This window comes from Brienomyrus brachyistius, chromosome 8, assembly GCF_023856365.1.
Source record: "Brienomyrus brachyistius isolate T26 chromosome 8, BBRACH_0.4, whole genome shotgun sequence".
Taxonomy (NCBI): domain Eukaryota; kingdom Metazoa; phylum Chordata; class Actinopteri; order Osteoglossiformes; family Mormyridae; genus Brienomyrus; species Brienomyrus brachyistius.
This window is the reverse complement of record NC_064540.1, coordinates 6,284,318-6,428,496: the sequence shown is the minus strand read 5'-3', so window position 1 is coordinate 6,428,496 and position 144,179 is coordinate 6,284,318. Positions and strand designations below refer to the sequence as shown.

Below are 144,179 nucleotides of genomic sequence, written 5' to 3'. Positions count from 1 at the left end.
AATGGAAATATGTTGGTTGCATAAGCATTCGGCTGGTGTTCTGTACTACATCTAACTTCATATAGGTGACAGAAGAAAATGTACTAAAATTTACCATACTAATAGCCCCTGCCTGTATGCCAATAAAGATATTTTCTGGATACAAAACCCCAGTCAATTTGGGGATCATTTATGAACCAGCAAGTCAGAAGGAGAACAGTATAAAGGTGACGATTAATCAGCATTCAAAGTAAGTTAAAGGTAAAGTTATAATAATAATAATGCATGAAAGACGAAAGTATACGAAACTTTTTGGACATCCCAATGAGCAACGCAGGTTCAATGGTCAAGAATCGAGATCTGCAATCACACCATCCAGACACAACAAAGAAGGCCGTAGCTCAACATTCAGCATCTGGGAAAGTAACCTTGCGGGTGACACCAGTGCGTGTCTGGCAGCTACTTCAGGAGTCCTGCAGAACTCACTGGGGCTGAGGTAGACCTGTCAGAGATACAAAGAGACCTGAAGAAAACCGTCCGGCTTGGGAGAATCGCGACAAAGGAGTCATCGCTCAAAAATGACCGTGGCTTGTCTGGAGTTTGCTGGGCAACACATTAGGTGGAGAAAAATTTTTCGAGGAGGTGCTTTTCAGCATAAAAGACGCAAACGCCAACGGCGCATCAGGAATATCATTAGAATGGAAAGAAAACGAATGAAGCAAAGGTATCGCGAAATACTGCTAGGAATAATATTTATTAATATTAATTAATGAATGATAAGACCAAAACAACAGCTGAGTGATTCAAGAATTAATAGAAAAAAGTTGCTACTCTGTCCTCAACCCTTGTGTATGATCTGTAACAAGTTTTCGAAAGGCCTGAAACATTCACAATGTGTATTTCCAAAGATAAGCACAGAAAGGATTTCACTGGTGCAAACATCCAACTAAACGTGATCATGTGTTAATGAAGATGGGTCACAAAGCGGAAGGCCTTTTATTTTGTGTGGTTGCACATATCATTGGTGATATTTCTGCAGACATAGCTGCTGTACTATTTTTCCCGATACACAGATCATCTTCGACTCAGAACCATGATCAGTTCTAACTAGCTGTTCTGTCAGATTTTCCTACGTTGTCAGAATTTCCTACCACAGCATATACAGTACATACATTGCTTTTTACTGCACTAACAAACAGTCCTGCCAGGGGTGTAGCTTCATTCCTGCTGGTTTGGCTCAGTTAGCAAAATGTCGCCCAATAGTTCACTCTTCATGTGCGATGTGCAATTGACTAGTCTTCTAGAACATACGGTGATCGCAAGAATTTATGGGCGTGTAGCCATGAAAAACAGTTTCATGCGCATGAAAAAGATGTCCATGCGCATGCGCAGTAGCCTTTGGTAGGACATTTCCATTGACTGTAAGCTGGTCTTTGATTTTATATGCAACAATTATCATATGCAGGGAGCACTAACTGGTAGGCAAATACGCACACACCATATAAAGTGATATGCACAGCAATTTTTTGTATTAGCAGCGCAAATACGTCTTTATTTAATGTGCATTTTCGCTGTTATTACAAGAAACCACTGTGCATTTAGCCTTTATGCCAGGAAAGAAGTACAAATTAACCACATAAAGGATAAAATGCAGTGGTAACATCTTAAAGACACATGAAAATACGCATTTGCTCTGCCTCGACAAAAAATTACCGTACGTATTGCTTATATGGCGAATGCGTACTAGTTCTGCATGCGCTCCCCTGCTCATATGTATAGCATACTGTATAATATACTTAATATCTTTAAGTCATATTGTTTGGTGTTGGAAGCTTGGATATTAACTTTTTCATCACCATTTTCATAGTTCGTTGGGGCGAAAACAGTCATACACTCTGGGTAACACTTGCGCTGCCAAACGCGGCGCACTCGAGGCCGTATATTTGCGGTCTCGGAGCAATCGTAAAGTCAATCAGTCGTAAGTCGCATAAAGTCATAAGTCAACTATGATCCGTATGTATATTTGCTACACTTAAAAAACAAATAATAGAATATCCAGTGATGGCTTAACCTTATTTGTCCAAAACGTCATGTTGTCATATTTTAGTTTTGTTGACAGTATAATTTGACAGTCTATACATTGATTTTCTCATTGAACGGGATTCACCGTGTCCTGAAACCTGTACAGCAAGGCATAGCCTATCTTACACATAACGCCAGCTTGTCAGCCTTCTGTGTGCTGAAGGAAGATAGTGCTTTCATACTGAACTTTCATACTGCACCACACAGTGCAATCCCCAGCCTCTTCTCAGCAGCTGATCTCCCAGATGTTCCCACATCAGCCTGTGGTTCCATCACAGTGAAAGATGGCACACTTACGGGTTAAAGTCACTGTGTCAGCCTTATTAGAATATCAACGCTACAGGCAGAGCGTAGAACACGCGCAAACAGCTCTCCCAATAAAGGTCAGATCGTGACCGATTTATTTAGATATTTAGCTCACTCGTGTCATCCATGCCTACGGTTTAATAACAATTCAATTAAAACACACATCCATAACCAGCTGAAAATACAAGCCGTTTTCACCTGACATAATACACAAACTCTTGCGTAAGTCAAATTTTACGTAATTAAAATTTATCTCCTCATACCATTTGACACCTTACAGCAAAACAAACATAAGGCAAAATATACACTAGTATATTTAATATAAAAAACATTCTAGTAACATGCACTGAAGAACATTTAAAAATAAAAAGATAAACTCACATATATGCATAAGTCACCTTTTTTCGTGATGGTGCTTCCGTAAACTCTATGTGTCTTGGATATTTTTTGCATGAGTGTGGATTTACTTAAATCGGTTTCACGTAAGTCGACAGCCTGTATTAAAAAAATGTAAATATAGGTCTTAAATCCTGACGCTGCCTTTATTGGTAGTGTGTTATTGATATGTCTGAAGTGGAATTTCACAGACAAGGAGGACTGATGGCTTCTATTGACACATTATTTGCAAATTTGCTGCCTACTATATTCTGGGAAATATCAACTCATTTTTGGCTGTTGTTTATCATAATATTTTGACAAGATATAAAATACCATGTTTTTCTGTTTGCCTTTAGAAATTTTATATCTTTAGAATACGAGAGCAACCTCAGAGCATAGATGACATTTGGTAAAATATATTTAAAAATCATTTAGCTTTTCATTCAAACACTGAGAGTTATCTATTCAAAATATATGTTAGATCATAAAGCATGTCAAAACGACTTAAGGATATTATATTGTTTATTATCACCTGAAACGAAATATTCATTTTTAAATTTTATATAATCCAAAGTTCCGAGTTTTATCTGGTTCTGACATTTGTGAAATAAGTTAGAATGTAAGCTGAAGTGGTCAAAAAGATGGATTTTTGTCGCGAAAGGCAGGAGACCCAGGAGAAAGAAAAACCGCGGTTAGGGCCTTTACTCTTCGCGAGTAAAAAAAAAAAAAAAAAAAGACGATCATTAGCTTAACCCTGAAAGTTCATTCCTGTGGGGGGGAGGGAAGTGTTGATACTTTTGCCAGTCTTAGGACCTGTATGGACCCTCAGGTAAAACAAGACAGTTTGCAAGAAGAGAAATCAAGTTCCTGTAGATAAAAGCATTAGCCAAGTGACATAATAGCACGAATGGATACCTTATTAAAAAGGTTATACCATGACATTCTGGTGCACTCATCCACAACATTTACCATATCTGCAGTGAAAGCTAGTTCTTGCCAATTACCTAAGGCTAGAAATAACTGAAAGGTATCTCGCATCTTCGGGACAGAGACTTAAAATAAGCAATGTCATCAAAGTATACGTACATGACGCATTTCTCTGAGAACAGCTAATAATAAGCAATGACACGGTGATGCGATAGGTGGCGCTGTTGCTTCTCAACTCTAAGGCTGTAGGTTTGAACATCACTTATGTGTGAGTTTGTGCCATTTCCCTGGGTTGCGTGGCTTTCCTCTTGGCGCCCCAGGTTCCTCCATCAGTCCAAAGACATGCAATTAAGTTAACAGATCTCTAAATCACCCGTAGTCTGAGAACATGTGTGTTCCCTGCAACGGCCTGCTGTCTGGTCCCCCCTCCCCACCCCCACCCCTATTAACCTGTAGTAGATAAATGGTTGGAAGATGAATGTACATAATAATCTTTATTCTGCACTGGGTGAAACATTGCAGTGAACCATTCATATATCTTCCATCCATCCGTCCTCTGTGACCACTTTTTCAACGTCAGAGCTGCAGCTCTGTTTACATATCAAAAGCAATTTAATTCTTTGTAAATAAATGATAATAATAATGCTGATGATATGACAACATTTTCTGCATTATAAGAAACATTAATAATGGTGACAGTTCTGAATGATGTTTATGACGCTCGCTAAAAAAATAGGTCATTTACAACAGATGCGTGTGCCTGTCGTTATCGTAATGATGCTGTTCTGCACAAAAGCCGTGCTTTCTGGTGACTGCTTGTCATGCATTCGGGTTCATTTGTTCATTTTGTTCCGAAAGATGGTCGTGATAGAGCGACGCTAGTACCGAGGGAGCGACTCCCGCTGTGAGAGAGATTTACACCACTCCTCTCCCCCGAAATATCAGCCCTTTCTCTTTTCAGCTGAATGTATTATTATTTAAAGGAAGAAACGAAAAACTTTGTGCGAAAATCGTGAGAGCAGCTATATGGGACGCCCATGGTTATTTAGCCTTCGTATGGACTGAAAATTAAAGATCATCAGCCCCTTGCCAGCTTAGCCTTAACAGAGCGGAGGCAGAGGACATATTGATATGAAAAAATAATTTGCTCCGATTCACCCTTTTACAACATTTTACGCAGCTGTCAGCTCGGTGGGCCGTCTCTGTGGCGCACCAAAAAGCTCTATTAAAATGGATAATGGAGACCCCTCCGTACCGCCTGAATGTTAATGCCCGTGGCACATCATTACAGCCTGGATAACTGTTTCATTTTAAAACGTTATCCTCTTACATTGCACCTTATATTGCGGTTTCCCAAACAAAGAGCAGATTTGCTGGTCTGCAACGTCAGTGAAGTCTTAATACCCACAGTAGTTCCGGCAGTGTTGAGATAACTCTGCTCCGTCCCCAGGGTCTGTCGTAGCCTGTTTTAATGTCCTCTTTGATAAAACACATTTTACAACGTCGTTTCTGTATAAAATACATTTTTAGCATTTCTTTATAAAATTCCTCTGTGTATTTACATGTACGTACTTTATTATTGCCCAGAATGTGCCAAATATTACATAATAGGCCCATGTGTTTACGTAAAAGACAATATTGACACAACTACGTCATTAGCTGACTGAAGCAGATTTCACCAGGTCACTTTGGTAAGGGTGTTACTGTCAAAAGGAGTTTTGTGCTGGTGTGTGAGGAAGTCTGGTATCCAAGTGTATGATTAGATAAAGAATGCATTTTTTTATTTCCCCCCAAATGAGACATCAAAAAGATTCAAAGTGGCTCACGTGATCACCGTGCGCAGTTTAAAGCATGTGACAGGATAAACAGAAAAGGGCGAGTATTACAATATCATACATATTAAATTTATTTAAATGTTCCTTTATTAGAAGGATGAATGAGTCGGTTCTGTTTTGTTTACACATGTTGTTACTTCTACTGCCTCTGGAAGGATATGAATCATCCACAAGGACAAAAATTTTATCCAGCAGATCCAGAAGAAATTATTATGAATGAGATCGTTACCTAACATACTACGACTATTGCATCCTATTTTAAATCCTACGAAAATATACTCATTCCTTCTGAGAATGTCTTTCTCGTGTGCAAGGAACTGATTTATGTCTTTACATTTGAATATCTTTGTAAAAATAAATCACAGAAAATTGGGCTATTTTCTTTTGTGGGTTGTGGTGATTTGTGATGATAATTTATGTGATCTGCCGAAAATGAGCCTACCGCGTCCGCGTTTGAGTAATAACTGAACCGTGCAGCAACTGAAGTGACATTGCAAAATTAAATATTTTCATTTATTACTTTGCCATGAATTCTCCTTTGAAATAAATTTCTTCATGGCCGTATGCTTTCTTGAATAAGAGCACCAGTTAATTTCCACATATTATTGTCTTTTAAAAGACAGCACCGTTTCCCCTTGTTTTATAACTCGTTTTTTATGGGAATATTATTTTTAATATATCAAAGGAGAGATTTACTTGAAAGGATAAGAGGACAGCTTCTTCTACAAGGTGCAGGGAGAGATTAAGGGGAGACAGACTCAGAGATGTGTGCAACCTTGCAGAGAAATGAGCGTCGACGCCGCAGTACGGCGGCTAAACAGCGCCACACAATGGTCTGTACTGGGATTGCACTGATAGCGATCACGATTTGCACGCCCCCTATCACCCCCCATCCCCAGACCTACAGACTTTCCAAATAGTGATGTTGGAAAACGCAGTGAAGGTCATGTGCTGTCAGAAACTCGCTTTGTCTCGTGAATGTGCGCGTTTGCGAATGCTTGTCATCGTCTCCGAAGAACATTTGTGTGAGAGTGTGTGTGTGTGTCTATGTATATTTAGAAAGCAGACAATAACCGTGTACGCATGTGAATTTGTCATTATAAAGGAGATACATGTGCATGTGTGTGTATGTATCTTTGCATATATTCAGGATGAGCGTGCACGAATGCACTTGGGTCTGCGCATGTGTATGATTATAAAGGTGTGCGTTTCTGTGATACAGAATTATATGCACGTGTCTGTGAATGAGATTATCCTAAATGCGAACTGCATGAATGACACACACGATCCGTGTCTGCGTTTGCATCTGCCACGAGCTAGTCACATGTGTGTATTTGCTTCTGTTGGAATCTCTTGTAAGAAATGATATATATGAACACCTTGGATGCGCGTGTACGCGCGCGTGCGTTTATACGCATGTCAGAACCCAGGGGTTAGGGGTGGTGACCCATGGAGCCAGCCAGCATGTTTGTTCGTGTCAATCTGCGTGTGCGTGATGGGGTGTATGCAGCTTCTTTCGCGGACCCAGCGCCAGTGCGTAAGTGATGTGGCTTGCTGGTGCCGAGGTACCTGAATCGTTAAAGCTGCAGACGTGAGAGAAACGCGCGCTCCCGCTGGATGGCGCGCCGCCAAAGGTCCTGTATCTCATTAACACCGCAATCACTCACTCCCGCACCAACAGGACAGGGTCTGTTCGGACTTCATCACACGTCACCGTGTATAATTACTGTATGTATGGCTGCCCGCGTATCTGGCACTTATTTGAGCATTAGAGAACGGGCGGGGCGATTCATTAAATATGCTCATTATTTTAATGCAACGTACCTCTGAATATGTTCCTGAGTGGACAGAGACGCGTGCCCGCTTAGAAATACACGTCTGGTTAAACAGCAATGAAACGTGGGTTAAGGGCTGGGTCAAATAAAAATATTTATATCTAGCAACAAAATACAGAAATTATTATGCATCGTTATTCGTTAAGTATCAGAATGAGGCAGACAGGTAAATAATTAATCTAGGAATTTATAAATCGACGTATCTAACTGTAAGTTTGCCATTTTTCTTTTTAGTGTTTCCCAATCCTTCTCAGTTAAGGACAAAGAAAAGATGGTGAGATCCTGATAAAAACGCTCTAAATGAAATAACGGCAGTTTTCTAAATGTTCGCGCCCTTTACCACAATCAGATCAAGCCCAAACGGATATCTTTTCTGATGACGGAACATTTTTCCTTTCGCTCCTTTTTAGCTCCTTCATCTGGAATAATGCTGTGTTTTTTTCTGGACCGTACTTTATTTTCCGAGTCCTTAACAAACCCTCAATGGAAACCAATAGAGAGGGAAAAAATTAGCTGAGATGTAATTAACTGTGTGTAGTGCTCTGTCCATGCACCGGGGTTCATTATCTCCTTCAGCAGCGAGCTTCTTTCTTCCGCCGTAGATAAGGACTCCTCGCAGTCATGGCTGCCATCCAAAAGCGCTTCAGAAATCGACGAGCGAAGGCTGAACCTGGTTCAGGAGCAGGTGCCGTGTGGCAAATCCACGCACATGCACGGGAAAGGCTTTGCCAAAGCCTGGTTTCGTTTTAACTTATGATCAAAGCATTATAAGTGTTGACAACATGCGTCACATGTAGGCCTAGGTAATGTGTGATTCTGTAGTCTAGGCCTATATGATTTGTTTTTTTGCTTTTTTTTTTTTATAAAGAAATGTGACGTACTGCGTGTATACGTGTCCGCACTACGTGTGCGTCAGTGTAATTGTAGTTTTTTTTTTTTTTTTACATTTAAATGAATGTGCAGACTATCCCCTGGTTTTAATCCACAACTATGTCACAGTTGCCAAAACTAAGACTCAGTTTTGACAGCGATGTGTCTATTTCGAGCGTGGGAACTGGGCTGCATGTGTCCTTTGCCGGTTCTGTGTGCTGTAGAGGTGAAGCACTGAAGCTTGAGACCAGATGGTTCCAGTATCTGAAGAAGCCCTGCTTATGAACCTGGACCAAGGTGCTCATCCTGAGTAGCATTAATAAACATAGCATGCCAAAAAACGAAATAGAAGCATAATCTAGACAGAAAACTGTGAGAGCTTTCTGGATAAAAATCATCCACAAAGAAACTATATAATCAAAAGTATTATAATTATCAACTGCTATTATTAATGATAGTAATAATTATTATTATACATTCTGTTCAGCGAGTCTCCTGCTTTGCCATGTGCTTTGCCATGTGCTTTATAAGATAGGCTGCCAGCTTAACCATGAAGCAGATTAGGAAGATAGAATAATAATAATAACAACAATAATAATGCTAGTCATTATCATAATCATGTGGCTCTTTCATTTCATTATAACCTTTGCCTCAGTATGAGACTTATAGGTCTCCAGATGATGTCCCTAAAACATGCTAAGCTGCTCGACAATAATAATTAGACAAAGAACATGCTGAGAATTAAAAAGGAGTTATCACTGCTTTATTTTTTTGAAAACTCAGCAATATGCATCAATATACCAAGCAACATGATGCTAAAGTGCATTGCTTAGTGTTTTGTGTTCACTGGACATGTAGCATCTACAGTCTGTTGCAGGCCTATCTTCTCGGGTCCCTAAAATGTTTTATGTTGCTGACTTGTAGTACAGCCACTGTCTAGCAAACAGGAACTCATTTCAAGGTGTGCAAGTGCTTTCATGTTGAAGGTCCTCACAGTAACATAACAAATTGCTTCCGTATTTATTACTCTTTATAACCTCACAGTCCGGTGTCTAGTGGATATTAATGTAGTGGGCATTGTGTTCTGAAGGTTTTCACACCAAGCAAGGTAGTCAGTAAAACATTTTTTTTCTGGAGAAAATTAAAAGAGAAACCCACTACAGTGGATACCACTTATATAGTGATCACATCTGTCTGGGTGAAATTGATCAATATAAGCAGATGATCAGTATAACCAATTCTTTGTCCCATCTTTTTTATGTCTCAGGCAGATGACCATCTAAATGACATGTATATATATATATATTACATGAACATAAGATAATAAAACGGACAGCATTGCTATTTATATAGATTAAATGACTAAATTGTGTATAATTCAAATATTCCATAATACAGTAGTGCTGTAGGGCCTAAATAAATATTCAGTTGAATTCAATTTTATTTGCACAGCGCATTTTCACGACATTACATTGTCTCAAACCGCTTATAGTTTCACCATAGCATCTCCTTGGCTAAGTTTTGGCAATTTATCATAAGCTTCGATGAGTCTATACTTGTCATTGAGAGAAAATGACTTTTCTTTTCTTGTCATGTTTTCTGTTCATGCAGCATTAGCCTCAGGTAGCTAGCCAGAAGCAGACGGGTTACCGCAAGGCTAAGCAGGGCGATCAGAGTCAAGTAAAAAATAAATAAGAATTACCGCAGTTGTATTTTTTTCCTTACATTGTCATGTTTAAATAGACCCAAAATGAACACTGTAAGAGGATTACTGGATGTGTTATAAGCAAATTATTTAAACAGTATTTATACTAGAATGATTCTGTCCCATGTTTTTGATCCATATAAATAGTTGATCACTATAACTGTGATCACTAAAAGCGGTTTCCACTGTATTTTGCTGTTAAGTTAAACAAAAAAGTATTCCCTGGCCCCTTCAAAATCCTTTTAAATAATGTGTAAAAATACCTAAATGAGCCTAATGAATGACAACTTCTTGCCGTAGAGTGAATAATGCGCTGACTCATCTGACAATACCAGGAGTAATATGTAGGATTACAATTGTGGGAGTTTAGGTCAACAGAGGAAATAAACAGCGCAATAGGAAAAAAAAAAAAAAAAAAAAGGAGAAATGGCAATTGGAAAAGCCAATATCAAAGGACTACGTTGTTCTCTTTGATGTGACTATATTCATAATGAAATGCTTAGTGAAGACTCAAAAGAAGTGTGTTTTACCGAAAATGCACATTACTCCAGACAATATTTGCATCGAGTATACGGAATTACACATTCGTGTTTGTCTTTTATTAGCGTCAATATCTAGAACGAATAAACGGTTTATCGCAGACACCTGACATGTGTATTTGAAATGCGTGTGCTTTACATAAAACGGACACCTTCTCACATGTCTGCATATGTGACGGCAAAAAATATAAAAAATTTGAAAGAGAAGAAAGGTGAGTAGGAATTACTTGCACTCATGTCATTTTAACGGGCGAGCCCAAAAATCAATGTGTATCACTTAAATGGGCAAGCTAAAATACTTTTGTTTCCTGACAACATGTCATTAGATGTGTTGTTTCTATCGCTTATTTTGTCATCTCGGCTTTTTTGTGGGTGGATGTTGTACGATAGGTTTGCACATCATCCTTCCGCCACGCCCGGGGATATCGACCACACTGGAGAGGCCACCGGGGGAGACTACATCGATCTCCGGCCTGGTAAGTCTTTGCAAGCCTGCCTCTCGTGTTATTTCAGCACCCTGGACTGCCATTGTACTGAGCGTTTTACCACTTTTGCTAGATTGATCCTATGCACTTTACGTTCGTCGTGAATAAAGTAATGATTCAAAAATAACAATTTACGATAAAATAATAATGAACGTGAAATATGAGTTATTCAAAAAGGCTGCTGCTGCTCATTCATGCTAATAAGATGAAATTTCGTAATGCCTTCACGACCATTCATGCAAATGAATATAGGCTATAGGCCAATTTTATGTGACTTCATAATTGCACACACACACGTAGGTCTGTAGGCCTTTGTGAAATTTTTTTTTCTAAAAATGTAGGCTATTGATCCATAAATAGTGTTTCGTCTTAATTTTCATTCACAAGATGCATGCAGGGGGCGGCATAGTGGTGCAGTGCTTAGCACTGTTGCCTCACACCTCTGGGACCCGGGTTCGAGTCTCCGCCTCGGTCAAATGTGTGCGGAGTTTGCATGTTCTCCCCATGTCGTCGTGGGGTTTCCTCCGGGTTTCCCCCCACATGCTGAGGCTAATTGGACTTGCTAAAATTGTCCGTAGGAAAGCACATGTGTGTGCCCTGCCCCTATCCTGGTGTGCGGCTGGCCCCCCATCCTGGGTTGTTCCTTGCCTCGTGCCCATGCTTCCGGGATAGGCTCCCCCCCGCGACCCAGTAGGATAAGCGGTTTGGAAAATGGATGGATGAATGGATAACTATTGAAGGAAATGAAGAATTGAAGCATTTATAATAAAATTAGGCTTATACAGTGCACTATTTTATTTACACAAATTTTTTTAGTTGCTGCTTATATTTACCTGAACGCCCATATCAAAGCAAATGCAATAGGCATAGGGATGTGGAAACGAACTTGTTTACTCGCTTCCCAATGAATTACACGATATGACCAGCAGGAGTCAGCATTGATCTTTCAGTCGAAGAGCTTTGCCCGTAATCCTTAATAAGGATCTTTCACACAATAACAATTATTTCCAGCTAACTCCATTCACTTGCCATTAAATTATTTTTCTATTAATTCCAGTCGTTTCGTTTATTTATGAATGGCTTCTGTCCAGAGTTCTTGTAAAAAAAATCTTCGACCAGCAAAAAAATTTCGTATTAAAAGATTCACTAGTCTGTCTTCTCTTTTTATCATCGCCATCTCGCTGAAGTACCCCTTTGAAATCAAATTTAGTCTTTAGACTAAATTTAATTATATCTGAATTTACCAGGTATATTCCAGATAATGATGCTAGTTATGGCCGAAATTGTACAATTGGTATGTGCTCTGAATCTAGGCCACATGCCATATACGAGGTAGCAACATTCCAGCCTGGAATATAAAACCCAAAGTCTTATTTATCTCTCTTCTAACAAGAAATATCAATTTTTTTTCTCTTTAATTGTTGACGCGCCGCATAGAAATACATCCGTCCCCCATTGCAATTCAAAGCAGCAACCTACTGTGAATAATTAGCAACAGGTTGCATTCTGGACATTCATATTTCCACCTCCTGGGTAACTGAGACCTTTTAAAATCGGATGTGTCCCGCAAGTAGCTACGGAAAGGCTGAGAGTGAGGCGGCAATCACATTGCTTTGACTGTATGTGTCCTGCGGTGCCAGGACAAGTGCACAACAGCAGCAATTACCGAGCGCCCCAGCGGCCGGCCATGCTCCAGGAGCTCAGCGCCACGTTTATTGTGCCTCCTAATTCTCCAAGCTGTACCAGTGCAAGCCCCCACCCCCCGGGACCTGCAGCGGTCTTTCGTGATGACTCACCACCAGCGCTCGGTGAAAAGACACGTGATAGTTTTGTGTGGTTCGGTAATCCGTAACGTCAGAAGTCACCGTTTGATTGGCTCCGATGAGCTCTGCCCTGCTAGCTAAAGTAACACCTAGGCTAGCTTCGTGGTACAAATAAGGCTTTATTAGCTGGTGCACTTACACTTGAATGTAGCTACTCGAAGCACCTTGTTTGGAAATATGATGTTTCCCTCTGCTTTTATTTTACAATAACCGGAATCAAGTAAATGACCACACTTTAATCCTTCATACTTATAAGTGAGATAGGCTAACATACAGCATATTTAATATATGGGCCAAAATTAATGAAATGTATAATTTCAACTTTTTCTTTTGGTGACCCGAAGCTTCTTGTGTGTGTATTGCTTACAGTGGACATCCACGTGTGCATATTAGTGTAAGAGCATCAAAGCCAGCTTTATGCTGTACCATTATTACGGCTCTGGACATGCTATGTATACTGGTACAGTGGTCAGTTACGATGCTTTATTACCGTGCATACTTAGAACAGAGTGCATGCAAGATATCGGTGTTAACAATGAATCTTTTTATAATGAATAAATTTCATTCCTAACAAACGAACACACGAAAGGACATCAACATTCTAACAAATAGGACATATTCTTTGCATGTCTATTCACACGTGTAGTTGGCAAGTTGAATAGACAGTCAGGGAATAAAACATGAAACGAGGTGCGTTGACGTTAAGGCCTAAAACAATATAATACACCTTCATAAGGTAGGCTATGTTACACGCGCAGTAACTGATATTTACCAAGCGAAAATCAGTACGCGCCATATTTTTAGTCGTGGCCCCATCATCAATGCAAACATGTTCTTATGCGTTGGTGTGTAAAGAAATACTTCGGCAGATTGCCGTTTCGTATCCGTGAGGGAACAGACGGGTGCGCATGATTTCATGGATGGCAGCTAAGGAAAATATTTAAACAGTTTAAAAGCGTTTAAATACGCACATCTCGCCACGTTGCACCGGCAGTAACTGTTTTTTTATTATTATTGTAATTAACGCTTTTATGTTTATGTTAACAACAACACGTGTTACACATAGAAAACGTTTATATCAAAATCTCTTAGGCTGATATTTACATTCATATACATATACAAATATACATTTTAAAAGACATTTTTCCAGCTATATATACGGCTACTAAAGATACCGGATAATCTATATTGCTAGCGTTTACGATTCCCGACAAATACTCCTACGACATCCGATGTATATTTTTCAATCAGTGAGTGCTGGGTGTGCAACTATATTTGACATTTACGCATCCGTACTACACTAAAAGCGTGTATGAGGCTTTGCAAATGGCACCCGGGGTTGTGAATTGCAGTCATACATCTTAAGATCTTCCCTGGATGGAATTTCCAGTGTCCTCTAACACTGTTAGTAACAGCTGAAGATCTACAGCTGCAAATCGTTACAGATGACATATGAGGAACCTGATTAGATTCATGACCAGATGCAGATGCCATCTTTGAACCATGATTGAATATCGGTGAAGCAATTAGTTCTCTGCTCTCGGCTGAAAAAAAGCAAAATGCGTCGATCAATAACGTCATACATAATCTCTGAAAAATAACCGTGCAGATGATGTTGAAATCAGGTAGGCCTGTATATGATTTACCTGCAGCAGTTACCGCAAGGGGAATATAAATAACCAACCAAACATTTATTGAAACTGCAAAATCACACTCAAAAGCTTGATAATGTAGGCCAATTCTGTTTATTTATTGTTTTTGTGTTTATTGTTTGTATTCGTGAAGAAATTGCTGCTCACTGAATATACAAATTGTTCGGTGTTTACATCACAACTGTTTTTATTCGCATGTCTTTATTATCAACACAAGCTTTGCAGAATCCGTTCACAATTTGGGAAGCTAATACAGTAGCTAATTTAATATACAATTTCATTGTTTTGTCTCATATTGCTGAAGTCAATAGTTAATGGTCTTGTTAGTATCTGTTACTGATGAATTGCCATGTCTTTGCTAGGAATTTCTGACTTGTAAAAGCTTAGAAATCAGAATTAGGATTTCTTTCTTCTTTCGAGTAGAACTTTCTCTGTATTCAAGCTTTCCTCCAGTGATGCCCTGTGCCTTTCTGGTTTAGTTCCAGAACCCAAAACATTTTTTTAAAAGTGGCCCATCACTGTTCCAAGGAAACCCATTGCTCCTTCATGAAAGGGACAGCTGATTGGATTAGGTGTCATAACGACCACACTGAGTGCAGTATATCCCTTGGGCCATGGATGAAATGTGACATTAAGGACCACCCCCCCCCCCCCAAGGGTAACTAAGGGTAAACATCAACCTAGGTGAGCATTTGCCCGTCCTTTTCTGTTTGATGGACAATGAATTCGGGAGAGTGGCACTGTTACACTGATAAAGTTTCCTGTCAGAGGAATATCAACAAAAGTATATAATCAAATGATTCACATAGAGTATTAAAAAACAGCAGTTATGGTGTCCCTGTGAAAATTTGGAGCAGTGTGTCCACATTTTGTATCATCGTTTCCAGCATCCAAACTGGGGGAAGAAAAAAAATTGGACTGAGAAGCGTTGGAGTTTAGTTTTAAAAAAAAAAGCATAACAGCAACTGAAGTGTGACCATCGGACAGGAAGTGACAGTGTCACTGAGTCCTGATTGGATAGAAGGGAGATTTTCCCAGTGACACGGTAAAGCTGTCAAAACAGTCTGCCTGCAGTAAATAAAAGCAACGGTAAGTAACAGACTCCCACCAGCCAATCACAGGCAAACAAACAATTTTAATGTCTGGTTTGGTGGTGTGCTTCTTACATTTAAATGCTAACATTTTATGTCATTCTTAATGTCACTTAAGGTCACTCAGAAGGCTGTTTACCTTGTTGAATCATTACCTATTTGTGTAATGATAAGTTTTTGTTGATTTCAGCTGAGTATTACAGGAAGACAAATAATTATTCTGATGCATCACACTCGTACGTATTATGGGAATTGTATGGTTTCGTGTAACACTGTGCTTTTATGTTCTGTGAAACATTTAAATAATTTTAATACAATGAGCAAATGATTACAATATACAATGGAGAAGCACCAGATACTGTGTGATCTCTGCTGATGAGACACATCCTATTCGTATTTGTTTTCAATGACCGAGTGCTGAAGTCCTTCTCAATCTAATTATAGAGGTTTACTCTTTGTCTTCCTTTGGACCAAAAGTGGCTGAAATTTATCACAAGCTGTCTTTCCCAATTATTACAATATGAATCCTTATAACGGCCTTATATGAGAACTAATGTCTCCACCAAGCCATAACATGTTTACCTTCCTGTATTGTGTAAGACTGCTGCTAAAAGATGTTGTAAATTTGTAAGGCACATACGATGTATATTTTCTCTCCTAGTGACAGCAGAGAAGAAAAAGTGTGCAACAGTTCACCTGAAATTAGAGAGCTTTAAGATTAGTCTCTCGCTCAAGGAAGTTGTGAACAGCCTCTTTCTTCTGATTGGCTGACAGACCCGCTGGGCAAGGGGATTGGAGCACGGAGTGGGGTGTTTTTTGTTACTATCCTCAGGATATTCCAGGAAAGTAATATGAACAATGTACAAAACTACACTTTGGCTCTCTAGTTTTAACAGGTACATTTAACTGATGGTCCCTTCTCACCCTTAGACGTCAAGCAAACTCTATGCTTATCGTGATTGGTTACAGCTGTGGAGATGGGCGTGTCTCCTGTAACTGCCACTCCCCAAAACATGCACGCTGTCCCCCTGTCTCTCAGTAATCGAGGGAACCTGACGTAGACAGCTTCTGCAAATCCTGAAGAATCAAGGATACGTCAGCTGCGCTTCTTCAGAATCGACTTGATTCATGGGATGCACTGAAAGCGTTCTGAGGCATCTTACATAAAAACACGAGCCATTTAATGATTAAGTACTAAATTAGGAGAACCTAAGCATGAAGTGCAGCACTTAATTAGAGCAAATGTAAAAGCAATACGTAACCATCAGAGTTTGCATACAAAGCATAGGCAAGTGATAAAAGTTATCGTGTGGTTAAGAATCACAGGGTTGGGTAGGACTGAGACTATAGGAATGGAATTGTTCTATGTAAATTATCCATCCATCCTTCCTTTATAACTGCTTGTCCTATACAGGGATACAGTTGTCTGGAGCTTATCAATCCAACTAGGGCTGCACAGCAGGAAATAAGCCAGGACGGGCTCAAATCCATCACGGCACACACACACACACACATATTCACCCCTACACATGATCTGGTAACTCCAGTTCATCTCAGCATGTTTTTGGACCATGGAGGGAAACCGAAGTACCCGGAGGAAACCCCACAATGACCCGGGGACAACATGCAAACTCCACACATAGGGCCACGGTGGCGACTCGAACCCTGGTCCCAGAGGTGTGAGGCAACAGTGCTCACCACTGCTCCACCCCCTTATGTAAATTAATGTTTACTAATTTTATGACTGGAACTGGAACGCACCATTTCAGAACATTAATAATAATAATAATAATAATAATAATAATTGATACTTTATTGATGCTTTTGGGGAAATTGTCTTTACACCTCCCTTGTATGATATATTTATTATATTTATTTGAATTATGTATTTGTTGATTGTGGATGTTTGCAGTTATTGCTGTCATTCTGCGTAGTTTGACATCTTTTTTTGGGCTTAACTCACTGTATGGGTTTCATAATCGATAAACTCATCTCTGTGATCACTTGACTTGCCCTCTGTTAGAACACAACATACTGAATCTACCAGTTGCCCAGGTAACTCACTGTGACACCCTCACTAAGCAGTGCTTAGATTCCTCTTGTTACTCTCCATTTTCTCAACCTGTTACCCCCTTCGGTTGCTGTCTGATGGCGGGAGAATTGTCAGATTGCCCACATTCAGTTGTCATCAGCTATCGCCATTTTTTTCTTCCTTCATCTGAAATGTGTTCCCATCCAAGCTTCTGTCAGCGCTGCTTACTTTCTGGGATTGATTGTTAGAGCATGAGATGGAGAAGATGCAGATCTATGAGAGGCAGAAGGCAAATTTTCCCAAGAAAATGAAAGATTGGCCAGTGTTTTACTTTGGGTGTATACTCCACCAGTCAAAAGTCTTTGCCCCCACTGAGATATTCTACATTTACTGTTATTCACTTAACATGTATTAAAAATACACTCAATATTCTTTGCTGACAAATGCATTTACAGTATGTTCACCATTTTAATATTTAATTTTCCCCATGGGGAAATTGCTTTTACACCTCCTACAGCTTGCTCTTTGTAGAATAAGCCATCTGTGAAGGGCAGTCACCTGTAGCAGCCCCCAGACAGCTGGGGGTTAAGGGCCTTTCTGAGGGATCTGCAGACATATGGAAGCTGGGTTTGAACCAGCAACCTTCTGATTACAGGCACACAGGCTTAGCCCACTGAGCTACATACTGCCCTTATTTGCCAAAAAAAATCTTGATTCATCAGTAACCTCCTCTAACAGTTATAACAGCAGAGACAATTTGAGGCATTCCTTCTAAAAAGGACATTAAATACTGCTCTGTTTCATGGGATGATACCGTTAACCATTCATTCAAAGGTAAAGGACAGCCTCGAATTTCACAATTCCATCACCACATAACCTGTTACTAGGATGCCAGACATGCACTGTTACATACACTTTCCATGTTATAAAGGAAACTTGTTTTCAGTTTCCAGCTTTCCAAAAATGTTTAGCAAGAATAAAACATCTTCAGCATATGAAATAAAGGGAAAAGTGGTAAAAACTTGTAGTGTGCAAAAACTTTTGATTGGTCGTGCGTGTGTGCATGTGTGTGTGGACACATTCTACATCTCTGCTTATTGCTGCTGCTGTTTTTGTTATTGAAAAGTCTGTAGTTGACCAGTGAAACCATCAGATAGAGGCTTGTGCTGTCTAGGTGAATTATGCAAAAAACAAAAAGATAATGTGAGAAACTATAACTTTCCAAAGTGTACACTGCGTGTTGTCCCGTGTATCCTACTCTGACCCTGTATTAGATAAGACAAGTGATTACTGAAAATGGGCTTGTCCTGTCCAGCGAGATTCAGCCCCGCCCCCTATGGCGAGTTTGAATGGTTAAAAATACTCCAGCCCCGGTTCTACCCCCAGCCCAGTTTCCACCCCCCACCAGCCGGTGTCTCTGGGCTCAGACTGATCGCTGTATTGTTGTTTGCTACACGCGTTTTAAGTAACTGCATTTTACCAATAAATCATTATCATTTAAATTAAGGCTTCACCACACTCCGTCTGATCAACCTGCCCTAATTTCTGTGTATTTTGCTCACAGAAAAGGCGAGGAACACTTAGCGGACACGATTTGATGGAGAAATAATTATTTTCGTGAAACCCCAAACAACATTGTGAATTATCCTTGCATAATTCATTACTGCTCGAGTTATTAGACCGCTAATTGATATGTATATTCAAAAATAAAGAAGAGCACACTGTTCTTGCTCTTAAAGCAAAAAAGAGAAAGGAAGTCACTATTAAACAAAGGAATCGTGCCATCAAAACTTAGTTGTGTTATTCAGTTAAAGCTTCACTTAATTCTTTGTGTTTTGCTCCCACAAATGTGGGCGGAAATAGGAGAACTTTTATTAAATAATGCGGTAAAGTGCATTAAGGCCAAGCTTGTCTCATTTGTATTACGTAGCATTATTACTTTGTTTTCTGGGGGTTTGTAACCTAACTGCGTCGAGTTTGTTCTAACAATGGATATTGGAAAGTATTGGATCTTCACAGTTGCGCTACTAATATTCATTGGAAAATGAGTGAATACGTTGTTATTTGATTACACCTACGGCAGCAGGATTTAATACAGAGTCCGAGGAGAGGCGAGCTTCGCCTCCTTATGTCCGAATAGCATCTTACCAGTTAATCTTTTTTTCTTAATGTCCCAAAATTTCGTAAGACATTCAAAGTGAACAGTTTGAAAAAAAAAATCAGTTTTGCGCTGAAAAACACATTTTTTCATCAATTTTAGTGTTAATTTTCATTAGTATCTCTGACTAGACATCAATCATTTCTCTAGTGCATATATGCACATTCAGTTCATGACTTGATTTCTGTCCCCCGTTTTTGTATTTTGTGTTATTTTGAGTTATTTCATTTACTATACTATTGCCAAAACTTCATTTATACCTACTTGGGAGACACTTCTAGAGGCACGGCGTGTTTGAGCAACAATCCGTTGATAAGTTGATACTTTAATACATTTTGGACTATTGGGGACATTACAAACGAATAAGCTAGAATAAATTACTTGTAGTGATGAGCCATTTAAACGATTTTTTTACCTTTTATGTACATGCTATGCTAAAAAAAAGACAAACTGAGTGATGTGTAGGCCACAATATCCATATCAAATAAAAATAACTTTTTGATCCCATTTTTACTTTATTTTGTTGGCCTATTGATTTAAAGTGGTAACACAACATGCAGGCAAGTGAAGGAAAGTACTGCACCTTTAGGATTGTGATCGTAAATACGTACGATAACTAAAACGAAATTAACTGATTTACAGAATGACTGATTTACTTTCTGTTGTAGAATATTTCAAATTATGAGCTAAACGTGATTCTATCTTGTTTCATCGAGCTGTGATGATTTTATTCAGGACATATCAGGAATGCTTTGAATGGAGTTGAATGCGGTTCATTTAAACGCAGGCTATTTTTAATCACTGCCCTTAGTGACTTGAAATTCAGACATGGCTCACTGTTTTAATGAACATGTGAACATGATTATGATCATGAACGGAAATACTGCCAAATATCTTTTTTATTATCGTATTTATGAGATTTTTACGTTCTGTTCCATTAAGCTATTATGCTATTGTTTCCAAGTGATGCCAGTCTGATGGTGAAAACTATTGTTATCAATTAATTTCGCAGAGACGAACGAGGTATTGAAGGAGGGACCAAGTAAACTAGATTTTCTCTTTCTGTTCCTCATGCCATCCCCGTCTCATGTAGCCTATGGTAATTGGGTGAGACGGTTTATTGGATGAAGCTACTGAAGACGCTAATCTTTCTCTCTTCTGCATCTGTTTGCGAAAGAAAAAAAAACGCCAAACTGGAGGGGGGGTCTGTTTCATTCAGACTTCAGGAGAACCGAAAATGCATAGGCAGTTGCCTTTAAACACGCGTAAAGGCTCCCCTAACGGAAGTGACTCCTAACTGCACGACTTTCCATATGCGGCTTTATTTCAAAGCGAGTGACGCTCCTCATTTGCGCTATTCGCGCACCTGGGGGGTGGCTGATGAGGCCAGAAATTTCATAGCGTCTTTCTCATGAAGTCAGGTGTTACTTAGTAAACCTTCTGCAATACATGGGAAGATGCAACTTTAGTATGTTTTGAGGAGACACCTTATGAACTTCCCTGTGTTTATCGGCAGTATTTTGCTTCCCCCCCCCCCAAGTTGGCGAATCAAACTGGGACATAGGGAAATGCGATGGAAAGGTTCGGGTGTCGAGGAGTGTGAGTATCGGAGTAAGTGGGTGTGAGCGCTTAGCACATGCCTTGAAGCGCTGGGGAACTGCGAGCCTCGTATTAACCAGCGGACGTTTTGTTGCTGCGGTTCGGCTCTCTTACGCCGAATCCTTTCTCACACTTACCGGATGGCTTAGACTCCATCAAGGTAAGTTACGCCACATTTTCTATATATTCGATCATTTTAAATTATACGCTATTAATTGAGGTCTGTCCTTTTTAGAGACTAACAAACGTAGTGGTGTTTGTTTTTTTTAATAATTCCATTAGATGTACAAATGTTTTGTTTCCTAGGAAGTATCTAATTATAGTGAATATTACCCTAGGCGCTCATAATCATACGACTTACATGATCACTTGAAACATTATAGGATAGTAGTGTAACTTAAAAAGAATTACAAAGCCCACTTTCAATGGTTTTTGTTTGAAGTTAAACGTGTCGCAGGTATTTCGGAACGCTATATTAAACCTTTTGGAGTAGCCGATTCAACAGGTATTACTGGTCAAGAAACCAGTGTTGTGCTGCATTGTTGTTCTACAATGTTTTTGTCGTGCAGAAGATAACGGATTTATCTACAGTTACACCGTGTCATTTTGTTTTTGGATTATGTGCTCACTTTTCAGAATTACTGTAAGCGGTTAATTGTGCTTGATTACACGCCTGTCCGATATAAAACAAACAGTGTTTCTGAACGAGTCTACATTTCGGTGCAATGCAAGGCAATCCAGCAGCGCGACTCGTACTGTAGGCTAAAGTACTCTTAATTGTCACTTCCCATGGAACGTGTAAGCCGTTGTTAAAGCTTGTTTATATAGCCTATCTTTAATCAGAATATGAAAAGGTGACATAGGTGTGTGTTTACTCCCCCCCCCATACAGAAGGAAAATCACTAGCTCTATAAAAAAATAATACATTTGCCTCAAGTGCATGGAAGGTGTATGTATGTGTGTGTGTGTGTGTGTGTGTGTCTGTGTGTGTATAATATATATTGGATGTATGACCTTTACAGATCAATGTAACTATTTTTATGGGTTTTTCATATAGTGTTATTACTTATAGAATCCTAATTTATTGACCATTTCAGATGTTTCAGATCATCTTGTAAATGTAAGGGACCCATGATTATTGTATTTCCGATGCAGTGTTTGTATAGAAAAGGTGTCCTTGGTGTTGAATGGATTTCTAAAGATGTACCTCATTGATATCGTGTGATCAGAACCATTCACATTACAGCTGAACGCTTCTCACAGCGCCGTCATATTCCCTCGCAGCACAGTATATATTCTGAAATGAAGTATTTATTCAGCAGCAGCTGCTACACATAATCCAACTTCAGGGCAAGATGTGAGCTGATATATTGCACATATGTACAAGCCAATTTGGCATTATCTCTGTTTTGAGATACGCACTTGAGATGAATCACCATACCTCAAAAAAAGGCTAAAAGGGAACTTCTGTTATATTCATCTTAAGATTTAGTATCTATAGACTGCATACTGTGTGTATATGTATATGTGTGTGTGTGTGTGTGTGTGTGTGTGCAGATAGATGCAGTTGTGCAAATTATGCAACATCTGTATATTACCACTAATGTCCAAAGGACCTGCAAAAGGAATTCCTAGTGATCTACTGCCAATCAAAATTATTAATCTTTCGGAGCATATCACCTACATAATGACATTTACATTTAAAGCGAGGGTTTATTTGATGGTATTTAAGTCGTCATTTTCCAATAAATACTTGGTGCCATGAGAAGTTTGAGTATTATGGAATAGATGACATCTCACTGGGAACTGTATGCGACTGCCAACTGCCAGCTGCATTTTGCACAACTGGAAACAACAGGCATGTGTTAATGCTATTATGCATACAACATAAATCAGTATCTAATACAAATTGTCATGACCAAACAAAAGAGAAATCATATCAAATTCGAGAGCACACTGGCGCCCCATTCAGAGTCTACCCCAGTCTGACCTATGATGCTTTAAATAGGCCCTACAACCGCCCGCCCCCCCAATCCTGCCAAGAAAAATTATTAGAAGATGGATGATTGGAAGTTCAGGTGGAATCCGCTTGATCCCCTTCTGGCCGCTACTCCCGCCGCGCAGCAGCGTAGCGTGCGAACTCCCAGCATCCTAGTTCTTTGTACTTGCGTATACCCTTAAAATGATGTTCAATAATGACTTACGAACATTTCAAGTTACGAACGGCCATTCGAAACGTAACTCATTCGTAAGTAGAGGAGTGTCTGTATTGTCATACAGATGATATGGCACTTAAACTGCAATCACGCGGTTGGTGGCCCCTCGGGGCTGGGGTCCTTCTGAGTATGCTTTTGAAGAGTTCAGCAAAAAAGGAAAAAAAAAACTCTTAGACATCCTTAAGAATTTAATCGGCACGCGATTCTTGTAGAACATTCCCATTCTGATGCATTCAGGGAAAGTTACATAAGTCATCACTCTCTTATGCCATCAGAGTGCTAGTGAAGGAATGTTTTCAAGTGGATTAAATCGAGGAGCATAAATGCTGTCATGTAACTGTGACAGTTCTAGTCGGGAAGGTTAGATCTGTTTTATGGACATTAAGAACGGCTTTGTGCAAAATTAATTAAATAGGATTACTTCTGTATTATGTATGATTCCAGGTTGTGTCTGGAGGGAGGCAATTTAATAAAATGGTTGCAAGGTACTCTTATTAATACAAATGACTTAATACTTAATTATGTACGCTAGAAGAAAACTTACAGAGGACTTAGAGGACATTCTGTTTTTGCTCAGATTTCCATTAAGTCCCGTTGTTTCTTAAAAAGGACAATTTGAGCTTTAGGACAACATGTTTGGAGGTTCTGACCTTGCCAGGTTCCTGTTCCTGCCAAATCAAAATTGTATTCAATATTAATTTTTAAGTGGATCTTCACTGGATCGAGAAGGATATGAGATGATGATTCATCACTTAATATATTTAGCATTGAAAGTCTAGTCTCTGACCTCCAAAACGGCTAAATGTGTTTAGGTCAATCTCAAGTTCAAATGTCTAATTTACGAATGAACCGTACATACAGTATATGCTCTGCATGTGCCTAATGTCTGTGTCGCTCATGGAGAGCAAGATGAGGTAGGCGAAAAGAGAATTTCCCCACGAGGATTAATAAAGTATCACTAAATTCCAGCACTCCCTGTTTTACAAAGTACAATAATGTATATTTTTGTGTAGGTTTTCCAGAAGAGCGTCTTCACGAAACTTTGGATCCCCAGAACTGTTCCTGCCACCTGCCAATCACAGGACACCATGTGAGGATTCCACAGCGCGCGTCTTGATGGAGCCAATACCGGGACATCTATTAACTGACAATTATGTAAAGGACGCTGCTGAGAACCAGACTGGGGCTGGAGCACAGATTCATTCCGGCTTAACGGGATCGCTCAACCTTCACGTGAACAATGTACTGTTGGGCATTTTCCTCGGCACAGTGTCCCTGTTGACAGTAGTCATGAATGTCCTTGTGCTTTACGCCGTGAAGAAGGAACGGACGTTGCACACCGTGGGGAACCTGTACATCGTGAGCCTCTCCGTGGCCGACCTCATCGTTGGCGCCACCGTCATGCCACTCAACCTGATCTACCTGTTGGAGGACGAGTGGAGGCTCGGCCACATAGTCTGCCAGTTCTGGCTGGTCATGGATTACGTCGCCAGCACCGCCTCCATCTTCAGCCTGTTCATTCTGTGTTTGGACCGGTACCGCTCCGTCCTCCGGCCTCTCCAGTACCTGCAGTACCGTACCAGAGGTAGAGCCATTCTGATGATCGCTGGAGCATGGCTTCTATCCATGACTTGGATTATCCCCATTCTGGGTTGGCGGTTCTTCTCTGACTCTAACCCGAAACCAGAGACAGAGAATAAATGCGATACGGACTTCCGCTTCGTCACCTGGTTCAAGGTCTTGACAGCCATTTTGAATTTTTATGTTCCGTCTTTGCTGATGCTCTGGTTTTACATGAGGATCTATATGGTGGTAAGGCAGCATTACCGACAGAGGCAATGCATTCAGAAACTAAAGAATTCAATAAAGAGACACGGGATTACACAAAAGCGTAAACTCTCAAGAAAGAGCCTCAAGTTTAACCCCGCCAAAACTGAACGAAGTACTCCACCGGATTATTCCAATGTTGACGATCTGCTAGATCAGTATAGCTTAGGTCAGCCATGCTATTCAAAGGACATGGATGGTGATGCTCAGACAGACGTGGCTTGGTCAGAGAAAAAGATCAATAAATGTTGCTATCAGACGTCACTATTTACTGTTCCAAAACACTTAAAAAAATCGGTAAAAGATACAGAAAAACATGTCCCTTCTTCTTCTTGTCTTGCAGAGGAGCAAGTACCTGAAACGCCACTGAGGCTGTCCTCTCTGCCTCTTGGCATTTTACAGTCGGACGATGACAAGGTTCCAAAAATGTTTGTGTCTGTCAATGACTGCAACCTGTCGTCTCCAAACTCTGTGTCTGGGGTTTGCGAGATAACCCACATGTCTGATGTGCAGAGGTATGCTGCTGTCGTTTGCCACGGTGATTTCCACCACCCTGTGGCCTCTCCCTGGCCTCCGGGGACTGACCTGAAGTTGGACTCGACAAATGTGCAAACCCTGAAGCAGTCGTGGCAGAAGTTCTGCACCCAGTCGAAACAGTGCATTCAGAACCTGCGAGCCTACAAAGAACGCAAAGCAGCCAAGCAGCTCGGCTTCATCATTGCCGCCTTCCTAGTGTGCTGGATCCCCTACTTCGTCACCTTCATGGTGATGGCCTTCTGCAAGACGTGTATCCACCATGACCTCCACATGTTCACTATCTGGCTCGGCTACTTCAACTCCACCCTGAACCCCTTCATCTACCCGCTCTGCAATGAGAATTTCAAGCGGGTTTTTAAGAGTTTACTTCACATGCAGTAGCGGAGACCTTAAAAATGTGCATTCGTAATTGATATGTTCATTACACGTTTCTGGTGACTTTCTTCCTCATAAAACGTAATTGCTTTGTGTTTTCAAGTGTTCAATTGTACTCTACACTGATAATAAATATGTATTACTGCGTGCAACCATGAGATATTTGATATTATCAATTCATCCCTTCCTCTGAAACTACAGACTAATTAGACCAAATTGTATCATATTTACAGAAGAGTTGGTGAGTCCTGATGTTGCCTCACACATAGAGCATTGATATAGCTTTGAACCTAGTATATATTGACTTTTTGTTTCCTCCCATACTCAGAAGAGAAGTAAATTACTGTTGTTAAGTATCTGTAAGAATCATGCCATAGAGGTACACCGCAGTCTTGACCTAGACCTAGACCTTAACCTCATTGAAAGTCTTTGAGATGTGCTGAGAAAGTTTACAGGGTGGCTCAACTTACCTATTATCAATATAAAATCTTGATGAGAAATGAATGCAAATCTGAATGAAAAAAAATGTCTGGTTCAACCTGCCTGGTCCTCTACTGCTTCAAATCACAACGTCCCTAAGCTGATGAGCACTTACTCAAAAGTGATGGATCGATGAATGGACATTTTATACTGTGCCTGGCCAAAAAAAAGTCACCGTTTGAATTTAAATAAGCAAGTACTTAAGAGCCAATTATTGGATCATTATTACAGCTCAGCAACGTTACACAGCAATAAAGTGATGTCAGCTGAGTACCTGAATGTACTAAATGGCCAGGTTATCCCTTCAATGGATTTTTTCGTTCCTAATGGCACACACATTTTCCAGGACGATAATGGCAAGTTTAATCAGGTTCGAATTGTCAAAGAGTGGTTCACGGAGCATGAGGAACCATTTTCACTCATGAATTGGCCACCGCAGAGTCTTGACCTAGACCTTAACCTCAATGAAAGTCTTGGAGATGTGCTGAGTGACGCTGTATGGGGTGGTTCAACTTACCTTTTATTAATAAAAGACCTTGATGAGAAATGAATGCAAATCTAGATGAAAAAAAATATTGAAGATGTTGCATAAGCACATGAAAACAATGCATCGACGAATGTGCACCATAATCAAATAATTTCCAACGAAATATTAAAGTGTGCAACTTTTTTTGGCCAGCCAGTGTATATTTTTATATTCAGTTGGATCAGAATATCTGACCAAACATTTTTAATCATCTTGTTTTGATCCCAAATTGTTTTTCTCCCAAAACAGTATCTGTAGTCAGTTGGATCATTTCCAGAGTTGTTTGTTCTGCTCAATTTCCACTTGTTAACTAACTTGACCATTTGGAGTGTTACTTGATTGGCAACTACTTCTGTATTCACTTATAAAAAATGAAAAGGAATGGTTTATATAGCTTTTAAATGCACAGAAAATGCATAAATACAGCCTTGTTTCCAAGAAAGTTGGGACACTGCGTAAAATGTAAATGAAAACAGAATGCAATGATTTACAAATGATACAAACATGTATTTAATTGAAAACAGAACAAAGACATCAAATACAATATTGAAACTGAGAATTTTTTTCATTTTATGACACTTGCTAAATTTGATTTTGATGCCAGCAATACATTTTTTAAAGTTGGGACAGGGGAATGTTGCCCACTGTGATAGATGGCCTTTTATTTTAACAATGTTCTGTAAACGTTTGGGAACTGAGACCAGTTGCTGGCGTTTTGAAAGTGAAATGTTGTCTCATTCCTTCAACTGCTTTTTTGTTTACGTAAATGTTTCCAGTAGGTGACAGATCTGGACTGCAAACAGGCCAGTCTATCACTCAGACTCTTCTATTACAGAGCCATGCTCTTGTAATATTCGCAGAATGTGGATTGGCATGGTCTGGCTGAAATATACAAAGCCTTCTGTTAAAAGATGTTGTCTGGTTTTTGAGCTGTCTGCTGATAACAAGCTGAATGGTCCCTCTCCCCTTTAACCAGGAGGACGCAGTGTCCATAATTTCCAAAAAGAATTTGAAATTTTGATTCGTCAGACCACAGGACCCTTTTCCAATTTGCCTCAGTCCATCTTAAACGAGCTTGGGCCCGGAGATGTCAGCAACGTTTCTGAATCACGTTTAAATATGGCTTCTTCATTGCATGGTAGAGTTTCATCCCGCATTTGTGGATGCAGTGAGTTCACAGACGGTGGTTTTCAGAAGTGCTCCTGAACCCACACAGTGATTTCCACTATAGAATCCTGTCTGTTTTTAATGTTGTGCTGCCTGAGGACTTCAGTCCAATATTTTTCATCAGCCTTGTCCCTTCCATACAGAGATTTCTCCAGATTCTCTGAATCTTTTAATGATATTTTGTACTGTAGATGATGACAATGTCTTGGCAATATCACGTTGAGGGACATTATTCTTAAATTGTTGCACTGCTGACCCGCACAGTCTTTCACATAGTGGTGAACCTCTCCCAATTTTCACTGCACAGAGACTCTGCCTCTGGGATGCTCTTTTTATAACCAGTCATCTTACTGACCTGTTGCCAGTTAACCTATGTTGTTTTTGTTCTATGTTCAATTAAATAAATCCATCCATCCATTTTCCAAACCGCGTATCCAACTGCGTCGCGTGGGGGGAGCCTATCCCGGAAGCAATAGGCACGAGGCAGGGAACAACCCAGGATGGGGGGCCAGCCCATCTCAGGGCACATTCACACACCAGTCACTCACGCATGCACACCTACGGGTACTGTGAGGCAACAGTGCTAACCACTGCACCACCATATATAAATGATTTGCATATCATGGCATTCTGTTATTTACAGTTTACGCAGTGCTCTAACTTTTCTGGAAAGGGGGTTGTAATTTACATGCAGTGATAACTGAGACACTCTTTAGGACACAGAGCATAATGTGAATTATAATAAAGATCATATTAATATAGTACTGCAATGGGCTGGCCCCCCATCCTGGGTTGTTTTCTGCCTTGTGCCCATTGCTTCCAAGATAGGCTCCGGACCCCCCGCGAACCAGTAGGATAAGCCGTTTGGAAAATGGATGGATGGATGGATATTAATATACTATTTATAAATTAAGTCACATTTCTTTATACTGTGTAAATATTTTTGTTCAGAAGTATTTATTGTAGCAAAGACGGATGGATGTGTATTCTCAGCTATTCATTTGGAAATCCATTGAAGTCCAAAGTATATCTTATAAAAATAATTTACTTGCGTGTTTATAAAGATATAACAATATTTTTCCAGTGCTAACAATAACACTTAGCTTTGCATAAAATCTTTATGGGTGTCATGAACGTTATTAATGAGCAAATATTCTTCCCTGTAAGTGGAGAACTGTTTGTTATACAAAACATTATTACAATTTACTGCTGATGTTCAGTGAAAATAGACCTGTTATTTTGCACATTTTTTAAACCTGTGGTGAACTGTTGAACTTCTAAATGCCACTTGAGATAAAGGTCAAAATATGTGATAACAAATCCCGAGGGAAAAACTTCCCAGCTGGAGAACTAAGAACTATATCCTTGTTTGGTAATAAAAGAGGGAAATGTATCTGACAGATGATGGAGAAAGAGCATGAGTCAAAAGTAAGTATAAAGGAACTGACATCAATTGCTCATGTATCTTAAGTAAAATAAGCACAAGGCCTAATTATGATGGCAAAAAGCTGAGCTCACTGGTAACAAGCTTCCTGAAATCTGTTGCGCATGTTTTCATTTTTGAAACTGCAAACCTTAAGAGAGTTGCATACTAATGTACACAGCACATATATAAGAAAAACACCTAAAACTGCCATCATTACCTATTAAATACATGTAAGATGTAGATTAAAACATACTCTCTGAGCACGTGCTATTCCCTTGGGTATTACTGCATTTTTTACTTCAGGGAATCTAATGTTTTATGCTTGCACAATAATGCCTGTCATTTCCTTTATTTTCATAAAGCCATCATTCTTTTGTCGACTCTGTCATTAAATCCAGCTATACAAGTTTGATGAATAATTTAGGACTGGAAGTTATAAATCACAAGAACGTAACGTTTTCTCTGACAGAGGGTAAAATGACATATGCACATAAAGTTCATATTATGCACGTACATATATACATTTTCAAAAATGTGAAATATTGACAACTTCCCTAGGCAAACATTTACAAAAGGCAGGTGTGAGATGAAATCTTATCTTTCCAGGACCACTTCTGTTGATTAAGGTTCCACAGACACATTATTATACCACTTTTTTCTTTTAACTCATTATCACTCCATTGAGGCTTAATTGGGATATTGTTAGTTATTGTTAGTAACTTCAAGCAATTTTCTAAATATTTTCGCCGGTCAATTAACGCTACCGATTGATCTCTAACAGCCTCGACGAATCTGGTAAATTTTAATCAACGTTCTACTCAAAGTAGTACAAGTGTACGTTATAGGTAATACAGTTTATCCGTGTTAGTTATATTGTTGTAAATCAAATTATCGGAACAAATTAGAAAACAAAATGCATATTATATACTGCGCCGAATAGTGAAACGCGTATTCAAGCTTGAAAAGAAGCATGCAGCAAGACTTGACAAGGAAAACAGCATGTTTTCGCCTTCAGGATGCCTTGGAGGTTGTCATTGAGCAAACAAACGCATGATGCGTCAGAGGCCGGACGCACTGAGGCGGCGCGTGTGAAACACAGCCAAACTGGGAAATCCACGTCGCCCAACTATCAGGATATACCAAGGAACCACGGCGACCGTACAGAGTTACAAGTAGCATTAGGTTTTAAATGTGTGCTTGCTAGGTGGCTAATTCGACTTGTCACCCCCCTCGGCGGGATGTTTATCAGTGCCTGCTTTCACGCCCAGGTTTAGAAATGAAGAGGAATGGTGCTTATAGATTGCTGTCAGTTTTCTCCTGCCTTGTCGTTTGTTTATTTTTGTTTCTATTTTGGTTCGTCGTCTTTTATACCATGGTGAAGGCACCGTAATCACCCTAAAATGTCTATTTACGTCTAGCCTAGATGAAAAATTTCAAAGTTATTAGTTCGCAACTGCCACCATCCATCGAGAGAATCCAGTTCCCATTTTAGTAGTACAATACTCGCGAACGTGACATGTTTCTAAACAGCACGCACTGTGCGTCGAACGTCAGCCTTGACGTAATTGCGTCACACACCGGATGAGGAAGTTTGGCTTCGGTGAGTGTTTTTCTCACACATGTACATGAAAATTGTCCAAGTTTTGCTTTCTGCTGCTTTCTTGTATCGTCGCTTGTTTTGTCGAGCGCCAGTACCCGTTATAACGTTTTGGTCGTCTTGCTAATTTCTGCGGCAGTTTTGAGTTGATTAAAATGTTATATGGGGATGGGTCGTTAGCTCATTGCTTATTACTGCATTAGTTCAGCTGTTTGCCTGAGCTTCTCTATTTCAGTTCTTTATTCAACTATTGTGTAAATCTAGACCGATGATATCACATGGTTAAAGTATTTTTGTTAGTTTTTACTGTCATTTTGTGAGTTTTTAAGGAAAAAAATGATTAATGATTGACGAGTGTCGTGTTTTGGAATCATTTAGTACCTAGAGACAGGGTTAGGGAAAAGGGGAAATAGTCCCTTTGGGGAACGGATGGAAAGTACGGCCTTCATATCTCCACGCCCCTGGCTTTATTTTCTGGTTACGTGTCCAAGTCAGTTGTGTAATTTCCGAATAAATGTCTGGCCTTTTAGCATGATGTTTAAAGGCCACTTGATTGCTTTCTGTTTCAAAATTACCCAGTTGCCATAAACATAACGCAGTTTGTCCGAACGCCATGCATTGCAATGTCTATCGACTATCGAATTATGTGGCCTGACATGACCAAATCCCTGTTTGAGAAATTGTACAATTGTAGTTTTCTCTTCAGAATTACTTTCTCAATCCCAATGTTAAATTTCGTAGCATCTCAATAACTCTTAAGGCATTTAAGAAAAGTTAGAAGACTTGATCATTGCATCTCATTATTTCTATGTTCTTAAATTTTCTGAGCATTACCTTTTAGTTAAATCAAAACTTACCACAATATTAGGTAATATTTTTATGTTTTATGTGGAACTATCTTTACCAGAAATACTGGTCTTGCCTAATATAGCATGCAGTGCTATATTTTGTAATAAACATGCAGCCAAGTCAGTTTCTACGTGCATGAGATCTGACATGTCTAATACATGTATAACATCAATGAGTAGGCAGAAATTTAATTTCCCCCTTCCATCCCCATCATGGCATTTTTTACAGTGTCTGGTCATTAACATGGGCTGCCCATACCTGCATGAATATTCATAGATGGAGTCATGAGTTTCAGTCTATGTTCCTCAGCAACGGTGAGGAGGGAGGTGTTTGCTTCCCTGCTTCATGCTGTGTATTCTGTGCTGCTTTGGCAAAAATAATTACTTTTTACATTTTACTCATTTATCTGATGCTTATATCCAAAGTGACTTACAGTAGATGAAAGGGTTACAATTTCCTTGTGTCCCCTAAGATTAGGAATGGGCCGAGTGGTGGCTCTGAGGCTAGGGATCTGTGCCAGCAACTGGAAGGTCGCTGGTTCAAATCCCATGAATGCCTGGAGTGATCCTACTCCGTTGGGCCCTTGAGTAAGGCCCTTAACCTGTAATTGCTTCATCCTGGGTATGACGTTAATCTACATCCAGCCCTAGAGGTTTTCCGACTTACAGGGAAAAACTTGGGGGTGGGTTGCAGGACTGGCACTCCAGGCACTGGAAAAAACTCACTCTGGTCCATTCGGCCTAGCATGGTGCTGAGGTATCACCTGCCACACGGCTGCACTCAGGTTCTCATCCCTGAGGTGGTTTGTTGTGTGGTGGGTGTGGCATCGCACTGTAATTGGCACCTGCTCCTTACCTCCCTGAGATTTGAATCCACAACTTCTGCATTGTTCACTTAATGTTCTACTTGTTTGGTAGCGTTTTTCACTCCCCCCTCCTTGCCTTAACAGAAATAGTGAATGACAAGTCAAGTGGGCTTTATTAATCATGTCCCTCATATTCAAGTATACAGTGGCATGAAGTGATGTTTCACCTGGAACATGGTGTGACACCCAGTAGCAGTGAGGGGGGAGGGTTTCATAGGACTTAAAGTGCAAAACAAAGGACAGTACAAAAAGGGGGGGGGGGGGGGGAGAGGCTGGACTCAAGGGTTTATATACATCAGTGGCAACTGGTGGTTAAAAAAATTGAGGACATAAAAAGAATGTTACAATATTATAACATTGAACTTTTCCAAAAAAGTGAGAACGTGTTTTTAAAATATACGAGTTATTTCAAAATTACTTGTGCCAAAATTACTTGTGAGCTATCGCCAAACAGAACCAGAACTACCTCCTGTAATGGAGCAGCTGCCTTTGACATACATAGCGCAGTGTGAAGGTAAGTAATGCAGCAGTTCAACGGAGTGGAATAAATGTAGTAACTAAACTACCACCGAATAGATACATAAAGATAATTGGATATCAGCTTGTCTACAATGGGTTACAGGCCTGATGCTGGAATCTGGGAGACTGAGTTAGTATTCATCTCTGTTAGTTCCCTGCACTTCTGCAGCAAATACTGGAATGTATTTGTGAAGTGAGTGCAGTATCAAGTACTTATGTGTGCCATGGTGACGAGTATCTTCTTTAAGAGGCTGGGTGGCAGCTACGAGAATTTCACAACATTTAATATTTGCACCCTGCAAAGGGTGGCCAGAAATAAGCAGATTTGGTGTTTTAAAACAGTTTTCACAAAAACATGGTACGCAAACTACGCATAAAGAGCCAGAAATGTTTAAAGACACTAATGCATAAACCTGCAAAGATAAATTCTGGATATAAAATTTTCCCTGTCTTTGCATATTTTCTTTATTGTGTGTGGACCGTGGGGGGAAACCGGAGTACCCGGAGGAAACCCCATGACAACATGGGGAGAACATGCAAACTCCGCACACATGTGACCCAGACTCGAACCCGGGTCCCAGAGGTGTGAGGCAACAGTGCTAACCACTGCACCACCATGCCGCCCCTTGGTATCGGCTAAAATATAAAATGTTGGCTACACACCTGGTGATATCTTTTAGTCAGCCAATAAGTTCTGTTCAATTACTCTAAGTTCAGTTTTGGCTGTGAAACTTGCTTTGTAGTATGTTATCATACAGGCAATTATATGATAATTCGATATCAAGTATTCGGTATAAATGTTGGCGAAGTTGTCATGTGAGATACATAGCCTTGATGATTATGTAATGAAAGGGTATTAATACCATTTATGAAATATGAGCTTTTTTTGCATGGTGAACTCGTGACACTTTTAAAACTATGCAGCGTTACCTATCTCGTCATTAGGAACAGTCAGGCAGTGTGAAACGAAATGATTTTGTGGAATGAGAGATCGAAATTGGTACTTCGCTGCTCACCGTGATAAACTCGGCGCTGTTGATCTAAGCCATCTCTTTGCCTCAGTGCTGTCGTTCCTCAGCTGCGGTTGTTGTATCCCCGAGCAGCCAATCTGATACCTTTTTGAGCAGAGTCCTTAAAAAGGCTGGAGGAGACAACGACAACTCAAGGCGGCTTTGTGGTTCTATTTGCGCGTATTGCAGCAATGAATTGAAATTTTGATCTAGCTCACGATTACCCAGATACTTTTTAGGGGGGATGGTCAGATGGGGGGGGGCTTCAGATAGATTCTGTGTTAATATATCCAGTAGAATCTTTGTGGAAAAAGGTGCACCACTTTCAATGATATGTCATTATGTGTGATGTTACACACAGGTTGAAAAGCAGTTGAAATACTATTATGTCGTTCCTGTTAAATATCATGCTTTTACTATTATGAAACAACCGGTACATAGCATATGCAGTACATGATGTGTGTATGTACAGTAAGTACCACCTCTGAGATTTACACCTCCTCACATGGACAAACTACAGGTCCTTTCTTCTTTGCTTTAAGCTGAAACCATAGGAGATGCACTTATTATGGTACTGCAGGTAGCTGCCGCCCGTCTTCTGCGTGTTTCAAGCCACCAGATGATGTTTGGATGACGTGTCCTGTGATAGGTTATAGTTTGTGCTGAAGATGCGTGTGATTTGCTGAATGCCAAGTACTTTTAATGAATTTCAGGAGTTGTTATGTATTCTGTGGCCTTAAGCTACATGCACAGCAGTAATAATTAGTGGCATCAGTATGTTAAGGTAAGAAATAATTGACCAGAAGAAATGTTAGATAATTAGCAATAAACAACTGCTGTGTTTGTCCTTAAATAAATGTAAACATAATGTTTAATGAAATCTTTACAAACACATCTGTCAGTACTTGGAATGTAAACACAGTTTAAACTTTGAGGATGTGCAAGTGACCAGTTTGAAGAGAATTCCACCTGGTCTTCTAGTCATCTGTTTACTAACAGTTATCCTTGGTGGGGGAGTACTGTATCGTCTGAACTTCAACATTATTTAAAACATTTAATAGTGAATACGAGCTGGTATTCAAAATAAAATATACTGAAGCTGTTTTTAACACTGAAATCATTCCACTAAATGGTGCAAAGAACTGTCAGTATAACTTTTCATTAAACTATGTTTAATGAAATCTTTACAACCACACACATCTGTTAGAACTTGGAAATTGGAACACAGCCTAATCTTGTGCAAAGTGACTGTGTTGAAATCTCATCCACTTATGGAGACTGGAGAGGTTATTTTTCCTGAATTTCCTGTTGCAGGCAATATGGGGCACAATTCTGGGGCAAACCCTGCACGGGATGCCAGTCTTCTCTTGAATTTGATGTTTTTCTTTACATTGGATATAATTTTTTAAACTTACTAGTATGTAGCGTTCGCATACGCTTCTTCTTTTTGGTGCATGTGAATTTCCATATATCCTCCTTCCAGCCACTAGTCCAATGCAGGGTCGTGGGCAGCCTGGATCCTATGTCTGGCAGCACAGGGTACAAGGCAGGGGTGCACCTTACGTTGGAGCCTCTACTGTTGTAAAATAGCCACTACAGTAATGTTTACGACAGTGGAATTGCAAGTTAATAGGAGGTGCGGTAATTTGGTACGGTAATATTGATTTGATTTTTTATACCAAATTAACTGGCACTGTTCAGACAAACCTGTATCAGTGTGTCAGGAGCTATCGGCAAACCCGTGCCGGTGTGTCAGGAGCTATCACCTTGATGTATGGTAAATGTGCGCATTTGTTGCAGGTGACCCATTGTGAATGTTCAAACCCTTTCAGATTTTTATTTGTATGGATTACAGGGACATTTCTTGCTAATGCCTCAGTGCTTCTAACAGTCATTGCATTGTTTTTTTTTTTTTTTATGAGTTTGGACGTCAAATCTATATGTTCATATTCATATGAGAAGTCTCCATTTCAGTTTGGTTCAGTTTGTTTTTCTTCAACATGAAAGTAAACTTGTTCATAAAATTTTAGTATTACTGTTTTCTTTTCCGTACTGGCTAAATTTGTCTTGTAGCCTCTAAGTGAAAAGGAACGCCATGCTTATTGAGACAAATTTTTGGTGCCTTTGATTCTGTTTGGGTAATTTTATTTATGCGTCTGACCCATACTTTCCGTATTTTACAGCTTTTATTTTTAAGAGTGGTTGATTTTTGGATTGTTTTGATCTTATTGTAAAATTTTAATGTTTTTTTATGCTTTAAACATGAATGATTTTCCTTGGGCATATTGTTCTTTAATAAATGCTTTCATCCAGCACACTTGGATTTTATGCGTTTATATACAGAGTCTGGGTGCTTCAGTGGAGTAGTTTAAAATAGTGAGGTCATACTGGGATTGAAATACCACCAGGAAGCATGGCCTTACTGACCCAGAGCACATTTGCATTTTAATCACCAAATGAGGTAGAAGTAAATAGCAGGAACACAATCAATCGGAACAGCCATGTCAAAGAACTGGGCAAAATTATTGTATTAGTGTTGTTCGTACAAAATTGTAAACATGGAAGTTAAACAGAAGAGCAGCAGAGAATGCATGGAAATGTGTATGATCTGATTTGGGAAAACATGAATGATTTACTGTAAGTGTAGCTCTAGAAGGGATTTTATTTTCTGCTTCTCACATGATCCTGGTAATTTCTCCACCAAGGAAGTGCAGCTGTTCATTTTTGCACTTTCTATATAGACCTGAAGAGAGTAGGGGGTTTTAAAAGTGGCACATCATTGGTATTGTCAGGATTTTATTATTTTTTTTACAGTGTGACGATAAATTACCTGATAAGGTGCAAGGTTAAAGTTGCCCTCGCATCCTTTCCTGCCAAATTAGCTGCCCACATCATTTCAGATCGTCTGCTATTGTCTTTACTACATTTGCCGACAGGAGTGTCATAAGATATTTGCGTAAAAGGCAATCTGAACATAGAAGCAATGCCAGGTTAATCTGTGCAGAAATAGATTTATTGAATGTGTGGTTTCCTTGAGCAGAACGTATTTCGCTAAGAACATTTTATCTCAAGCGTAAAATATCATGCGCAGTGACCCGCGTCAGACTGCACCCACCTTCTACGGTTTCTACATTCTGATGTGGGAGAGGGTCCTCAAGAACTTTCTGGGAAGCAGTTATAGTTTATCTGGGCTGAAGAAGTTAAAAAAAACAAGCTTTTGGTGGGAAGTGTGATTAAGCTTTCACTTGCAGGATTGTAGATAAACTACATATCATGCTGATGTCTTTGTAAATAAAAATTATGAGATATTGGCAGTTTAAAATACTACTTGCAGCTGGTCATGAAGCAGTACGCACACTTTGAGCCTCATCCTTAAATCACCAGCTGATGTACCTGGATATGTTTTAGCTCGAACCAGAACTGCTCATCATCAGCAGCAGAGATGTGTAACAGAAGGTGGGGAAGTGTTGCCTTCGCCTTGCTGGAAGGGGTCTGTCTTATCTCCACAGATCTTACCGCGGGGGAGCAGGTCTGAGAGCTGGCATGGCTGCTGAACCCTCCGGTGTAGAATCTGCCGGACAGAAACTGCAATTCGCCCCTTTCTGCAGTGCCCTGGAAGCCGGCTTCTGGCACCAGCTCACCCAACGGAAACTCGACGACTACCGTCTGGACGAGAGTCCCAGAGACATCAGGGGCTATTATTACAATGGTAAGGTGATGGCTGCTGTTCTCAGTCCTCTTCAGGCTTGTTGCAACAACGTGTTGAGTTGATTATAGGGTGAATTATGGCGGATGTGGTCAAACTGGCCCTCGGTGGCATCTAGGCTCTGGAATTACTTGTACAATTAATCTATATAGCTGATTCCTTTATCTAAATCGACCCACAGGCATAGCAGATTGCATCCCAAACATGCTGCTGTCAAACAGCCAACTGGGCATAGGTGTGGCTAGGCTGGGTTTCCGATGAATGACCCATAATATCAGAACTGGAGTGAGAGATGTACAGTATGCATAGCAAGAATCCAGAAAGTAATTCAATGGAGAGACAAAGTGCAAGAATGCCTGTTTTGTTTTAGGTGATCCTGTCGGCCTTCCCACTCGCCTGACTCTGGAGTTCAGTGCATTCGATGTGTAAGTGTTTCTTTATGCATATTGCAGGATCTGCTTTATAACCATCTGAAACTGTACACATACTGGGTGAGCGGTTAGAAGATGGATGGATGGAATTCACTTTTTATGAGAGTCTAGTGTGCGTTATTTACTCAAGCAAAAAAGAAATGTAGCTGGAAGAGAATGACCAGAAAGTTTATTATATGGAACGTTATTGTATTTAAAGCTTGATTGCATTGGAGTACCTAAAGTAACTGAATTTGTTAAACCAATTCTAAGCCAAGCGGTATAGTATCTTTTACTTGGATAAATTCAGGTATGATAATCACGTTTCAGCTAAAATATGTCAGGTACTTTAAATGTAGACCAAAGCAAGGGCTTGTCTTGACAGTCTTTTCTATTATTTGGGTCTAAATTTGCTCAACCTAACACGTGCAGCTGATCTCATACGTAACTCATGCTTTATTGCAGTGAAGGAAATGAGCGTTTGCGATGAATACTGTTACATTTCTAAGCTCGTTTAGCCTGAGATTGATGTTATTTGGTTTTTAACCTGCAATTCTAATACAATCACTGGTATAAATTTTATTATAATTATTATATCAGTAATTCTTTTTGAAGAGAGCCTATATTTTATTGCGATCATCATTGCGCTTGTTAAGCGATCACTGCAATTCCTTTCGATCGCCGTCATTAACCACATGTCCAGTAAAACGCAGCATCTCCGCCACGCAGTTCTCCCCGCGGGTCATCATGCCATCTGGATGTCTGAGAGAGATCCGCTCGCTGCCACTGCAAATGAAAGCTACGCAGTAGATGTCGTTGGCGTTGCTGCACTCTGTGTGAAATTGCCTTGAGAGGCTTATCCGCAGAAGGGGCTTCTAAAAAAATGGCAGCAGTGACCGCAGTTCAAAGTTAGAGGCCACTGCAGCATCGCACAGCCCCGTCTCTCCTGTCATTTGCAGTGGCATCTTCCCCGAGGCTGAGAAGCAGTGTAGCTTTTCATCAGGACTCCAGGTTCCCTCATTTGCCTTATAAAGAGAGTTAAGATGATTCCCAGTGACTGGGGCCCTAAAAAAAATGGAAAATAATTCGATTGGTCCGATTCAAGATTCTTTAATTGTCTCATACATAATCATAAAAAGTACAACACTTAGGGTTCGGGGTCCAGTGTGATCGGCTTTCATGGGGTCCAAAAAACAGCACCCCTGTTTTTGACTATATTAATGAAGTTCATCAATATTCTGTCCGTCCATCTTCCAATCACTCATCCTGCTTAGAGTCTCAGGGAATTTCTGTTAAGTGAAGGAACAACTTCAAGGAGCCGTATAATAAAATAAGTCTTTTGGTGTTTCTCTTAAGCCTGTGTTTTTGTTTTGTGTACAGAATTTTTTTTTTTTTGGGGGGGTTAATAAATCTTATGTTGAAATACTCTTTGTTAATGCATAACTATTCTGTATGAAGATCAGAGCTGCTAGCAGGTGCAGTGTGAATATTCCCCATCTATTATCTGCAGGCTTGTCCTTTATTAATGTCTGTACCCAGATTATCAGCTGTCTGTCACAGGTGAACTCGCAGCCTTTGGCTTATACCCCCTTTTCTGTCCTGAATCCCTTTTGCCGGTTGTTTAGAAATGGCCAGACTCCTGCCAAATGCTGTCCAGCTTTCGGGACTTTGTACAACACCAACACATTAGAAGCTTTTAAGTCATGTGATAAGAAAGCCCTCCTGGAAAGTGCTGCGAAAGAGGTATGCACTTTGCACGTTTGGGTGAACAAGCTGCACGTATCATTCATTTAAATGCTGGTCTTGCATAATCGCTGCTCATTTTTCTTGGTAACGTGACATGCAATTTCCATTGTTTTCATTAACTGTCTTTATTCACTGATTAAAGGGGCTGTTTTTCTTTCACAGATCTGGGAAGCGATACAGTCCGGCAGCTGTGCAGAGGATCCATCTGCTCTGTGCAAATTCATCCTGTTGACTTTTGCAGTAAGTGTGTCTGGTGTCAGATTTCACCTAAAGGTGCGAGGTGAACCCTGCCTCTCTACTCTCGCGGCTGTCTGTCTCCACGCAGGATCTGAAGAAGTATCGCTACTTTTACTGGTTCTGCTTCCCGGCCCTCTGCTTCCCCGAAGCCGTCCCCTTTCATCAGCCTCCTGTCGCCCTGGAGAAAAGCTTTTCCTCCAAGCAGGTTCGTTAAGTCTGCTGCCGGTGGTTTGACCATAATTGCAGCGGATGCACTGTCATTGTTGGGCGGATGGCTCGAGTTGTCTCAGTATCCGTTTGTCATTCGTCCCAAAAAGCTGTGATCACATACAGGGAGCAAACTGAAAATAAATGAAAGCAGTCAAGACTATATAGGATGTGACTGCTTGGTGAGACTGGCTAATGTTAACCCTCTGGTCCTTTTCGTTTCTCAGAGTATCTGGTGTCCAGTGTTTCAGCTAAGATGAGACCTCATGTCTATTATTTATCCAAGCGAGCCAAGCAGTGTCCTCATTAACTTTCATCAGGCTCACAATGCGCATAAGTCTATTTTGTGGTTCAAAACACAGTTGAGATACCAGGTTACTTGTTTCTTTAAAACTTTGCCAATGAATTCACCATATGCACTGTTTAGGACAGTTTTGCATTATCCTAGCCAATGCTGATTAGTCTTCAGTCTCTAAAGATTTCAGGAGTTATAACTGTAGCATGTAATATATCTGATTTGAAGCTTTTTCTAAGCTCTGTCAGGATCCTCTGACCTCTTAGCTTTTAAAGCAGATACCGGGAGACTGTTTTCATAAGTAGAAAGTTAAATGTTGTAGGCCTGTGTAAGATTTGCTTCAGTTAGCTTCTAGGATAATGGATCCGAACCTGGGCCTTGTTGGCTGGCTTGAATTTCGCTCGGTGGAAACATAGTATTTGTGATTGGGAGGAGTGACATTTTAGGCATAAAATGGGAAAATTACTGATGGGTGGGTGATGTCCTTCAAACCTTAATATGTTTGTGTTACTTTAGAGTGTGACGCAGAGCAGAAAGTAAGATGTGGGCTGCGAGTATCAACTGTCATCACAGCTGTGTACTGTACTACAAGCCAAAAGCATGGATCACCCTTAACACCAGGCCAGCTGTGTCGTGAGTGTCGACAGGGATGCCGGTCAGACCAGGCATTGGCAGAGTGGCAACAGTGTGGATTCGGCACCATCCAAATGAATGGCTCAACAGGGCCCTTGTGCCCTCATTCCACAAGTGCTGCATCTGAGGGTGATTTCATGAGACCCTGGTGTCTCAAGATGTCTGATACTTTTTGAGTTCACACTCAATCAGACGTCTGTCGTAAATCTGCCAGGTTTAGGACAGTAGTGGTTGAGCTGATAGCCGTGACCTGAAATATCCATTGTACATATTAAGCCAAAAATGAACACTTTGTTGCAGGACTCATTTCTGCGTCAATAGTTCCCTAAATAGGGTGAACTCCAAAGGTTAAGTGAGGCCACCATGAAGGGTCGAAAAATTTAAGACCATCTGCCTGCATTGGAGTTTGGCTCCATTCCCAACTTGGACTTAAAGAAAACTATAGACTTTTCAGGTGTTTTGAGTCAGAATGATCAAGAGGTTCCAGAGAACCAACAGTCTTAATTTTAAGCTTCATTAAGATGCATCCCGGAGAAACAGGCAAATATTTTGTAAACAACGGTAATTCCTCCCGCATGCCTATTGTGAAAAGGTAGATTGTATTAAACCCGGCTGAATCCTCGAAGGCCTTCAATTGCCATCCAGCAGTAACGATGTTACTGAATGAGGCCAGACGCAGCGACGCCGACCAAACACTGTCAGCATGTTGACGTAAGACGGAAAGAAAACACATTGAATGGGATGGCAAAGGTGGCCCTTTCATATGTCCGGCTCATTGGATCAGCAGATGATAATCAGTGCATGTTTTATGCATTAGTGGGTAGGCCTTAAATCAGTCTAAACTGGAGGACTGTTTCATAATTCCACTGAAACGATGCCAAATTGTACCAGAGCTTTTCTGGTTGCATACTGTACATGGGACCTGAAACTTGCTTAACTTTGCTTTCTGTCTCTGCATACCTTGCGTCTATTTTGTCCCCATGTGACTGAACCTGCAGGAATAAAAATGTTTTGACTTTTCTCCCACAAATCACCCCATTTCCGCATCTGCTCTTCAGAGTAACATCTGTTTCTCGTCTTTGCCTGCACAATCCACCCCTCCGGTTACAGATTGAAGCTTTGCAAGGTGCCTACGATGGGCTCTGCCAAGAGAATGGAGGTACTGCAGTCCCTTATTTTCTGGTCAGATACTCAGAGGAAGCAGTGCTGGTGTCTCTACTCAAAAACTGGAGCAGTTTCTTTAAAGACCAAAAGAAGGTAATGGTTAAATACAGTGGAGAAATCCTGCCTAACGTTTAAACATGACCGCTCTAGCAATAAAAACACCAAAGTAGCCAGTCTTGCTTAATATGGGTTTATTAAAGTCAGCTGAATATTTTCAGCTTCTTTCTCTGTTTATGTTCAAATGTTTGTTTTTTTTTTTGGTAACTTGGAGAGAGGTTGGAATGGAGGTTTCATGAAGGTGATAAATTTATCATTTGTTCAGTCATAATTTTGAGATAAATGTGTGTCGTTGGCCTCTAGGTGACTGTGGGAGTTTATGATCCTTGTACTCTCTCCCAACATCCTGGATGGCCCCTGAGGAATCTGCTCGCTCTGGTGGCCTGCAAATGGTAAAGTGAGATCTCGGACGGCTTCACACGCACAGCCTCATGCGCCATCTATGAGCACGTTCCGGGTGCATTCCAGCTGCTTCCTCTCGAAGTCGAGATGTCTTCGCGCAAGAGTTTCTCTTGACACTTTGGCTCCGACTTGCTGGCTGATTCCGGCACGAGGGCCCTTGCTCACGATGATGATGACTTGATAATACACGGCTTCCGTAGAGACAGGCTGAGGAATTCCGCATGTATGACGTTGTTAATTTCTGTGTAGGTTCTGAAAGTGTTAACCTGACCCACTGTGCCCCCGTTCCCCAGGGGAGAGCTTGTGGATACTGTCGAAGTTCTGTGCTTCAGGGACAGGACCCTGCAGGGCTCGCGCTCCATTCAGCACAGTATTATCTTTCAGGTCAAGCTCCCTCAGCTGTCTGTCTCTGCAGGTGAGCAAAGAACCTCCTCATTGCTTCGCTTTACTGGAGCTTAAACAATATGGGTACTTTGATCAGGTTTGCCTGTTGGGTTCCCTGATAAAATAGCAAGCCATTTTCATTCTGTCTTTGTTTTACACTTTGTGATTTAATCAAGTCTATTCATTCAACTTGCTCTTCCTTCTTCTATGTGAGGATTCTATATAAGATGACCTTTTTTTCTGGTATAAAGGTCTTTTGAAGATTAGCATTTAGGGCTACATTGAATTTCACTGTCCATTGCTATGCCTCATTTTGGCATTGTGAGGCATTGTGGGTAGCATTGTGAGGCATTGTGGGTAGCATTGTGAGGCATTGTGGGTAGCATTGTGAGGCATTGTGGGTAGCATTGTGAGGCATTGTGGGTAGCATTGTGAGGCATTGTGGGTAGCATTGTGGCCTCTCACCTCCAGGGTTGGGAGTTCAGTCTCTACCACTGGTTCTGTGTTTGTGTGAATTGTACTTCATCACTGTCCAATGAAAAACATGTATCTCCAAAAATCCATTATATCAGGAGTAGAAGAAAATGTATTTCCTCAGAAATTACTTTACAAGATAAACCTAAAACAACACAATGAGACGTCCTTAGCACCGCAAATAGAAATCTATCTTTACATAGCTGTTAGTGAATGGTTCAACATTTTAAATGAACTTGCGTGACATTCTAATCTCGCTTTACATTCACAATTAACAGCGCTGTCATATATCTAGCTACCAACATTGTTGTTAAAATTAGCGATATAAAGTAACCCGTACAAACACCCATCAGGAATACTAATGTTAATTAGTACAAACATAAATGCCAATTAAATAGATGAGTTCATAAAAATCATCTTTTCCTCAGTTCATTAGGTGTCAAACACTATCAGTAGGCAGAGGAGAATGAGCAATTTCTATCTATAGTAAAAAGTCAGTTACCAAAAAGTGTGTTTTTTAGATGTTATTAGTGGTGTAACGATTCTCCAAATCCATTGTTTGGTTCAGACCTCTATTTTTGAGCCTGGGTTTGGTTCATACCTCGTCTTTTCTGTTTATTTTTTGGAAGGGCTGAGGCAGCGGTCAATAAAAGAAAACAGGGTTAAAACTTCTGCGTTTTATTAATTAACAGAAGAACACTAAAAAACGTCTTATTTTTACGTAGTTATTTTATGTGAAGTGAATCTAACTGAAATACTGAACTCTACAGTGCTGACTTGAATGTGCCCAGGCGGGTTTACATCTCAGTGTTGTTATCCAGCCTTAGCTAATGAAAGCAGGCTAGGATTTACTACGGGGGCGTGATCGCTCAGTCATGATTGGCCCAAAATCGTCATGCGACACACAAAGTTGGTCAATAAGCATAATGTGTAATATTTACAAAATACACAGCTTGCCCAAACTGTAGAATAATAATTTTGTGATTTACTTGTGTTATAGTATTAATTGTGAAATGAAAGATGAATTGTGCAACAGTAGTAACTTAGTTAAGAGCTCAGCTACTGTAACTGCACCTGCAGCAGCAGCGGGGTTGGTGGATCTTGCGGTTCTGTCTTCCAGAACCCTGACATGAGATTGTTTCAGTCTCTGTTTCGGAGCAGTCACGCCGCATGATATGTTCTCCCTGTTTGCTTTGGTGTCACTGTACATTCTGGGCCCCATGAAAGCATATTATGTTGGGCCCCCACCTCAGACCAATCCAATTGAGTTTGAAATATTTTAGGGAGGGACCCTTCATCATCTTAAACTCCCCCCCCGCCCATTTTTGCAGGGTTCCCAGAGGACACCGTTTTCTTCCCAAACAGCAGTTAGGGAGTTGGGGTCACCATGACCCCACCGTGTCATGATTCCAGATAAAGGTCCTGGATTTCTGTGATGCCAAGCTGGATAAAAAGTTATAGATGCTGGATGCAGAGATGAATGTAGTATAACAGATGGATGGATTATGAATGAACAGATGAACCGATGAATACCTGCTTGCTAGAACTATGCTTAAATCTGTAAATATGGCAAAGTGTAAAAAATATTTGGCTTTTTTTTTTTGTAATTCACACAAATGTCTTCTAAAGGAGTTCCCAAGACCGTCGGCTGGGAGAAGAACCAGAGAGGAGCGATGGGACCCAGGATGGTGAACCTCAGCGAATGCATGGACCCTAAAAGGCAATTTTCATGTCTGCCTTCTGCACACTGTTTAAAGAGATACGAATGTTGGACAAACAGTCCGGGGGACACCCTAACGGTCCGTCACCGGATGAATTAATGAACTGGTTTGGTTGCTGTTGCTGTGCAGCTGTAGTCATGGATTAATTTCTTCTTTATCATGCTCTTGGATTATGATGTGTATGTGTATTGTGCTGGGTAATAGACTTATTTTCAGATTCTTAGGAGATGGTTCTTGTTCGTTCCTCTTGTTCACGTGTCAGGCTGGCGGAGTCGTCCGTGGACCTCAACTTGAAGCTAATGCGCTGGAGACTTGTGCCCTCCCTGGATCTGGACAAGGTGGTTTCCACCAAGTGTCTGCTGCTGGGAGCCGGCACCCTGGGCTGCAATGTGGCGAGGACCCTGATGGTGAGCGGGATGGCGGGGGGATCCTCAGCGTGGAGCGGTTTTGGGAGATGCTCAGTGGGGATGTACTCCAGTCGCTTCAGTAAATGTTCACGCCGTGAGAAAAGGCCAATTTTTCATGCTGTGTAAACATCTAATTATGTATGTGCAGATTCCGCCCCCACTCCCATCCCCCCTGCATAGTTCTGCTTCAGAGCAAAGGAATTAATAAATAATGCAAATCCTTGCTTTTTGTGTGGCAACGGGGCTCTGCGCCAAAGCTCGTCTTCGCTCTGGATGCACGCAATGAGATTATCTATCCGTTTCCTGACTCAGGGGTGGGGGGTGCGTCACATCACCTTCGTGGACAATGCCACCATCTCCTACTCGAACCCAGTGCGTCAGCCCCTGTACGAGTTTGAGGACTGCCTGGGGGGCGGGAAGGCCAAGGCCCAGGCAGCCGTTGAGAGGCTAAAGAAGATCTTTCCTGGAGTGGTAAGTGTGGTGTTTCAGATATCCGTCTCCATGACGATTCCGCAATAGAGTTTGCTCATCCCCTGTGCCTTGGTGTTCGAAAATGATGCCACTGCGGCCCCAGGCTCTCAAAGTGCCACTGCTGGCATCTCTGTGATCCTCTTTCAGACCCTAACCCTTCTCACTCTTGGACATTGATGAATGAGGCTTTTCTCCTAAGGCACTTCACTTTCATAAAAAAAAAAATATATATATCCTCTGCACCCTCAGGCAGATATTTGTCAGGCCGGGAGATATATTGCCAAGGAAACGCTGTCGCCGAGAGCGACCCCCACCCCCCATTTGCGTATTTCCTCCTTTGTGTGGGCCCTATGGCAGCTTGTTCATGCATAGGGGATTGGAGCTGTTAATGTTCCGGAGGAATCTGTTCCTGGAAAGAGGAGAAAGAGGAAATATCACAAAGTGGCTCCGGAATGACGTGGCTAGGGAAAGCCAGAACGCATACGCATGTATTGGTGAGTGGGTGTATGTGAGTGGGGGGGGGGATGCTTGGAGCACAGATGTGTGTGCATGTCGCGGAGACGAGGTGGGCTCCTTGCCCGCTGTGATTCAGCGCTAACGCTGGACGTCATCAGTGCTCAGCGTGTGGGCGTGCTCTCCACTTGCCGTATTTGTCTGAGTGGAGCAAGAGCGCAGCATTTACGAGGTTCTCAAGACCCCCCCCCCCCCCCCCACACACACACACACACTCTCTTCAGTGACCTGGGTGGCCCAGCAACCTCATTACCTGCCGCTGCCCCCCCCCGACTCCCGAAAAGGGTACAGGTGGTCCTTACATTTTGGTGGATTATCACGAATTCAGCTTCAGGTGAACTCCTTCATTTAGTGGTGTCCTGCAGGTAACCTGCCTTATGATCAGGCGTGTGGGAGGTGCACGATGACACAGTAATTATGTTCTTAAATTTAAATGTGTGGATGATTGAACATTATTTTGGTGGCAATCTCATAATTATATGACAATAATAGGTTATTATACGCTTGATGCAATAAAATTAAAAAATTATTTTTTAAGACGGAGAAGCACGCTTTTTGAATTTATTTCTTCATGGCCATAATTGATTATTTTAATAGCTACTGACAGAATGTAGTTTGTGGTGCTCAGGACTGAGCAGGACTGAGCTCCTATTTTTGTTATTATTCTATAAAAACAGTGTGTTAAAGCAGAAAAAATATCGCCGATTGTTCTTTAAAGGTGTGATTAAGGTATACGTTTTTACTAAAGGGAAAAAAACTTATTGGTTATATCCCCAGCCTTTGGTCTAAGTTCAGGTTGCTAGGAGCTGTGTGTGTGTGTGTGTGTGTGTGTGTGTGTGCGCACGTGTGTGTGTGTGTGTGTGTGTGCTGCCAACACTTCTTTATTAAAAGATTTGAACTGCATGAACTGTGTGGTCCTGTAGAAGTTGTTAAAAATCTAACGTGCCCATGCGTCACATGCCTACCCCCCCTGCCCCCACCATTTGCCCTAATCTTATTGGTCAGACCGCAGCTCTTTGGAATACCTGCCCCCCCCTTGAGTCATCGGCATCCGCTTCTCCATCGGTAGTGATCAAATTAGCCTCCTGGCCTGTTGATTCTGTGAGCATCATTAATTCATATCGTCTTCCTTTATCGATTTTATTTTTTTTTTTTCCCCTGCCTGTATCTCTAATGAGCCCCCCCCCCAGCTGCCCGTCTACCTGTTCTGCCCGCACTGTGTCATGCCAATTAGCCGGACGTGCTGGCAGAGAGGGGGCCCGCCAGTAATTACTTCCACCCTTTTGTAGCTGTCGCGAGCCTCCGAAGAGCAGTGGCAGTGCCCCCCCACCTCACGCAGAGCCGTGTCCGGCTGTTCGGAAGGCTCCCGCGCTCCTGTCCCTTCCCTCCGGTAGTTCCCAGAGAGCGGTGAGGAGCAGAGGGACTCGACTGTTACGGCGACTGCCAGGCTCGACACACGGCATTGGAGAGCAGCGTTGTGGCATCACTGTCATCAAACACCGAGGCTACCTGTAGCTGGCCGCTGTCTTCTGGCATTTGGCTTTCATTTTTATATTTTATTTAGGGGAGCAATTTTGGGTTAGGGGTCATGCTCATGAGCCCAATGGTGAAATTACTCTGGGATTTGAACCTCTGCCCTTCCAGTAACAGAGACACCACTCCCTAGGAGTCCTCCCCCCATTTGTCAGGAACAGTAACATGATACTGCTTGAGCTCGGCGCCGGAATCCCTGAAAAGGAAAAGGGACTTGATTATGGGACTGAAAATGCGACAGATTTGTCTCCCGGTTGTAACATCAGCAATATCTGACAGGAAAGTTGCAGTGTGGTGACTCTCACATGCGTCCCCCTCCCCCACAGAACGCCGAGGGCCACACGCTGAGCATCCCCATGCCCGGTCACCCGGTGAACTCCTCAGAGGCCACGGTAGCCCAGGCCCGGCGGGACGTGGCGCAGCTGGAGGCCCTGATCTCCAGTCACCACGTGGTTTTCCTGCTGATGGACACCCGCGAGAGCCGATGGCTTCCCACGGTCATCGCCGCCAGCCAGAGGAAGGTAGCCCCCCAGCCTACCCACCTACTCTGTATCGATCCGTTTTAAAAGCTAAGGGGTGAAGCTTTTACCAAAATGTTTAGGACCGATTTAAGTAAGCACTATGATTCATGGCACTTCAGGACTCTGGGTAATTAAGTTTTGCCTTAGAAAGTTTCAAATCGCACAATTGTACTGGCAAAATTGCTGAGCATTCGCACTCAGACTTCAAGCAATTCTTACTGCCATTAAATGGTCCTGAATGCTAAACCCCCCCCCCCCCCCCCCCCACATAATGACTTAATCGTCTTTGTCAAGCAACATTTCAAATTCTACCCTTATTTCATTCAGTTTAAGTCGATACTTTTGTACCAGGAAACAACAACATCCCAGAGCAGCCCAGACTATGCATTATCTGTGATTTCGCGTCATACGCATCACGTCTCCTCTGGCGTGATCATGTGACCCGGAGTTCGCAAACCGCCACGCCTCCTGCCGCCACATTAATATTAGAGGCTCGTAGCATTTGGGCTGGAGTCGCTTCCCAGCCTGCGCTCGGTTAAACCCAAGTGACACTCTCCCCAGAATGTTTCCTACTGCAACACTCTCTCTCGGCAGATGCGGATAAATTGACCTTTACGACAATCCGACACGGTCGCAGCTCCCTGCTATATTGGAAAATCCAATTCCTGCGACGTCTGGCTGGTCTCGTGGTCGCTACTGGTTTTCCCCTCATCCGGTTTTTAATTCTGGTCCCTCACAAAGATTTTAAATATGAATAATTACGTGCCACCAAAAATGGCACCAGTGAATTCATGTGGTATCTGCTACAGCCTGAAGCCCATCCTAGACTGAAGTCAGTTACATGTAACTGTCATCCAGGGTTAGATCTGAGATGAATGATGCATAGTGTTGGAAAGCAGATGCAGAATGAGTAATTTTAGTTGTTAATACTGCCATCTTCAGGTACTTGTTTAGCATAAATATCATGACGGGCATCTCCTTCCATGCAGGTGTTTTTTTGGATGTGTACGATTTCCATATTGTCAATATGCCTGTCGTGTTGTGATGTCATGTTTGCTATGGCTTCCATAGACAATTCTCTTTCCATCTCGTATCTTTTTTGAGGAGGGGGAATGACATATGCTGATGGGGAGTGTGGTGAATTGAGATGGAGAATGCCTTAATCATGCGTTAGAAGACGGAGATTGAACATAGAAATAACATGGTGTCATGTTGGCAATAGAAATCGACACCGTTTACCTTCAGGGCCATGTGGATGTCCGGACACTTAACACTTGTGTTGGGTTTCCATTAGCATTGCAGCAGGTTCATGCCCGGATGTCTTTCCTGGGGGGCTGAAGGTGGTTCTGTCTGCTCCCACTCTGACCTCTGTTCACCTCTGACCCCTAACCCCCATTCCTTCCCAATCTGTGTAGCTCATCGTTAACGCTGCTCTTGGTTTCGACACCTTCGTGGTCATGAGGCACGGCCTGAAGCTGCAGAAGAATGCAGGGGTCGACTCGGCCCCCACCTCCGCCGGGTCTACTCCCGCCTCAGAGTGCTGCTCTTCCTCCTCCTCCTCCTCCTCCTCCTCAGCTGGTTCCATGGCCGTCCATGGAGCCTCTCTCTTCTCCAACATCCCGGGCCACAAGCTGGGCTGCTACTTCTGCAATGATGTCGTCGCCCCGGGTGATGTGAGTGCATTACCGTTTTAATTGCTTTTTTTTGTGGTGGAATGTTCTAACATGAGCGAAACCTGGCAACCAGCTGAACGAGAAGGTTGTGGGTTCCTTGTGAGATAATTAAGAAATGTTATGGAATTTCCAGCCAGAATGTGCGCTTGGAAGGACAAGGGTCAGTTATTTAAGCCCTAGAAGTTAATTAGTTCATTAATAAACGAATTTGTCAGCTGCTTGTGCGGAATATCAAGTTAACGTCTTTAAGATGAGACGAGGTGATGCCCTCGCTTTACGCCTTTCGCCCTCCCAGTCCACGAGGGACCGGACACTGGACCAGCAGTGCACCGTAAGCCGGCCCGGCCTGGCGATGATAGCTGGGGCTCTCGCCGTGGAGCTGATGGTCTCCATCTTGCAGCACCCCGAAGGGTAAGCGTTGGCAGTCGGCACCTATTTTAATCCCCTGGGGAGGGGGCGTTAGTGCTGCTCCTGGGGGTGGTATGTGGCTCGGTGGGTTCGGCCGTCATGCCTGTATTCGGAAGATCGGTGCTTCAAATCCCAGGGTCAGCAGAGTGATTTGAGCGGAACCCTTAACCCCCAATTGCAGTCACCTGACCCTGCTTCCAATGGTACATTGCTTTGGATAAAAGTGTCTGCTAAATAATCTAATTGTAAATCTGTTAAATTGTAATTTAATCCCTAATCCCTACCTTCCGGCCTCTACAGGAGGCCCCGGGTGCCTTTGCGGCATGACTGCCACCACAGGACGCGTTCGGCGTGCCGAATCGCTCTGACGTGAGGCTAATTGAACACAGCCACATGCTATCTAGCAGCGCTGACAGAGTTTTATTTCAATTAGGGTACCGGACTTCCTGCTGTGGGATGGCTAAATGTCCACTCTTAACAGTGTTCAACAGCACAGCAATGTGGACCAGCAACTTCGTAGCTGGATCCGCAATTTGAGTCTCAAAACCATCTAGCTGAGAATCTAATGTTTGTGTTATTTGTTACATTTCTTTGGAATTTGCTTTTCAACAGAAGAAGCTCTGTTCCAAAAAATAAAAACCCATAAATTACCGTACATAAATTACATGGGCCCAGATATACTTGCACTTTGACATTAAATGTTAATGCACCAGTGGACTGTAGTTGCCCTTAACGGGTGACCTGCTATCTCGGCTAATAGAAATGATTGATTGTGGAGTGAATGAGTTCTTGGACTAGTTGAGACTGTTCCGTGGAACTCGAAGGCATCACCTCAGAACCTGTTCATGAAATGGTCACAATTGAGGGAGTGTTTGCTTCGTGTGTGGGGGTGGATTTTATAGGATAAACATAAAGTGTCTTTTTTGTATCTGTACATTGGATAATAAGCTTCTGGACTGACTTTTTGTATTCTGTTATGGAATGTGTTCAGTTTTCAGCCCAAAATAGTCCCGCCTCTGTAAAAGGTCCTGTGTCCTGTCGTCACTCTGTTTGCATAGCACACGGGTTTTCCCCACTCCAGAGACGTGTAGTTAGTGAGTGAGTAAAGTCTGGCGTCCTGTCCGCCCTCTCCCGTCCTGACTCTGCTGGGTAAGCCCTTGGGAATGCTCGATAACTCTCTCCACTGAAGTACATTTTTCTGAACAGGCTTTGTTTGGCTTTCAGAACTGGTATGTTTAATGGGTCAGCGTCAAGCAACACGCATTCAGAATGTGGATTGTTGGAGAATAGTTGTTCCTTATTTGAAAACGCAGAATGTCAGGTTACTGATGTCCAACCAAGTACCATCAGGGAGAGGCTGTAGGCCAACCTGCGACGCTGGGATGGATGGATGAATCTTCTGCATGTAGCCATGAGTAAATGGAGGTAGCAGTTACATGGGGATACTAGCAAAGTCGTCAGGGTGCTGGCATCGATGGGGCGAACGTGGTAACGTGGCCATTAGCACATACCTCCTCACCTGGAAGTACGTGCCGCAGTAGATCTGCTGACTCCTGCAACACAGCTGGGTGGTAATTTGTCTAATGGAGTGTCTCTCAGAAGGCGGGTGGCCCTTATCTAGAGGCGTTTGCCGGCCGCATCTCCTGAAGCACCTGCAGGAAGCTGACGGCACAGATAGGCTCTATTGTGTGATCCTGACCGCACTGCGGTACGGCTCTCTCTGTGGTATCCGGCATCAAAGGAGACGAAAACAGATTCTGAGCCGACAGAGGGGGGGGGGGGAGACAGCAGGACATTGTCCAGCGGGGTGGCGTTCCCACTTTAAGGACAGTGTAGATAAGCGGGACAGCCGTACTCCCTGTATGCAGGCTGGCTTTTCACATTATAAATGCCCTCCTCCTCAAAGGAAGGACAGCGCTTTTGAGGCTCCAGATCCAAAATATGTTAATTCTGACAGCCTTTTAAGGATTATTCATCTTGGAACAGCCAAAATGAACATGGTGACATTAATACCCGTATAGTACATGTGGGGCAGGAGGTACAGCAAGGCACCTAGAAACAGGACGTGGAGAGAACCTAATTCTGGACACTATCTCTTAAGAGACAGAGCCCACCCATCCCCCAGTCCTCATATGGAGATATTCAGATGGCTCCTGTTTTCTCTTCATGTTGGGGGGGTGGGGGTGGGGGTGGGCTTGGGGGTGCTGAGAGCATACCTTATCGGAAGTGACCGTGGTCGCCTTCTCTCTCACCGGCAGGGGCTACGCCATTGCCAGCAGCAGCGACGACCGGATGAACGAGCCCCCCACCTCCCTGGGCCTCGTTCCTCACCAGGTCAGTCATCTCGAAGCTCTGCCCCCCCCATACCCCCCCCCCCCCGCCTCCTCCGCCACACCAATCAATGCAAATTCCGCCCGGCCGGCTGCTGATTATTTCATTACTCTACTCCCAATTTGTCTTCTGCTCCTGGCCCGCACCCCGCCGTCATAACCTTCAGGTTGCTATAGAAATATGCATGATTTTGAAAGGCGAGTGTTACAGCTGTCTGCTCGGGTTGCATGATGTCGCCGGCATGACTCAAGCCTACCCCGCAGTCGCTTCCTGTTTTATGCATCCATCCACTCTGATCGCTTATATAATCTGCTTAATTCCTCCCCACCCCCTTTGTAAAGGCATCACTGCAAAAACAAACTTGTTTCCTCAGGTCTAAACAAATATTACTACAGTACTGCCTTTCAATAAATGTTCTTGAACCGTGATCAAAATGGGTCTCGCTGACTGAAAAAGGCTGTAAAACAAAAAAGAAAATCATACAGGCTCTGCCTTTTGTGTAATTTTAATAAGCTTTTCTGACAGTCTCGCAAGTCCAGTGATAAGGAAGCCAGCCAGATGGCAGGCGCTGATCGCAGAAACGCCCCCGGTTTGATGGGCTGCGTATTACACTTCGGACCCACATACCCCCCCACCCCCACCCCCCCCCGACTTGTGCACGCAGACACGGTGATGATTCCCCTCTTTCCTGCCCTGCCTGTGCTCTGTTTCGGTCATGACAGCTGTCTGGCTGTCTGGCTGGGGGACGATGTGCGACTCCGCTCGATAATCCCGCCCCCCACCCCGGCTGTGCCATTTCTGGGGTAGCCCCCGCCCCGATCGCTTTGTTTGTTTTGATATTATCACCCAGGAGCAAAGTCCCCATTTTCATGGTCTGTCAGTCCGGCAGCCGATCAATAGTAATCCGTCAGCCCCTATCCTCCTTCCAGAGGGAAATATCTCAGTGATATCCCCTCAAAATACCGCATTTTCCTTAATAAACCCTGTGAAAAGGCAAGTCCTCTATGGAACAAAGGTGAAGCTCTGATTGACGATTAAGTGCCATGCAGGAAACAGGACTGTCTCTAGCATGGATTCTTACAAGCATGTAATTCGGTCTATTAAACATTTGTGCTTGAAGATGCTCTGAGGCATCATGGTGGAAGCATCCTGGAAGCGAGTCTTTATGACGGACAGGGGCACCGTCCGTATCAGGCTACGGCTGCCACCTCGTACCAGCTGGATGCATCCGTGCCCCCGATGTTTGAGTGGCGGCACACAGCAGTGCGCCTCCGATCTACAGCCGGTCAGGGTTTCTGCACCTTAAGTACCGCTCCAGGTGCGGGGAGTGAGGTGGCGCCCCCTGCAGGTAGGCTAACATGCTGTAAGCATGGTGCTGCTGTTCTGAATGCACTAATATGGCCTGGAGTTTAAAGATAAGGACAGCAAAATGATGTGGAAAATCTCTCCCATATGCTCTAAGGCAGCAGAGGCTCTGACTAATATATTTTTGCCTAATATATTGGCTATTTGCTAGGCGTGCACTTTATCCTCCCAGGTCTGTTTAATATGTGCTATCTGCTTAGCTTGTACATCAGTTTGGACAATTGCTTCTGCCAAATATAGTAAACATAAATGTGTTGTAAAATAATATTAATTAAAAAATAGCGAGAACCCTCAATCTGTGAATTGACAGCTTTGAGTTTGCTGCATGCAGGAGGAAATCCATTTATTGGGAGGAGCAGATGTGCCTCACTTTCGTAAGAGTACATTATATGTCTCGTGCACCTCCATTTACACACACGGTCACATTAGGAAAGGGATTATGACAAAATGGCAGTTTATTCATCTGAGTCAGAAGGATTTTTTTTTCTCGATCCAAACATAGTGGACCTGTACTGCCCTCATGTGGCTGCATGGTTAACTGACTGTATTTTGTGGTAACGTACATTGCTCTTCCAGTTTTCTCTGTTAAACATGACAGCCATGGTGAATGACCTCAATCACCGAGTCGCTGTCGCGGACTCGCTGTGAGCAATGATTTTTCTCCGTATTTGTATGTGAGTTAATATCAAAATCAACCCAGAATCTACGCAAAAACAAGGACAGTCGAATTGGTTTAAATGGCAAACCCTAATCTAATACGTCTGGAGAAAACGGATGTTCATATTGATTATCCTGCCAGTATCTGGGCATTGGTCACAGGCATATAAATACCTGGATGCCTGCTTACGGCATTTGCGCATCGCCATTATAATGCTGCCCACTCGTGCCGTTTGATTTAGCCTCATCATAACGTATGTGTACGCCGTTTGCGTATTCCGTTTGCGTTAGGACTGCGTCCGTACTGCATTTGCTCTGCGGGCGCTTTTATTCACAGCTTCTCGCAAATACCCAGCTGATTTACAACTGTTTATAAAGCTACGCGTTTGCCGAATCTGCCCAGAAGTACCTGGCTCGATGTTAGGTGATTACCGCGGCTTTAAGACTGCTTAAAACCAGCATTCTTCCTAGCGTGACAACTCGACCCCAAAAAGGAGGACGGTATACTGGGGTGAAGGGCACTGACAAGAACCAAAATAATAAACAGTGTAGTAGAGCTGAGATCAGTTTAAGGTGAAATTTGTTTATAAATGATAACGTTGAATTTAACACAGATTTCACTCCTTTCCTTTGCTTCTTACATTGCCTTGGTAAAGTGTGCAAAAGGCAAAGTCTTTCCTACTCTTGGAAATGAGTGCATTCTTTGGACCGTTTGGCATTTCTAAGAAGTGTTTCACTGAGGCATCTTGAATGAGTAAGCAGCAAAACTTTTTCTGCGGGGAGTTTGGCGCTGTACGTTGTTAGCCAATGACATAACACCATTAGTTTGACAGCTGCATCACCGACAACAGACCGGTCATCCAGGTACCAAGAGTGCTTGTTCATCATCGTTGACGTAACAGCAACTAGAGAATTTGGGGGTGAATTTCGGTACCAAGGACGCAAAGATCATACTTGTGGTCTTGGCATGACCGGTCTGGCTAACTTGCCTCCCAAGAACGAACTAGGGCTGAAATGAATCATAGAATTGGCCTAGTTTGTCGAGGATGCAACTGATGTATCCTAGATATTTGAAGTGGAGCAAGATGAACATCCAGGAATTTTTACCCACTTCTGTACATCTGTTCCTGAGTATTGGAATTGGTCTTTGGCAATGAAAGATGACATAAAAATGGTACATGAGAACTGAAGGATGATCAAGGACACATACTGAGAAACACCCAGCGGAAGTTTTGTAATCAGCGGTGTAGCCAGAAATGAAATAACAGGTGGACCAGAATAACAGTTTGCGGCCCACACTATTCAGTATAGCTCAGTAGCACATACAGTGTAGTACAGAAGGGAAAGTGTTCTGCTATATGTTGGCCTGCTGTGTCATCATACCGACAACCCTCAACGGCCATAAAAATCAAACCAATCCCCTCTGTTCATTTATTACTACACAATATATTCAGAACAAGCACCCATAGCAGATCTAGGGGCAATGAAAACAGCTTCTCACACAGAGACCCAATAAAGCATCGAGCAACAAACCCAAGGGATGTTGTACAATAAATCTGTACTGTGTAGTTCAAAGACACTGTAAAGTTCTGAAATGAATCTCCAACATTGCAAAGTATTACAGTATGCAATATTTCTTGAGTGCAATTCCACAGTGTTGTACATAATATATTTCCACTTGTACATATATAGTTTTTATCCTATTGTTATTGCTGCTCTATTCTTGTACTGTCCACTTTCTGCTGTGACGATGCAAATTTCCCACTTGTAGGACTAATAAAGGCTTATCTGATCTGATCTTATCTGATCTGATCTTGTTGATCTGCAGTGTCAGCGTTTTTCGGCTACCGTGCAAATATTGCATTCTAGTCTTGAGCTGTCTCATGGTTTTTCCAAACACATAGCAACAATGAAACAAGAGACAAAACGCTATTAAATTCCAACATGAGAAACATCGCATGCATTATAAGCCTTAAATATTACAGACATACCTCAACAACATTCACAGCCAACTCTGCTATCCTTTGATGTCTTTCTGGAGTCATATTAATCTAAAATTTAAAATAAAATAAAAATTTGCTAACATTAGCTTTCCCTCCAAAGTTTAGGAACCTATTTCCTGGAAACATTTGTAGCATCTGGCCACTTTTGTGTGTCGCTTTCCCGCTATATGACACCCCCAAAAACAGTGGATAAACTAGTCATTTTGTAAGTTATTTGGTAGTTATTGGGAAAACGATGTTTATAATTTATTATTAAATTATGGCCAGTATATCGATCTTTTTGATGTACTGTAAAGTCATTCCGATAAACGCTAGCAAGTTTCAAGCATTAGGCAAAAATATATCTGTTATCGACCCAAATGTTTCTGATGCAGCTGTATAGAGACACAAGCAAAAACCTGTTTATTAATGGATTAAATGTAACTGAGGTAGAAAAAATATTCCAGTTGCTCAACTTTCACTCCACTACTTTCAGCTCTTTTCTGCAAACAAGTTAGCGCCGGGGTTTGTGGTCAACCAATCAGCAACATTATCACTGTAAGCGTAAGAACTGTGTCTGGAGTAGGTACTCAAAAAGGGTTCCGGCACTGCAAGGAACTACAGTCTGACAGCACTCCTGCAGTGGGAACGCAACAAAAAGTTCCAGTTCCTGATAAAGGTATCTGGTGGGAAAGCACCTAATAATAGCATATTTATTACGAAAAAAGCAGCTATTTGTTTGACCCACCCTTATTTGTAATTGGTAAAAAATAATTGGAAATAAATGCTTGTTTGTAACCCTAAGTTTTTTTGAAGTTTCAAATGTATATCAGTGATGAGAAGGAGGATAAGTATCTGCCTGGACAGGTGTGCTGTTTGCCTACCTGGTATACAATGTGTCTGTCCATCTTGTCTCTGTTTTTTTGCATAGATGTACACTGTAGTCACTTTTAACATCAATGATGGTTATATACATGGAATATCCGGTGCTAACGTTTTAGGATCTTGTGTGTAATTATCAATAAAACTTAATGATTTTTTTAAATAAACCAGCTTCTGTTTAAGGTTACTTATGATTCAGAGTATGATGTGGGTCCTCACCATGTTTGATCCAGATGCATTCCATCTTAAGGACTTTTTAAAATCCAGCGATCCATTTTCCCTCACCACCTTCACAGTGTTGACATCTTGGGTGGGGTGCTGGTGCATCACATGACACACATTTGTGTCCACAATCAACTTAAATGCTTTGATTGCACTACTTGCAAGCTTGATTTTTGCAAGCTTTTATATTATGTGTGTATATATAGATTATAAATGTGTGTGTGCGTAAAATATGTTGCTTTCCAAGGCTAAGGCCTGTACTTTCCTTCATAGCTGTAGTTATAGATGCAGACATCAGGTGGCGCTCTAGTCAAAGACACGTTTGCTGTTTAGCATAAAGCTCAAGAAACTCTCAAAGTGATGATCCGCTTTATGTCCCCTGTTTACAGATACGAGGATTTTTGTCGCGATTTGACAACGTGCTTCCAGCCAGTCTGGCTTTTGACAAGTGCACCGCCTGTTCGCCAGTCGTAAGTTATACCCAAACTGCCGACATTTAGGAATCTTTTACGAAATATCTCATTTTGTTTCATGTTGCTCCCTTGAATTTCCAGTCAAGTGCCTCGATGATTAAAAATCATACCTATCCAAATACACGACTTGGATTACAAAATTCCTACAGGTTATTTAAAAGTAAATATACAGGAAAGTGTTCTTCGCAAATACATTTACAGTATGAAGAATACAAACACGACCCCCTCCAACAGAGAACGAGGCGGGTGGGGTGTGTATTTTACTATGAGGCCATATGGTCTCAATAATGCTCTGGTTGGTTGTTGATGTCATTGTCAACATGCAAGTAATTAACCCCCACGTTTAAGTGACCCCCACTCCCCATCTGATGGCGGTGCTTTAGTGTTGAAAGGACCATATCTCACTCATCGGGGGGAGCAGTTCAGGCTCTACGGTTTTGGCTATGGGTCCACTTTGGGTTTTTATTGCTATCTGTTGGAAGCCAGCGTAGCGGAACAGCCCTCTCTCCCTGCGTAAATATGGGCCGCTCTGTGCAGGCCTTACTGGTGTAAACATAATGTAGTATGCCAGGGGGTGGACCAGCTAGCGGCCTGCTCACCTCCCCCCCCCATCCCAGCCCCGGGTGTTCACTCACCCATAAAAACAAAATGGTTCTTCAGATCCTGTAATTTCATATAAAACGAGTTCAGTCAGCAAGGTCTCAGTGTTTAAAAGTTTGATTATAAGATCTTTCTCCCACCCCACATTTCATAAAAATAAGCTCTCTGTATACTGCCGTAGACCCGTATTGCTAAAACCATGTGCAGAAGAGACGTAACTGGGTCAAAGAACAACATCTTTCGTGATGCGGCATCCTATTTTTGCTTATGTAAAAATTGTCCTCCTTTCCGATAAACAGATCGTGGTTCAGTAAGTCAAGACTCTTCCCTTAAAATTCATTTCCGTTAAACTTCATTTTTTTTTATTTCTTAGAACAAGAAGGGTTTGCTTTAGTTGCATTATATACAAAATTCCACTTTCAGATCTATCAGAATATTCACTTTGTATTTTTGAAATGACCTGTATTTCGGAAATAAGCTTCCTCAGCCCCTGTCAACAATGGGAGATGTGGGTACCATGAAAACCAAACAGTTCATCCCGTGGCCGAATAGAGTCTGTTTGCGTTTTTGTTTTACTTTTTTTTGTCCGTTTTCTTTTGGCACATTAAAATGGCTTCCTAGTACAACTGCATTTCTTTAGAATAAGTTATGGTGGGAGGGACTTGACACTTTCAGAAACGCCCCTGTGGCAGGAATGGTTCACAGTGACCGGTGTCCCTCTAAGTCCGCTCTCCAGCACAGTATTCGGAATTACAAACAGTCTGCCATCGTGCCCGCAGCAGCCGCAAAGCCTCTACTCGAGCGCCGTCAAATTATCTCTCGCCAAGAAAAATTAAAAAACAAAAAAAAAAAACCACCTAGTCCCTCTAAACAATTAGCGAGAGATGGTTATGAGAAGGGGGGGGGGGGCATGACCCATCGTGCTGCATGGGCCTTATATAAACCAGATGCGAACACTCCCACACTCCACCCCACCCCCGTGTCACGTCGTTTCGGGGTTTTATGGGCTGCATCAGTCAAAGCTTGGGATCATGGGATATGAGTCTGGAAAACATAATGAAATCTTGTAAAGGTTCCACTGCTTCTGTTTCCATGTTGCTAGGCGAAGGTTAGTTTATGGCGCCTACCTCTGGAGTGCCTTACGAATGCAGCTGAGCGACATGGGGCGTGTTCTCTGGGGCGCATGTGTTGGATCCAGAATTCACTCAATGAAACATGTCAATGTTGTGAAGCCAGTGTTTGTTATTATTTTGTTCAAACCTGATGCCGTTCCCTCCTGCGGGGTACGCAGTGGTGTCCGGTATACAGTTGGTTAGAAATTGCACACCAAGCAGGTATGTACCTGTCCGACCGCCATTTTCTTTTGGAGGGTGTCTGTGATGAGATTTTGACACTGAAAATGCACCGTATTCTGTCCAAACCAAAAAAAAACTACAGTAATTAGTATGGTACCCCCCCCCCCCCTCCGGCCACAGGTACTGGATCACTATGAGCGAGAAGGCTTTGAGTTCCTGTCCAAGGTCTTCAACTCTTCACATTCCTTCCTTGAGGACCTGACGGGGTTGACCCTGCTGCACCAGGAGACGCAGGCAGCAGAGGTAAGACTTCACCTGATTTGACACCTAGTGGCACAGTTACGAGACTCTATAAATACTGTATAACCATATGGAATGCAGGTTGTGGTAGGTTAGTTTGTATGGAATAATTTAACTGAATAATTAAGGTGATGATGAGATGGTAGGATGTTCTTTTTCTTTCTGTGAATCTAGACTGACTAGTATACTGACCTGGATTGCTGTGGGAACAATGGGCTTGGGGAAAGGCCCAGATGTTGCTGAGCTGAGTACCCCGCTCCTGCCAAGAGGGGTCAGTCATTCCCGGCAGAGTGTTTATTTATAGACTGTACCAGTTTTGGACGGTCTGTTTCAGTCTTCAGCAGCACCATAAATCAGAAAATGGCTGACAGATGTTTAGCCTGGCTACATTTTAATTTCGTATACATGTAGCCATTGATCTTTGTAATAAATGACCCGTTGAACTGGAAAACGTAATCATTCATTTGTAGCATTATATTACGAGTCATCCAGAGACTATAAGCATAGTGAAAGAGATGTTGAACCTGAGTAAGAAAACCTTGCCCGTAGTTACGTTCACATTAAAACGGCCTATTGTCAACATTTCATTTCTTGAAAAATCGCTCTTAGGACCAAATGGAAATCAATTTCTTTTTTGTATTACTTTCTTGGCCCACAAGACTCACATCTGGATTTCATTTTTAAAACTTTGGAACATTTTAATGTTTTCTGACAACAGTCAGAGGTTGGTATACAGCTTCATTGAAGCTCTCACATGACAGATGTGACCTGGGAGAGGTTTTTTGGAACTGTGGGAAAATCCCAAGTCAGCACTCTTGTCTCTGTGCCGGTACCAGGATCAGCGGAAGGCTCTAGTCATCCTGGTAAGAGTGACCAGTGTGCATATCAGCTTGTGTTCGGACTTGTATGGAGGTGTCAAATTGAGCTATTGGGGACAAATGAGGACATGATTAAATGCAGGTCATTGCTTCAAGATTGTGTCTACTACACAACAAGTGCTCAACAAGTGTCTCTTGCTGTAAGTGATGATGATGATGACAATGATGATGGAGTACTACTCTGAAAGGGCCTTTCTTGCAGAGTACCGTCTTGTGACCGTGATGCAGCCTGGTGACTTTGGAGGTTTAATGCCAGATAGGGTAGAGAGGTCTTGTGACAGCCGATATTTGGACTCTACATTTACTGGCAGTTGGGTGACGGCGCAGACGGACCCGCATTGGAAATGATCTCCCATCCCAGCCCCCACGTGGGCCCCTCATCTACGGGCCGTGTGGCCTTTCTGTCCGCATAAACACATCCTCCTTTTTAACGCGCTATTTGCTTAACAGCATGACTCACTCACTCTGTGGAGTTGAACTCCCCCTATCCCTGCAGTGCCCCCCCCCCCCCCCCGCCCTCCCAGGAGCACCAACCCATCATGCAGCTCAGTTGAAATGTTCCCCTTCGGTGCGATGACATCTAAGATTTAAACTACTAAAGCATCTTCATTTGTACTGCTTTTCAATTTATTCTGACCAGGTACTTTCATGGGATCCTTTTCTCGTTTTGGTCCTGCCTTGAAATTTTGTCTCTCTTCTGGCATGTCTCTCTCTCTCTCTCTCTTATTCTCTCTTGCATCTCCATCTGCAGTTGGGTAACCGATTCCCCTATCTGTTGGGCGGGCCGTGGGTGAATAGCCAACAAAGATTTTTTGACCCCCGGACACAAAGGCTCTCTTGTTAACGTAGGGACCCGTGCTGGATTCTCTCCGCTCATGTCGGGGGCCCGTCCCTATCGTTAATAAGACCCCTGTTGTCTGGCCTCGATGGGCAGGAATGCTCTAGTGTCGCGTTCCGTCACTCTGCTTGTGATGGGTCCCATCAAGTGCTCCCTTCGTCGAGCTGTATGTGCCTGGTCGGCAAATAAAATGCGTGCCCTGCAGCCCCCTTTCCCCTCCCCCTACCTGCCCTCTCAGGAGGAAGAGGAGAGATGATGAATAAATTAACGTGGAATATAGTCACAGGCTTGTGTCAATTTCTGCTCATCCTGTGAAATGTTATGTGTTGCTGGGGCATGTGAATGTTTGTCTATGTAAATGGAACCTGTGTGTACAGCCCTGTGTGTACAGATCATTTCACCTCGTTTATTTTGTGTTTTTAGTTATATCTTGTAACTTCCAGCGGAGGGCAGCAAGAGTAAAGTACCACACCTAAAATTAAAAGTCTTGTTGCTTTGCAGGAACTTTTGAGACCCTCTCTTGTATCAATAGAATTTAGGCTTTATGTGTAATATGTGGGCCCTTGGTTTATAATACTATTCTATATTTGGGCGTTTTTACCAGCGAAGCTTCCTAGTACCCCTCTGGGCTGGGTTCCTCTGGAATCTTGCCTGGAGTTGGACCAGCTTCTAGGCTCTTCTCCAGCAAACTTGGGAAAGAGGCTGGTTAGACTCAAACGGACCCAAACCGTGCCTCTGCCTTCCCCAGCTGTACCATCAGAGCATGAAGTAGAAACGGGTCTGGTTCCTGAGGCACCGCGAGGCGGAGCAGCCCCTCCAGACCTCAGTCTAAGCCTTTGTGGCTTTGTGGATTGGGCTGTGTGCACTTCGGCCTAAAAGTGCTCCTGAAAAGTTCAGAAGCAAATTGTTATGAGTGGTTGCCTACGCAGAGTCCAGGAAGTAGCAGAAGTTTCAGCCCACAGATAAATCTGTGTCCAGATTGCAGGTTGGCGTGTTTGCCTTTTCCTCCGGACATCGTCAGCCAGGCAGTATATAACCTCTGGGGTCCTAATTTGAGCTGTCCCTTATTGCCTGTGACACACGCCTCTGGCATCTCTGCTGCCTCAAAGTTAGAATGTGTGATGTTCAGAATAGCTCCCTCATCCTAGCCGGCTCGCCAACGTTTGGGATGATGCCCCCTCATGTGTGTGCATGGGTGTGGCTTTTTTTTTCATTCACATATGCAGTTCTCATAAAAAATGTATTATATTTTAGATCTGACTTTGTTTTGTTTAATTGACTAGGACATGAAGGCTGTCCTCACCCCCCCTAGACAATATCAAGGCCTGAATAATATATGGGGAGGTAAAGTGACCCTGCAGGCCAGTGGCGGTGCAGCTAGGCCGCGCCTCGGGGCTGCGGGTGGAGATCTCACAGGGCCTTTCTTGCCTTGCTGTTGCCGTCAGGGGTCCATACACAGCAGCCCTCCATGGCGCCATAAAAGATTTCTTCCCATAGTCGTCCGCAGCGGGACGGTACACGTTTTGGTTTTAGGTTTCAGCTCAGGACTATTATGTATCCGCATGCACTTGCGGCCAGCATTAGCGAGGGAGCTTTTATTCATCCTCGCACCGCGGGGGCGCCTCCTCTCACAGCCTCCGCATGTCCCGCCCATGACCCGCCGCGGATAAAAGATTGGCGATTAATAAATAAGGAAGGGATGCGGAGTGTGACGTGTGAGGCGGAGCCGGCGTGGCGGCGGGGGCCCCATATGCGCGTTTGCGGCGGTGCTTAGCGACGTCGCGCTTCTCGGCTGAAGCCCCGAGGCCGGCGCCCCATGGCATGGCCGGCGCCCCATGGCGGGGCTGCTTTGCTTGCGTGTCTCCGGTGTCTGTTTGCCCAGCACACGGAAACGGGCCGATGGCATCCTTCCCAGGTTTTTGTGTGCTGTGCTCTGCCAATGATCTTTTTTTTTTTTAAACATTTTTCGCTAGGTTAACTGCTGTGGACTAACGTGATAATTCAGAGATTTGGAAAGACTGTGATGCCAGGCGCCCGGACACCTGAAAATGCTGGCTACCGAAGCTGCTGTCTGCGTCTTACTTTAGCCAACACCGTTATCCAAAGTCATGTGCGTTGCATTCTTTTGAGAATGCAGCGAGCAATTAATTAAGGGTTTTTCTCAGAGGCCTTGGGATTTGAACCAATCAGAAGCACAGCTTCCTAAACCACCAATCCACATAGCCCCCGCAAGTCACCAGAGTGATTTATTCATTATTCGTTTATTGCACCACCCCTTGATATTAAGGGTAGAACCACATAAACGCAGACTCATCGATTGAACCTTATCGTAAATATTTTGTGATTTAAGTGCTGTTAAGTATTATGGCCTTATTGTCGTTTTTTTGTTTTGTTTTCCAAGCAACTCGGCAAGTTATAACGAACTCAGAAACGCGCATGGGCTGTGCTCCGCGTTGTCCCAACCGCAGGTACGTTTCCCCCTAGAATTTAAGGGCCCTACGGCAGTTTGATTCAGCAAGAAGACGAAGTCGAAGTTAAGTACACAGGTTGGTAACAGGCTCGATTAGTGTGGTGCCGGAGGACTGAGACACAGTGACAGACGTGTCCACTGTTTGAGGCCTATTTCGTAACTCCAGGGTGCTGCTTGCTCTGAGTCACTCTCCGCTCCCAGTGGTTAGTTGCCACAAAATATGGCTCCTTTTTTTTTGTTGACCCAAAGCTCCATAGGATCAACGTGTCAGTGCAGCCAGCCTGTGTTTAGGACCTAGACCTGTGAATTATAGCCTCCACGATAAAGGTTTAGGTCTGACAGTCCCCACACTCTGTTTTTCTGTGGATTCCCCTTCGTAAAAGTTTTTTACTATTTGCTGGCTTGCTTCACTTATTTCGTAATCATAATTCTTTTTTTTCTTCTTTTTTTTCTTTTTTTTTGCCTGGAGCAGCTTGTTAAGGGGGCGGTTGGTGGTTCTCAGCCAAAGCAGCCAGAGCCTGAATCATAACTCGGAGTGGCGGGGGGGGGGGGGGGGGGGGGGGAGTGCGCAAGTTTCTACCTGCAGGCGGCTTTTGAAGGCTTCTTTATGCTTTATTCAGCTTTTATAACTGCTGCCTTTTTAGGCTCATTCTATGCACCTGACTGGGAACCTGACCCTTCTGCATGAATCTATCTCCAAACTGATTATCCACTCCAGGGTTGGGAGGGTTGGGAGGGTTGGGGGGGTTGGGGGGGGGGCTGGAGCCGATCCCAGCCAGCACAAGGCAGGGGAGTGCACTGTACTGGGTGCCATGCCATGAGTTGTTTCGTATGAAAGAAAACTTGCATAGCAGATCATGTGGACATGCACGACCTACAGTAATAATCACATGGACTTAATTCTCTAGGAGGTGACGTGTGCGTATTTGTGTCTTACACTCTTTACATGCGTCACGGCATTTCACGTAATCCATTCATTTAATTTTATTTATAAAAGAATAAATCCGGGAGCTGCGACCAGATCTTGGTTTTCAAAGAGATTTTTTTAATTAGTATTCCCGGTTTGTCAGACCTTCCCTTTGTTTTAGTTTGTTTTGCTGTATTCCTAGTTATATAGCTGCTTTTGAAACTTGAAAGCACCGCCACGGTCCTGCAGTTGCGTAACTCTCAGGATGAGGCTTTGGCCTGAGGCGTCCTCATCTGTGTCGCATGTCACGTTAGTGCTGGAGGGTTCTGCATGGGGCGGCCGGGCCTGTTCCCGAACCCTGACTGGAACGTCCCAAGATGACTGGGCGTTCCTTCCTTCCGGAGAGTGACGACCTCGTTACTGCCAAGTGCGGCTTCTGGTGCCTTCTAGCCTTGCACCTGGTGGGAAAGGGGCAGGGGGCAGTGGGCAGTGGGGGGGGGGGATGTCCTGTCTGCCCATCCTATCCACTTCCAGATTAAGTGGACTGAGAGCCACCATTCAGTAAGCAACCCTGTTGCCCATGATGCGTCAGAATCTGTCTGAATTCACACCCAAAAATCTATAGCATGTTAGCTTCTGACTCACTCCACTGCACGTCACTGTGCTTCTCTATGTTACAGTAAGTCGCCTCTTCCCCCAAAAATAGATATTGGGCAGTTGCCACAGTAATTATCATTTATGTTTGATGTCTGAAGCGGCTTTAAAGTAAATACTAATGTGACAATTTGATGGGCATAAAGTTGCCAACTTGCCATAATATGACTATACTAACCCCCCCCCCCCCAAGCATAGGCTGGTTACCCTTATGAGAACTAGCAGTTTGCACAACATGGAAATGGAAGTCAGTGGCTGTTTGATTTTATAAACCAGTGCTGTTCATCATAGCACTTTGGGTATCTTAAAAACAGTGAAACTCTACAAAATCAATAACTGTCTTTTACCTGTTACTGTACATGTTTTCCATCTGTTACTGTGTGCCTTTGTTACTCCTGACAAAGGCCCATTGTCTTTGTTTCACTTGGGTGTAAGATTTCAGTAGTTCTCACCTGAAGCAGAGTAATTATGCGCATAATCCCATTGAGTGGCAAGCAGCTAATTAATGCAGCTGTTCTTGACATTGCCTTGAATCGCATATAGACAGTCAGTGTTAACCTTTATCGATGTTTTCATATAGGGATGAAGGCCATAATGTTTTAGGAAGCTATGCAAGATATTCTACTCTTATGTAAAATACTTTACCAGTTTATTTTCCCTGAAGGAATGTTTTGTTCATCTTAAGGTCAAACGGAGAGAATCTGTGGTCTTAGCTATTTCTATACTTGGAAAATGACCGCCAGTGGGACGTGACTTATGCTTTCCGTGCTCCACCAACGTGCGTGATCAGCTCTCTGGGTTTCGCTATGTTTAGTAGATCCATCCACAAGAGACGAAAGGCTGATTTGTGAACCGTAACAGTCTACGAAATTGGCGCAGATGTATTGCGACGGTGATTTCCTCATATGCGAACACTCAGGTTGTTGGAGACCACTGACGCGCTATGTATTTGGCGCGGGGGATGGGTGGAGGTGACTCTTGGTTCCTTAGTCAATCTTCAACAGTCTTATTTAGTTGCCTCAGACCTGTTTTTTGCCTGAAAACGACAGCAAACCCGCTAAAGCCTTGACTTGTAGTCAGCTGGCAGTTCAGTGATGGATGGATGATTTATTTTTTTTCTTTGAACCATCTTTCTGCTTATAACGCTCAGTGTTCAGGAGGATGGGTGGTTGCTGTGCTTCCTAAGTAGACAAAACTTAGACTTGTAGAAGGTTCCTCCTATACAGATCAAGGTCTTCTCCTCTTCTTATTTATTCCGGGTCAGACGGAGAAGGTCTGAAGCATTGAGTTTTTCCAGCATGAACATTTCAGCTGAGGTTTGAATACAGAGAATAACTTTGGATGAGCTTGGCTTCATATGTAGGACAGGAAATGTGTCACTGGGAGAGAGCGAGATGGGGGGGGGGAGGAGTGAAATCCAGCCAAGTCAAGGCAAGCAACCCCTCCATCCAGAGCAACAACAAACCACAGCTGTAGCCTGCTAGGCTACCACACCCTAGAGAGAGCAGCGTTTGTTTTTCTAGCTGGTATTTGTGTGGATCCGGTGTAGAAGGAAACAGCCTAGAGGAGCCATTCCTCTCGGCCCATCTTTGCGTTTGTTCACAGGCCGAGCCTCAGCCATGGGCCAGCTGACAGCACTTTGGTTTGTTTGTGATACGGAGATGTTCAGCGTCCCTCGAGTGTGATGGATTCAGCTTTGTGTTGGGGCAGAGAAGGGGGCTGGTTGATAGTAGCTGCTGAAGGGTGGGATCCCAAGGGCAAGTCAGTAAAGTAGGGGCCCCGGAGAAGGGGGAATTCCCAGAGTGGTGCAGAAGGGTCTGGAAACTTTCCGTTTCAGCATGAATTGCTAAGGCACAAGGGTGGATCGAAGGACTTGCTATGCGGGAGGAACTCATGACCCGCATGGGCCCTGAATACTGACTAAGCCCTCTCCCCCCATAGTCACCTTCTGATGGCTGGTCTCTCTGTAGACACTCCAGGTGCAGATCTCACCCCATGAAAAACATTGAGACATTTCTGTCACTTTATAAGTATAACTACGGTATTATAGGTCATTAAGCAATAGAAATGTTAGCGGGCCTTTACCAAAGCTCTGCGGGCATCCTGAAATCCATACCTGGCTCCCCATAGCCACTTCAGAGAAACTCTACATGCGTTCTTTTTTTTTAGTTGGTCATAACCCCGCTTGTCTCCCTGTGCACTAGAGGCGGAGCTACTGGAAAGTGGAGTGTTTGTTGTGTCCAGCTGCATCCAGCACAGTATGTTGAGGAAAGATTCATTCATTGGGTACTTGGTGTGGAACATTTCCAGTCAAGAGTCTCAGTTTGAATCAAGTCTGAGTCAAGACTGAATGTGAAGTGTTGCCTCTGCGCACAGCAGATCATTCTTGGGTGATGCTGGTTTTATTTCGGAAGGACCACTGATTCTTGATTTGCATCGAATTGTCAGGAGGCGGGTCGTTCTCCTCTGATCATTCTCGTTGAGCTCTGTCGTTGAGGATGGGCTGCATCAGGCCTGCACGTGACGGTGAGGAAATGGAACTTTGGGAGGGGGATCCAGCCCGTCCCTTCCTGCTATTCTTCTGCCTTCGATGACGCGTAGCCAGTTCTCTGCAGGCTTGTGGCGGTCGCTCAAGAACGTGGCGAAAGCCCGAACCGGATGATCTCACGCTGAGGCCACATCAGCACAGCAACCCAGGGCTGGGTTCTTGTCTTGTCTTGTTTTGGCTGTGGAGAAAGATGGCTACTGCTGGGCTATGAAGGTGAACTCTGTGGGTTGCACGCCTTCAGAGAACAGTGACAGAGGACATAATTCAGAGTTACTTAAAATTTGCTACATATTCAACATAAGGATGTTCTTTCAATGAGGTGACATCCATCCAGCTCATTTATCTGTAAACGAGAAACGTTAAGACTTCTCAACTTTTATTGGGAAGTTCACAGTGCTCTTATTCTTAAATGCTTTTGTCTTTCCCCCAATTAGGTGAAATTAATGCAGTTTTAATTATAGAGGTTTTTTTTTTTTTTTTTTTACCAACATCTACCTCAGTATTGTGGTATCTCCATCAAAGATTGTGTCCCTATTCAAGAGTACATTGAATATGTATAGTTGGCCGGCAGAACTGAGGACTTTCATATTAAACGTCACAAAGCCTCCCTTTGTTGGAGGATGCTTGGAGCGACTTAAAAGAAAACCTTTTTGCCTAAATCCCCTCCACATACTGTTTTGTGAAGCTTGTGGTGTTTAAAAGTACACTTTGTGTTGAGAGACAGGGATCGAGTCCATTGGCTCTTGGGCAATTTTGGGCTGTGGTACAATGTCTGACACAGTCAGCAAAGTGATGCCAGCTTTGTCTGTGTGTCAGGAGGGCTTGGGGGTAGGCGTAGCTAGAGTTCAGCCGCTTTGGACCAGCCTGTACCGGTGTCTTCCAGGCCACATCCAGCCCCTACTAGATGGGACTTGCCCTTCCTGGAGGAACTTGAGTTGCCCCGTGGGTGTTTACGTAGTATAGCCCGTAGCGTCACCTTCCTGTAAGGGTTTTGGCACCGTGAACAAAGACATTGTGACACCCACTGGAGAGGAAAAGGCAGGAAAGTCCACAGGAGGGAAGTTTAATCATTTGCGGCAGTGCCAGCACAATTGGTATCGTTTGCTTAATGAGACACGCTGACTAGATGCTTGATACTTCCCGCTCGTACTCTGTTGTTCCCCCTCTTGATGACTGTGAAGCGTTTTCAGGATGAGTGAGAGAGGGAGGGATTAAAGGGCTGGGTGCCAGTTGACATAGTCTCAATGAGAGATCCACACACCTGTGCAGTCTGGCTCTGCTTGGCTTGGCTTGGCTTTTTATTTCCACACACCCCCCTTCTCCTTTGGTTAACCACAGTGCCGCTCATTCAAAGGACCATCTACAGACCTGCCCGGTGAACATGAGTGATGTAGGGCTGTTGTCAAACCCAGGGAGCCTGGAAGGTGGTACGCCAGCTCTGACACAACCCCCCAGCAAAGGTTGAAAACGCATGCACGCCTCTGTGCATAAATGCAAGTGCGTGCAGAGTAGCATGGTAACACAAAACACACTCCACGTGCACCAGGTGTGAGATCAGGGGTATGTGCCTAATTCAGACAACGCAGAATATCCTGTAAAGGCAAGGTCACCGTTCGACATGTTAAAAGGTAAAGCAGACCTTGAAAGTGAAGCAAAATAGTTGCCATCTGTGCTGATTCAGACCCGGGGGGGGGGGGGGTTCATGTTGGATGTGTGTGTGATGAATGTTTCAGAAACTCTGGAGAGTTATTTACTAGTGGTGACTAACTCTGGTAGATTTTAAAGAGTATGTTATCATTTTCCATTGATGACCTTGTGGAATGTCAGTCCATTCACCAGTGTGCGTCATGGAGAAGAGTGTGTGTGTGTGTGTGTGTGTGTGATGAGCTGATGGCTCATAAGAGACATTTTAGGCTCCCAGTGTCACCTGTAATTGCCAGTTACTGTAATCGGTGGGAAGATGGCACCAGAGTGAAGAGGAATCAGTAGGGGGACAGAACGTGTCTCTACTAATTAGGCCAGACCTTGGGTCTCCAGCCTTCACCTACAAAGGTCAGCAAGATGAGGAGCACCTCCTGGGCTAGCAAAGCCCCATCTCCATTTCCACCTCTAACTACCGCAGGGCTGAATCCTCCAATAATTCCCGAGTGAATTACTAGAGGCTACAGGCTTTGGACAGTTTTAATGATGTTCAAGCAGGAATTACCCTTCTGACTCTTTGGGCTTTCACCAACTGCTCCATCCCCGAACACTCTGTGAAGCCTTTCCAAATGGTGAACCTCCTTCCCACGTGTCCCTTGGCTCCGTGTCTCATTTGTACTTTAACTGGTTTTCCTTGAACTCTCCAAGCATTGTGGGAACCTTTTTTCCTCACCCTTTGGTCTTTTCACGCAGGCTTGCTTGAGGAAGCTCCCCCTGTTTTCTTGTCTCTGTCCCACTTGTCTTGCTGAGAAGCATGTACCGCAGTGTGACATAGAAAAGCGTTGTTGAATATGTTGCTTATTCATCGCGCAAAAGGCTGACATCCCTCATTACCCCTCCTAGCCAGCTGTGGAAGTAAGCCAACGTGGGATATGATCTCTTTGGGATCATAGACTTGTAATATGACCAACACATCAAAGTGGTTGAGGAATTTGGCCTGGTCTGTTAGAATTAAACCATCAGTACTCTGGTTGTTGTGATTGTTGTTGTTCAGGTTGGTAAGAGTTCCGACTATAGCTGTTGCTTATTGTTGATTGAGGTAATTAGTAGGTGCTGATGTTAGTGTAGGTTGTGGTTTGTGGTAGCAGCAACAGGGAATGAAACCACTAGTCTCAGTTTATATATGTATGTATATATATATGTATGTATGTATGTATATGTATGTATGTGTGTGTGTATATATATATAAATAACCATATATAAATAAATGTGTATGTCAGCTTTATGAGAAAAGATGCATTTACTTACTATTGCTATATCATGCTTCAAACGAATTAGTAAACTTTCTCGGATGTCCTCTCCTAATCCTAAATCTGTGTTTCCTGTTAAACTCGTTTTAGTGACTAAGATTGTTACTTACAGACAAAAATTAGCTGGTTCAAAAATTCCAACAGCACAGTAATCTTGGCTTTGGGGGAAAAATACGCTCATGAGCATGAAGTGATCTGTATTACGCGGTTACCAAAAATCCCAAGCATCTGCAGTCTTCTCAATGAGACCGTAGTAACTGTTTGGCTGTTTGGCTGTAGTTTCAGGTTATACAATTCTGCCTCACTCTCAATAAAAGATCATGTGAACAGAGCTCATTTTGCAAAGAGGGTTCGAAGAGCGCTTATTTTTGGCACTGACTCAGATGTTGAGCGGAGTTGCTGCTCACATCTTTAATGATTGCTAAAGGGGGGGGGGGATGCTGTTTGGTGCTGTTGTTTCACTGGGTTGGGCAGCATTTCTGTTTCCTTCGGTTGCCCATTCCTAGTATGGTAACTCTCATGTGGAAGAGTAGTCTGTTCTCAGTGAGGATAAAAAGTGAGGTTGTTGGCCTGCCATCCACATTGCAAAATTGTGTCTAAGCGGAGCCGGATCTTATCAGCTCCTTGGGAAATCGTGAATGGGGAAGGGTCAGCACAGGCCACTGCCTCAGAATATCTGTCTGAGAACTTTCTTCTTTGAGCCACAGTCAACAGGAAATGGATTTTTTTTTTTTTTCGGTCCGAGGCTGGAAAAGTCTTTCTGAATTTGACTGAAAAAATCTGGCCAAATGGAATCAGAAAAATCCCACTAAGTGCTTTAAAAGCATGTAAATAATTCCTGATTCTGCTGTCCCGGAAATACAGAAGGAAATGCTGGATCAAAATGAAGAATAGGTAAAATGGGGCTTAATCCCATTCAAAATGTCTAGTTTTTGTCATCTTAAAATGAAATGAAAACCAATTTAAATAATCCATGGTAACCTTTAAGGTTATGGGGGGGGGGGTACATTGTTGAAAAGGGCCTGAAAGTGAATGAACCAAAACACTTTTGTTGGTGTCTTAATGGGGATTGTACTTGGTTACTGAGGGAAGTCCCAGAAGGTTTGTTTGTTGCACAGTGAACATCTGTTCAGAAAACAATGAGCGATGAGGAGGTGACGAGATCTTCTTGTTGAAACTTGCAGATCTAGGGGGTTGTAAAAAGATTGCAGCGGCCATAAACATATCGCTGAAAGCTGTGAAGAAAATAGTTGGCAGAAATAGTTGGAGGTAATCTGAAACCACCGAGATGCACCAGGTGTGTCTGTACCGAGAGGAAGCTCCCTATGGAGACGATGAAGAGGTCAATGGCTACCTTAGGAGCTGCAGGGTCTCGCAGCACTCCATGCATGTAGCAACAATTTTGCATGCGCTGCACTATTCTGAGATGAGGAACATGATATTCAAGAAGAATCTCAGTCTTCCTAAAGCTGTAAAGATGTCTTATGTTAGCGACAAGCTCATTTGGGTCCTCTGAAGCCAGGCCTATATCTACTGTCAAGCACCGTAGTAGCAGCATCATGCGCTGGGCTGGTTCTCTTTAGAAGGCAATGTGCTTCTCCTCTGGATAAGGGGATCATTCAGTTTCACATGCGGAGATCCGCACCTGTTGCCCTCTGCAAACGCCAAAATCAGTCACTTCATACATCCTGAAAGGAAAAGCTGATATCTGAATCAGTGGAGAGAATTCTGATATCTGCTCAGTATTAAGCTGGAAACAAAATGGTTATGTGTATTAATTCAATATGCATTACCAGAATAGTTTAAAAGGACCGCAGGCTAAGCTGCAATTTCAATGACGATATATATAATTATAGTATGAATGTCTCTTGAAAAAGAAAGCATGGTAATCTTGCCAAACACACGGGGTGGGGAGTTGCCCTCTGATGTCACACATTTTTTTGTGATGCTGTTACATATTTTATATCTATTTTATAGATAAGATATTTTAACCAGTGGTTTTTGACTTCCAGAATGGTTCTTGTATCGTCATCCAAACAAATACAAGTTTGCATATTTAATGCAAAACTCTTTACATCCATTGGTGAGATGGTGTGTATTGTGCCCTGACATAATCTGTGAATTGCGGGGACTGTATACTGTCCTTGCTTTGTAAGCCTTTGGTGTTCAAACTGGGCATTAAAGTTCCATGCTGGAACCTGACCCTTTTCCTCAAAAATCAGAAGTCCAATTGCCTGTAGATGGAGACTTCTTATACGAGTATAAAATATTAATTCAGGCTTTGGTTTGACTAATAATAAATAACTCAAACCAATAAAAGAATTGAGTAGGTTGCGTCTTGGTTTTCTTAAGCTTCTTGTCAATTTTTTTTTTTGGAAAACAGACATGGGGAGGTAGAGAGGGGTGAAGCACTTGAAACTTTTTAACGATGTTTATTTTTTGCTGATGTGATTTTTTTTTTCATTGAAATAGATTTAATCTATTTAAAGCCATCACATTAATTTATCTACATAAGCGATGTATAATTAAACATCAGAGAGCAAAGCATTATAACGGATGAGCCGGGTTGGTGCCTGTGGTGTTTCTTGGTTATCGTTTCCTTTGCAGCTGGTTTGTACCTGGAGCACCAGCTGAAGTAATTATACTCAATAATGGCTTTGCTACGGTGATTTTAGGTAGAGTTGAGTGAACCATAGTTCATCCCGTGGTAAAACGTTGAATAGTTTTCCAAATAACTGCCCATTATCCCCAATGCCCACATTTCCAACACTCGTAGAGCAGCAAAGATGCATTACACCTCTAGGAGGCGCCAGCGTTGCCCCCGACAGGAAGAAGTGGAACACAAGGATTCCGGGGGTCTATCAAAACCAGTGTTTGCTCAGTGGGATTTGGGGGGGGGGGGGGTGCACACAATGTGGCCACTTCCTATGGAAAGGCTGTTAATCAGAGGCAGGCCGCCCACATTCAGGAAGTACGCCCCCCCACCACCACCACCACCACCACCACCCACGAATCTCAGGGATAAGAGAACAGGAACGGCATTGACTCTGACTGGGTTCCAGCAATTGTCTGTTGCAGTTTGTCTGATCGTCAATGCCAATTAGCATGTGAATTGTACAGGGTGAGGTAGTGGGGGCGGAGCCTGATCTGCTGCCTGATTATTGGTCAGAACGTGTCATAGATGCAGAAGTACACGCCCAGCAGTCTCTAATTCATTACCCAAAACAAAGTAGAGGCTGATTTGCAATTCAGTAACTGTCACACTGCTCAGCACTGGACTGATACCTCGGGTTAGACAATGTGGTCAAATGGATACAGTGGCAACAATGCTTTTCTGATGAGAACATGGAGTTGCGTTTACACACTGTGGGTTATGGGAAATGTATGCAAACGATGGGAAAATACATGATTAGCAGCATCACGTAAATAACGGCACATCATGACTGTGGCTAAAGTGTTGGGCTGCTGGATTTGAGGTTGTCATTCGATCATTATGTGTATGAATTCACACTCGTTCCTGCGCCGTCCCAAACCCACATCCGAAATGTTCTGTCGGCAGCAGGGCTAACAGCTGTGCCCAGAAAGGGATTTTGTAAGCGATCTTGTTACAAAATGTGCCTTTCCAGTCCAGAAGCCTCTCCAGCAGAGTAGCTTGTCCTCATGGGCAAATGTACATTGTCTGTCAGGGCAAGCCTGCGATACAATGCTTTAACGGGCATTATATACAGCTAAGAGAAACGCAGATTGAATGGCCTTCTGTACCTACGTACGCAAGTAACCAGGTATCAATAGCAGCACCATTGAGATAAGAGCTTGTTTTATTCTGGGGTTTAATTCAGTGTCCAAGGACCATAGATGCTGTACTATGACGACAATGGGGTTTGTCCTCACATTCATATTTTTATGCAAAGAAAAGGTTGCTTTCAGTCAATGTTTATATATATATATATATATATATATATATATATATATATATATATATAGAGAGAGAGAGAGAGATAGATATTTGGCTTATTTTAGTCTCTTGGCATCCTTTTTTTTTTTGTTTTTGACGATTGAAACTAGAGCCAGCTGGCCGATGTTGGAAATGAGCTTGTCACCTGGTAAATGGGGAGACCTGGGTTTAAGATGTATGATTAATGTTCCCCTTTTCGCTTCTTCTCCCTAGATCTGGGACATGAGTGACGACGAAAGTGTTTAGGGCCATGCAGGGAGCGTCGAAGGAAATGAGAGCGTGCTTTACAGCTCCGACCAGCGTTTGACTCTGTGCAGAAGGGAGGCGCTCGAACCAATGGCCCGGTGCTGCCCAGGAAAGGCCCACTCTCAGATCTGGACCAGGGTTTTATTTGGATGTTTGATGTTGGTGATAAGAGAATGAAGAACAAAATGCAAGTTGGTCAGCGCAAGAGAAGTGTGCCTACCTAACATGTCATACTGCTTCATTAAAAACTGGACGTCTGTTCATTTAAAACCATTCCCATTTCATGTGAATTTAATTCATACTACAGAGAAATTGCATGCTGGTAGTCATGATGTACCGCTCAAGCAATATGTGGTGAAACACGCCTGTAGACCTCAATGTGACAATGCTCTCTAGTTGTAATGGTTTCCTCAAATACTTTTCACAGACCATACCATGAGACCTGACCCCCCCCCCCCCCCCCCACCTGCAAAAAAAAAAAAAAAGTTGTTTATGAACTGGTCCCTTTGAGCAGATATTTTCCACAAACTGACATACACCCACATGGCAACATTAAAATAAGCCACATTTAACTTTCATCTGTGGCTTAACCTGCCAGAAGCCTAGAAGTGACTGTTAACAGGCCATGGATCCAATGTTGTGCGTTATAAATACAGCGGATAGGAAAGAAACCGCACACAGCACAGTGATTTAAGAGCACTTTATTGTTCTTTAAGGCTACTTTTAAGTACAAAAAGGTGGCCTGCCAGAACCTTTTTTTGCACAAGGCCACGAAACAAGGGTATAATACAGATTTACAAACCATTTTGAGCATCTAGAAGTCCACCATTGATGCCGACTCCAAGTGAATAAATGTTATTTAAAAAAAAAAAATTCTGGAAGCACAGCAAGTCTTCCACTGATCTATTTAAATATGGTCATGTTCAGCACTGTATTGGACCTGAACGGTGTGGACGCCCATCTCAGGTCCATCATTATCAAAATGAACACTTGTTCTGACATCTGACAAACACCAGAGCTCATTATCTGTGCTCCGTACTGCTCTGAAACCGCTCAGTAGCCTTTCAGCAATTACAAACGAGTGGCTATATTAACGCAGTGTTTAAAGAATAACTGTGTTCCTGCACTTTTTAAAACCTTAAAACAGACAACTCTACAAACAAAAAAGATCAACTTTTTCTTGAAAAAAATGCATGATTACAATAAAGGACAGGGAAAATTAAATAGCTACATATCATTAACAAATTAATTGTTCCTCAAAAAATACCTACGATTTTTTTTCTCTGTACATTCGTTACGCACAGCGTAATGATGGTCTTATAGTTACCTATATAAAAAAAGTATTTTTTTTATTAAGTGATTTTCCTACAGTGTGTAGGGTATTGTATGCCAAGCAGAAAGAATGTCCTACCTAGTGAACTAGTAGTGAAATGTATACATGACAATGGTGGGATATTCGTGCATGTGTTTAAGGATATTTAGGAGAGCCTAAAATGGACTTTAGCTTCTCCCTCATCTTAAAAGGGTTTCCAGAAAGTGAGAACTAATTCTGTTTAAACCTGTACCCAGATAAACGAACCATCTAGCAGCGAGCGCCTGCGTTCAAGGGCCAGTCAATTTCTCCAGGGGTTAATGAGTGTGACGAGTGACAGGTGACGGAATGTACGAGCGCGCGGCTTCTGGAGGAAGCAAACACGCTTTCACCCAAGCTGCACCAGGCTCCACTTCCATGTTACCCTCTTAGTTTTCAGTTAGTAGCTATTATTGAGGGAGGGGGGGAGGGGGGGAGGGGGGGGGGGAATAACACCTGTACAAAGTTCCCTATAGGAGGAATGTACGTTGCGTTGATACAGGTTGGTAAATTAAAAAAAAATAAAAATTTGCAGCCATTTGCTACATGCAAAGTTGTTTAGAGGAGTAGATGAAATATTAAAAAAATATTAGGGAGATGGTCAACTCTCAGGGTCAACCAGTCTACAGCTGAGTAAGTATTTCTCTTATTCAGTCATGCAAAAAAAAAAAAGCTATAGCATCCTGTACCACGGATTAACATTACATTGACTTGTTTATGTGTAGTAGGCCTGTCCGGAGGCTATCCTCTGTTGCTGGCGTCTACCATAATGAATATCAGACAAAAAAAAAATATATATATATATATATGAGTACAACTGTACCAGCAGTAAGTATATCTAGGACTGTTACTGACAAAAATAAACTAAATCTGAGGAAAGGCTAATAGTATTAAGATTGAAATGTCTATACATTAATAGATACCAGCTATTTAAAACATGCATCAGTAAGAACTATTTTACCTTTCCAAACTTATCTATGCAAACCACAGTGCTTGGGGGTGGGGTTGGGTGGTTGGGAGAGACAAAAAATATGTAACTATGAAATGCCCATTTTCAGAGTGACGCAGTCCAGTTGACAGCACCGGCTGATGTGGGGATAATACAGGCAGGACGTAGCACTCAGGGGCTAATGCCCGCCCCCAGCCCCAATTCGCCAGGATGTAACCGACTGAGCAGCTTTACCACAACTGTCGGCAGTTTGCCCACCGAACACAAGGCCAGCTATGTCATGTGAGACAGATGGGCAGCCTCAAGCCCTCAGCCCAACAGTGCAAAGCAGCCTGGGAATTCCTCCTCAAGTTTTTGAGACGTCCAAATACTAAAGAAATGGGGGGATGGGGTGAGTATGCGGGTGCAGGGAGACTAACGGCTGGTGAGGGGAAGGCACTGGGAGAATGGCTTTCCTTTAAGGGGGTGGGGGGGGGGGGACAGATTTGCATCAGAGGTTTCTTTGGTAACAGAGGCAGGCGGTAGGAAGCTATGAGATGCAACTCCTAATATTAAGTTCCTGCTTATTTTATCATGACGTCGGGCACTGGATAATGCAAATGCCAAGCACATATGCAAACGCAAAATAAAAAGCTAAAATAAAGGCCAAAAGCTCCTGCCCTCTCCATCCTTATGTACACAACTATCTGCTAGCATTGTTCTGAGCTCAGCTGAGGGAGGCGTGGCAGGCTCGCGCTCCCCTTCAGGATGCCACGGATGGGGAGTGGCTGTGGTTGACCATGTGGCTGGAGGGGGACGATTCGGGGCTGCTGCCAGAGCTGCTGCCCTTGGCCTTGATCTGCAGCCAGGTCTCGCCCAGCGCCTTGGCGAAGTGGTCGTCCACCGAGCCTGTGATGGACACAGAGTTGGTCACCGGCTCCGGTTCCTTGTAGTTCTTGCCCAGGCTGCGGCGGAAGTGCTCCTCGATGACGGGGTCGCAGGCTGTGTTGGCTGGGGAGGGCGATGGAAGCGTTAGCACAGGTCTACCAGTGAACCACCACCAAGAAGTACAGACTGCGGTCTTACCTAATATTCCCGGCTCACTGGATTAAAAAAAATCCTAAATACACCCGTAATCCATGTATGAAAATAATACTCAACCTCCATCTTCTTCATAATAAAGTACAAGCTGGTGGGCCTTATTCAAACACATAGCAGTACACAAGCCCCGCGTGCGCTGCTGACGGTGGCAGGCGTCTCCCTCACGGCCAAGCTGGGAGCCCATCCAAGAGGGCGCTCCCTCCTCTGAGGCCTTTGAAAGCAGATTTACGGCACAGCGTTCCTCTATGCCTTTAGCATCTCCGAGACCCACTTTCTTTCCCCTTAAGCTGCATAATAAAACCACACTTTTTTAAAAGCTGTTTATAGTCTTATTTCCAGTTCTTTTATAAAGTTTGATAGTCTTTGTGGGTTGCTTATGGGAACCTTTACTGTCAGAAAGTTTCTCGGACCCACACGCCTCTTTCCTTAGTGAAAAGAAAACCCAACTCCTGTGCATTTTCTGAAGGCAGAATTGGCCTTTGTGATAATGCCGTGTTATTCATCATTAATTATATTTCTCCCCCCGCCCCCTTACATAATACCTTGCCATGTTGGCTGCCAGACTATTCATGAGAACAATAAGTTGCCCTCTCCCCAAAGGGGGGGAGGGATAAAACAACGACGCACCTTTCAGCAGAAGACTACAAAAGAGCCAGGAATCACTACCTGTTGCTCTGATCATTTAATACGCTTGGTAATACGGAATTTCGCTCACAAAGCTGGTGGGACAGAATGAGAGCGGCTTTGTGCGCAGCTAGCCCTGCGGGGAATCAAAATGATATTCATCCCGTGACCCTTACAAATTTCTACCGTGCCACTGGAGCAGAAGTCCAAAGATCCCCACTGGCTACTGGGTCTGGCCTCTAAGACATGCACACAACTGTTATGGGAAAAAAGCTGAAACAGCAGCACAGAAACCCAAACTACCTTCTTCCCGTAAAGCCAGTTCAGGTTGCCAGGTTTTTCTACATGTAGGGGAATAGAGGGACTCCCCAGTAAGGATTCGACGTGGCGGTTGTTGGGACTCACTGTTGGGCGGCCGTCGGTAGTTCAGCAGCATGCTGGACGAGCAGCTGGTGTGAGAGGCGGGGCAGTGTGACAGGTTACAGTTGCGGTTGTTAGCAGAAGCGCAGGTGATGACTGAGGGGCGGTTCTGAAACGGCACAGGGGGCAGACTATCAGATGGGTCATTTGCTGTGGTCGAGTTAAACATATAAAAATGCAAAATCTCTGAAGGAGACAATGAAATTGATCAAATCAGGATGCTGGGACTAGTAAGACTGGCATTCCTATTCCCAGACTTAGAAATAAACTGAAGAGCAGCACTGATAAACACTAGCCTTACTCCTTAAAATGAGGGAAGTTATGGAGTGTCCCCTAGCGTCCTGACCACGCTCGCAGGATCACGGTTTACCTGCTGACGCTCCACTGCAGGCACGGTGGGCGGAACGGCCACAGCACGGACGGCGTCCACGCTGTTTTTGGTCAGTGCAAGGGGCTGGTCCATTGCCAGGCCGGTCAAGTGGCTGTAGACGTGGTTGCCATGGAGACTCAGATGCGGCATGGCAGCGCGCTCCACTGGGCTGCGGCTGCGATCCCGGGGGTCCTTGCGGAAGTCGCCGTTGGTTGGCTTCCCTCTGCAGGACACAAAGGTGGGTGAAGGCCGTGTGCATTCGAGGGGGGCACAACCTCAGACAGGGCTGTCTCAGCGGGTTCGTAAACATGCCACGCTGTGTTAACAGGGGAGTGTGCGCTCACGTGACACTCAAGGCTGATAAGCCTGTTAGTGGATGGCCAATGGGAACCTTGGATTAAAGCAGGCAAATTTGGGGAAAGCAGCCCTAGCAGAGCGCATATTTTTTCACAAGCTGTAATGAAATAAACAAACAATCGACCCTGAAGGTGCTGCAGTAAAAACATAGTCGTAGACCATTCTGAACCTTTCCAGGAAGACCTGTCTCCTGGGCCAACTTTGCAGGGGCTGGACAATGGGCCTCTGGGTCCTGCCTCGGAACGAGAGGAAGACCTACGTTCTCTAAAAGGCGCATCTCATCGCCACAGTGCAACACAAAGAACCCCATGTAGGTGAAATTGGAGCACCTGAGGCTGACCTGTGCACTGCCTGTAGGCCAGAGCTTGTGCCTCTTTGGTCACACAAGGTCAAGATGTCGATTGCTGAACGTGCTGCCACAGTCTGCTTCATCTCTGCATGAATTAAACCACTGAGCCGGTGAAGGAAGTCACCGCAAACCCTGGGGTTCTAAGTTTAACAGATACTACACGTGCTGTAAACCAAATCCCGGTCACAGTAATCCGAGTTGGAGGAAAGACAGAAAGGTCGCACACGCGCGTACACACCCACCCACACGCACGCGGTGTCATCCCACCAATAAACGTGTCTTTGGGTGGGAGAGAAAACGGCTCAATTTGCAACACTGTGGCCTGCCAGCTCTGGCACTAGGAATAATCTGTTGCTAGGCAACCAGACTGGCAAGGGAAACATGTGGGGCGCATGATTCCATCCTCCGGAAGCGTTCACCGGGCGGGCCGGAGAGAGGACATGCCGGCTGGCGGCCCAGGCTAGCCCTACGCTGGAAGCCATTCTCCTGTGCCCACTGCCACCCACTCTTGCATTAACTCCTCCATTATTTCAAACAGTCGGCTGCAATCTGTCTGCTTGCTACGGGCGCTTACGCTCAAACTTCCTGGAGAACACTGCTAGAACGCCCCAGATGGGGGTCGGGCTGTCACTCCCTTGCAGCCACGAACGGACAAAACCTTCCCTTGTATCACATGCACCATTATACGTGGGAGTTGTCAAGAGAGTATATTACATCCATAGACTGAATTAATTATACTCCCTATCAGCGCTAAGCAAATGCCAACATACAAACAAAACAAAACAAGAGTGAGAGCTGCATAATGTGCGCCCAGGACAAAACAAACATCCCAACAACAAAGCAAGCTTCCCCCTCAGCAGTAAACACTCCCCCACACCATATGAAAATACAGGAAATGTAAACAGTCTGAGGCAACCCCACGATCACCACCGCCCCCACCATCAAGCACAAACCTCTTCCTTATTTTTCTGTCTTGTTAACCTACTTAAGCTCTCAGGACCAGTCAGAACATGCCAACTCAGAGCAAAAGTTAGATCTGTTTTTCTCCCCAGAGTGCATTCTCTGGATCTTGATTAGTATAGAAAGTGGTGGGGGAGGTAAATGCTAAATACTAGGCAAATACGGCTTACTTGAAATCATGACCCAAAGTAAACCTACTCTGGCGTGTTATTTTTGCAATGCTTGAGGTTTAGATGAGGTCTTTATGAGATGATTTAACTATGGAGAAAATTAGTGCTATAACAGTAATAAGATTTACTTTCAAAAACGGTAGTCTCTTACCTGTTTGTATGGTTATTTGTAACTAACGTCTTATGGTTTTAGAAGATAGTTATTGCCAAATTACACAGGGTGACTGCACAAATTATTTTCATATTCCAGATCCACCCCTCTCACGTTAAAATGAGATATTAATGTCAAAGTGCCCTAACCTTTACAGCACTGAACAAAAACTTCCCCATTTCTAAAAACCATCTGAAAACCTTGCTAAAAGTTCAAAACTACGTAATATACCATTAAGCCTGCAACGGTGTTCATTTCCAAAACATCTAGACTATTTATAATCTACACTATTTTTTGGCAAAAAGCTTTGGATAACTTATGTAAGAAAGAACAATCCCTTTCTGTAAATGATGTTTATTCAATTGGCACATATATAAAACGGTTTCACTAAAATTCCCAGCAAAGTTAAGAATGAGGGGTGTTGCCATAACAGACCGAGGACGTGGGCTGGTGCTAACCTAAAGTTAATTGTAACCAGAAAGCTTTAAGTCCCAGAATCCTCCCAGAAGTCAGCCTACAGCCATCAGACTTGGCAAGCTGTCCTGTTTTAGCGAAAATACAAGGCAAAAGTGGGGGTGGGGGTGAGGACAGGCTGGGCATCCCTTCAAAATAAAAGCGCAGTAACCTTGGACCTCTGTGTGCTAATAAACAGGTGCAAAGGTGCAAACATACAGTCACAACATAAGATAAAATACTCAAATGGCAGGAAGACATTGAAATCTAGCCAAAAACATGCTTTTAGACCCAAAGGTTGGTCCTTCCTCTTTTGGTTGCCTCAAATTTTTTTTTTTTTCCAGTAATGTGTGATTTGCGGCGGCATCTCAGAACTGTTGAGGAACATGGATTAATTATAGAATCACAACAAACCCACACTGTGAGCAAGATGAGATTTCAGTCTGCTAGTCTTACGTTGTTCATACAGTACTGTCCCTCCTTTAAGATTCAACCTCCGGTAAGTAATCCATGGTGAGTAAGACAAGAGCAGGTGAAGCACAGGCCAAACAGCCGAGGGGTTTTATTTCTGTTCATTGTAAGCCTGAGATTCATTATTCTGAAATGATATGCCAAACAAACAAGATGGAAGGGCAGCATGTAAGAATACCACAGTGCTCAACAGACCTGCTTTGTCCTAGAGGTAATAACTTGTGCCTTGTCTAAATTGTATTCCATTACAGCTTCAGTACGGCAAATCCTGCCCCTTCCCCCATCGCTTCTTAAAGTCGTCTGAGCCCCGGCTGGAGAGATACAGGAAACATCTGGGAGAGATGAAGAAAGGGAAGGGAAGACCGCAGAATACAAACTTGGCCTTGTGCTGAGAGTCCCCTAGCAACCGCACGTTGACTGACCTAGGTGTTCCATCCGGACTCACCTCTTTTACCCATCTTGCCTAAAGAGCCCTTTCCAGTCTCATCATGCTTTAGATCATCAACTGAAGTTTTTTTGAAGATCCCACATAATTTGAACAAACTTGGTGAAAGCCAAACACCACACAAGAAAGGACTGAACACACAAATGATATCACTGCAGACAGGAAATTCAGCCTGCCAAGGATTATTTCATTGTGCTACCTTCCAAACACATTTGCTGAACTCTCAAAAACAAAAGCAAAAGTTCATGATTAACTCAAAGCCTACTTTAAAAAAAAAAATCCATCTCTTAAAATCAAAGCGGCAGACCAACTCATCAAATCTGCCTTCAGAACAAGCTTGTCTGATTTACTGTCCAATACTGCTGAAGGCACAATGACACCATACACCAGCAGAAGTCTGGACAACATTCATATGACAGCATCCAAACAAACAAATGTGGTGTTTGGATTAAGCGGTTATTTGTAATCTTAAATGAACTGCTCTGTTGCTCTGAAACCACTAAGAGAGACAGCTGGTTTGAGGACAACATAAAAACAGTAAGGGATGCTGAACTGCAAGGTGCCCAACATCTTCATAAAATAATTTTTTTTTAAAACTGACAGATGAATTAATTTCATTGGCTACACATGACTGCCAAAGACTAATGCTGCATTTATTTTGCCAGCCAAAGGGGAATAAAAGTACTAAATAAGCATGTAGCGAGTAAAAGGGCAGCTCTCGGCAAGCACAGTACGTTAACCACACGCTGAGTGATTTCACCAGATCTGGCCACCCTGGCCCAGCCTGTTCTCCTCAGGCCTAACTGTGAGAACAGGCTGCTCCTGAGGTTCCCAGCACAGGGCTCCTGAACAGAGGGCCTCCAAAACCACAGCCAGAGGGAGACTCGTAATGCAGTAAACTCCCAGACCACAGCGAGGGACTCTTACTGCAGCGAGGCACTCTCACTAAAGCCATCTGCCTACCACCGTTTTTCTGGCAACAGAGACATCCGCAGGAGGCAGCTTTGCAGGAGAGGGAGGATCACGCTGATGCAGCGAGACTTTTACGGCAGGGATGGGGGGGGGGGGGGGCTGGCGGGGGCGGGGGGGCGCTGCAGGGAGACGGGCCAGTGCAGGGAGATGGGCCAGTGCAGGCTTCCAGTGTGCAGTGAGCAGACAGGATAAGGAGGCTTTTGTTTTCAGCTCAACTGTGAAAATGAGAAAATGGCCCCCGCCTGACGAGAAGAGCACAGAACACCCAGAGCAACCAGAGACCAGGCTTTTGTTACTTTTCACTTACAAAAAATAAAAAAAAACCCTAAGCGAGCACTAAACCAGTCCACTGACACAGCATCGGGTTAATTTGTATACAGCACGCCTTAAATGTTTCCATGCATTTTACTTTCATCTGTCTGAGATGGCAAAAAATTTTTACGGCTGATTCGGGGACAGTTTTCCAAAGAGCAAACATATTGAGTGTCGAGGGGTTAAACTTCATTAGGAGTAGCGGGATCTGAAGAGCAGCTGAGTTTACCTATGACAAACGGCAAACTTCCGACGGGGCCTCTACTGATATCCAATATCAGTTACCTATTGTGGGCAAAGGGGAGGGGGGCTTAAAAAATAAAAATAAAAAGACAGTAGGGAAACATACCAGCAAACTTCAATTTAGAAGAATCACATGCTTCTTGGGAAGATTAGCTCAAGCAAGTAAACTAGAGGTCCTTAACTATTCTAATAGGAGCTAGGTTTTAAAATAAAGGGCTGTTTTTATTTCCCTTTGTTTTACATAGGGTCGCAAGGTCAGAAAATACATACATTATTCATTTACTCCTAAAAAAAAAAAAAAAAAAAAAAAAAAAAAAAAAAAAGTCACTTACAAATCACAGCACAAACTGCTATTGTTGCAAGAACTGTTAGCGGCCTCAGCTGAAAGCAGACAAACCGCGTTTATCCAGAGCAGCTTCCGTTCTTACCAAAGTCTACGTTTTTTTTCCATTTGGACACTAATTACACACGAGTGGGCATGGCAGGCTGCACAATGAACCACTTCTAAACTGCATTTACGTGGCTGTCAAAGGCCAATTATTTTCCTCAGAAATTAAATGCGCTGCGAAACCACACGCCACAATGCAAAAGTTGACAGTATGGCGCATCCATTTTGAGCAGCATCGCCGAAGACCACGCGCTCTCGAGTTTTTATGGGATGCAGGGACAGTGGGAGAAACCACAATGGAAAGAACGTGGGGGGGAGGAATAATCATGACCTTTTTTTGAAAATGATATTTATGCATGTGCTGACAAAGCTTGGCTAGATGCGTGCCATGGTCCAAATGCCTATTTGGACTTTCTTTGTCCCGTGGCCCACTCCACCGAAAATCACATGACCCTCACCTCCCACAAACCATGTGCCAAAAATGGAATGAGCCCCCTTCAACTGCCCTGCTCCCTGCTAAAAGTTATACCTAAATGGGATCAAACAGTCCTTTCTGCAAATAGGTTTGAAGTGCATTTTTAAAATGTTCATATTTAAAATATATAGGTTATTATAAGGTTTACACCGAAAGTACAAAAAAAAAAAAGCACACATAAAACTTAAGGTTGTCAATAAATAAGTGGCTATCAACTCACAAACGATGGCTGTCCATTTTATGGGGGAAGTTTCCATTTTGATTGAAAAGAATCCCATATACCCCCCGGAAATGTGTCCGGTCGGGTACCCTAGTCTCCCTTAGGCGCCTGAGTCCCAGCAGGTCATGAAACATTCCAGGCCAGTTAAAAGAACGGGGCACTCGGCCTGACACTGCCATGAGTTATTTGACGATAAATAGCCATGTCTGCAGTCCCATGATGGAACAGAAGTCACTCCGCGCAGGCAGGAATGCGTGGAACGCAAGGGCCCCAGCAGCGGCTGCCTCAGACATGCCATGTGCTCCAATCACAAGCCTGGAATGCAAGGAATTCTGGGCCGCAGCTCCATGCCAACCGGCAGACCGCTCTAAACTATGATAAGTCTTTAGCAGAAGTACCCCCGGCATATACACATAATAAATGAGGGTATTAATTTCTCACTGCAAGCAAGGAGGACATCCACATCTCTTTGTAGCCCTGTAGAAACATAACTACAGCAGTAAACGTCATACTCTGTGCGCTATACTGGATAAATTAGCATGGTTTGAAACCAGGGGTCCAATAGACCCACATGTTATTTAGCAAATATAGCCATCTATAATCCATCTATATTCTAACCACTTATCCTGGTCAGGGTCATGGAGGTGGTGTTTGAGTCTATCCCAGGCAGCACAGATCACAATGTTGGGGTATATGTTATATATAATAAGGTCAGAAGTTACATGTCGCACTTACAGCTGTGCCACAAACAGTCGGCTCATCTTCGCCACATGCTCATTGTCGCAGTCAATGTCGTTGTCCACTTGGTCCCCGATATGCTTCCTCTTGCTGGGGCTGATAGGAGGAGGCCCGGTCCTGTGGTTGGTGATGGCCGACGACATGGATATCGGCTGCATCCTGGGGTCGCCCCTCAGAGCCGCCTCACCTGCAAGCAGAAGTCGGACAGCCACTCAACACTCGGTTTCACATGGGAGTCCATGAACAACCCTTCAGAACTGAGGTTACTCCAAACACCTTCATGCAGACCTGGTATATTTAGACTTGCCTACTTCTATACTGGGATTTTTGAACCTGAAGCAATTCAGGCCCGTTGCCTTGCTTAGGAACACACCGACAGCGCTCCAGGCGGGACTCTAACCAGCTACCATGAGGTTACACACTCCTGCTATCAACCACCAGGCCTTTGTCATCGAAGAGCCCCGATTAGCCTCTGCAACTTGAAACTTTATTACATTCGCAGCAAGGTCTCCTTTCACAGTAACCATGACGCAACATAGTTTACTACAGCCTAAGATTAATGCCATTCTCCTCGTAAAAGGCCTCCCCAGACAGAGCTATAAAGCGTGATAAAAATCACACAATGAGATTAGACTAGGCCGCTTATCAAGACACTAAGGGACAGCTAACCCACTACTACCCTACAGTTACAGGATGCCAATTTCTACGTCTCGCCAACAGGGAGCAGATTCACGCATAAGACCGAGGAAGCCGCCCCATCGCCACCCGACCTGTACAAGCTGGCATTTCAGTCCAGCAGCTTTGAGTAGATACACAATGTGTGGACTGAGTGGGAGTAACACAGGAAAACTACCACTGGCAGCTACCCTCGGTGGGGACTTTCCACTTTAGCTAAATTTTAGATTTAGTATAAAAAAAATAAATAAAGCTGGTTTAGCAAAATGTGAATTCTGCGTCTGGTAAATATTGGTATAACAAAATGCAGACCACTATCAAAACAGTGCAAAGCATGGGGCTCATATAAAGGCCGCTTTTACGAGAGAGACCTTCCTGAATCACGACTGCACATTCCGCAATGCACGTTTTCCTTCCCTTTCGTCCAGCACTAAAATTAACTGACAACTTTAAAAGAAATAAGTTCACTCCCTTGAAAGGGCAACACAAACTAAGCAGAGAGTAGGAGAAGCCAGTGATCAAACTGAACCAAAAACAAAAAAGATGAAATTAGCCGCTGTTAAATTAACAAAAGGACGGCCCAGCCTACCCTGGGGAGAAGGCTACCAGCGCTGAGCCTCCAAAACAAGAGGCCCATTTTCCTGACTGGCGTGTCTCTGCTCGTCTGACCGCACGCCATGGCAACTGGGATGACATCATCGTTTTGGCAAGAGAGAGGGCCAGTAATAAAGAGGACTGCAGGCAATCCACTGCAGATCAGCCCCCCCCCCCATCCAGCATAAATTGATAGCCTATCTGCACTGGGATTCAAGTATGAAAACAGAGGTACTCAAATAGTGTTGCTATTGTGAGTTTCATATCGTAGACTGGTATGCAAACCCTGTAGAAGATTATTCTTGCAGAAGCTATTCAAATTGCCTAAGAGTCACACTTCTTTCCCCTTTAAGCAAACTGACATCAACATGCATTTTGAGCTGATAATTAACTTGAAACCAGCTTCACTTCACACCTGATCCATAATTTGATGACAATCAAGGTATAAGAATCACATTTTCCAGCATGAAGGAAAGCAGAAAACAAGCATCGTAGGCAGGGCACCAGGGATGACCCCAATCTCCCTTAACAGAGGTTCTCTTGGGGTTTCAGCAAGACCGTCTTCTATCCAATACGCTGCAGCAGTACAGCAGCCACTAAAACCCAGGACCCTGATGGTCCCAGTAGTTTCAGAGAAACCACAAGTTAAATGTCACATTTTTTTTTGCTTGTCACGTTCAGGAGTTGCTTTCCGCAACAAGACGTATGATCCACAAGGGAAAATCTTCTAGAGGATCAGGAGGCAGTGTGTGTTAAACCACAGAAGGGGGGGGGGGGGGGCTGCAGTGAGATGAGGGAGTGAAGTTTCTGCTGTACCAAAAAAGTTATGCTACAGTAACCTTTGTTAAGAACTGGCCTCTGAGCCATAAAGATCACTATCTGTGTCAAGAGAGACACATTAAAATGTTTGATCTAATGAAAGGCAGTCAGTCATTAAGTGAAAATGATCAAAGGAGACTTTCTTGGGACTTCAAACATGAAGCCCAGGATGAGATCATTTTACACAGATCATGAGCACTGTGCCCCCTCCCCCTCCCCCCGCAGCACTAAAAAGCAAGCAGAAGAAGCGCGCTGCACTTTGAGAATGATATTTTTGGCTGCCATTCCCTGTAATTTGAACTGACCACCAGAGGCGCCTTTATTTTCAGATGCATACACGTCTTTCAAATCAAAAGAGGGGGGAAAAAGCAGACGTTTTCATTGCTTGCAAAAAAAAAAAAAAAAACTATTATTGACTGAGTCAAATCTTGGATCCATTTTAGATATTAACAGATATACACTGGGGCACACTGCCATACATGGAAAATACTTGGAATTCATGACCGAACACTGCCACACAGTCATGAATAAAAACTCATGACCCCTAAAATGAGAGAAAGGGGGTTGAGAAAGGGACTGGGGGAGACAACATTGAACTCATTTTACACAATGGCTCTGGTCTCCATATTCCTAAACCCACCCATCACCATACCGTTCTCCCGGCAGTAAATTATGTACCACCCATTGTTCTGCCTCATTTATACCATCAGCTTTCTTTTTTCTTTTTTTTTTGGGGGGGGGGGGATAATGTGCTGGGGATTTGTTCAGTTTTCCAATGCTGTTAAATAACACACCTCCCCAAAAAGGATCAATTAAGTTTTAACTTCTTATCCACTACAGGCAGATTTTCGCATTTGATCAGCAAGAAAAAGTGGCAGTCAGCAGTACCCACCCCCCACAGCAGCACCAAATGTCATGGCAGCAAGTGGCACAGGGGGAGATAAGTCAGCCCCATGTGTAACCGCAATGCCATCTATACAGGACAGCTTCCAATTACAAGCTAAAGCAATCACAGTACGTAAAACATGCCAATGATTTTACCCCGACTCTCATCAAGCACTCTCGAAACCAACATACAATATGTTACCATGTGACGTGGCAATGCCGAAGATGAGCAGAGACAAGTTTGCAGGGACAAATCATGCTCCGGGACAGGAAAAACACATGTGCATTAAACTTTGTGGCAGAATTTAAACACTGCACAAGCCAACAGCTGTAATGCGTTAATCAAAATCAGCTCATTTGGGCATCTCAAATCAGAAGAGTTCTAATCTGAAAGATTACATCAGAATATATAAACAGATTTGCACAGCCCAACAATTTAAGACTGGCCAGCTGCACTTGCAGCGATGTGCCTGTCCGTGGACACAATTTAAGAACCGACTAGAAAAGCATTCCGTAATTTATTTGGCTCCATTAAAAATAGCAGAAAGCGCACCACGCTAAGAGTGTGCAGAAATGGCTGCGATTGTATATTTCTATCCTCAGTCACCAGGTCATGTGACTTGGTGGATCGACTTGAGGGGGGGGGGGACATTCCAACAGGCAGGCCTTTCAACCATGTTGTGTGAAGCTGAATAATTAGGCCCACTAAGTGAACAACACTCCTTCAAAATAAATTAAGAGCAGCAGCATTGTGCAGCCTCTCAACCGCATCAGCTGAATGTGCTTCACTGATCTGCCAGTTCATCTCTGGTGACTTCTGAAGCTGACCAAGTCACAGTGCAAGACAAAAAAGCTAGCGTGTTGTAATTGGGAAACTGGGAAGAAATAACAGCTTTAAGCAAAGTAAATCAAAGCCAGTATAAAAAAGTGATAAGGCTTCTTGTTCTACCTCTCTGTACATGATAAACGTGTGTTTTAAGAAACTAAACACTGCCAACATCCTGCTTTCATCCAAAGCTCCTAAGCAACTGATTTAGTTTAGTTGCTCTTCAGCAAAAAAGATTTAAACATACAAAGTGTGCTCAGCAGTATTATAATATACATATTAATTAACCAGCAGCCAAAACGGTATCAGATGAAAGCATGTCAAAGCCTTATTTATCTTCAAGTCTGTCAGGGGCAATTCTTTCGACCTTTTTTGTAAACAGCAGGAGAAAGGCAAACACTTGCCTGATATAAAAAAAGATGAGCACCGTAAAATTAGAAGCAATTGAAACTGCTACAATGAAGGTCGATAAAAGCTGGGCAGTTCAGACTGTTTGATGTCACTCAATGTTCCTGCTGGGCAGTTTATGCAAAAAAAAAATCAATATAGTCAGAAATAACATTTATATAATCAGTCAAAAACAAAAGAGCAAAAACAAAACATACAAGATGACATTTACTGCGCTAATCTTTTGCGCTCATTACAAACGTGCATATTTCTCACATAACAGTTACAAACACTGAGCATCAAACTCTAACTGTGGAAGAAAATTTGCCAGTGATATTCAAACAGAAAAGCAAACAGAAGAGTCAGTCAGGTCCAATGAAACAAACCTTATTAAATTATAGAAGTTGGCAACAGTTTATATTGTACATTCAGCACACAAAAATCTTAAACACCCTGAGAAGCCACTGCTGTAATTCAGCATAGCCGAGATGTTCTGGGTCAATACCAGCAATGGCGAGTGGCCGACAGAAATAATCACAATACTGCTAGTTGTTTAAACAAGGGTGAACGTGACAGAAGCCTGAATAGCATCAGGACACTGATATTTTATGCAAACACATGGCCTCCGTTCAGAGGGGCACCACTGATGCCAACACTTTACGAGCCCATATCAAATGTGGCCGACAATGTGACTCCGGCCCTCTAAAACCTGAACCCACATACTACAAGATGTCCAGCGGGAGCATGGCGACGAGGGGAATGTTTACACAACTGAGGCATCAAAAGGTTTCAAAGAAAGTGTCTGGTGCAGAGGAATCAATGGGGCTTCATTTAGCTCTATAGCTATAATGTCACAAACGGGGGCGGGTCAGAACCAACAAACAGGAAGTATCAGATATTCACACAAAAAAGTGTGGCAGTGTTACAAAGATGGGGTCTTTGCATGGAAGAGGGAAATCCTGGAAAGGGCAGAATGGACCCCCCTGTCAGTGTAGGTGCCTATGCACTTCAACGTGTTTTCAGAGGCACGCAGCACAAAAGAAAACCACTCTGTTCTGCTTTTCATTTTCCACGCCAGGAGACAACGCGTGTCTGAGGCCTGAGCCCCGCCATGTGTGCCTGGATCGTGTTTCTGTAGTGTGACATGTGACGGCTGACAACAGGAGGACAGTACGGCCCGGATGCTTTGGACGAGACCCTGGAGCCCCCTTAAAGTCCCTGCTATACTGGGTTTTTGTCAGATAAGATTCTTCATGGTGCCTGTTGTACTGCAGCACTCCTTGAAGAAAAACAAAAACAAAAGGCCCCATTACAGCGAACACCACCACCAGGTTCTGCATTGTAGTTCCACTATTGAACACTGGGCAGCTTCAGGCAGAACTGACCCCCAGATTAGCAAACTATTTTAACAAATGCTTTGTGTGGAAGGCTTTTTTTAATCCAGGGGACCTTCGTTTACTCACTGTAAAAGCATCTAAATTCACAACTAGATATCATCTTTAATGAAACCCTGGCTTATGAACAGGAAATACCGAAACAGCTCCCCCCTGGGAAGTGGCCCAGAAACCTGCTGATCTCCAGTCCTTAAAACTACTACACTAACTTAAAATACTCCATTGCATGCAGTCTAAAAGGGCCGTTTCCACAATTACTAGAATTCAAACATAAAATAAGGCACAATTCAACTATAGAACCTCGAAAGAGGTCTTAAATATCACTGGTAATACAGGCAGATTGCAAGCAGTCTTAATACGGAAGAACGTGCCTTTACCGATATCCCTTACGCAGACACTTAACCAAGCACATCAAGAGCTGAATGCAACATGGCTCATACACTTAAGCTGCAGGTCTTTAGAGGACCAGACATCACAGAGAAAAATGAACGTATTTGAATGCCTATTTTTAAATGATTAGATCAGACTTATGATAACCACATTCAAAAGGACAGCCAGTTCCATTCTGAACAGCATACTGCCTTAGCTAGATATCCAGTGAGTCCTTACAAAGTTTAGATTAAGTCGGGACCTTCCGCTAAACAAGCTCCATTTTACCACCTGTGTGATTTTCATGCAAGAAAATCACATAACACACACATACACGGCATCTCTTCGACTTGTATATAGGCTGCCGAACAAACATTTCTTTATCTGCTCCCTTTATTCGCCGCACATACTGTACCTCTCAGCCTCGACTTGCGGCTGTATCGCACTTCTCCATCTATCTTTTTTCCACATGAAGTAGGTTTTCTGTCCTAAGGGAGGGGGCACTTTTCCTCCCATCCGCTCTCAGGGAATGCTTCATACGGTCTTTAATTCTTATAAAAAGTACGGCCACAGAAACCTAACCCCTAAACCTAACATCGACATTGTAAGCAGAGATGGTCCAGCACGGACCTCCGAGACGGTGAAAAGGCTTTCATTAGCAATTAACCTGTGTTACACTATTTCCAGTCAACTTGTTACTTTTTATAAATCGTTCAGACAGACAACATTCGTTTGTGTAAATCAGTCGCTGGAAATCTATTGACAGAAACAGAATTATCCTGAATTTAGAAAAGCGACACATCAGCAAAATAAAATGTAAAACCGCTACTTTCCGAGCAGCTTAGACAATTCCGCTAATTGCTGCAACCGGACCGGGCCTTTAACCCATTAACTTTCTATGAAAACGACTGTAAAAAGGTCAGTGGCGCCATCCGAACCCGTAACAAAAAATATGAGAAGATAAAGTAAAACGTGTTGTTTACCTTCGTAGCAAAGTATGCCGATGTTGTTGTTCATTTTGTCCAGATACTGGTAGTTCAACAGGTCCATTTTCGTAAGAAGCATTTATCGAGCAAAAAAGACCAGCTAGATTGCTTTAAAAAGTTTAGGCAAGAAGGAGAAATGGTGCGACCGTTAAGCTTTTTTTTTCCTTCAGGAATAATTCCCAGCGCCAAAGGCCCAGCCTTCAGTCAACTTCTCCGAGCAAAACAAAACTTCAACCCTTCAAGAGTTGAGCCTGCTGAATAAAAGTATAAATTTAAAACAATTCCGGCGACGCTTAAGAGTCTTTTTTCGTGCTTAAAATGTTTGAGAAACTGCGTCTGTTTGGGGGAAAAGGGGGGACAAAAGGGTCGCGTCAGTTCTCCTCACAGCCCGCTGCAAGTAGACTGCAAGGACACGCAGGCTATGCTTGGTATGACTCGAATGCGAACGCGCTTCCTCCGCAGGCTCGACCCAGCGCGCATGCGCATTGGATTCTCCTCACCCCTCCTCCGAAAGGCCTCGAATATCAGGGATTTTTCCGGCTCCAGGTCGGTCTCCCAAATGTACCAGAAGAGAGAGAAAGAGAGAGAGAGAGAAAGAGCGAGAGAGAGAGAGAGAGAGAGAGAGAGAGGGGGGGGAGGGGGGGAGGAGTGAGTGAGAGCACAGAGATGGGGGGGTTACAAACAGGGAGGGGGGCTATGTCAAAAATCTGTGACAGGAAACAGTATTGCCTTGGGGGGGGGGGAGAAAAAACCCACTCAACATAAAGGCGTCTATTCAGGCTCATTTTTAACACTCTGTGTAATCCAATACGAAGCTTTTCTCAGTACTACTGAACGTGTTCATTTAATAAAGGGCCAGCATTGTAATACAAGTAGATTGCGTCCGTATACAAGTATTCCCATCCTACTGTTTTAACAAAAGTTTTTCAAACTGTAAAGACATCACAGTTACAATACGTTTACGTCTGCAATACTGCTATAACCTTCCAATCATCCAGCTGCTTTTCCTGGATTGGGTTGTGGGTGGCCTGGAGTCTATCCCAGGCAGCACAGGACACAAGGCTGGGGGCCACCCTGGACAGGACACCAGCCATCCAAGGGCACAGGGACATCATTCAAACTGCACACACAAAATGGGGGCATTTTCAAGCCCCCAACCCCAGAACTGTCACCCGTCATGTGCCCCTGTCCAAAAACTGACTAAGGTATTACTCATCACTTAAAAAAGCATATTGGTATAAAATGGGAGAGATGTATAATCTGAAGATTTAGCTGGCATAGACGTTAAGTTACTTCCCCCAAAAATGTCGACTGTTCCAGTTTTTAGATTTTTTAGCTTGCAGGGGACATTTAAATTGTGCTGGAAATATTTAAGGAAATTTCCGAAATTTTAAGATGTTACTTAAGATAAAAATATGGTCTTACTAAATATGTCCAGATGTAATACATTACATATATTTCATGGCTGGTGATAACTCAAACGATATTCTCTGTAAAACATTCAAGTCGTTTCACATAGCAAAACATACATAATTCGTTTACTAGCTGCATTTTAACCATAAAATCTCGTTCGCAGTTCCAAACGCTGGACCGCAGATACAGCGACATTGCCACGCCGAGTTTAGAGTGGTACTGTAGTGCCCCCTAGTGTTACTCTGCGCAAACGTCTCCTGTATGAGACGGGCCATATTTACGTATTGAACTGCGTATAACAGAATGTACCCCTCTTTACACCGTATCCAGATAAACTGTATATTACCATATCTTTGTGCGTGCGAGTGTATATTACATTGTGGGTATATTTGATTCCCACAGTGTCATAAAAAAAACCTGTTACTTTGACATTGTGGGGACCATTTTTCACTTTGCGGTTACTTACATTCTCATTGAAATGAATGGAGAGTCTCCAAAAGGATGTGAATACAAATGTATGTATGTTTGTATGCATGTATGTATGTGTGTGTGTGTGTGTGTGTGTGTGTGTGTGTGTGTGTGTGTGGAAACAAGTACACAAGAACATGTTTGTGTCTGATGTGGTGTTGACATGTGTTTCATGTCTGAATCCTGTGAAACATCTTGTCCAGCTCAGCTTGGCATTTCATTCTAACCTTGCAATAAAAACAGGACAACCACCTTTCTTTCTAGAACATAGTCAATCCAAGATGATTCAGGTGCTACACTGGGGGGGGGGGGGGGGGGGGGGTTCCCACAAAGCAAGATTTCTCAGTTAGCTGGATTAATTTAAGGTAGAAGTTATGACTTTCTGAGTTTGGACAGTCATGACTTCTAGCTTAAGGTAACCCAGCCAACTGAGGAATCCTGCTTCATGTGACCCCCCCCAGGTATTCAAGGTAGCAGGTGCCATCCAGGTTGTTTAAATGGAAATGAAAATCATTATGCATGGAGGTCAATCGCATCTCCAGGTTTGCCTCTTGTCAAAACACCACATTCAGCTCGTCTCCTTCAAAACACTGTTTTATGATACATCTACATGACGTCATTTGTCCAGAAAGTCCAAAGAGAACAAAGGAGGCCATGCCTTGTAAAAGGTCCGGTGCGCCATTCGCCCCAGAAAGCGGCAGCTGACATGGGCGCCGCCCCCAGCTAACCTCACACTCAGCCTTTCCGGGATGCGCTCGCCGCCTGGCTGCTCATCTCCCGTTTCACATCCCACTCTCCCGCCTGCTCATCTTACACACGTCTTGGCTAAAAACCTCAGAGCCAGTTAGCTTAAGCCTGCAACTGCCAGAGAGGACTTAAGCACAGCGCAGCAAGTCAATGACAGTGCAGGACAATGCAACGTGTAACTTGAATTTTGGAGAGACAAAGAGCAATGCAAAAAAAAAAAAAAGTGTAAAAAACAATAAACACTCAAATATAAAATTCAAATAGCGTGCAAATCAAGAAAAAGCTGAGAATAACCAGCTGAATGGTAAATGGTAATTTGACAACAATAAAACTTATTAAAAGCAACATAAAACCACATTCAAATGCCATTAAAGTGCAGTGAAGGGGCCCATCACATTAGTAAATTTAAACAGGTGAGTAGCTGTACACTGGGGAAATACCCAGTTTAGGGCTGGGCTTGCTTTCATCCTGCGTAATGTGGCAGGGATCGATATAAACACAGCGGCCCACTGGATTCACTTTGAAACCCTAGTCTTTTCCATGGAATAAGTGCCATGCCCATAGCCTCTCTGTGTGGTAGATGACTCAAAAGTAGATGTATATTTAGGAGGAGGCCCCATGCCGGTCCCAGTCCCACAGGAGGAGGAGAGGCAGCAGTCATTTTAGATTCCAGAAAGCAAACCCCTAGAGCATGGCCTGATGGGAAGAGATACGGCGCAGTGACGGCGGACAGGGCGTGCCGTTACACTGGAGCTGGACACTGGGGAAGGCATGGGGACGCCTCACTCCCAGGGCCAGCACGAAACAGGATTTCTAGCCGAGTCAGATAACTTGATGGATTTAAAAGTACCCCAGTTTAAATGGGACTTTATATTAGTTCACTTTTATGCGAGTCTGGGCTAAATGTATCTGGCTAAGAAAGAAATCTAGCTTTGTGATATAGATCCCTGACCCATCTCATGTAACCTCAATCCCGTCTTGATCAAGATCTTACTCTAGCACGACATATTCCCAAACATGCAAGTGGTGTAAGACAGAAATTAATTTTTTTTTTTTACAATAGTTCTGAAGTCTTGCTGATTAAAAAACCACAAATACAACTGTGATCTCAGCTCTTCATGCCAAAGGAATTACTTACGCCTCATGTTAAACAACTGGAATAATTGTACTGGTCAAAAGGCCGGTGAAAACGCTTTTAAAATGTTACTAAAACCACCCGTTTCCTTATTATAATTGCTAAACATAATTAACAAACTTGTGTTGTGCAGGCAAAATGTGCTTTGCTACCCAGCATTACATGCGAAAAAACGCTATACATTTCATAAATGCCGACGCGTGAGAAAGCCAGCATCCAGCACACCGGCCACAGCCTTTCCTCGGACGTGCCGCATCGTCTTGGCACCCAAACCACGCGGTATCTGATGGGACTCCAGGGGCACAACTGTACCGCACTGGACAAGGCACTGGAACTGGGCGAGGCAGCGAATGGACACCGGAAATCACATCAAGCAGTAAAATCTAGTCGGACAAAACTTCATTCCAACTAACTAGCCCATTCATTCTTTCGCTGATGATATAGTTTTAAGGAAGAACGACAGCTGTTATAAATTATGTTTATTTTTAACGAAATATATGACATAATATTATATATCAATATTATTTTACTGATTATTAGACTGAAAAATCTTAACACACAATTATGCATTTAGGGCATAACCAATCTTTTGACACAGAAAGGGAACTGCAAACGTTTCAGACAAATTAAAATTCAACGTTGAATAAAAACGTACTAATCCCACACAGTTCCAAAAAGAGAAAATCCTCCTCGACTTTTTGGAGCAGTAATGACCCATGGAAACTTTAAACCCCGGTAACCTTCACTAGACTTGCATTCTAAGCCCAACGCAGCCCGCAAATGAAAGTAAATTATGCGCCAAGAGGGATTTTTAAACCAGTTCTTCGCTTTTCAAGTGACCTCTCTCATCACTAAGATTACAGACTCTGCCCTAACTTTACTCTCGCTCGCAAAGAGGATTAGAAGCGTCTATTCACGCAATAGACCTCCAAGTCCACCTCCCCCCAGCCAACCACCACCAATTTCCAACCCCCCACCTCCCCCTACCTCTGTTCAATGCTAAAGAAAATGGTTCTCATTGGTTTTAAAGAGCCATTGTCTCATATTTCACACACTCTGCAGAATATCCAAGCCAAGTCAGAACAGTGTCCCTATTCAGCGAGCCCCTTAATCCATTGTCTCCGATTGTGGGTAGTTTAAGGGGACAACAAGGACCCGCAAACACAGTGTAATTGGGAAAAACTCAGTCAACAGTGTGTGACTGGCTTGGTGTCCGACGGCTGAATAGCACGGTAAGAAAAAAAAAACAATCCAGCCATTCAGAGTAAACTGGGGGGGGTGGGGGTTCGGGGGGGGGGGGGGGGGGCATGGATTACAGACTCTTGTGTGATGGACGGCCGAACGTGGGAGCGGACAGGTGACGCCGCCGTTTTCCGGCGAGCGTGCGTGCTGTGCCACTCCTCCCCGGCCACGCCATGCGGCGTCCGTCTGGGGCTCACAGAACACGCGTGTTCTGCCGCAGCGAGGAGCTCATTACGACCAAGTAAGAAACCCTGACAGCTGGACGCTGCATCTGCGGAACAAATGCGAACGGCAGAAGAATGCATCTCTGCTGCTGATATGCAAGCATATGGGGCACCACCCCCCCGACCCCTTTAAAAGGGGGGGAGGGGGAGAGGAAAAATGTATGGACCTGGAGAACTGACTGACCAAGAGGTTCAGTCGAGACAGAACCCTAACAAAAACAATAACTTATTATTCTTACTGTTTATTACGGTCTGTCTTTTTTTATCGTCTTTAAATCTATTGTGCTACTGTGCTTAATAGAATATCCATCCATCAATCCATCCAAGAAAATCAGGTCTAAAAGACAAGGCAAATAATCCAACCACCATTATTTAGTAGCTGCTTTTATCCAAGACGATACACAAGCGTGAGGCAAATATTACATTACGAACTTATAGCTGTCAAGGAGTCAAATGGTGCAGCTACACTGAGCCTCCAGTGAATGACCAGTAACAGGCATCGGTATCAGGGCAAGAACTATTCAATGCATTTCAGACAAAGAGCAGCTAACGGAATGAATAAATGCATAAGAAAGCGTGAATGATAAAGCAAGTATAGCAAATACGAGTACGACCTTTATTATGGGTCACTCAGCCTGCCTTTCACAGGACAGCTGCCTCTCGCTGGCCAGGGAACTTTCCACAGCAATAACTTTCCTGCAAACCATGGGTTGGATTATTGTTCTAATAATAAATTATATCCCTGTGCGGGATTTAAAAAGTGCAGGCCCCTTGTTCTCTGGCCACCGCTTCTACATTGAGCAACAAGTTAAGATGATTAATTATTATGCAATTTGCTCATGCCCCCCTCTCCCCCCCCTCTCCCCCCACAGGGCCTTGAGCTCTGCAGATAAGACATGAGCAGCAACTGGTTTCACTCCTTCAGGTCTCCTCCACCGACCTTCCGCAGGAAGTCCGCTCCCATGGCGATTACGCCCTGAGAAAGGGCGTCCCTGGCGTGTCTCGATCTGCACGGCAAAGACGCCGTGCCAAAAAGGTGCGCTGTTCATCAAAGTGTCGAACACAGCTCCTCATCTTCCTCAAGAAAACACCGCTCTTCTTCGGATGCCCTGAAGGTGGGCGATTGCGGGTACTTCATATATTAACCCTGTGGAGGGAAGGTATGAATCCATAGCTAAAGCTGAACGACTGCATGTTTTCAATCAGTGACAAGGTCCATCGCCACATTGGGAAGTAATCTGTGATTTTTTTTTTTTGTGTTTCAGAGCTGTATCATGTGTATGACCTAACGATGTCCCAGGCTCACATTTAGACAGAATAATCAATAGCAAATGCTACATATGACTTCCAAAAGCCAGAGGTTTACAAGATCTGCAATAGAGAGTCTATTAAGAGTCTGTATCTGTGATTCTCGCAGTCTTTCTGCATGGCTGGTATTGCGCCGAAATGCACCGCCAATATCTGAAGGTGCCCACGAAGAAGAAAAGAAGAAGAGGAGCACATGGGACACAGGGAACCTTATAGAAAGACCGAGGGCGAGGAAATAAACAGAACAAGCTTTCGCTTGTCTTATACGTCTTTAACACGTCTAACCCCAGCAGGGCAACCTCCACTATGGGGATGATGATGAATTTACAAACAGATTTGAGATTTGTCATGTTTTATGCTGGTGGGGGTATATGACACGTCTTGCGCACCTCCTGTCATCGGACATCGGCAGAGCGCTCGGAAAGCCGCGCTAACGGGAAGCCCGTCCGTTGACCAGACGCCACCCGAATGGGAGTGGAAGTCCGGGTGCCAATTTTCTCCAGGAGTCGCCCCCTTGTCTCCATTGTTTTTGCAGTGTAAGCAGATACTTTGCTCCTTTGGAAAAGAGCGCCAACAGGCAACCTGTGGGGGAGGGTGGTGGGGGGCAGAAACCAGATCGCAAGGGAGCTTCGCCCACATGCAGACACGCGATACACGCCATGCACACACAAGCAGGCCAGCTCCGCTCCTTCCACACAGCAGATGTAAAGGGGGGAATTTCACCCCTCCCTCGAAGTCTCGTACCCCTCATTCCCCATGTGGGTCTACGGGGCCTTGATCTGCCCCCACAGAGCTCCGCCCTCATGCCTTGTCAATCTGCTCTAAGATTTACACTCACCTAATACCCAGGTGAGTCACCGAGGCCCGCCCTTCTCAGCGACCACGACTCTGCCAGTCCTGGCACATCCCATACCGGCAGCCAAGGCGGGGCGTAGACCTCTGCAGGTTTCCCGGCCCCATCGCTTAACTCGTCCTCGTTGCGGGCGAGGACTAACAGTGCCTGAACATGCTTCCCTCAGCACCTCAAACAGCAACAGCTGGCTCCGGTGGAGCTCTAAGCAAGTGCACCGCCAGCACCGCTGCTGTGTGGCTCAGCAGTTTAGGACGCCGTGCATGTGATTAGGTTGTTGGTTCAAATCCCAGGGCCAGCAGCATGGTTTCACCGTTGGGCCATTGAGCTAGGCCTTTAACCCCCCAGCTGCTCCATGGCCTGTCTCAACACACTTTCTCAAAAAAAATACACTTTTGGAAAAAGCATCTGCTAAATAATTAAAATATAAAATGGAGGCACCCTGTACCACCTCCGGCAAACTTCACTGTCCAATTTGTTGATCTGGGGATTCACGGTGGACAGATGTAAACATGATGGCAATATCAAACGCTGTGGACTGGGGGGGGGGGGGGGGGATTGCTAAATCGTCACCTCTCAGAAGATGCCGCCCTGGGCAATTGCCCATCTTGCTCTTGCCAGGATCCTCCCCTGGCTGCCTCAATAAGATCAAAACCCTTTTTATCCATGACTGCAATGAAAGCTTCTGAGGACAAAGAATTCATGTGGCCGCAGAGCCTAGTCTCCTGGAAGTGAATTTCCACCATCTAACGGCAAACATAGACGGGCCATTGGCCAATATGGCATACTGGGTAAACCCAGGTGACCCTGTGTCAGTTGGTCGACCAATCACAAATCAGCAGTGCTGAAATCTCTTTGGTCAAAATACATTCCATTACTCGCTATGGCTTCACCATAGCTGGTGTAAGGATTGCAGACTGCAAGACGAAAAAGGCCACAACATTCAAAACCTGGACATTTGCGTCAATCTTAGTATGCAGTTACAGGACCTGCCTTGTTTAAATATACTGACTATAACATTTCATTTTTATAAAAAAAAAAAAAAAATCAATTTAAAAAATAAGTTTCCTCACACAAATTAAAAAAATACCAGACAGCCGTGACCTTCAGTCTTTCTTTACCGCAAATCAGTCGTTTTAATGCAAATCAACTTCATTTTCATTTTTGCAAAGGACTGTATATTTTCCAGAAACAAGTGAAGGCACCGGCCTCCTGCTTTGAAAAGGTTCACAGAAGATGGTCCTTCAAAAAGCTACATCGATTCAAAGACTTAATTTGATTTTTGGCAACGTACCGATGGGGCAGCTCACACTTCACACAGGATAGCCCTTGACATGTTCATCACCTAACTATTTTGTTTTGACAGAGCATGTCAATCAACAACAGTTGCGACATGTAAGCTATGAACACACAAACTGCCTTATCAGGACACAGCAGCTATGCAAAATATTTACACCCCCAAAGGTATAAAATATGAATACAAACGGTCAATATATCCATAAAAGGTAACCATGGCAACACCAATCCATTGAGGGTAACATAGCCCCAGGCTTGATGACATCATGACACAGTGACGCAGCATCCACTCACGTGTGGTCTCCTCATCTTTCCACACATTGTGAAAGATCTCATTCCTCCGTCATCGCAGAAGGACTGGCTGCAGAACAGCACTTTTCAGAGCTCTGCCAGTCCGCGTCCACACATGCGAGCCTGCCCCAGTACGGATATAGGGAAAAGCTTCCCTGGGGGCAGGTGTGGCAGATTCTCACGGCAGTCTGATAGCCCATGGTATTGCCAAACAAGGAATGCTAGATGCAGCTACTTATGCATCTGCAATATCTACCTTCCTACTCAAAAACGTACAGCGCTAATACGCGCTGCTAACTGCATCTCCAATCCGCAACACACACAAAGTGCAACAGGGATAAACTTAACTGATGTTTACGAGGTGGTTGATGATGGCGGTTTGGCTAACGGCCTGCAGCGTTGCCAACTTCCTGTCCAAAGGTCACCCTCCTCATTCACTGTAACTAGCTCAGAACAACGTTTCCTTGTCCCATAATGCCTTTATGAGTGGATAAGCATTCAAATATCACCACTCGCATAAAGGGAGACTGAACGATCCAGAGGGAAAATGCCCAGAAGGTCACTGCGACTTTGCAAACCCACGTTTTCTCCAGTCTATTGTCAAGCAACTGGCACTTTTATCTAAAAGCTGGCCAATCAGACGGGAAGTCCATGGGAGACGGCTGATCCCTGGATTCCTCTATGACCCCCACCCATTCCCCCCCCAAAACACACTTCATTGATACATGGGTGTCACTGCACATAACATGCCAAGCGGCTGTGTGAGGTCATCTACCCTAACCCTCCCCATCTGGAAGCGGGTCTCCCACTGCCGGTGACATTTACCCAGGACAACACCACTGTGGGAGACAGAAGGCATCCATGACGACATCTTCCGGAAAGAGCGGCCGGCCCGCGGTAAGGCCTCACGGAAAGCAGAAACTGTACCCACGGCAAGGGAAGATCGGAAAGATCCGGTTTCTCAAACATCACCCCGGCAGTTCAAAACCTCTTTTTAAAGAGAACCTACTCCATTTCATTTCAACTACAATCACACAAATTTACCCACAAATCATGACCTTTCTTGAGACTGTTACCTCTACCTACCAATAATTACATGTAAAGGGTACCTTTTATAATCTACAACAACCAGTAAAAAAAACATAGCAAAAGAAATCTTCCTGAAAAATCACATTTTCAATGTATACTTTTGTATTTAAATTTTAAAATTAAAACTAATTGTAGATATTTTTAAGAAGTCTAATAAGCAAGCAGGCGAAAGGAACGCCGCACACCGACGGTACCACTGAGACCGTGGGACACCACATGGCATTCAAGAAACTCAGTCAAACATCACCGTGTATCACGGCGCCGTCCAACTTCAAGAAAAAAAGAAACAATTACAAAGAGAGAAAACCTTTTCAGGTTAAAAATGTGTTTTAATGAAGCTGGTGAGACATCACTGACAATGACTGATTTCACCCCCTCAGCATAAACCCTGAACCCTTGCACTTTTTGGCATATTAAGCAGAAGTGTCTCAGCTCAAGGGAGAACCCCACGAGCTGTACCCCCCCCATGGGTGTGCGTGCATGTATTGTACTGCTATTATTGGCACAAACGTCATTAGGGACATATTTATTACAATAACATTGGAAAAAAAAGTGTAACTACCACGGATTACTACAACAACAACAACATCAACAACAGCAGCCCTCTCTGCACTCCAAACATTGTGCGCCAATGACATCACGGTCGCTGTTAATTTTTTCGTCCCTGACAAGGGCAGGGAACTTGAGTCACTGATAAGGCAGCACAATAAGAGGACAGACGCACATGCTCACATACACAATGAAGAGACGTGTGCCCCCCCCACCCTGACACAAACACACACAGAGCTGAATAGACCCACTGAAGACAATGGTGGGGGGGGCTTTCCATTGAATGTCACACCCCTTAATGAAGACCATACTACATGTAGGCCAAGAAAGACCCGCCTATTATAAAGCCAAGGGCCGCCACTCCTCAAGCGTTACTGCAGGACTCATATTTAATATTTTTAATTGCCAGACAATTTTTTGATAATGATTTTGAAGTCGTTCACAATGTTTTCACTGGGGAGAGCATAAAAATCCATTATTGTAATTATTTAATAAGACTGCCCCTCCCCCCGCCACCCCCCCCCCCTCCAACGACATGTTCTCCTACCCCCCCAACTCACTAAGCTTCCTGATTGGCCGGGCCAAGTGGCCAGGCAGCCTTTATGAATTTGTTAAGCAAATTCCTTTCAAGGCACAGATTTGCAACCAACAGGGAGCAGCCTCGCTCACAGCCAAAGCAGCCTCCGGCGTCCGTTAGAACGGCCAATGTTAAAGCCATTCACGGGGGTGGGGGTGCGAGTGCAGGGCGTCAGCGAGCCAGCCTCGGAATGGACGCACACCTGATATAAAACGCCTCACACGCTGCCGGGAGCCAAGCACCAGATGAGGCGGACAAAGCCAGTCAAAATAAATTTAGAAAATCCAGAAGGCCACTTCAAACATACGGGACAGGACGCGTTCCACTCGCCCGAGACAGCCAAGCTGTAATATTCCTATTGCTGGAAATCAAAAAGGGCCTGGAGATGTTAAAGGGAAACATCTCAAGCACCAGACCGTCATTGTCAATATGATATTTTCAGTCACATGAGGAAACTGTATGATTTTGTGATATCAAAAATCAAGCTGTGATTATCAGCACATCAGCTTTATTGCCAAGTAAATATATTTTACTTGCACATAAACAAACACACACACACACACACACACACACACACACTACACATATCTAGCCGCTATCTTCCCTTCAGATTATGGCAGGATTTAATTCCTAGTTTCCGTTTCACCACAGCATATCCTACTCATTATCAAACAGTTTACATCCAAGCAACCATTCCTTAGTCTGGGGCTTGTAGCATTTCAGTTCCAGCAAAGTACACCCCTTTATTAATGTAAGCAAAAGAAGAATATTTTTAGGTGTCTTGAGGTCACTTTGCGTCCTCTATGATCCCGGGATGTGCAAGTGGTATCGGTCATCTCATGTGGGCTCACCTCCCCCCCCTGTCAAAGCTGGGCTAGCATCCGCTAGCATGTTCCCAGAGGCCCGTCACGAGCAAAAAACACCCACGAGGAGAATCTGGGCTGGTCCAGCAGTGGCATTATTGTGGAAACAGGTAAGGTGTATTGTGTTTGGACAAAGGAGAGCACATCACCAAAACAAAATGACATTGGGACACGAGATGAAGAAACTTAAAAAAAGGGAAATAATTATAATAAAACAAAACGGCACAAAAACCAAACGTAAATACTTCAAAAGTTACCAGCCACTATGAGGATTCCTGTGACTTTGTGGTCAAAACATTTTGAGCCACACACGAAGAACATATATTCTAATAGTTCAATGTTTTAATCTGTGATGCGATTTTTGTGAATGACATTCCCTTCCTTCTCTTTTAAGTACACACAAATTTCAGGTGTTTAATCTTATCAGCTACACGACCAACTTTCAAAATATCTTAATGAATCACACACAAACTCGATAGAAAAGCATGACGCCTTTACACCATGGATTACGAGGCCACGCCATCGACAGCAAATATAATGCAGGTCAGCGCCATCAGAGCGAAGGCTCCGGGGGATCACGCATGCGCACATTTCAATAAAGCAGGAGTGGGATTTGCGGTCCATAATCTAGGAAGGAATTCCGCTAGGCCCTCGGTACCTGTCATGGGTACGGGGATAACAGCCACCGGAGGGGATCCTAGCTGCCTGCAGCAAACGGAGGCCACACGGAAGAGGGTTCACTTAATATTTCACCAACAGTTAAGCAACACCAAACGTGTTGTGAAACCCAAATAAATATTCCATAATCCCTACAAGTATAATGAAGTGACAAAAGAATATTAATTAGCCAAATACATCAAAGACTTGGTGTGTAAATGCCACGAACATGTGATCATATTTTTTTTCTTCAAACCAGCACAACTTCACACTCGACAATGACTAATCACACACAGACTTGTCACCACTCCCAAGTGAAAATATTAGGACAAACTGAAAAAAATAGAGGGCAGGCCAGCAGGTTTAACGAGTAGTCTTTGTTCAAAACAGTATAGAGAAATCAGACTTGTTCACGGCGCCCCGTACTCTAAAGGTATAACCAGCAAAACCAACCAGTTGTTTACTGCATTTTCCAGCAACGTGTTGGAATAGAGATGGCAGTTATAACTGAAGGTGTGGTTTGTAAAAACATCTCAGCAATCTGCAGAGAAAGGAGGAAGACAGCTGTCTTTCACTCCAGGATGAGATCTTGCTGGGGGGGGGTTAATATATAACATTAAAAAAACTTACGTTTCTCGTCATCATGTACTAAAGATGCCGCTCTTGACAGAACATCCAAAGGTGTTTCCATTCTTGGCAAGAACCTATGGATAAGGAAAAGTGAAGCATTACTGTCAGCCGCAAAAGGCTCTGCCGGGCTAAATCGGGTTAAGTTTGATATCACAAAAAAAACAGCCGAAGTGTCCCTCTTTCCCCGACGGGAACACGCCGCTCCAGAGGCGAAAATAATTCGCCACTTTCCAATGATAAGCAAGTTCACCCTCCTGAATAAGCAGCACGACTTTCTACACGGAATAACATAACACTACATGCTTCAAAACTCACAAGGCTTACATGTCAGCGACGACTCTTCGGTAATGATTAGTGAATGAAGTTGTAAAGCCTTTTTTAGTACAAGAGCGCATTTCTGGCTCTTTCTCTTCCTACACTCGACATTCCACAAATGCCATTTAACGTTTTTCCGCAGGCGAACCTACTTTTTCTCATCTAACACCAAAAAGGCTTGGATTACGCGCATCGGATTTCGAAAATGAAGTATAACATTACACAGGGCTCCACACCTCAAGCACTTTCGTGTCGTCTCACGGTAACTTGAAAACGAGACCCGTCCAGCCTTTATCCTAAACTCCGTCCACAATAACTCGGCAAAACGTATAAGTTTAAAGTTCTTATCAAAACACAAGCAATCTGCAAGGCGACTGAAGAATACTTATAGTAACTTGCGCCTTATTATACGGCGACGCATGGACAGAAAGTTTACCGAGACCTACGAACAAAAGGGATGCATTTCTCTAACATCGCCTGTTTACTCAGATTTTATTATCGAGTGCACCCTCAGTACAAAGCAGGTTCCGCATACTAGCAAGTGTTTGGAAAAGTTTTGGGAAAAAACATGTTGTAGTCGCGACCCTTACATTCTGATTTGCTAAACCCTTAAAATGAACCTTTAAATCTCTGGATTGGATTCTCCGTACGGTTATTATACGAGCTAAGCGAATGAGCACGACATTTAATCTCCAGTTGCATTTATGATTTGTTGTAACATCTTACTGCGCACATTTGTTTCTATTATAATAGCCAACAAACTCCAGCTAGTTACATACCACCTTGAAGCGCCACTTTGGAGTCTTTGATTATATAGCTGACAGAAGACTGAAGGATGAAGGTGGGGGGAAAATTGCGGATCCTGAATAAATTCAAGTCGCAGGCTATATCCCAGAGCAGAAACAATGAGCCAGCGCATGTAGTGACTGGAAAACTGGCCCGTAAACTAGAAGGATACGAAGAATGTCAGGAATGATGGAATTCTCTTCCTAGCAGGTGGTGAGAGCCGAGGCCACTCATTGGTCGGCCATGAGAAATGAGCTCAGCATAAATTATGCTAATGAGCCGGGTTACATCACATCCTCGGCAGGTACAAGACGATGAGGAAGTGAAGGAGCAGGAATGGGACAGGCGAGGGAAAGTAGTAGTAGCAGTAGCAGCAGCAGCAGCAGTAGCAGTAGTAGTAGTAATAATAATAATACTTAAAAGTAATAATAATAATTAATTGTATTCATTCAGCATAGCTGACTGTGTTTAGAATGATTTATTTGCCTAACAAACATCGTTATAGTTTCAGGATGGCATAGCATTTAACTGCCTAAAGCTTGTCTAGGGTTACAACAGATGTGAGCATGCAATTTTAATTTCGTGATTTCATTCTTTGACCAGTATACCGTGTCCTTATTTCTCAAATAACATGGCTGAGAGTATTTTTGACTTTATTCGGGAATAGTAGAGTAACAAATTCATAAACGAATCTTATACCCAATAAGAGTCGTTTAAGATCGATCTCATTATTTGAACGTCTGCAGAAAGCCTTGTAAATATATAAGGATAAGGGACTTAAAGCGAACATCTGTAAGACAATTCTGGCATCCGCACTACAGCTTTCCATAACATTACTGCATCGTGTTTTATTTAGACTTGTTTAATTAATGGGGAGATTAAAGGTTCGGAATGACTAATCTGACAAGGTTGTGCCAGTTTAAAATTGTGCATATTTGGGTCAAATTCACCTGAGTCATTAGCTTTGTAACCGTCACACACAACTGAAAAGAAAGTTACATAGAAAGTGTGTGATGACAGTCTAGACGCTAATGAATACTTTCGTGACCTAAATATGCAGCATGGGTTGGATTAATATACGCACTGGAATTTGTGAATTGTTTTGTCTTCATAAATTCTGGTTTGGGGAGCTTCAGAACCCATTAATATGCAGGTAGTACTTTCAGACCTGTATGTGTGTGTATGTATCAGTGTTTACATAAACACAGCTATTTGTCTTCTTTAAAATGAACCAGCCCAGTCCTGTGACTGGACTATAATTAAGTAATCTGTCTGCACTCAAACAGTAACTTGCAATTAATAAATTACAACCTCAGAGGTTATTTCCCTAGACTGAGATTTAAGAAAAAGATTATTTCTGTCGTTTTTTCCCCAGTATTTAAATATAACATACATTATACTGATACATCAATGAATGTGATCCACTGGTCAAATCAGGCTAGCACTCAATCTGTCTAGGAAAAGAAAAAAGGCAAGACAAGTTGTTGGATCGATGTATTAAAAGTTTGAGTTTCTGTCTTTCACTTGGAAATAACGTCATTTTGTATAGCATCCTAAGGTACACAGTTCTTGGAATAGCTGCCCAAAATCCATCCTTCTCTTCCTGACTGGAAGCTCTATCTTTTACAGTTTTTTTTTTTTCTTTAACCAAAAATCTGGAGAATAACTTAAAAATTCAACTGATGCGTCCGCTCAGGGACTGTGGGAACGTCTGTAGGTACGACAGGTTTCATGATGGGGGACCTGGTGGCTCCAGTATCACGTCCTCCTCCTCCACCCTTTCCACATCTTCTGGACCTTCTTTGCACTGTATGAGACTGTTTTCATCAGTCCTGGGGAATTGGGGGGGGGGGGATTAATGAATTATCATCCATTTTCAGTCTTTTGGCATCCTCATGCTTAATGCTAAAAGGGTCGCATCATGAACTACTCCTATCTGTTTTTTGCCTGTCTGTGCACTAATATGAAAATCTGCATGCCAGAAATGTAATATGAGCAAGTAGCACAGGTGTTTTCCCACAGTGCTGCCTGATACCGTCTCACCTGCGGTGGCGATACCCTTCAGACTCTGCGTGATGCTGGACGATTTGACTATCGATGAGATTCCTTATAAAGGGAAGCAGGAACACACCTTTAGGACAATGTACAACTCAGAAATCTCCATCGGTCTGTTGCCACGCTTTTACACCACGTAGGTAAGCAAGGACCAAACGTTCCTGTGCTGGTAAAGGTTGTGGCTGAGATGTCAACATCTTCTGTGTAAAGCATGAAAGCACAGCACTTCTGCAGTCTCTGTACATTATCCTAACAGCACAGAAATGTAATTATTTCCACAACATATCATGGGTGCGGTCACTGGTGTAACTGGATTTGACTTTTTGCCTGACATTTCAGGCCCAACAGGTTAAGCGAGTACAGTAAGTTCAAGTACTGGACTTCAACTGACAAATTATGTTAAGATATATTTCAGATATTTGATACGGTTATGGTAACGTATTTTTCCACTTTGTCCTCAAACTGCCATAATTGCCACATGAAATGTCAGTCATTCTACTAACATTGCAGAGCAAGAATTACAGAAGATGAATGTGAAATTTGTGTGGTTAGATGCATTTACAATTATTTATCTACCACACATTTTTGTCCATAGTGGCACACAAGTCTGGCAGATAGCTTCGTGACAGTTGTATACTTGCGATGTACTAACTAAGCATAAGTACAGCTAGGCTGAGCTTCCAAAGAATGACCGTGCATGTGTTTATTTTTTATTAACCAAGAAAGGCATTTTTGGGTTCTAATAGTAAGAGAACCCAAATATGGGTTCTATTAGCAACAGTGCCTTGTTTCTTAGCATGAAGTCGGCATGAGACAGCAGGCCACATGAGCATTGACTCAGCACAGAAAAACTGGAACAGAAATGTTACCGTGTGATCTCATAGAGTGAAACTTTAGGAACACAAAGAGGCAGTTATGAGTTTATGTCATGAAATCTTCTTCAGATACATAGCGTCTGTCTGGCGACGAAAAGCAATGAATGTAGTACAATGCTGGGAGGCTGGATATACGAGTCTAATGTATAAATATTTAGATATAATGACTCTTTCATTGTGTAATAATAAGATCATGGGCCAGTCTCAAGGAGACCAGTTTCCTGGCATTGTCATCCCCTTTGACCTCAGTGAAAATGTCCTTTCACTTCTGTCTGAGGTTAGCCTGTGGTTTCTGGACCTGAGGAAGCAGCCAGATAGGTGACGGCGGCGCCAGACCGGCTGAGGGTGCAACTGCAATAGCTGGACCCACCTTGCTGTACCACAGTTCCACAGTCTGGGTCCTGGGCCACCTGCAGTAGGATCTCCTCCACATCGTGGTTCTTCCCAGGCGGGTCCATCAGGTGGGTGATCCTCTGCTGCAGGGTCCTGGGCAGAGCCATCAGCTGGGTAAACTGGCCTTCAGGACTCTTGTCAACCTGGAGACAAGGAAGAAGCTCCAAGTTACCCAACAGAAAATCAAATATCTAAGGCATTATAAATCGCAGCGCTGGTCCAAACTGCCTAATGAAAGACCACAAGGAGCAAGACAAAAGCACAAAGAGCTAAAATGATATGACAAAGTTCAGAAGACATGACACAGCTTAAAAGAAGGTAGCCCAGTGCAAATTCTAGTAACTACTAGAACAGTTAAGTGGAAGCTAAGTTCCTCAGGTTGGGAAAGGGGTGTGCACATGAGTAGACATGAGGGTGGGGTGAAGCTTAGGGGGTTATGCATCCATGCCCATACCCAGAAGGTCATAGGTTTGAATCCTGGGTAATCATATTACTGCTGGGCCCAACTCTTAAGGCAGATTTACACTTTTTTCTCTGTCAAGACTACACTGTTGTGAACATTTACACGTGTGCACTGGTGAGTCTGTGTAGCTCTGCAGTTACACCCTTAAAATGGTAGTTCTCTGAGCACAGTGGGTTTAAGTATCGGCAACAAATTTTTTATTGTCATAAGAAACAAAACTTAGAAAGCTTTGCAATTTTAATGGTGGTTCCTTCAAGATTATCTAGTATACATTTAAAAATTAATCTAAAGTTTACCGCCAAGAAAAGAATTTTCTTCCTGTTTAGATCATTCATAGACGGGTTTGTTAGAAATTGATTTATTTTAATCTCCATTTTTGTTTTATAAATATCAGCATTTAGCACAAAACATCACATTGTGTTATCTGACATTTTCAAATATCGTGCAGCCCTGGCATGAACGGCTGAAACTTTTCTTTTTTTTTTAATGGTGTGAATGGCTGTAATCGTGACAAAAACAGCAGGCTGGCTAAACACGACTTGTCCCACACTAAAATCTCCTCAGCTGGAAACAAACAACAAAACATTTGCATAGGAGGAGGTGCCATGCTACCAAGCAGACCAATCACAGTTGTTGTGGCATGTGGCGCCATGATTTCTGGGGAAGTGCACGTCAGAATGCGGCGTTGTGTACGCGTCTACACCATACCTATGGCGTAGATTCTACACAAAAGTATGTCACCCTTTAGTGGTCCGGATGCTTGCTGACCCTGCTCTCTGACCCCAAGCCTCCCTCACTCATGTATTGCTTTGGAGAAAAGAATCTGGCAAATAATTATCATTAAAATTAATTAATTGTATCTGGGACACTGGGCAGAAACAAACCCTTTTACCCATTTATACAGTGGGATACTCCAAAAAGGAAATTCAGGTCAAGCACCTTTGCCTGAGGACAAGAACAGTAGGAACTATCCTGGAATATGAACCAGAAACATTTTTGATAGCAGCTCCATGTGACTAAACTGTTTAATTTGTTGGTCTCTGCTGCATATATAAATATATAAGAAGGTGAGCACTCCTCTACCCCGCGGGCCAGAACGTTACACCAAAGTATAAACCAAGCCAACCAGACTATAATGCACAATACTTCCCCTCCAGTCCAGGTGAGCTGGTCCGCCCTAGTTATAAAAAAAAAAAAAACTGGGGTTCTTCCAATTGGTCGAGCTGAACTGTAAATCCTGCCCCAAATGGTTCCGCCCATACCATGTGATGCACTCAGAGGGCCCCTTTCCTACCTCGAGCTTCCCCTGCTGTGGCTTGTAGACCACCTGTGGGCATTCCTGGAGAATTCTGCTGTAGAGAAGCTGGAAGTTCTGCATGTTCTCCCTAACAATGTTGAAAACTTTGGATTTGTCCTCACCAAGCACCATCCTGAAATCCCCTGCAATTAGAAGAAAAGAAAAAAAAAAACACCCACGACTCTGAAACCATAATCCTGAACCGGTCTGGCAATTGGAAAAGGGACAAAGGTAATTTGGGGAATAACAACTTTAGGTTATACCAGTCACCGCTGGAGCGAGGTAAATGACACGGTGTATTTCACACTCGAATGGCAAAGCAGATTAGCCAAGCGAATCGCGAAACTTTTCCTGAGAGCCATCTTCACCGTGTGGCATCAGCGAGAGCTTTGCCAAAGCCCTGAAGTGCTCCCTGGACACTCACTGTCATGTCCAGGCCTGGGCAGAACCAGACTCCGTCCATGTTTCAAACCCTTAGCTGGCCGCACCAAAAGCCCTAATTCTCTCTGGCTAAGATGCGCACCAGGTTAATAGCTGGGATTAGCCTGAAAAAAAGTTATGCAAATGTAACTAGGATGGCAGTGCGTCAGGGAATTTTTTTTAAAAAAGCAGGCAAGTAGGAGAACATGCTGAGTGGAATGAGGAGGCTGTTCGGGCCTCTGAAAAGTGGAGCCACCATCAACAACGGCAGGTCCGTCTCACTACCACCAACGGAGAGCTATTTGGTTTGGCAAATGTCAATGCTGTTATTACAGCCTGCCAGCATGAGAAGGGTCTGGCCTCAGCCTCGGAGGCCTTATTGAAGTCCCCACGGCAAGGAGGCTGAGCTTTCACACGCAGAGCTGTGAAATTAAACCTTGTGTCAGTTCAGGGCGGCAACGGAGCAAATCGGGGCCGGGCTGAACGTCCGGGCTCCTTGCTGTGACTTGTACGCCACCCACAGGCACTCCCAGGGAGTGCAGTCACGCGGAACGCGGAAACATGAGCGCATTCACACCGCACCACGATTTACTGTGGCAGCAGCTAAACAGTCAAACCACTGAAGACACCAGGCACACTTTGACGTAGATAATGCAAACTCTGCTTGCTGTTCTTTACAATAAACGATGATGAATCAGAAGGCAACTTGCACACTGCTTAGATAAATACAGTACTGTCTGCTAATGCAGACGTACTTCCCACTTTATCTCTGAGTACTCTTGGTGCTGGTAAAGGCCAAAATGTGTTTTTAAAAATGCATTTTCAACATCCTTTGAAATTTTATGGTATTTGTCCGTAAAGATCTGTTTAACAATATGACCATCAGTGGCATTGTAATGTTTGCATCACATAACAATAACCTGGCCAACGTAGGGACCCCTTTCATTAAAGCAAAGGGGAAGAGGGTGATTAGCAATAAGATGAATGGACACAATCACCACAATAATGAATGTGCCATTGGGACACTCAATATAATGACTGAAGACAGAATGGTTTGGAAGAATGCTATCTTCTGGACCAACCCTGCACCCCATGTTTCCTAGGATAGGTTCTCAGCTCATGTACTGAACATCTGACCTGAAAAAACAGTATAAACATTATTTACAGAAGGTGAATGGAAAAAATATCAATGCATGATATTAATATGGATACCAAAATGATTGAAACTGCCTGCCAGTTAAGTTCACGCGCAGAGCTTCACTGCGTCACCTGCGCCAACGTCTTCCTCCATATTTGCATTCTGAGTGGACCCACTGGCATGTCGAAGCCATGACGATAATGAGGTAGATTGCAGCTTATGGCAGCAGGAGATTCTACACAGAATGGCACACCACCCCAGGTGCTAGCTGGTCCCAAATTTAGCTCCATCTGGCCTGGCAGCAGAAAGCCAGCAAATGCTATGTTGCATGTAAGAGTGACTGGGATTGGCCTATGTAAGATTCACTGGGATTGGTTTATAAGTACGTTTTAGTCACTCAGCTCTGGGTTTCCAAGCTGTGGCACAGGATTCACACACCATGTGATGTTTCAGGTGCTGTTTCCCTATAGGAACCAGCCTGTCTGTATGTATTAACAGGTGTACATATAACCACTCAATCAAGTCTAATTAAAGGACAGAGAAACACTGCCTTATCCAGAGTGTTATTAATGAATAATGTAAATAATGTCATGATACAGATATTTGAACACACGTGGCAGCCGAAGCAGCCCCCCTAGGGCTTACCCGAGTACGACAGCCCAGCGATCTGCATGAAGAGGTCCTCCTCGGAGAAGCTTTCCGGCAGCATGAGGAAGGAGGCAGTGACCGCACTTTTCAGATTGGCCACCAGGGCGGCCCGGAGCTTCCCATTATCATTCTGGAGAAGTATTTTGGCCTACAGAAACACACAAATGGCGTTGGGGACGAAACAAAAACTGATCGGTGCAACATTTATGTTGGTCACACATTGCTTGCATCTCTGATACAGACAATTAATTAAATAAAAAGTACTTCTATTATGTAGGCTATTATAATTCAGGTTCATACGAGCCAAACATTTTTAAACATAAAGTGTGGTCTGTAATTATGGCATTAAAATGTGAAAGTATGACAACTGAATAGAGACAATATATTTAATTTTAAAGTTACACTTAAACAACGGGGTGGTGCATTCATGGTGGTGCAGTGGTTAGCACTGTTGCCTCACACCTCTGGGACCCGGGTTCGAGTCTCCGCCTGGGTCACATGTGTGTGGAGTTTGCATGTTCTCCCCATGTTGTCGTGGGGTTTCCTCCGGGTACTCCGGTTTCCCCCTACATGCTGAGGCTAATTGAACTTGCTAAAATTGCCCGTAGGAAAGCACATGTAGAGTAAATGGTGTGTGCCCTGGGCTGGCCCCCATCCCTGGTTGTTCCCTGCCTCGTGCCCATTGCTTCCGGGATAGGCTCTGGATCCCACGTGACCCAGTAAGATAAGCGGTTTGGAAGATAGATGGATGGATGGATGGATGGATGGACTTAAACAACAGTAAAGCCACAGTAACTTCTTTGCATATTGTAGAAATAGATGGAGTAGTGTAACTCTTAATAATTACATACATATTTTTCAAATCTGCAATATATCACTGTCATATATATCTGCAATATAACACTGTCATATCCACCTCCTGAAACAGAAATTGCTCAGAATTGAGATATTTAGTAGGTATGTTCCTGCGGGTAATGTTGATTGGCCACCAGGTGGCACTCTTCCCTATTTTTAACTTGCAGCAATGGGAACATTATACAACAGAGGGTGCCATCCTTGTCATGTGGAATTAAACTCAGGTCTTAATTAGCAATGGCTATCACTGACCCCATTGCACCTAGTGTAAGAAAAATGGGTGACAGTGGGAATTTTACCCATTCTTTGCCTGGACAAATAATTCCACTTGATAACAAAAAAAATAAAAAATATGGGATTCAAAATGGCCACTGAGATACATGCGGGGGTGGTGGGAGAGGAGATAAAAGTAAAGCCCTCTGGGGTCCCCAATAAAGTAACATAATTTACTATCATAAAGCAAAAGCTTATTAAGATAAAAATATCACTTTGACAGGCTGGCTTTTAACAACACGAGAGAGAATGCTTTGTGGGGTGGGGTTCTGTGATCAAAGTGATTGATAAACAAATGCAGTGTAAATAATTTAAGGATTACCTCTCTCTTCGCCTGTTCTTAAAGGTCATTATATCGCATGGGATATCTACAGTACTGTGAAAAAGTCATAGGCAGGCAAAGAAAATGTTTAAAGCTATTTATATGGGTATTTATATGGGTCTATATTTGCATGTGTCTATATTACAATTTAATATGTGAACATATGCAAATTCAGAATAATACAATACAAATAAACAAGAATTTCTTCTGTTCCCCAAAACGTTACTGATATTTTGTTGGATGGTTAGATGAGCGCCGCTTCGGTTCCCAAACCTCTCCTCGGGGGCACCTCAGATATTCCATGCTTTTCTTAAATTTCACCACCAGCAAATAAATTACATTATATTTTAAAAAGTCAATGAAGTATTGATTTGCCATAGCAGGTGCACTCGTGGTAGAATCAAAAAACACTTGCGTGTTTTGGATGGTTGTTAGAAAATACAGGGGTGTCTTTAAGGGAGGTTCTGAAATGGTTAAGCCAAACATGCCTAAGACTTTTGCACGTAACTGTAAGTCATTATAACATTAAGATGATATTTTGAAGATATTTTGATAAGAAGATATTTTGACTTTGGGGAGCTTAGGTGCAGAAAATTTGAAACATACCGAGAAAACCATTGCAAGTTTTCATATGATACATTTTATGGGACCACATTGACATACTATGAGAGTCATAAAGTAAAGCCTTTTAAGTTCTTGATCAGGAAAATTTGTCCCTTTGGTTCTTGCTGTTTTTGACAGCTACTTTGTCACTCTCGCTGCAGTACCATATATTTTGCAGCTGGGCATTCACCAGAAGCTCAGCCTAGCTGCACTTATGCATAGTCAACTCCTGGACAACTACTTGTGTGTAATGTGCTATTCGCCTCACTAGCACATCTCTTTGGACTAAAGCATCTGTTAAATAAAGAAAATGTAAATGTAAAACACACTCACAGGTTTGTGCAGTCTGCCAGCAATGTACAAGGTCTTCCAGTAGAGCAGGTCTTCAATCAGGGTATCAGTGCTGATGATACCATACTTTATTATCTGGGGCACAACAGAACAGTGTCATGTCTGGCAATGTAAGCGAGACTCAACATGCCCTCAGTTTCAGAAACTCTTACCCTTCCATCAGCTGGAACTAGAGTGTTGTAATAAACCCCAGCACCATGATCATTCTGAATACTGCTGATTTTCTTGGGTCCAAGGTACTTCAGGAAAGAGTAATGCTTTCGGTTCTGCATTAGATTCATCGTGTGCCAGGTGACTGGATCATCCACAGAAAATATGAAGTCCAGCATGTTTTTCTGATGGAAAACATTTACAGTATTCATGAGGTGTAATTTATTTAAACTATGTAAATTAGTGCCATTTACATCATATATACAGTGGAAACCATTTAAAGTGATCACATCTGTCTAGGTGAAATTGATCAGCATAAGAGGATAATCATTATAACTATTTTTTTCCTCTGTCTTTATCCCTCAGGCAGATTACCATATGACTGACATTTGAATATTTATATTATGAATATAAAGTAATGAGGCTGACAGTGTCACTATTTACTGAATTTTATTGACTCTTGCAAAATACAGTACAGCTGTTCCCAGTACTTTTCAAAATTACAGTACTGTACAAATTAAACTACTGAACTGTGTATAATTCAAACACATTAAAACAGTAGAGTACTGTATACAAAATATACCCTAATGCAATTCTAATCATTATTTCGCTATAGCATAAAACATAAAAGTATTGTGTGGTTTACAAAACACAGTACTGTACATCAGTATTGCAAATAAGCCATGGCATTTCTCAATTTTTAACAGAACTGAAAATAAGCTGTAGGCTGTCAATACAGAAAAGGTAGCAGAATTTGAAATCAAACTAATTCATAATGTCTTCTGCAATAACTAAAAAATCAGGCTACCTCTGTTTTATGTATCGGCTCTGTGACATGTGGGTAAGTCATTTCACAAATTCGGATCGTGGTTTTGTCCAAAACCAAGTTTACTTCTTTTGCAAATTGATGTAACAGGTCAAAATTGTTGAAACCCACATGGGGCAGACCAGTCTTTAAAATGCGGATTGCATTCCTCATCTCTGCCCGGGACGGCACCACAGTCTCCACTTTTTCCTCCTCCTCATCACTGGTATCGGTACCCATACCGAAGCCCTCTTTCACCGCCGCGATGATGTCATCATCGGTAACAGGCTCTGATACAGGTGTACTGTCATCAACTGCAATCCAGTGTTCAAACTCCTCAGCGCTGATCTCAGCAGGTGGATCAATAGTTTCCAGTTCCTCCTTTAGCGACATGACCAGACCTACTTTCCTCCAGCAATCTCTTATTGTGGAGGCCCCGACATCAGCCCAGGCATCCCGTAGCATGAGAACAGCATCCAGGAGACTGATTTTTTTTACTATATCTACAGCAGTAGCTGGGCTCCCCTCATCAACTTTCTGCAATACAGTGCGTGCCATCTCCTTGCGAAAATAAGCCTTAGCTGTTCTGATGATCCCCTGGTCACATGGCTGGAGGAAGGAGGTTGCGTTCTTCGGCAGAAACTCAACTCGGATGTTTCTCAGTGTAGTGTTTGTCATGTCATGCGCTGGAGAACTGTCAACAAGCAGCAGAATTTTCCTTCTCTCTTGGGCCAATTTTCGATCCCATTCCTTCAACCACCCCACAAAGAGATTGCGAGTCATCCATGCAGGAGCACTGGCTGCATACCTCACAGGAAGTGTGTGCACATAATTGAAACAGCGGGGGTTATGACTTCTGCCAATAACAAAAAGTTCCTTCTTTTCCCCGACAGCAGAACAGGCGAAGAGAGCGGTGATCCTTTCCTTAAGTTTCTTCCCACCTATTTTATTGTCAGATCTAAAGGTAAAAGTACTGTGAGGTAGTGCTCGAAAGTAAATTCCACTCTCAGCTGCATTCCAAATGTTTTCCTCCATGTATTCTTGTCTCATCCGTCGCCACTGGTCCTCAAGCCATTCACCAGGTGACACCATGTCAGCTTCAGCAGCCTCCCCATGCAGTTTCTTAAAAACAATGTTCTCTCTCTTTTTAAATCGCTCAAACCAGCCAATGGAAACTTTGAAATTGTCCTCTCCCAGTTTTGCTGCCAATTCTTCTGCTTTTTCCTTCACCAAGGGGGCGCTTAGGGGAGCATTACATGACTGAGCATTATCAATCCACTTAACAAGCGCAGCTTCAACCACGGGTGCTTTCCCCGAGCGGATTCGTTTTCTGTCTCCATTATTAGCAGCCAGGACTGTTTGTCGCCGTTTGAGTAGACTACACAAAGTAGCCTGAGGAATACCAAGTTTCGTTGCTGCAACTCGTTGACTCATTTTTGGCAGTTTATCATAAGCTTCGATGAGTCTACGTTTGTCATTAAGAGAAAATGATTTTCTTTTTCCCGTCATGTTTTCTGTGCATGCGGCGTTTCCCTTAGGGACTTAACCGGAAGCTCGCGGGTTATCGCGAGGCAAAGTAGCCCAATCAAAGTCAAGTGAGAAAAAAAAGAATTACTCTATCGTTATTTATAGACTTTTACGTTTTTTACACCAAAAAATGAACACTGTAGGCGGATTTCTCGATTCCTATACGCGAGTTATTTAAACGGTATTTGTACGTTTGATACTGTCCAAAGCATTTTAATACATTTAACCGGTTGATCACGATCAACATGATTACTATTAGCGGTTTCCACTGTATATATGTACACTGTTAGAAAAGAAGGTGCCCAACACTAAATTCCACACAAAAATTGCACAATGAGTATAAAGTTAGCTTGATAATTTCAATCATTTTTGGTGTCTTATTTCTTACCCCCATTTCACCTTGGGTGGTGCCAGACTGTTTAAACACGCCAGATCCATATGCAAAAGCAAGACTTATGTCCTGCGGAAACTGAGCCAGGATCCTCCGGTAAAACACACTCGTGTTATGAAGGGCTGGAAGCGACATGGTCGCCAACGTGAATAACTGTATTATAATCTAACTATATCGAGCCACTAATGTATGAGTGCACGTATATATGCTGCACGGAATCACAGTCATTATAACATTACAATGACCGACAATCGTACCGCTCTTGAAATGTAACGCTAATATAACGGTATATTTCTAGGTTAATGTTAACTAAGTCACTTATGTTATAAATATATTTATTCGCTTTCTTCTTACTATCATCTACAGAACCGACATTTGAATTGAGAACGTCCATACTATGCTATGACTCTGTAGGAGAGATGTCTGAAACTGCCTGTGTGTCGTTTTGGTGCCATCTAGTGCTTCGGGGGACATCGTGCAACCATCGTCCTTATTCAATACAGCGTCATAGTGTGATCATAATGCGCGATTGTTTGTGTCCGCCCTGTCATGGCCTGCCTAAGCCAGGCAGCATAAGGCAGATTAACACCCAAGAATTTTAAGACAAATTCACCTAAATCCATATCTGCATGAATGTAGGAGAACCCCAGAATAAAACATAAAATCATTAAAGTGGTTCGAGAAAGTTAGTGAACCCTGTAGAATTTTCTGAATTGCTGCACGTATTTGACCTAAAATATGATCAAATATTCATCAACTCAAGTCATAATTATTGATAAGGGGGCCAATAAAAAAACACAAGATGTCCATATAATGATCAAAATCATACCACATTAAATGTTTTTGTTGGGAAAAGTGGGTTAAGATTATGTTTTTTAAACAGAACATGGCTACCAAAAATTGATACCTGATTTTCATCTCATTGATTGACATTCATTACTTTACTTTGATCCTTATCTAAAGCGATAATCCTTGGGGCTCACACACTTTTTCCAACAAAAATGAATCCATCCATCTTCTAAACACTTATCCTGGTCCGAATCACGGGGTTTTCTCATATATGACCTAAAATATGATCAGATATTCATCAATTCTTCTTTGACCCATAAACATAGAGAAGGCAGTAATGGGTAACAGGAAAGCCTCTAAGGTTGTGTTGCTCCCTGGATTAAACTCTTTCACCCCTGTAGTCTATTCTCTCTGTGAGTATATTATTATTCCAATAGAAGATTTCACCCCATAGATGAACTGAACTTACGTACCTTTAAAAATCTGATTCCTTGCTTTACACAGATTTCATGGGGTCCTATCAGAGTTAACCATCCAATCTGATTCAGAAAAAGAAGAGGAAAACTATGAAAAATTCTTTGCTTCATTTGTTATAAAATAATTGCAAAATTGATGGATGTACTTTATTTGAAAAGAGTGGCTTAGTGATACAGAAGTTACTGCGTCAGAGTTAGAGGTGCATTTGTCAGCAGCAGAGAAGACCTACAGCTGTGAAATCATATATAGCAGAACAAAGGCCTTTCTAATCAATTTATTAAGTGAGTCTCTGAAATTCATAAATTCATATAAGCATAGAATTTTTTTTTTGCTTCATTTTTTTTCATAACATTTTATGTCAAGGAAGGAGTGGGCTTTGCCAAACTATCACTATAGACCAAAAGGACTGGAAGTTAGCTATAAATTGTCTGTTAGTTTGGACATTTCCAGATAATTTAGTTATACCTACGTATAATGGCTTTATTCAAATGATTATGAATTGAGAGGACACTCATTTTCAATCCCATGAATGAACTATAGAAGAAAAACTATTATATTCTGTCTTGCTACATTTTGCGTACATCCATCCATCCATTTTCCAAACCGCTTATCCTACTGGCTCGCATTGGGTCCGGAGCCTATCCCGGAAGCAATGGGCACGAGGCAGGGAACAACCCAGGATGGGGGGGCCAGCCCATCGCAGGGCACACTCACACACCATTCACTCACACATGCACACCTATAGACAATTTAGCAAGTCCAATTAGCCACAGCATGTTTTTGGACCGTGGGGGGAAACCGGAGTACCCGGAGGAAACCCCATGACGACATGGGGAGAACATGCAAACTCCACACACATGTGACCCAGGCGGAGACTCGAACCCGGGTCCCAAAGGTGTGAGGTAACAGTGCTAACCACTGCATCACCATGCCGCCCTCATTTTGCATCCATTTCATCCACAAAAAGGGTTTTCACTCATGGCATGCGTTTTGTACACAAAACGAATTTATTTAGTTGACAAAATACCTTTTGTGAATGAAATGACTTTCTGTTTATTCACGAAAGCAGATACATTCAGCCTTCTGTCCATGAAATGCATGGGGCTAATATCAATTCTGTCCTCAAAATGAAACAGTACTTCTATTTTTTTGTTAGTGATAATTAATATTCATAGAAAGCACGCTGAAATACCATGCCCGAGAGAAACGCTCATATCGAAAAAAACTTACAAAAAAACTAGGACTCTGTATCAAGAAAATATCCTTCATAAACCAAACACACCCCTACCAGCTGCCCAGGCGGAGGTAAGGTCTGGGGTAGTTTTAAATAAATCTCGGAACGACACTGCATTTAGCAATAGTTGGGAGATAATTATCCAGTACCTATAGTTTTGACTGACATGTGGTGCCATTTTCAAAAGAATGTGGGAAATTTTGAAATAATTTTAAATGATGGTGAACCCTAGCTCTGTCTTTTTATCCCTGCTTACCTGTGAATCGCGCTTTGGAAAATTATTATGTGATTTTCATTTCTCTTACGCGTTCCTTGCCATGATCAGTGTTGGGCTCTAATTTGCTGATGGTGACACTAATGATTTGTTTAAATCAATAAAGTAAATTGATCAGTATAAGCGGATGATCATTATAACCATTATTTTTTTCATTTGTCTATCTCTCAGACAGATTACCATCTGACTGACATTTGTATATTTATATTATGAATATAAAGTAATGAGGCTGACAGTGTCACTATTTACTGAATTTTATTGACTCTTGCAAAACACAGTACAGCTGTTCCCAGCACTTTTCAAAATTACAGTACTGTACAAATTAAACTACTGAACTGCGTATAATTCAAACATTAAAACAGTAGAGTACTGTATACAAAATATACCCTAACGCAATACTAATCATTATTACGCTATAGCCTAAAAAAATAAAAGTATTGTGAGGTTTACAAAACACAGTACTGTACATCAGTATTGCAAATAGACCACGGCTTTCAGTACATTTCTCAATATTTAACAGGACTGAAAATAAACTGCAGGCTGTCAATACAGAAAAGGTAGCAGAATTTGAAATCAAACTAATTCATAATGTCTTCTGCAATAACAACAACAAAAAGTCAGGCTACCTCTGTTTTGTGTGTCAGTTCTGTGACATGTGGGTAAGTCATTTCACAAATTCGGATCGTGGTTTTGTCCAAAACCAAGTTTACTTCTTTTGCAAATTGATGTAACAGGTCAAAATTGTTGAAACCCACATGGGGCAGACCAGTCTTTAAAATGCGGATTGCATTCCTCATCTCTGCCCGGGACGGCACCACAGTCTCCACTTTTTCCTCCTCCTCATCACTGATATCGGTACCCATACCGAAGCCCTCTTTCACCGCCGCGATGATGTCATCATCGGTAACAGGCTCTGATACAGGTGTACTGTCATCAACTGCAATCCAGTGTTCAAACTCCTCAGCGCTGATCTCAGCAGGTGGATCAATAGTTTCCAGTTCCTCCTTTAGCGACATGACCAGACCTACTTTCCTCCAGCAATCTCTTATTGTGGAGGCCCTGACATCAGCCCAGGCATCCCGTAGCATGAGAACAGCATCCAGGAGACTGATTTTTTTGACTATATCTACAGCAGTAGCTGGGCTCCCCTCATCAACTTTCTGCAATACAGTGCGTGCCATCTCCTTGCGAAAATAAGCCTTAGCTGTTCTGATGATCCCCTGGTCACATGGCTGGAGGAAGGAGGTTGCGTTCTTTGGCAGGAGCTCAACTCGGATGTTTCTCAATGTAGTGTCTGTCATGTCATGCACTGGAGAACTGTCAACAAGCAGCAGAATTTTCCTTCTCTCTTGGGCCAATTTTCGATCCCATTCCTTCAACCACCCCACAAAGAGATTGCGAGTCATCCATACAGGAACACTGGCTGCATACCTCACAGGAAGTGTGTGCACATAATTGAAACAGCGGGGGTTATGACTTCTGCCAATAACAAAAAGTTCCTTCTTTTCCCCAGCAGCAGAACAAGCAAAGACAGCGGTGATCCTTTCCTTAAATTTTTTCCCATCTCTTTTATTGTCAGATCTAAAGGTAAAAGTACTGTGAGGTAGTGCTCGAAAATAAATTCCACTCTCAGCTGCATTCCAAATGTTTTCCTCTGTGTATTCTTGTCTCATCTGTTGCCACTGGTCCTCAAGCCATTCACCAGGTGACACCATGTCAGCTTCAGCAGCCTCCCCATGCAGTTTCTTAAAAACAATGTTCTCTCTCTTTTTAAATCGCTCAAACCAGCCAATGGAAACTTTGAAATTGTCCTCTCCCAGTTTTGCTGCCAATTCTTCTGCTTTTTCCTTCACCAAGGGGCCGCTTAGGGGAGCATTACATGACTTAGCATTATCAATCCACTTAACAAGCGCAGCTTCAACCACGGGTGCTTTCCCCGAGCGGATTCGTCTTCTGTCTCCATTATTAGCAGCCGGGACTATTTGTCGCCGTTTGAGAAGAGTACACAAAGTAGCCTGAGGAATACCAAGTTTCCTTGCTGCAGCTCGTTGGCTCATTTTTGGTAGTTTGTCGTAAGCTTCGATGAGTCTACGTTTGTCATTAAGAGAAAATGATTTTCTTTTTCCCGTCATGTTTTCTGTGCATGCGGCGTTTCCCTTAGGGACTTAACCGGAAGCTCGCGGGTTATCGCGAGGCAAAGTAGCCCAATCAGAGTCAAGTAAAAGAAAAAGAACGAATCGCTCTATCGTAATTTTAGACTCTTTCCCGTTTTTAGACCTTTTTAAAAAAAAAAAAAAAAAAAAAAAATGAACACTGTATGCGGATTTCTCGATTACTATACGCGAATGATTTAACCAGTATTTGTACATGATTTATACTGTCCAAATCTTTTTGATCATAAAAGCGGTTGATCACAATCAGCTTGATTACTACTAGCAGTTTCCACTGTATTCATATGCCCTGTTAGAAAAGGTGCCCAACGCTAAATTACATGGGAAAATCCCTTGCACGATAAGTATAAATTAAGTTAGCTTGATCATTTCAATCAGTTTTGATGTCTTATTCCTTACCCCCATTTCATCTTGGGTGGTGCCAGCCACTAGATCCGGCGGGACCTCAGCGGTACTTCGGCGTTTCGCACTTTTGTTTTATTATCGGGCCATCGCATTAGCGTACCGCTCACCCATCAAGAAAACAATGGAATGGCCAGTGATTCTCGCAGCTGCAGAGTTAGTCACCCCCAAAATGCCGTAAAACCCATAATACAGTGGTGTTTATATCAAATATTTAGTGGTCATTAATTGATTTCGATAATTACACACCGGTAATAAGAAAGTCTCGTTTTAATGTAAATTCCAAAAGAATTTTTCACTTTAATCGTTATTACAGTAAGGTATGGGCGGTTCTGAAAAGATATAAAACGTAACATGTAATGTTCGTATATTTATATTTGTCGGAGTAACAATGCAAACGGAATGTGGATTGTCAGCCAAAAACAGCGCATCTTTTCATTTCAAATAAAACGCGAGTTCCCAACTTCGACCAGCTGGTTGAAGTGAGATTTTTTAATTCGAGACGTTTGCAAACTACTCCAGTGCTTTAGACTTGCCTTAAGATTTCTTATGTGAGCGCGAGAGTCTGAAAGCGTGTTTGGCACATGGCGAAAACGTACATTTTTTGTTTCACCTGAGTTGATTTGTATAAAAATAACATCACTTTATACAGTTGTTAAACAGCGGAAACTTCGACGAACATGAAATCACCATTCATGTTTTTCACCATATGGCGTTTTGGTTGAGATATTCAGATTTGCTGCTGTTATTAATATCAACAGCACATTAGCGCAAACAAAAGGTATTTCTTCTAATATATCACCACCTGCGGATGTAGCTAATAACTGCGTCTCATATTTGTGATTTTTTTTTTGCTACAAGTCAGCTGCATTACTAATTGGACAAATAAATAGGAGTGAAACCGCAAATAGAGGAAAGTGATCCACAAATGGACAATAAGATGCTCCTTATTCTTGTGGATATGATTTTAGTTGAGGAGATGCTTTTCCTAAGAAGAGGCCCACAAGAGTGACGACAGTGAAATACAAGAAGACCAAGCATGCTGTCAATAAGGCAGTCAAAGCTGTGAAACACAAATACAGGGGTAAACTAGTGGAGTATTTTTCTTCTAATGACTGTTGTTCCACATGGAAGGGAATTCACACTGTCACCATCTTCAAACCATAACCATCAATCACTGAAGCAGACCCTTCACTAGCAAACCAGCTAGACAACTTCTAAGCAATATATGAGAAACAAATGACTGACACCCCTCCCCCAAACCTAACCACAGTCATCTTGCAACACCTTGTCTGCTTCCCCCTCCCCCACTGCCAGCTCTCTCTTTAAAGGTTCCCACAAGCCCACCCATCACAATCACTGATCAACAAGTGAGATGTGTACTCTAGAAACAAAAGATTAACTGGAGCCTCAACCAGTGCATAGTACCTGCCTGGTTAAAATCTTCAGTCATTATTCCATTTTCAAAAACCCAGGAAATCCCCTGCCTGAATTACTGCAGTTCGGCAGCCCTAACCTCTGTAGTTATAAAGTGCTTTGAGAAAATCATCCAGCAATCTCCGAGACTGCTACTGAAACTCTCCAGGACCCTCTAGAGTTTGCTTACAGATCAAACAGACCTGTTTATGACACTATCAAATTGGCCCTACGCTACACTCTGCAACACCTGGACAGCCCTCAGACATGTGCAAGGATTCTATCTGTGGACTTCAGCTCTGTTTTCAATACAGTCAACCCAGATCTACTCTTTGAGAAACTCAGGACTCTCAGTGTTCTGCTTTCTCTCTGCTACTGGATCCATGACTCCTTAAATGGCAGGAAACAGGTCGTAAAGACAGGCTACCACATTTTTAGCCTGGATTTGCTCTGTCTTCCCTGCTTTACTACTTGTACACCAAAGACTGTATCTCACAAAATCACTCTGTAACACTCCTCAAGTTTGCAGACCATTCCACCCTGACTGAACTCATTAAAAATGGGGATGAGTTCAACTATTCAGAAGAAGTAAGTCAATTGGTGTCATGGTGTGATGAAAATTAGACTTGAACACAGAAAAAATGGTGTAAATTATCACTGATTTCAGGGGAAAACCAACCCAACAACACCTCCTTGGGTCATACGAAACCCTACCATTAACAGAGCTGGAAATGTCAAATTTCTGGACACCAGCATCCAACAAGACCTCAAATGTGTCAAAAACTTCATCTCCGTCACTAAGAAGGCCCAACAGCGCCTATACTTCTTGCATCAGCTAAAGAAATTTAAGCTGTCGCAGAAGCTGATGGCTGAGTTCTACATAGCTGCAGAATAATCAATTACTGCATCCTCTATCTTTATCTTAATGCAACATCGCATTCTGACCCCTTGCATCCTGGCCACTCCATTTTCCGGCATCTTCCATCCCAGCGAAAGCAGAGAATAAGGACACATTGTCACCTAAACAGCTTCTTCCCCCAGACCATCGCCCTTCTAAATAAGGACCCATGAGATGCTGTCTCATAATCTAACCACCTAACCATAAGCACCTACAGACGGTCATTACACCACCTGCATCAAAAGAAAGTCCTTGTACTTCTCTGTACGTGGTGAATAAAAGATTCTGATTCTGATACAACAGAAATACATATTTGTGGATAGTGATGTATTTGTGATTCTTTTTTGTTTATCAGCTGTGGTATGAATTGGACAAAAATGCGCAGTTAAACAGAAGGGAAGTGTTACACAAATATGCAAAACCCTTTTCACGTGTACAAATCGCTCTGTATTTTTGTCGATAACCAAAATGAAAAAACATATATTTGTGGATCGTTCAATATTTGCGTATCATGGTGCATATTTGTGGATTGTCTTCTGTGGGTTACAAATAATAAAGTCCAATAAAAACTAACATATTCCGTAAGGTTAATTCATTAGCAGGTTAATAAAGTTTGTTCATTTATTTCAAACGAGATCATGAGGGTGGGGGGGGGGGGGACTAGCCAATTTCCCCTGTTTGAAAGACCACCAGCCGCCACTGCCCCAGATGGTCAATGTTTTTGCACCCTCCCAGCTCCTCATAGGTGGGGAAGTAGGGCGGTAGGGTGCAGTGCTAAGCACTGTTGCCTCACGCCTCTCGGACCTGGGTTCAAGTCTCCACCAAGGCTCTGTGTGTCTTCCATGGGTACTTTGGTTTCCCCCAAAAGTATGCTGGGGTTAATTGGAGCTACCAAACTGTGTGAAGTGGTGGTTGAATGGTGTGTATGTGTCCTGCGATTGCTTGACACCCCATCCTGGGTCATTCCCTACCTTACTCCAGTAGCCTGCAACTGGTTTGAATGTGGATGGATTTTATTTAAAAATGCTATTTTAAGCCATTTTTATTATGAAACCCACATGTTTAGGGATCAAGATTGTGGGCAGAAGGAACCTCTGTTGGCCTTGAATCTTTGTCATTCAGGTAATTTGCCTTCCCACATTTGGGGAAGTCTGACCTTTTCTCTGAATGTGGTGATTAAATGATTTTAATTAATGCATAGTTAAGAGCTCAGGTGGCTCCAGCACCTTGGTTGTTCCTGTGCAAGTCATTTTAAAAGGCACAATATAAAATATTTTTGTTGCTTTTGTATTTTCAGTTCATATGCTTCATTGGTGTTGTACAGGCACATATAAACCCTGCCTCCAGCTCTTTGTGTGAAGTTTGCATGCTCTCCCTGGGTTCAGCTAGGGTTCCTCCCAGTACCGTCACAGTCTAAAAACACTAATGTCTCTAAATAGCCAGTGGTGTGCGTGAGTATGTATGTTAGTGTCTGTGTGTATGTGCCCTGTGATGGTCGGGAATCACATCCAGGGTTTGGCCTGCCTTGTGTCATCTATTTCCTGGGAGGGACTCCAGGCTCACTGCAACTCTGTAGTGAGTAAGCAGTCATGGGAGATGGATGGATGGATGGATGGATGACTGTCATCTCACACTCTAGCATCATGACCTAGGATTTACTCTTCTGCAGTGCCAAAGTATCTAGATCACCATTGTATGTGGCTCACAGACTGCATCCCAGAATATCATAGTTTCGGCCATGACCAAAGTTCTGGAAAACCAGAAGATCATCAGACATGATGATCTGAAGACATCAGCGGCACAGTGGGACGGGGGACAGCATGGAGCAGCAGACATTCAAGCCCTTAGCATTTTATGTTTATTGTCAATGTCTTATGGGCTATTAGAAGGCTTTTAACAGCTTGCTGACAATGTTGTCATTATCCTCTTTTCAGTTAACATCCTAATCGTGCCCCTCCACTCCCACGCAAACACTAGTCTCGTCTTTTTAATGGCAGTTCAGAACTGAAGAAGCCTTGTGTAAGTTTAGCATAATTTTACTATGGTTCAAATATAAAAAGACGGGCATATGCATGAAATCCTTACAAATTACAAGCAAATACTACAACATATTACATATTACAAACATGTACAACAGTACGATTGTATAAAGATCAACAAGGATATGATGAGTTTCTAGTTTCCAGTTGTCTTTACTCTGTGGATTAAAAGAGCCAAATTTCCAGGGAGCAGATGCAGAAAAGATGAGAACGTACGATGCTGCAAATGATGTGGTCACATGATTGATGTAGTCACATGGTATAAGTGGTATTCTCATCCTTGCGTTGAATGAATCATGCTACTGCGTGCCAGTAAGCATTCAAACGAACCCACCCATCCATCCATTTACCTTCATAACACATCTACTGGTGAGGATAACAGTGTGAGATAAAACAATTATTCATCACTTTGTATAGAAGGAAAAGCAAAATCAAAAAATTGAGAAAAGTCAATGGTGGCGTGTGAGTAATGAAAGATTGTCGACTACACCCTCTCCTCCGCTTTTGGTTACAGAATTCCATCAATGTCTTGGTTGATATTTTCTTTTCCCTGTCATCGCTCAGCTGCAATGTCATCGTAAGTGGCAATCATTGCCACGAGATGCATGACTTGCTGATACCTGTTGTCGTCATGGATCGTTCTATTTGCCGGAAAGAGCATGTCAGTGGTGTCAAGGACTAGAGAAGAGGGTGACAGACACGACATCTGGAATAAATGATGACATGAAAGCTTCTCCTGGACAAACCCAATATGGCCAGAAAATCACCACCTCACAAAGCCAATAACCGGAATCAAATTCAGTTTTATTTACCAATCGCCTTACTGTGATCAAAGGAACTTGCCTTTATATGTCAGATCCTGCTAAATGTACAAGTTATAATTCATAATCAGGACAAAGCAGTGGCAGCTTACTGTAAATTAGTGCTAATTAGTGCAAAAACATAAATACCACGTACACAGGCAACAAGAACAGTTCAGGTTTGCATCTGATTGGCTGGAGAGACTAGGATGTAATTGTCTGGGTAACTGGAGGACTTTGGAACAGAAATTACTCAGATGGACAGTTGATTTTGATTAAACCAAAGTGTTCTTCAGAAGTGAGGTGTGAACACTGGGTGGGAGGAGTCTTGTCTGAATTCCATCTTAGTCTGGAATTATGTGGGTCTTCGGTGGAGAGGAGAGTCCTGGTAGTTCAGATTCCTTTGTATGAATGTTTGTAATTGTATAAATGTACCAATACCAATGTACCAATGTACCAATATAAAATGTACCAATGTACCAATTATGGAACCAATCTGCCAATATGTAGTACACAATATCCTAGCAGAACAGTGGCCCAGTAGTTAGCACATATGGCACTTTCCCACTGGCGTACAGGAACCATGCAGTACTCGACCTCTACCACGAAGAGACACTAGTCACAGCGTGCTTCCAGCTCTTTTCGATTTTCTGCTGCAGAAGAGCCGGCTTGGTAAAGGCGCTGGAGAGCAACTGCGACATAAAACCGAAGAGACACATATTTACAGTTCACATGGTGTACATCATGATTTACTATGTGCTAATTTCCACTAGCATGTTTAGAATCGCCGTGTTATGTTAGCATCTAATGCAAGTGGAATTGGCGTTAGCTTGCGTAAATTTGCATTACAAATCCATTCTGTTTAGCTGTTCTGTAGTATTTATTTAAATAGGAGGTTGGAAATTTTCAAGTTGCATCAATACATTGCGATGTGTGATACTACTAATAATGAATAATATAAAGAATATGCCTTTTTCCATCCAGATAATCCATGCGTATTGACTCAGATCACTGGTATCGCCATGCATTTTGAGCAATCAGACAGTGGTGATGAAACCAGCTCAGTTTAGTCAAGCTTAGCATGGGTACTGCTTGGATACGGCTCAGATGATTCACAATGATTTTCACAGTACAGCTGAGGGGCGGCTCAGTTCTTGGTGGCAGTGGAAAAGCACCAGTGTTAGGGGGTGTAATTCCATCTCTGGGAGAGTCCTCTTTTACCTGAACATTACGTCAACATCATTGTTTCATTATGATGGACTCCATAAGCTTGCTTATCCGTTCTTTCAGATTTTCTTCAGATATGCTTCCTGAAATAGGCTCATTGTCCCCCTCTGAGTATCAGTGAGCCTATGCACACCTTCACAGTGTATTTTTCGGTCCTGACAACATAAAACATAAGAAACATGGTAGGCCTGTATTATGGAACACAGTAATACATGAGCCTAGCAGCATGCTGTAGCTAATGTAGTGAGCTGTAGCTGAGTCTGACTTCACAGACCCATCCTATACATGGATATATATTTTTTTAATTGAACATGGTTGCCACTGGCGACATTGAGCCTGGACCTCATATAGACCTCCATGACATCTTGTGGGGTTCCTGACCTGCTACATCATTCTTTCTATTAAAGGAGCCGCACTCTCAAATGAGCTCCCAAAACCAGTAACCCAATCTGTGTCTCGTCATGGAATAGTGTGTGGCTCCGTGCCCATAATCATAAGGTCACTGGTTCAAAGCCTGCGGCCAGCAGAGTGACGACATCACTGTTGTGCCCAGCGGTGCCAGATAAATGTTGACCCTACACCCTGACCCCACACTTCACTCTTACTGATTTACATATGTCACATAGGAAACTAAGGGCGCATTTCCACCGCATAAAGTACGGTACTTTCAGTACAGTACCTTCGGTACTTTCGCTTCTCCGTTGACTTCCGGTCGAGTACCAGTACCAAGAGTTTCAGTACCGAAAGTGCCAAACCAGCTGGGGTACTTCTTTGGTACTTCGATACTTTGGGGAGGGACTTGCAAACGTATTTGGCGTTAATTGGTTATGCAAATAGCCTGCTGCTGAAACACAAAATACAACCGGCAATCTGGAACCGTTTATTCCATTTAGGGTCATCCCAGAGGCTATGGGCGCAAGGTAGGGAACAATCCAGGATGGGGCGCTAACCCATCACAGGACACATGCACATGCCAGTCACTCACACGTGCACACCGATGGGCAATTTGGGAACATCAATTAGCCTCAGCATGTTTTTGGACTATGAGGGGAAACCGTAGTACCCGGAGGAAACCACACGACGACACATTTGGAGAACATCCAAATACTATACACATGGAACCCTGCCAGAGACACGAACCCAGGTTCCAGAGGTGTGAGGTGACAGTGTTAACCATTTCACCATCATGCAATAAATGATCAGCATCAGACTCTAAAAGCATCTGTTATGTCTGTGTTTATTCAGTGGATCGTAAATTAAACAATGCTTTTCTATTTCAGTTTTTTTTTCACATGTTATAAAGTAACAAATGAAATGTGTATATATAAATATACAATCATGCATTGCTGCCTATCAGATAACTAAGTTACCAAATGGATACAAAATCAGAGATATTTCTGCCTGGCACTAACCATGTGTTCCTTCACAATACTAATCCACAGAAGGATCCCCAGTGAAACCCGCTGCATTCCCGCATCATAGACACTCTAAACTCAACATTTATAAAATTATATTTGTAGCGCCTGCAAGTTTTTATATCTACAATTAAAATACAATTAAAAATTGAGAAATTTTCAGTTCACTTTTGTTTAAAATTTAGTTGCAAGTAGTTTTTCCTCATAAGAAGGATGATATTGTAATGCTCGCGTGTCGGGCGAGCGAGTAGGGAGGTGACGGAGCAGGGAATCAGGATCAGGCAGCCGGAGAGCCAAAAACACAGGGTCTATTAAGGGAGAAACACAAACACGCGGTAAACTACGCCAATGACCGGACTGGGAAAACAGACTTGAACATGGACTAAATACACAAGACTGAAGGCAGGAAACGCAGAACAGCTGGTGAACGTAGGGATTCCACACGGGGTTAGTGAGGGGGCGTGGCACACACGAGGATCGTACGAGCAGGTCGTGACAGATATCAAGACTGTGTCAGTATTTAAACATCAACTAATGACATATCTGAGTAGCCCAGAATGTCCTGAAAACAAAACCATAAACCACATGTGACAAACTCATTAACATACAATGTAATAAGCTTAAAATCAAAGGAACAGAAAAACACTCACAATGGATAGGGTTCAAAGGGTTAACACAGTACTACAAATAGGTGTAAAACAACCAGCTTCAAAGTTCAAATACAACCAATAAGGTGCCTCTTATTTGAAAAAAAATGTTACATTTGTACGGAAGCATTGAACACTAAAGTTTTAAGAAAATAGATCCATGGTTCAAATTATACTGTGACACACTTTAGGTCATATTGCCTAGACCCAAGATGACGCCTGTGCTCCACATTTGATAGTGTGTTGTGTTGTGTAGACTCAGAAATTTAAAGCATTGGCATGTTATTAAATAATTTGTAGTTATTACATTGCAACAGGTGTGTATGACTTAAACAATAAAATAAAACTAAAAATTTGCAGGCCTCTATCTTAAACATACATTTTACTTAAAGAAAAAATAGCAAAGCAAGCAAAAAAAAAACTTAGCACTGTATTACAGATTTTTCCTCACTTTTCCATAAACATAAGAACAAGCTGGTGATTCTTCCCGTCACTGATACACAAGGGAACCTGCTTTTGCATGCAACACCTTACAAGCACCAGCAGGTACACGATAAAAGACTGGAAGTCTGGAAGCATAATGACATTAATAACAGCAGCTGCTCCCTAAATAAATAATAAGAAAATCCATCCATCCATCCATTTTCCAAACCGCTTATCCTTCTGGGTCGCGGGGGGGTCCGGAGCCTATCCCGGAAGCTATGGGCATGAGGCAGGGAACAACCCAGGATGGGGGGCCAGCCCATCGCAGGGTTAAATCGGATTTTAACAATGCAAATAAACGATGCATCCCGTGTTCATCTTTTCAAATTGTTTCCGGTGCACACTCTTCATATTGGGGCAGTTGCATTGTGCTTTTATGTTTTATGCATGGATGCAAATTGGTGAAATTTACCATCTCTATAAATTACCTCTCAGCCTCATTCTACCACTTTGCTCACTGTGTAACTACACTTCAGACATTTCACGTGTTGTCAGGAAAGAGAGCAGTTACTTAATGACCAAATCAATCTTATATGGGATCCAGAGAGGTAAAAGACAACTGCCTAGATGCCGTTAGATGCAAATGTGTATTTTCTGCAGCCTGAAGGATGTGGTAAAGGGAAACCCAAGGACTGAGTTGAGAAAAATTGCTCTAGATTATCTACATTCAATTAAAAAATAGCAGAATGAGGAAAGTAACAAGCTGGCAGGCATTTCTGGCAAAGCACGGATCAATTTCAATTTCTTTACTGAACCTAATTTCTTAACAGGATTTTTCTCCTCAAAAGCAATTATAGAATATATTATCTAACATTTTTAATTTCTGTATGTATTATACGGCAACTCATCACAGTTTTTTTTTTCCTCTTTGAATTTTGTTTGAAATTTTATCACTAATCCAAAATTCTGTACTTTGTATTCAAAAGCCAATCATTGCTCTCATCCAAACACCACTATTTCCCGCCCCCCCCCCCCCAAGAAATATTAGTGAGTGGCTCAGTGGGTTAGGATGCAGTGCTTGTGGTTGGATGAGTGCTGTTTAAAATCCTGTGGGTCTGCAGAGCAATTCCACTGCTGCACCCCTGTCCAAGGACCTGAATCCGCACTTGTCCCCTTAATCCGCACTTGTCCCCTTAATCCGCACTTGTCCCCTTAATCCGCACTTGTCCCAGGGGCTGGCTGACCCTGGTAGGGTGACCCTTTGGATAAATGCAAAAGAAAAACGAAAAACATGCTCAAGCTTCATTTATCGGTGTGACTGTTTTGTGTCTCAGGATTTCAATCTCAAAATCCTCTCTGTCACTGGCATTGCTATCCACATGTGGGATGAAGGCTGCACTGGAGTATCAGAAGACGTGTGTCTGTGTGGGGCAGCTGCGAACCATTATCATCATTAGCATCAAGCCCCCCACCTGGGGAGCTGGACACGCGCTATCTCTCCTCTCCCTCTCCCCGAAGCCCATAATGGCCACGTAAACAGCACGGGGCTTTAGCGGTGGTTGCCATGGAGACCATACTCGCACACCACATGCAGAGGGTGAAAATTTTAACAGCAGACTTCGCTGACAAAATCTGCGTTCGAACGGGACTACTGATGTAGATTATACACCACATGCAAAACAATAAATCTCTGCGAAGGACATCAGAGAATATAACAATTGTGCTTCGTAGGAATGCAGGGTTCCCTGTCATGTTTTGTATCTGAATAACACCTACATCGAAAGTGTAATTCCCATGAAGCACTGTGGTAACAGGTCATTGCTTTCTTAGCGGTGGTTCTGTGCAGGTCTGTGTCGTCCTCCTTGTGTCAGAATTCCCTCACGCATGGACACTTGTAGATTCAGGACTGATATCTGAAATTACACTGCAACGGGACCAGCTGGTGTATTAAAAATATACTCTGGAAAGTGCTCTCCCATCTGCGCTATCTCTTTCGCACGACACTCGATGGCTCCGCCTCGTTATAACTGGGCATGGACATGTCTGCCAGTGAGTGTTCACATGAAAACCATTACACTGAGGACAGCGCTACCCCGACCATAACGTGTTGTAAATGCTCTCTGCCCTTCAGCTAAAGATCTGTGGGTGTAATTCAGACTCGTGCAGCTCCTACAGCGGACTTGCCCTTTTCCCAAGGAACCGAGTGAGAAGGAGCAGTGGCTCGTGGGTAATCTTGAGGCGACATCACAGCTTCAGGAGATGAATGCACCACATCAGTTAAACATCAGTGCTGTCAGGCTGCCTGGAGCTCAGATCTGACAAGCTGTCTTTTGTTTGAAATGTCTGTAAGTATACCAGCACTGGCATGGTGAAAATTTTTTATTTTTTTTTTTTAAACCAAGAAATATTTTTATAAATGGTGAGTTTTTTTTAAATTTTTATCAGACTGGAGTTGACAAAAAGAAAATTAAGGTTTAATTATTTCCTATTTTTGCAAGGCTTATGGAGAATGGAAGCCATTACAATATTACCAGCAGAAAATAATGAAGCAACAATAAAGATATTAAAGTCACTTGTAAGGCCACTCTTTACTGGCCCTGCTTTTATATGCGGTAAACAGTTTCCTCCATTAACTAAGAGGCGAATCAACATGTAATCTAGTGATGTCATTTTTTTCTTGTCTTTTTTTTCCTATTATATTATTATGATGTCACAAACAGCATCACAATTAGCTTTTGATGTCATAATCAGCTGACATTACTCATTCATTGTCACCATGAAATTCTGTCCATAGGTATGAATAATATGAACCATCCATCCATTTTCTGTGACCGCTTGTCCTATTCAGGGTCGCAAGGGGTCCGGACCCTATCCAGATGTGTGGAGTTTGCATGTTCTCCCCATATCGTCATGGAGTTTCCTTCAGGTAACCCCCCCACAGTCCAAAAACAGACTAAGGTTAACTGGAATTACCAAAGTGCCCATGGGTGTGCATATACTGTATGAGTGAATGGCGTGCGAGTGTGAGTGTGAGGGTGAGTGTGAGGGTGAGGGTGAGGGTGAGTGTGAGGGTGAGTGTGAGGGTGAGAGTGAGGGTGAGTGTGAGGGTGAGAGTGAGGGTGAGTGTGAGGGTGAGTGTGAGTGTGAGGGTGAGTGTGAGGGTGAGAGTGAGGGTGAGTGTGAGGGTGAGAGTGAGGGTGAGGGTGAGAGTGAGGGTGAGTGTGAGAGTGAGGGTGAGAGTGAGGGTGAGTGTGAGGGTGAGTGTGAGTGTGAGGGTGAGGGTGAGAGTGAGTGTGAGGGTGAGGGTCCCCTGCCTCGGGTTGGTGACCCATCCTGGGCAATTCCCTGCCTTGCGCTCATAGTTTCCAGGAATATGAACCACATTCACACATATATCTGTCTTTTTCTATATCTCATACTTTTAAATTATAGGGATATAAGAAATGAATTTACTCCACCATGGCTTTTGAGTGAATATTAACATTGAAATATCCATCCATCCATTTTCCAAACCGCTTATCCTATTGGGTCGCGGGGGGTCCGGAGCCTATCCCGGAATCAATGGGCACGAGGCAGGGAACAACCCAGGATGGGGGGCCAGCCCATCGCAGGGCACACTCACACACCATTCACTCTCACATGCACACCTACGGGCAATTTAGCAACTCCAATTAGCCTCAGCATGTTTTTGGACTGTGGGGGGAAACCGGAGTACCCGGAGGAAACCCCACGACGACACGGGGAGAACATGCAAACTCCGCACACATGTGACCCAGGCGGAGACTCGAACCCGGGTCCCAGAGGTGTGAGGCGACAGTGCTAACCACTGCACCACCATGCCGCCCCTACATTGAAATATATCATTATTAAATATGTTTACTCCACAAAATACATTGCTTTATTGCATTGTGATTTCTTCCCACTATTTTAGAGAACAGAACAGTGAAATGCATAAATTTAAGGAACAACAGGGGATACGTTCATTACTAAATCTATCTAAATTATTTAGGGGAAGAATAAAAAAATCTTCTAAATAAGAATAAAATTGGATGAAAAAACAAGACTAATGTCATTATATTTATTTATTTGTTTGTTTATTGTTCTGCTGTCATGGGGATGTTGCATTATAGTATTTGCCTGGTACTGAAAATAGCAAATGCACGTTACAACAAATTCTGATCCCAGCGGAATCCAAGATTCGATGCCGTCTCAGGTCAGGCTATTTATACTTTAGGAGGAAACTCAGTTCTGCCAACAGAAATGATTCAACAACATCTACATTTATTGCAAGCCAGAGGGAGAAACTGTCCAAGCATCCATCAATCTCACAAACATTTGTTTTGGACAAGGTCACAGAAGGACCTGGAGCTGGTCCCAGGCACACCCGGACACGATGCCACTGCATCACAGAACACAAGCACGCAAGTAACAGACAGGGTAGTTCAGACACAGCGATTCACCTAACCATGCTTGTGAAGGAGGAAACCCAAACTAACAAGAGAGAGAAACTCTGCACAGACACATAACCCGGGTCAGGAATCGCACCCACAACCATGGAGGTGTGAGATCGCAGTGCTAGCCACCTCTGCAACACGAATGCCTACCCCAGCCTCCTATTTGCTTGTTTACTTTTTTATATTCACTGTGGAGACATCAAAGTAAACGCATGAATGCTTTTAATGAAAGAGTCCTGCACCCGTTACGACGCAGTATCTGCGACACACATCCCTGCTTTGCATTATGCACCGTTATTCTCTTTCAATTCCATCTTGCCATGTTTCTGCCAAAGAAATGATTTTATTTTATTTTTTTTTTTTTTTTACAAATCGCTTTTCTGTCCCTTCATCAGAAGACGGAAGCATTCTGGTACGTGAGCAGCAAGTGCTGAGTGGTGGGTTTTAAGCCGTCACTTTCTGATGAGGAATGTAGGACGCGATGAGCTTATCGTGTCAGCATGACCGCAGCTGTGACTCACATGGCATGGGGGCGCCGCACGACGGCGATGTGCTGGCAACGCCTCCTCGCCTCACTCCGGAGCGCCGCTAAACTCAAACAGCACCCTACAGTTTTCACCGTGACCTTGGGTCCAGATCACGGACTGGCCATATCTATCTACAGTTTTAAACCAGTAGCTTCCAGTATCTATTTGTTCATCATTTTTGCATTTTATCAGGTTCTCTTGCCATATTTTCGACTTGCAACAGAAGAGGAAAATTAAGCTTTATTTGAGATTTGTATAAGTACAGGTACTTTGGAATGTGATTGTTCTCATATCCACACACATACAAAGTTGAGAATCAAGCTTTGAGGTCTAAACACAGTCAGCCATCCATCTGGCGTCCCTACAGCATTTTTCAGGGGGTTGAAGGCCTTGCTCAGGGGCTCAACAGAGATGTGTGCAGCCAGAAACCTTGGATGGAGGGGTGCACATTTCAGAGAGGGTTCAACCTCATTATTTTACTACCTGACTGTGTCTGATCGAGAGCATACAAATTTTACTATGTGGCTACAAACCTGCGCTAGTCTGCTGAGTGGTTTGGGATTCAAACTAGCAACCCACTGAGCAATCACCACTGATATGAGGCTTTAAACTAACTAACACCCTTGTAATTTCCCTGTGGAATCTTCCGGTTCTGTAACGTTAAAACACAGTGGGCTTAGGGTGAGACCCATGCTGTGTTTTAGACGCTGGCATTACGATTTCGCTATGCCGCCATACCCCGAGGGACGCTGGTAGCTGTACAGAACTATTTTTTTTTATATCTCTTTCTGATTGCTGTTCTCCTTGGGAGACGCCTAAGACAAACGCTTTGTCATGCAGCAGAAGGTGTTTTAGCATAAAGGCAGCTGCCGGAAGCACAACAGCTTATCGAGTTTTGCATTTTAGGTCGAAACAGACGTGCACGTCTTCAGATGCTCCCTGGTATGCACCCCGCATACATTCTGAAAAAGCCCAGGGGCGCTGGAGGAAAGGGTGACCCTGTACTCAGTTTCAGTTTCACCACTGAATGTGCGCATGTATTAAAAACAGAGAGCATTATGGGATATGAAAAAAAAAACACACACATTCCAATGTACCTGGACTCATGCTCAGGTACATAAATGGCAAATAAGTATAATTTCATTACATTTTTCTCAATTTCATTTCAACCTGCGAGAAACACAAATGGGAGTTAACATTTATAATAACCATCATGCAGAACATGTGTGAACCTTGTTCTTGATGAGATTCACCATGTCGCAGAAGTGCTGGGTTTTACATTGGTCTCAGACCAACGCAGAGGTACCTCAGCAGAGAGTCAGGCTGCAGAAGCAGCCTTAAAGGACGGAGCCTGACTACAGCAGGTACATTATCCAAACCTGTTCTCCTCCCCCTGTCTTTTAGTCTGTATGAATTATTGAGAAAAGCTGTCAGGGAAAAAGGCAGGAGATAAACAAAAGCAGTGTAATTAAAAAACAATACTTGTGTTTTGAATAACAATTTACGGGGAGATTCACTTCTCAGGTGTAAAAGCAGAACAGGCTTGGTGACCAGATTTTTCTGCTACAGAGAAATTAGCGATTGAATGTAAAGGTTTGCTGTTTAATTTGAGCATTTGCTGTTCCCTGATGTCAGGTTTGGGCACCCAGTAAGGAAGAAGCACCACTTATAATCTGATTGACGTCTCTGCGAGTCCTTGGTGAGCTTATAGGACAGCAGGGTGTTTTTGCACTGGATGCATAGGGTACTTTAGTTTGAAAACCTTGCTTTTCCATTGCCGGATTATCGATTTTCTTTTTTGGAGGGGTGATTAATATCGTCTTTTTCCTGAAGCGTGACGTGCAGCTCGTTCTACACCAGGCGAGCACAAACACCTCTTCTGGTGAGGGAGGGGTCTTCAGGGAACACCTCCTGTAATGAAGGAGCGCTGATGTCTGCCTGGTGCCGCCCCACCCCCAATCCTCTTCATTCACAGCCCCCCCCGCCTGGATTTGTGTTCTCTCTCCTGCAGCCCACTGGGGAGATTGAAGCCTTGACTGAGAAGGTCACCCTGGGGTGACTGTGGGGGTGGGATGGGGGGTGAAGCAGAGTCATGGGGGGGTATCCCTCTGCATGCGCCACCTCGTGCATTCTCCTTGGAAACCCCTGGTAATCCCCGGATATGGCATGACAGGGGCACGTCGGTTATGAGGTAGCAGGACACGTTTGGGGGAGGGGGGGTAGTGCGGGGGGACTGCTGAGACCAAGCGAGCGAGGAAGAGGGAGAGAGAGAGGGAGAGAGAGGGAGAGGCAGGGAGAGAGAGAAGGAGAGAGAGGGAGAGAGAGAGGGAGAGGCAGGAAG

At 43.1% G+C, this 144,179-nt stretch overlaps 6 protein-coding genes across 18 annotated transcripts in view; 3 read left to right on the top strand and 3 right to left on the bottom strand.

The window, feature by feature from the left end:
* Nucleotides 1-6,446: 6,446 nt before the first annotated feature.
* Nucleotides 6,447-26,409, top strand: hrh1 (histamine receptor H1). Of its 9 annotated transcripts, none has more exons than XR_007399239.1 (5): nt 6,447-7,044; nt 10,847-10,932; nt 14,896-15,100; nt 15,304-15,505; nt 16,169-17,312. XR_007399239.1 is itself a non-coding variant. In XM_049022098.1 (3 exons), the coding sequence occupies exons 1-3, from the start codon at nt 6,892-6,894 to the stop codon at nt 26,255-26,257; spliced, it is 1,971 nt and encodes a 656-aa protein (XP_048878055.1). In that variant the 5' UTR covers nt 6,447-6,891; the 3' UTR covers nt 26,258-26,409. The 9 variants fall into 9 exon arrangements, 7 of the variants coding, with proteins under 7 accessions (XP_048878055.1, XP_048878059.1, XP_048878056.1 ...); XR_007399238.1 differs by having other exon boundaries at nt 6,447-10,668; XM_049022098.1 differs by lacking the exons at nt 14,896-15,100; nt 15,304-15,505; nt 16,169-17,312 and adding an exon at nt 24,526-26,409.
* Nucleotides 26,410-30,908: 4,499 nt separating this feature from the next.
* Nucleotides 30,909-77,479, top strand: atg7 (ATG7 autophagy related 7 homolog (S. cerevisiae)). The gene is made up of 19 exons (XM_049022097.1): nt 30,909-31,450; nt 38,200-38,399; nt 38,767-38,821; nt 40,432-40,549; nt 40,715-40,792; nt 40,878-40,994; nt 43,035-43,181; nt 43,449-43,537; nt 43,841-43,962; nt 46,035-46,125; nt 46,389-46,533; nt 46,846-47,004; nt 49,377-49,571; nt 50,987-51,244; nt 51,540-51,655; nt 53,911-53,986; nt 59,481-59,561; nt 61,640-61,762; nt 77,174-77,479. Exons 2-19 carry the CDS (start codon nt 38,234-38,236, stop codon nt 77,204-77,206), a joined length of 2,169 nt encoding a protein of 722 aa, XP_048878054.1. The 5' UTR covers nt 30,909-31,450; nt 38,200-38,233; the 3' UTR covers nt 77,207-77,479.
* Nucleotides 77,480-77,891: 412 nt separating this feature from the next.
* Nucleotides 77,892-110,335, bottom strand: vgll4b (vestigial-like family member 4b). 5 transcript variants are annotated; one of them, XM_049022119.1, is made up of 6 exons: nt 110,076-110,335; nt 108,979-109,052; nt 88,702-88,891; nt 82,001-82,223; nt 81,616-81,739; nt 77,892-80,496 (listed from the first exon to the last, which is right to left on the bottom strand). In XM_049022119.1, the coding sequence occupies exons 1-6, from the start codon at nt 110,210-110,212 to the stop codon at nt 80,249-80,251; spliced, it is 996 nt and encodes a 331-aa protein (XP_048878076.1). In that variant the 5' UTR covers nt 110,213-110,335; the 3' UTR covers nt 77,892-80,248. The 5 variants fall into 5 exon arrangements, with proteins under 5 accessions (XP_048878076.1, XP_048878075.1, XP_048878078.1 ...); XM_049022118.1 differs by having other exon boundaries at nt 110,073-110,328; XM_049022121.1 differs by lacking the exon at nt 110,076-110,335 and adding an exon at nt 109,446-110,057.
* A 1,223-nt stretch (nt 110,336-111,558) lies between these two features.
* tamm41 (TAM41 mitochondrial translocator assembly and maintenance homolog) lies at nt 111,559-123,078 on the bottom strand. The gene is made up of 8 exons (XM_049022117.1): nt 122,643-123,078; nt 119,925-120,107; nt 119,755-119,847; nt 117,366-117,516; nt 115,160-115,305; nt 113,380-113,545; nt 112,123-112,185; nt 111,559-111,911 (listed from the first exon to the last, which is right to left on the bottom strand). Exons 1-8 carry the CDS (start codon nt 122,778-122,780, stop codon nt 111,838-111,840), a joined length of 1,014 nt encoding a protein of 337 aa, XP_048878074.1. The 5' UTR covers nt 122,781-123,078; the 3' UTR covers nt 111,559-111,837.
* On the bottom strand, nt 120,358-127,596 carry LOC125747199 (tigger transposable element-derived protein 6). Its single transcript, XM_049022113.1, has 2 exons — nt 127,023-127,596; nt 120,358-121,707 (listed from the first exon to the last, which is right to left on the bottom strand). The coding sequence occupies exons 1-2, from the start codon at nt 127,549-127,551 to the stop codon at nt 120,722-120,724; spliced, it is 1,515 nt and encodes a 504-aa protein (XP_048878070.1). The 5' UTR covers nt 127,552-127,596; the 3' UTR covers nt 120,358-120,721.
* Nucleotides 127,597-144,101: 16,505 nt separating this feature from the next.
* syn2b (synapsin IIb) overlaps nt 144,102-144,179 on the top strand; it is a 64,401-nt gene continuing 64,323 nt past the window's right edge. Inside the window, exon 1 of the mRNA XM_049022105.1 lies at nt 144,102-144,179. This exon is cut by the window's right edge and continues 649 nt beyond it. The gene's annotated coding sequence lies outside the window, so the exon portion shown is untranslated.

Coding starts and splice junctions, on each gene's coding strand:
- hrh1 (XM_049022098.1), top strand. CDS start 6,892: ATGCGCGTGTACGCGCGCGTGCGTTTATACGCATGTCAGAACCCAGGG. Junction 7,045..10,846: donor CGCGGACCCAGCGCCAGTGC/GTAAGTGATGTG, acceptor GTTGTACGATAG/GTTTGCACATCATCCTTCCG. Junction 10,933..24,525: donor CTACATCGATCTCCGGCCTG/GTAAGTCTTTGC, acceptor ATTTTTGTGTAG/GTTTTCCAGAAGAGCGTCTT.
- atg7 (XM_049022097.1), top strand. CDS start 38,234: ATGGCTGCTGAACCCTCCGGTGTAGAATCTGCCGGACAGAAACTGCAA. Junction 51,656..53,910: donor ATCTTGCAGCACCCCGAAGG/GTAAGCGTTGGC, acceptor TCTCACCGGCAG/GGGCTACGCCATTGCCAGCA. Junction 61,763..77,173: donor AGGAGACGCAGGCAGCAGAG/GTAAGACTTCAC, acceptor TCTTCTCCCTAG/ATCTGGGACATGAGTGACGA.
- vgll4b (XM_049022118.1), bottom strand. CDS start 110,212: ATGCGCTGGCTCATTGTTTCTGCTCTGGGATATAGCCTGCGACTTGAA. Junction 88,892..108,978: donor AGTACATGATGACGAGAAAC/GTAAGTTTTTTT, acceptor TTCTGCTTGCAG/GTGAGGCGGCTCTGAGGGGC. Junction 81,740..82,000: donor CTGCAGTGGAGCGTCAGCAG/GTAAACCGTGAT, acceptor GTGCCGTTTCAG/AACCGCCCCTCAGTCATCAC.
- tamm41 (XM_049022117.1), bottom strand. CDS start 122,780: ATGTCGCTTCCAGCCCTTCATAACACGAGTGTGTTTTACCGGAGGATC. Junction 119,848..119,924: donor TAGTTCCAGCTGATGGAAGG/GTAAGAGTTTCT, acceptor GTTGTGCCCCAG/ATAATAAAGTATGGTATCAT. Junction 111,912..112,122: donor GAAGGGTATCGCCACCGCAG/GTGAGACGGTAT, acceptor CCAATTCCCCAG/GACTGATGAAAACAGTCTCA.
- LOC125747199 (XM_049022113.1), bottom strand. CDS start 127,551: ATGACGGGAAAAAGAAAATCATTTTCTCTTAATGACAAACGTAGACTC. Junction 121,708..127,022: donor AATTTATTTTCGAGCACTAC/CTCACAGTACTT, acceptor TTCGAGCACTAC/CTCACAGTACTTTTACCTTT.